This window comes from Buteo buteo, chromosome 21 (genome assembly GCF_964188355.1).
Source record: "Buteo buteo chromosome 21, bButBut1.hap1.1, whole genome shotgun sequence".
Lineage (NCBI taxonomy): Eukaryota > Metazoa > Chordata > Aves > Accipitriformes > Accipitridae > Buteo > Buteo buteo.
Genome location: NC_134191.1, coordinates 18,001,488 through 18,121,226, shown reverse-complemented (window position 1 = coordinate 18,121,226; position 119,739 = coordinate 18,001,488). Strand labels below are relative to the sequence as shown.

At 49.7% G+C, this 119,739-nt stretch overlaps 5 protein-coding genes and 1 long non-coding RNA gene across 12 annotated transcripts; 3 read left to right on the top strand and 3 right to left on the bottom strand.

Moving 5' to 3' along the window:
* Window positions 1-24,313: 24,313 nt before the first annotated feature.
* Window positions 24,314-30,703, bottom strand: LOC142042529 (uncharacterized). The gene is made up of 3 exons (XR_012653797.1): window positions 29,587-30,703; window positions 27,699-27,880; window positions 24,314-26,442 (listed from the first exon to the last, which is right to left on the bottom strand). It is a non-coding gene; the product is annotated as an uncharacterized LOC142042529 (long non-coding RNA).
* Window positions 30,704-31,117: 414 nt separating this feature from the next.
* ALAS1 (5'-aminolevulinate synthase 1) lies at window positions 31,118-38,504 on the top strand. Its single transcript, XM_075052934.1, has 10 exons — window positions 31,118-31,453; window positions 32,172-32,378; window positions 33,346-33,501; window positions 33,583-33,805; window positions 34,294-34,478; window positions 35,088-35,267; window positions 35,472-35,636; window positions 36,701-36,969; window positions 37,457-37,619; window positions 38,216-38,504. The coding sequence occupies exons 1-10, from the start codon at window positions 31,249-31,251 to the stop codon at window positions 38,374-38,376; spliced, it is 1,914 nt and encodes a 637-aa protein (XP_074909035.1). The 5' UTR covers window positions 31,118-31,248; the 3' UTR covers window positions 38,377-38,504.
* Window positions 38,505-45,789: 7,285 nt separating this feature from the next.
* On the bottom strand, window positions 45,790-72,520 carry TWF2 (twinfilin actin binding protein 2). 3 transcript variants are annotated; one of them, XM_075052813.1, is made up of 13 exons: window positions 72,306-72,404; window positions 65,723-65,888; window positions 61,641-61,718; window positions 56,076-56,254; window positions 54,472-54,567; window positions 53,554-53,658; window positions 52,385-52,399; window positions 49,717-49,776; window positions 49,586-49,684; window positions 48,170-48,295; window positions 47,923-48,073; window positions 47,398-47,519; window positions 45,790-47,216 (listed from the first exon to the last, which is right to left on the bottom strand). In XM_075052813.1, the coding sequence occupies exons 2-13, from the start codon at window positions 65,799-65,801 to the stop codon at window positions 47,049-47,051; spliced, it is 1,278 nt and encodes a 425-aa protein (XP_074908914.1). In that variant the 5' UTR covers window positions 65,802-65,888; window positions 72,306-72,404; the 3' UTR covers window positions 45,790-47,048. The 3 variants fall into 3 exon arrangements, with proteins under 3 accessions (XP_074908914.1, XP_074908912.1, XP_074908913.1); XM_075052811.1 differs by lacking the exons at window positions 49,586-49,684; window positions 49,717-49,776; window positions 52,385-52,399; XM_075052812.1 differs by lacking the exons at window positions 49,586-49,684; window positions 49,717-49,776; window positions 52,385-52,399; window positions 65,723-65,888 and having other exon boundaries at window positions 72,306-72,520.
* On the top strand, window positions 72,500-81,445 carry PPM1M (protein phosphatase, Mg2+/Mn2+ dependent 1M). Its single transcript, XM_075052810.1, has 10 exons — window positions 72,500-72,758; window positions 74,156-74,279; window positions 74,944-75,198; window positions 75,717-75,829; window positions 76,402-76,486; window positions 76,815-76,933; window positions 77,374-77,437; window positions 78,387-78,494; window positions 78,792-78,940; window positions 80,388-81,445. Exons 1-10 carry the CDS (start codon window positions 72,544-72,546, stop codon window positions 80,530-80,532), a joined length of 1,377 nt encoding a protein of 458 aa, XP_074908911.1. The 5' UTR covers window positions 72,500-72,543; the 3' UTR covers window positions 80,533-81,445.
* Window positions 81,446-82,480: 1,035 nt separating this feature from the next.
* WDR82 (WD repeat domain 82) lies at window positions 82,481-102,493 on the bottom strand. The gene is made up of 9 exons (XM_075052814.1): window positions 102,110-102,493; window positions 96,404-96,501; window positions 92,964-93,030; window positions 92,659-92,758; window positions 90,881-90,997; window positions 89,945-90,100; window positions 89,752-89,821; window positions 87,768-87,910; window positions 82,481-86,123 (listed from the first exon to the last, which is right to left on the bottom strand). The coding sequence occupies exons 1-9, from the start codon at window positions 102,268-102,270 to the stop codon at window positions 86,094-86,096; spliced, it is 942 nt and encodes a 313-aa protein (XP_074908915.1). The 5' UTR covers window positions 102,271-102,493; the 3' UTR covers window positions 82,481-86,093.
* A 139-nt stretch (window positions 102,494-102,632) lies between these two features.
* Window positions 102,633-118,174, top strand: GLYCTK (glycerate kinase). Of its 5 annotated transcripts, XM_075052921.1 has the most exons (9): window positions 102,633-102,737; window positions 103,973-104,149; window positions 104,618-104,714; window positions 106,249-106,295; window positions 109,262-109,373; window positions 111,341-111,736; window positions 112,097-112,248; window positions 113,995-114,170; window positions 114,817-118,174. In XM_075052921.1, exons 6-9 carry the CDS (start codon window positions 111,450-111,452, stop codon window positions 115,720-115,722), a joined length of 1,521 nt encoding a protein of 506 aa, XP_074909022.1. In that variant the 5' UTR covers window positions 102,633-102,737; window positions 103,973-104,149; window positions 104,618-104,714; window positions 106,249-106,295; window positions 109,262-109,373; window positions 111,341-111,449; the 3' UTR covers window positions 115,723-118,174. The 5 variants fall into 5 exon arrangements, with proteins under 5 accessions (XP_074909022.1, XP_074909020.1, XP_074909023.1 ...); XM_075052919.1 differs by lacking the exon at window positions 106,249-106,295; XM_075052920.1 differs by lacking the exons at window positions 102,633-102,737; window positions 106,249-106,295 and adding an exon at window positions 102,949-103,398.
* The last annotated feature ends 1,565 nt before the right edge of the window (window positions 118,175-119,739 follow it).

The window sequence follows — 119,739 nt, the reverse complement described above, 5'->3', positions numbered from 1 at the left end:
ACTTAAGTAAATGGACTAAAGGATGGCCTGGCCTTGGGCATAAGGCTTATGCTCTGTGGAAGCTTAGAGCTGTCTGTGAGGGATAAAGGGTACCCCTGGACAACTGAGGTAACACCAGCGTCCAAGCCCCTCTGACATGGCTTTGAAACCTTCCCAGCTTCATACACAAGGAACTCCAGTAAGACCCAACTCGGGGACATCTGGATCAATAGACAAGCAGCAAGAATACTGCAGAAACAGAGTTGCTTTGCAAAGTTTTCCTATGATTAAGTGATGAGTCAAATTGTGTTATACCTGAACACTTGAAGGGTGTAAGATCCCAGTGTAAAACCACAGGGTGGCCCACTTTGGCTGGGACACCTCATGCACATGAGTAGCTATTTATCCTTGTAATTCTAGACCTTGTGTCCTGGCCTCTCTCCTTGGTCAGCACAGGCCAGTTGTGAATTTTCTCAACACAGCATGTTGCCACGCCGCTGCCAAGATGGCTTTTTTCATCCCATTATGCTTCTCCCCAGCACACTTCTTATCACATCAGCAGGGGATGTGCTTCCTAACTTTGTCCTAAGTCCAAGAAGAGCGGAACAGCACGTAATTCTCCTGCCTGTATTTTACGGTCTCCTTGTCAGACTGTCAAATGTTGCGTTCCTTCCTCTTCATCCTCTGGGCAGGAGATGTTCCAGTTCACTTTATCTGAATCACTTGTGCTTTGTTCATAAATGCAGAGCATTTACTTGTTTGGAGGCCTTCTGACCTAAAAGCTGAGGCTTTTTGGAGGAAGCTTGTTCTACTACATGAAATTGAGTTAAAAAATGAAATGGATTGTTCTCCAGTTATTAAGGAACTGATGGTTTTATTCAACACACAGGGAATCCTCCAGCTTTTGTTCCAGCATTAACAAACCACTTCCAAATTACACAGGTCTGTCATTGCTGTTGAAAACTATCTGCTACAGCATAGGGCAGTGGATGGGCTCTAACACGGCGCTTCCCAGAGCACAACCAAGCAATAAGGACCTTTACGAGACACATTTCAAGCTGTGCTGGAGTTGGACCAGAAATTATTTTATTCCCACTCCTAATCAACAGCAAAAAAGGAAAAGAAGTTTTTCTTAATGTGAATCAGCCCAAGCAATCAAGCTCTCCAATTCTTGGAAAGTAATCGGTCATGTATTTTGTCTAAATACATATTTGTGCCTTTTCTAGCTTTTTCCTTTTTATTTTTAAAGATTAGTGTCTCTAACTGAATAGTTGGTTCATGCAGGTTTAAAAAACATTTGCTTTCTTAAGGAAAAGCACAGTCAAGTGGAACACCTGACAATTTCAAACCTTTTCCTTATCTGCCAGGATGTTTTGCTTTGGGCTGTGTCTGAACACACCTCTCCCACCGCCAGCTGCAGCTTTTTCCCTGCTAAATCAGCCAAAAGCATCAAGACAGTCTCAGTGTGCACTGGCTACATCCACAGCAGTTGTGGTCGGTCCCTGGGGACAGCACTCATTCCTCCCAGCACCTCCATGCCATATTCCAGCGAGTGGGAGAAGGACACAAATCCCCACTGAGGTCGTCATTGGCACAAGGCTATGTACACCACTGCCAGTGCACAGTCACTGCCCACATGTTGCCTCTGGAGCCTACTGACATCCCTTGTGGCCACAGCAGACCAATACTGGTGTGATCCAGGCTGCCATGGAGCCATAACCACAATCCCATGAATTGTTCTTCTCAAGCCATCCATCCTTCTCCCTCCTGCACTGCCATCCCATGGTCAACAGTCTGCTGGTTCAAGGGTGTTTGTGTGTCTGAAAAGCTCTCCATTTCCCCCCGCCATTTGAGTAACTGGGTCTGAAGAGATACATTCCTCCCTCAGATATGGCCTTTCTGCCCACATAGCTATGGATCTTGGATCTATAAACCTGATGCAGTTTCCAGCATCGCCTAATCTGTTCCTCACAAAATTCTTTAGCATTTGACTATTGGCTTTTCTTTTTCTGCACAGAAATAAACCAGAACACAGAAAAGATGCTAAATATGCCCAAGGCACTAAAGAAGCCTGTACAACCCATTTTGGAGAAATATGAAGTCAGAAATATATTGTGGTTGCACTCCCCCTTATAAAGGCAGAAAATGGGAACATTTGCTTTTATTGAAGGATTCCACCACCCAAAAAAAACCCCACCCAAAACCCAACACACCTTCTAAATCATACACTAGCAGCATCTATGGTGGCCATGGCTGGCTACTTCACTTACTAAGTCCTCAGCCCTGGGGTACCACTGCCATAACACCAACAGCCAGAGGAAACAGCAGCCCAGTGGCGAGACATTCACACCTGCAGCAGTCCAGAACAAATGTCAAAAGAAAAAAAATTAAAGAATATTCATGCCAAGGTCTTTGGGGAAAAAAGGGCCCTCAGGAGGAACGGGCATACATCAGGTCCTGTGGTGGAGAGGACAGAGTCTTGAGATAGCCCAGTTCAGCCAGGGCAGCGCTGGTCAGGCTCTGTCCCAGCATCTGAACGTCTTTGTGGCATTATCTGCCCTGGGTTTGGGCAGGATGGGATTTTCCCATCCCTCAGAAACCGTTGCCCTGGGAGCCAGCCCCCTCCCAACGCCCCAGCCAGGGAGAAGGACCTCAGCCCATGTGCTGTTACCCCACCACAGGCAGCACCCCGGTGTCACCACCGGCTGAAGAGACACGGCCAGGAGTGTGACTCCTACTTTTCTTCAGATGGCCACCTGAGGGCAGGCTAAGGCCTCTTCCAGCCTTCAGTTTTCTACAGCTGGAGAAATAAGCAGGAAAATTGGATAACATGCAGCATGATTAATCATGCCAAACCAGCCAGCTTCTTTGTTAAGACTACCACAACTCTGGGCGAAAAAAGCGTTGAGCTAGCTTCTTAAATACCACTTCCCAGCTTGCAAAACCTAGACATACAGTAACTCTCAGCAAGTACTTCCCTGGGGCTATTTGTATGGCTGTGAATCAGGAAGAGATCAGAAGCCCCAGGATCTGCCACCTTCTATCATAACAACAGAGCCTTGCATTGTGAGCCCTGCCAGGGCTGTGGTCCCTGCACGCTGCAAGGCAGCACGCAGCCACATGGACAGCAAAGCTATTGAACAGCATCAGACCCACCCAGAATTCAGGTGGGTCATTCTTGCATGAAATTACAGTTAACCTTTGACTTCAAGCCCAATTCAGAAAGCCCTGAACTTCTCGCTAGAGTGAGTGCATCTAAGTTTAGCAACTAAACTGAATGTTTACTACTTCTGTGTTGCAAACCCCACTTCTCACGTGTCCTGTTAATATTTAAACTGCTGAGCACACCAGTCTCTATGCATACTTTTGCAGTTTTAAGAATATGCCAACTGGTGGACAGTGTGCTAGGCTTCAGAAAGCCACAACGTGACTTTTCCTGGGAAAGCTGAGGTTCTCAGCAAGACCATTGGTGGGAAGAAGTATTTGCTGTCTACAGAGAAAGCACCAAGAGATATGGAGTTGGTCAAGGCAATGTGCACAAGCTAAGATGGAACCAGCAACCGCACCCAGGTCTCCCAGTCATTAGCAGCACTCTCAGAACAAGGTCATCCTGTCTCCATGACCATTATGATCCCAGCATGGGTCTCCTGCAGCTGTTCTGTGTCTCATCCCAATATGCCCTAGAGATGGAGGTAGGGGCCTTGAGCAACCAACCTTGCAATGCTTTGGCATATGTCAACCCCACCAGCTGGGATGGGACAGCCACCCTGTTATTGCCGCTTTGCATCCAGAGAGCACAGCAGGGATTTAGGCAGCCTAAGCAGACAGCTACAAGGAGCCAAAAATTGCAGGTGAAGATCAATGTAGTCCAGAGACTTGCTGTCCATACTTACCTCGTTGCTGCTGTGGAAGGAGGCACCTGCAGACAGTTTAGGAAATACAGAAGGGTCTATGTCCACCAAGGAGCTCAGCTGATGCCAATGACATGGTACCATTTCTTCCATGGTGAGATCCTGCTTTGCATCAGCTGAAGATGTAGCTTGCTGCCACATCAGAGATTTTCTCTTACTAATGACTTCGTCCTCCCACGTGTGCCAAACCCATTTATTTATAGCCCACAATTTTTTTTCTCCCACCTGCATTTGTGCTTTTTTTCCTTTCTTACAGAGTTAAGAAAAAGATGGGAGAAAAAAATCTTTTCCTCAAGTAAATTTGTCACTGACCTAAATGCAAATTTGTTCAAGGAAATTCAGAAAGCTCTGATCCTGTGTGAGTAAGAAGGGAAAGGGGAGGGCAGCAGACTCTGCTGCTATCAGAATGGATCTTTACTGCTGCGTAACAACTAGGCAATGAAGCAAAAGCCACGGGAGTTTAAAGAGGAAGCTCAGCCAAAGGTCAGCTGGCTGTCCTAGGTGCTTGTTATCAGAGCCTTGAAAAGAGGGAGGAAGGTGACATGAGCTGATTATAGCAACAACTGGAAAAGGCTGACAGGGCTGAGGGAGCCTGTCACCCCTACTCAGCACTCAGCATGCAGGGCTGCTTTGCCGTTGTAAAGCAAAGGGTCGTCAGAGCCCAGGCTCTGGAGCTGCTCGGGCCACTAAGAAAAAATTTGTCTTGTCTCAGATCTGAAGCATCTGCTAGGTGGAGAGCCAGAAAGCACCCTGTTAATTTCAATACCATATTTTATTTGCTGCCTTATCTTTGCAGATGATTTGTACTACTTTCACTGCTCATCCATATAGGTGAAGTGGTGAGGGGAAGGGTGACAAGGGGACAGAGACATACTGACACCAGGGCATATCCTGGAGCACCAGAGGAATACACTGCTACTCCCTGCGTGAAGCTATACAGTTCTTCAGCCATCCAAGAGAGGTGGAGGGAAGGGAGCTCGCACAAGCCTACAGTTTCCAGAACTGGCCTAAAGGAGGAGAAAGATTCAGGAGTGAGAAATCCTGGCAAACTGGATCCAGCCAGAATCCCATCAGCAGCGTTCCGGGCATCTACAAAGTTGTCTCTGACCACTTACATTGGTTCTAGTGTCTTAAGCCACTGTAAGATCTTCAAGTCTTTTACATGAACGTAGATCAAACCCACCTTTAAAGTATGTCCCAGTACAGGTGGCCCCAGCTCTGCTAATCTTGCTGACGAAGGGCAGGTGGCTGCTTTCAGTCCGTGAACTTTCTCTGCTGTTGCCTGCAGGGGTGAGCGGAGTTCAGTCTTTGCTGAACTCATGATTGCATCAACACAGAACCCAAAGTGCACCGAGACTGGTACTAGGAAAATGCTAGCTGAGTTCACAGGAGTGAAGCAGAGACTTTTGGGACATGGAGTTCCCCACTCATGGGGCATGCACCCAGCATCCACACCCGGCAGGGGCATTGCCACACAGACCCTGGCACTGGGGCAGGCCTGGCCAGAGTGGGTAATGCTGGACAGTCCAGCACCAGAAATAATAAACCAGAATAAACCAGAAAGGTATTATCAGCCTGAACAGTGCTAGAGGAGCTGTCTGAACACCCTGTAGAGTTACTAAAGCCAGACCCTTCTGCAATGAATTTAACTGTGTTGAGGGGACAGCAGTCCTTTTGTATTTCCAAGCCAGTTTGAGGCAGACAGAACCAGAGAGGCGGTATGTCCCACTGCTCACCGCCCAAACCAGCTGCTTCCTTGCACGGATCATTTCCCCTTCCAACTCTCATCCTCAGAGAAAGAGGTGCTTGGCTGCTCTTCTGTGCAGTGCCAACAGGAGCTCAGCCTTTGCTGGACCTCTTGGCGCTACCGTGACATTGGCACATGCTTGTGCTGGGATGTCTGTCTTGCTAAGACAGACTAAAGGACAAGTGGGAACATTAAAGCCACAGAACTATATAAGAACAGTGTTTTCCACTGTCCAAACAGGACAACTACAAAAGGCTTATTGTTCAAACAGTTTATTGCCAATTCTGGCTCCATTTATTACTAACTATTAGACTCTATTTCTTACCAACTCTATTAAGACTATTTATTATGAATCTATTAGACCCTATTTACTTCCACTTCTTAGGCTCTATTCACTCTGTAGTGACTATCTATACTGTCTCTACCATGTGCCACGCTGGGTCCAGCCCCATCACCTGCAGCCGCAGCGTTGGTGGCGCAGGTGCAGGTGGGACAACGTGGGGCTGTTGGGCTTTGGCCGTGGGGTGACGTTGGCACAGCCACGGCAAGGGCCGCTGCCGGCGCGGGCATTGCCAGCCTGGGGTTGCAGGAGGGAGCGAGGCCGGCCCAGGGGACCAGCCCAGCCGCTGGGCCGGGCTGCACGGGGGGGAAGGTGGGAAAGCCCAGCCCTGGTGCCAAAGCTGGCAGCTGCGGTGCGGGAGGTGCAGCCTGGTGCTGGAGGCCAGCCGGGGCCTGGCTGCTGGGTGGTGGTGCCAGGGATGGGGCAGCCCAGAAGCTCTCCCTGCCTGCGGCTCCAGCAGGGTCGGGAAGTAGGGGGGGCAGCTGCCTGGGAAGGGGTTTAGGCGCTGCCAAGGCTGGGAGGTACTTCAACCTGGAGGTTTGTTTTTGGGAACCTCCGAGGGGGAGACGCCGGCATGTCCTGTGTGGAGCTGGTGCAAACACCTCCTTCTCCACGCCAGCAGCGGCTCCCCACACAGGCTGAAGAGCTTGGTGGCTTCCTGAGGGGTGGCTTTCCTCCAGCTCCTCATCCAGGCCCAATGCAGCCAGGACTCTCCTTTTGCATCCCACTCTTGGCTTGCACCTTGCCAGCAGCTGGGGATGATCCCTCTGAAAGTTGGGGTTGTGGCAGAAGTGCAGAAGCAAAACAATGCAAAGGAGAAGAGTGAGTTGCCACCAGTTCCCACATGGGAAAAAACCAAGGATATGAGAACTAAGGCTTTTGACAGCAGAAGACAAAGGTGGGTGTTGAAAAACACTCTCAGGGGCACTGGAAACCTCAAGCTTGGGCTGTCTCAAATGTTACAATATGGTTCTGTTAAGTCATAACAAGCCCTGGGTTTTCACCTGAGAAATGCCCTGAGAAAGAAATGAAGGTGAGGACATTTATGGCCATCCCCATCTCCTCTGTTGCCAAGGCTTATTTGATTTGAACATCAGCCTCTCCCACCAGTTCCTGTGCAGAGGAACTGATGTACCTTCCTAGGAGCAGGAGTAGCTGCGTCTTCTGCTGGAAATTCTTCCCCAGAGTTAGACAAATCAGACACCTCTGGCAGTTCGCGCAGCCTATGGAGGTTGAGCTGATGATGGAAACTTTCCATGCTCTCCAGTTCAAAAACTCTCCCAAGTCCTCTTCGTGCCAGCACTTCCTTCTTGAACATTTCTTCAGTGAGGGCAACAAAGACTCCTTCATCAACCTACCAAATGGACTGAAACTCATCGCTGTGGGCAATTTTCCAGAGCTGCTTGAGAAAGCAGAGGTCCTCGGTTTTGCCAGTGCTCTCCTTGGAAGAAGCAGGAGTGTCTCTTTCAGTCATCACTGCAAGCTTGGAAAGACTCTTCTGTCATTGCCCCTACAACAGCATCCCCAGCTGCTTGATCATCCTACTCAGGAGAGGCAGGAGAAGCTGAACCTCACAACTCCCGCAGGTAATCTGACGAAGAGGAGGAGGAGATTTCAGCTGTTGATGACTCCCTTTGAAACCATCCGGTCTCATTTGGGCTTGAGCTTTCTTCTGCAAACATTGCTCTGGCCAGCCAGGTTTGGTCCTGCCAGACACCAACCAAAGGCCAACTGGCACCAACTGGCTGACTGCGCGTTCCTCTGGGACATTCTCAAACGTCACTGTGGCACCCGTGCTGCCTGGCAGTGACATCGCAGGATGGCACCCATGACCTGGCACAAGGGAGCAGCCAGAGGAGAAATTGCTGAAGAGCACTTGTTGCTTTTCACTCCCAGAGCCACCGGTGATAGGACTCCAGAGCGCAGAAGTCAATAAAACCGTGTTGAAGGGCTGTAGGCAGTGAGAGGACTGTGCTGTGTATGGTTGCATCCAGGAGCGGATCCACAGGGAGGAGCAGGGATGGCTGCAGCCTTGGGCATCCCAGTGCCCTCATTTCTGAAGTTTTTGTGATTCACTGGAGAAACATCTTACAAGCCTTGGCTGCACATTCTTTAAAAGCCAAGCAAAATACTCCCATCTTTAAACACTGCACGACTGCACAGCAGTAATTTCTATTCTCCCCAGGCACTGATAGTGTTTTTGCTCCAAGAGAAGCCTAGTGGGCTGGTGGAAGATCAGCATCTTTCCCTCTGAGCTGCACAGCCACTTTCAGAGGAGCCCAGCATTCAGCTCAGCCCAGCCCAGCACACCAGGATGGTCAAGCTGTGCCTGATATGGGTTGTCATAACCTTTGTCACAGCTACCAGGCACCCTCATGCTCTAGGCATGTGGTGCCATGATGTGCTCTGACCTTTCAGTGCGCTCCCTCCCCAGCACTGGCAGCATTGTGCGTTTCATCCTTTAGCTTCTCTAGCCCTGGAGGAGTTTAACTGGGAGGAAGATGTTTTGCCTTTTGTTTCTTATATTTGATGAGAAAGGGAAGGGTGTTCATGAAGAAATTTGCCCTGAAATACTCTCTCTGGATTGGAAGAGCTGGCAACTGTTTTTCGTGAGCCAGCTTTACATGTTCAACATAAGCTATACTGTCTCCTTATGCTCCAGGCACTACCACAATACTGATAAAGCTTCTTCAGGCCAGCATTTAAAGATCTGTGAACAAGGACTCCTCATATGCCCCAAGATCTGTCCTGCAGCTGGAAAAGCTCCCTGGTAGCAAGCTAACCTTTCAATGGGGCTCTGAATACTTCTGCCAAGCAAGGGGAAAGGGTTTCCCTTGTTAAAACACATAGCAGCAAGCCTTTGTGTGGCGCAAACCCTCTTGATACCAGGAGGATCAATGCAAAGGACCTGTCTGTGGTACCTGGTATCTCAGCTCCTGCTTCTCTCTCTCTCCCTCGCAGCCCACTGTGAGGCAGGTTGGCTGCAGCATTTTGTGAGCTCTGTAACAGGGGAGGCTATTTCTAAGTTGACAGACACCCAGCAGACAGCTGAGAGCCCAGAACAACCTGAGCTCACTTTGTTGGCAGTCCCAGGTTACTGTTCTCTAGCAATCTGTTCTAAGCATTGGCTAAGTTTGGAAACAGTGCTAAAAGCAGGCTTGCTGCTATCATGCCAATGAATGAAGAGCTTGTCAACAGAGGGAGATTCACCAGCAGCAGGACAAGGGAGCAGCACAAACATTACTGTACAGTATTTCCTCTATAGAATGGTATATATCTAAATGTGAGTCCTTCAAAATGCTATAGAAAGAGTTTTAATACTGCATTAAGTGCTGGGAAATGGGAGGAGCAGAGGGTATTTCACCGTCTAGCTTCAGACTTTTGCAGATGGATGTGAATCTGCCACCCAAAACACAGATTCAACTAACAAGCCAGTTCCTAACACATTCTGACCCTTGAAAAGTGTCCATATTCAGCTTTTGGCTTTCACTTTATCACTGGAAAATCCTCAGGAATTTAGGCTTGCTCTGAGGGTGAAGCTCACCAAATGTTCACATAAGCCAAGAAGCAGCACGCAATGTGCCGTTGCTGGCCGCAGGGCAAATCCTTTGGGGTGGAGAGCCAGGACCCAGTGACCACAGCCACCTCTTCAATCTCTACCTTCAGGAAGCAACTTGTTCTGTTTTCTCCTGTGAAAGCAGAAAGGGGAAGAAAGGAGCTGGCTGTCACAGGAAGATGGACAAGTCAAAAAAAGAGAGGCACTACAGCTGCAGTGAGTTTGAGATGTGCAGCTTTGAGTGATCCTGAGGTATAGGAGAAGCCACTGTACTGTGCAGCACTTCAGGCCTTCTCAGAATTTACCTCCCACCACGAATCACCCAGCCCTGCGTGTCTTGGTCAGGGTCAGGTTTACTCCCTCTTGGACAGCAGACACATTCCTCTGCCTCTGCCTTTCAGTTCAATGCCAGGTCCACAATGCGCCTGATAGATAATCCAAGCCCTATCAAGACCAAGAGCATTCTTGTCTATCACTGTACCTTGACCCACTGTATGAGATCTTTTTTATCAACTCTTGGAGATTTGGGAAGCAGCTGGACCTGGGATCTGTGAGAAGAAGCAGCAGCACATCAGGCATCTCAAAAATAGAAAGATCAGAAAGGTTAGGCTCGAATCAAGTGAGGCAGACAAAGCCCATAACCCCTGCCAGGAAGATGAGCAATGCAAACAGTGGATGGCTGTATCTGAAGTAGAGATTTTTTCCCAGTCACAGCAGAGGAATGTGTTTTAAGTAGCTGGCTTTTGGCCTTCTGTTTTGTTTACTCATCTAAAGACAAAACCAAAAGTGACGCCATATTCCACTTTATTGAAGCACAGAAGGAAGCATCTGGGAAGTGGAGGCAGAACATGACAAAGTCCAGGCCAGCCTAAAGGGAGACACGCACAAACCCTCCTGCTCAGCCTGCTGAATATGTAGATATTTATCTACACAGCCTGCTACCACAGCCAAATGGAAAATGCCTGCTGGGCTTTGGGATGCTGCAAGCAGCCAGGAGGAGAACAGGGGGGAATATCACACTCAACTGCTCCTCAGGGGTTGCTTGGTTTCTTGAATAACCACAATGGCATAGAAGGACCAGACCCTCAGCTGATGTGAGCAGGCTCCACAGCCTCCATCACAGCTGCATTCGTACTTACACCAGTCCCAGAGCCACATGGCTACTGCCCAATTCTCAAGCTTGTGGTAACTTTTAACCTGTGCAAATAGAAGCAGAAGAGCAGTATGAGGAAGCGATCCGCTGAAACTTGTCCTGTGTGAGGGACTTCCCTGGAGAACCAGCACGAGAAATGTGCTGCCTGCCCAGAGAAGTGCTGCACTCAACCAGGCACTGGAAAATGGCCAAGCACTGGTTCAAGCTGGGTGCTTCGTTCACAGAAGACAGTACCTCTGCCAAGTGCAGGTAGTGACTGAACACTCTTATAATTAGAGCTGAGGTGCGAGGCCAGTTGTTTCCAACTCCTGTTATTTTTATTACATGTCTTCCAGTATATTGTATTCACCTGAAGAGATCTGGTGTCCCATTTCAGGGAGTAGGAGAACTTCATGCTAAGAGCATCCAGTGTTTTGTTTTCCTAGTTACGCAGAATGGTCCTCATCGCAAACCTAGGTGCACCACAAAGGCTCAAAACTAGAAGGCAAAGAAGGATCCCACTTGCTATGTCAACTTCTTGAACAATTAGGGTTGGCAGCATTTAGTTCTGTCAAGTTACTCCAAGGGTAGTTTTTCGAATCAGCAAACATTCATTAGAAATTGCAGAGGTACAGTAAGGGACTGGCACAAGGAGGGATAGGGTATTTCATCTGCAACTGTCCTGACCTTCAGGGAAGAAACCCTCCAGCATAACATAGTTGCCATAAATACTTACACCATGACAAAAGATGTCAGAAATGCAAGCTGTTGACACTACAGAATACTTAGCCAAAATGAAACCTTATGCCTTTCAAACTGTGAGCTGTAAAGACCAGCAAGTTTTATGACAGTGTGATATGCTATTCTAGAGTTTAGAGGGCAGGAAAGCACAGCTGACATTGAACACAATACTTACTTCTTTGAAGGAAGTTCATTTCCAAATGATACAGAACTGTCTCACTCATTGCCAAGTTCTGGATTTAAAGCAAGCAAGTTGATAAAAGGGTTAGACAGATCAATGCAGAACGGGTTCACCAGCACTTTTGTGTCCTGGCCTATATCCTCTGGCTCAGGGGATTGCCAGGAGCGTAGTGCACACCAGCATCTTCCCTTAGTGTCTGCTGCTAGCTGGATGGACATTTGGTCTGACTTGCTTGTCACATACAGTCAGCCAAGACTCAAGTATTCAAGGCTCATTTTTGTTTGCACGAAACAAAGCCTCCTTGCCTGGTGGTGTGGGATTTTACAGGCTTGTTTCTCAAAGTGTCTCTTGCGTTTAGTTATTCCTTCTGTCTCTTGTGAGCCTGAGCAGAAGACAGGCCACCATCTCCAAAGAGGGCAGACACCTCTGCACAGGGCTGCTCTGCTTCTTTTTTGTAAAGTATTACAACACACTCTGCAAACAAACAGTCTAACCTCGGATGAAACAGACGTCAGATAAATCCGATGCATAGGATTAGTCATGCTGATGTTGCAATCATTGGTGTCATGGATAAAAATGACCCAAAGAGGAGGAGTATGAGAATCTTCCATCACAGCTTATTTACGTTAATTATAACAAAGACCCCAAACTCTCTTGTGCTAGTCCAAAAACTACTTGCACCCACCTGTTGTCTATTATCTTAGCTCAGAACTATGCCAGAGCAGATTTTCTGCCACAACTCTGGAGTGGGCTGCCTTGGTTCTTACAAATTCAACCAAACAGCAAAAGCATGATTTTACTGCAACTACTTTATACATGTTTCTTGCACAGTTACAGGAACAATTCCTTGCTGCTACAAAGATGTACCCTCATCTCACCTCCAGAGGACATAATTATAAGGTAAAGCTTCCTGGTGCCAACCATACCATAGGGTCTTACATAGGGAAACATCCTTGTTCAGGGTGGTACAGCACCAAACACTGCCCCTGAGCTGAGCCGTGGCTGCTGCTCTGCTGGTGATATTAGCACTCATGATGCTTGCTCTGGGCTTAGACTGTGGAGAGGACTCTTTAGAATTAAAAAAATTCACTAGTAAACTCATTAAATTGTTTTAAGTTAAACATATCTTTTATACACCCCTCCCCTTCCCAAGTGAAATACAGCTGTGCTGTACTTCAAAAGCTCTTATAGCTTTTGCCCTAATACTTTGATGCAGTAGAGGAGGTGGAAAGATGATACAAAGCCCACACATGCTAAACCACCTTTGCAGCAGGAAAATCAAACCCCTTACATAGTAAAAACAACCACAGAGTCTGGTCATTGGGCTAAAGCAATAGGTCAGGTGGACAAACTGAGATATCTGACTGGTTTTCTTAGGAGTGGGTGACTACTTACACAGATGGTGCAACTACTCGTCTCTGCTCTGCAAACAAAGCCTGATATCCAAACACCACTGTCTGTAATAGCATTACTCTGTATTGGTATCATTTCTGTGCATTTTGTAAATAAACAAACAGTTACTCATAACCGACAGGCTTGGAGAAACCCAGGGCAGGGGTTATAACACAGGCTAAGTCATCGCCTTCTCATTTGACCAAAGATACCATCATACATAATGGGACTGACTGCAGCAGGGTAATTTCAGAGAGGAAGCAACCCTGGATGCCGAGGCCAAATCCTCCTGCCCGTGCTTGCCACAAGTAGCACCTTGCCTGAGGCAGAGTCCCGCAGCAGCCGACATTCGCTCCAGCAGCTCAGTGGCATTCAGCCTTACTGGCAACAGTGGCCCTGGCCTGGCAGGATATCCCACAAAGTGGACGTTCATGCTATATCCTCACCCAAAACTACCTCTTCCCCCCAGCACTGTGTGTGCCATCCCACCCTCCAGATAGCAACACTGAATTAGCACTGGGCAAGTGAAAAAAAGTACAGAAGATACTCGATTGAAATTAATGTTTAACCTTTGCTTGCCTTACACTAATAGCAAATAGTTGCAGGCAATCCAGAAATTTTTTCTACTCACTTGGTTTCTCATTTGTGAGCAACTTTGTTTCCTCTGCCATGCAAGGAGCTCCATCAACAGCAGAACTAAGGAAACCTGGTCCCTCATGGATTTAGTAATTGCATAATTAGTTTCTGCATGTTTGGGGTTTTTTTTCCTCATGGCTACTATGGTTCAATTCTGCTAGAGCCTCTTTCTTTGTCAGTGTATTGTAAGATCTCTATCCACTGGCTATATGGTTTCAGAGATCCTTTAGAGACCTTTAAAAGTTTTACTGTTCTTTGAGCTTTTCATTAAACCAAAGCATGGCCACCACATTCAAAGCCGCTGGCAGGCAGGCAGCACAACCACAGCACAACCGTGTGCCATCATGAAGTTCAGCTTAAAACAGATGGAAAAGGAAGTCAATAGTGAATCATATAATAGCCCAGCAAAAATCCTTTAAATGCAAGGGAATTGCAATACCAAATTGAAAAGGCATCAAATCAAAAAACTCTCATTTGTAGCCTCATCTCCTCAATTCCCAAAGATATAGCCTGAACCTCCAAACCAAACAGCTTGAACACTCGTTATCTAGCCACCAGATCTTCAGCCCTGAACTCCCAGACAGTAGGGAAGCTCTTCAGTCCAAACCTGGAATCTTGTTCTTCTCTCACAAACAGTAGGCAGCCACAACTGCCTAGCATAAACCCTCCTGTCACAAGAGGAGAGTCAGTTCTTTATCCTTGTAGCTCATCACCCTGCAGAACTGCCTGGTACCACTGGAGAAGCAGTAGCTGTATACAAATGGATCGCTGATTCATGCTGGGACACTGGTCTATTTTCTTGTCCCCCCAACACAATCTCACCCAGCACAAGACAGCTGTAAAGCCAGTTCCCTGCGTGGTCCCACTCCAAGCTGCAGTGGGCACAGTGGGCTGAGCAACCAGAGATGTCAGTGGCTTACTGTAGGCTGTGATCCTTAAGGTTTTGTCTGGTTGTAATTAAGCCATCTCATTCTTCTTGATCAAGGCTTGGTGGGGAGGGTATCCTGCCCAATTTACTCAGCAGTGTCTGAAAATACCATGTAAGCAAGGGGGCAGTGCAGGGACAGAGGCTACTAGGAAGAGCAGGCTGCAGAAGGAAGAGCAGAGCCACACTAAGAGCATCAGTCTGAGCTTCCAGTGACCTTACCCCACCTCCTCACCTCCCTCAACATGCATCCAGAGGCGCACAGTCCTCTCCCCGTCCTTCCTCTCTTGCCCAGCAGGGCCCAGCTGTGCTCCTCAGTCCCACCCTGGGCAGCCCAGGTCTGGGCTGGGGCCACTGCACCACCCCAGGGGTGGAAGCCAGGAGCTGAGCACTGGCAGGGTGGGGGGCATGCAGGAAGGAGCAACCCCAGGTTGCAGCAAGCTCACTGCAGCATGAACAGCCAAGGTGTTTTGCTCCTTCAGGCACCCTCTACTTTGAGATTAATTCAAATAAAAGTTGTTTCATTCATAGGACAATTGAAGCTTGCAAGACAAGTAACCAGTGGGACAGCTACTTGCTAGGAGCCCTAATTATTATTCAAGACCCAGGCTGGTGTTTATTTTAAAGACCCTCCATGTTCCAGTACAGTTCTTCCACTACCCACAATAGTTCGGCAACATCTGAGGCTACAGTAACCGTTAAACAGTTGTCCCGTGGTTTGGGTGAAAACCTGTGTTAAACAATATCAAGATTTATCTTGAGATGAGCTAAGCAAAGTTGAGCAAATGAGAGGTGTGCTCTCGCAACAGAAAGCTGCACAGAGCCCCAGGCTCAGCAGAGTGTTGCCAACGCCTCCCTCTCAAGAAGTCAAGTCCAAGGGACACCTAACCTCATCTCCTATCCAGAGCAACACCAGACACTTCCCAAACAGGTGCAAGAACTCCAGCCTGCCTACAAAGGTTCAACCTGCCCTCCAACACGTCTGGACTATAACACTCATTACTCCCTCAGGAAAGTATCACCATTCATTACACCACCAGGTTGCCTTGCTTCCCATTTAAGAACTTGAGTTAGATGCTCCAGCTTGCTCAATTTATGGCCTCACCAACTTCTGAAGACAATGAGACACACATAAGTAAACTCAGCTAATCAGTGGTTAAAATTATTTTTTCACAGCCTAATCATCCTTTAGTTAAGTTCCACAATTTCATGGCAACAAGCTCCAGACAGGCTGGAGATGTTGGGAACAGGAGGTTCTCCCCAGCTACCACACAATAGATACCATTCCTGGGTAGCTATTTGTTGCCACCAATCGTGCTGGGAACAGCACTGTGCCCTGTGACACAGTGCATTCAATTTATAATAAAACCAAAAAGAGGAAAAAATAGGGCAGCCTTGACAAGATCTGCTTGACTCACCCCTGCTGCTGTGTTTAATAATGTTGGAGAATTGCTCCATACAGGGGGCAATTTAGAAAAAGCTTGATGAGGAAAAGCTTGTAATGAGGAAAGCTCATCTGCTTTCCTTTAGACCAGCTGCATGCCTGCCCAGGACAGATGCACTTGGCACGTATATGGAGATGGCTCATACATACTGAAGGAGCAACTCATTCAATAACCACACATTTATAAGACAGTTTCTAATCAAACCCTTCCTCCAAGCAAAGATAACAGGCTATCCTTGACATTCTCACCACAAGTACATGACAGCTCCAGCACCTTCTGCCTACAGCACACAGCAGCCTCATTGTGCAAGGACCCACCAAGCCAACGTGACAATCCCAGCCTCAGGGCAACTGTCCCCTGTCTAAGTCAGAAAATCTTGTGCTAGGAACTTACCTAATCCTACATCTTGAGTAAGACTTCCAAGCTGTCTGCAGTACACTGGCAGATCGCATGGCAGTGCCTCCAGCTAAGATACATGCTTGCTTGCCTGCTTTCTTAATGCTCTGTTCCGTGTGGGTGCACAAAGCATGGGAGATGTCTTTTTACTGTAGGTGAAAAAATGTCATCCTGTTCAAAATTTCATTGCTGTATTGCTTCCTGCATTGACTTCTCTCTAGACTACTGTGCTGTGCTGAGAGGAGGAGGACTGCCTACCCTTGGGTTAGACAGCAGAACTGCAATCTGCAGAGATATCTTTGTATATTAAACAGAAACCACCAACATCAAGATGTTGAAGAGGGAGGACAGTCCAGTCACAGACATATGTATGTGCTTTATCTAGACAGCACAGCAGATGTTGGTATAAAGCAAAGAGCAAAGGCTCCAGGAAGCGAGCACATCTAAAACAAAGCAAGAAGATCTGCAAGAACCTGTATTCTGGGAAAAGATCAGTCACACCTTCAAGCACAAGAGTCTGTGCTAGGCGCCTCCTGCAACTGGAGAGGCTTCACTCAGGCTTAGCATGGGTGAATGCAGCAACAGCACAAGTGCCAGCAAGGGGTTGCTCAGCCAGCCCTGCTACAGTGAGCAGCAACACAGCTGTGATGCGGTCCCGGGGAGGGGACCCAGCAAACAGCAAGGCAAAGGGTGGCAGAGCCACTGGACAACCTACCTCCCCATACAGGTTTTCATTGCCAAGAACGTGGCATTTGAAATCTCATTTCCTAAGGTAACAGCTTACAAGATCTTGTCTCACCTTGATTACTAGTGAAGCCTGTGAGTGATTTCAGCTTCTTCTGTCAAGCCTGGTTGTCTCAAACACATCACATTTCTATGCATTCTGAAGGGAAACAGAAATCCTTCAGTGAGCAGTAGAGAGGGGAGCTACATTCATGCTCCTGCTAAGGCAACACACATGCACACTTCCCCAAGCCGGAAGTAGCCAGGGCACAGAGCGTCTCCAGCTCAGCTGATATTTAGGGGATTTGGGAAAGAAGTGAGGATAGTGTAGGGTATTAAGAGTTATTGCATCAGAGGCAAGTATGAGTGAAGTCAGACAGAACCTGTTGTTCACAGAGCAGTTTGTCCCTTGCTTAGGTCACAGTCAGGAGTTTATGCTAAGGGCTTTCTCTTTTCTCAGTTGGTATCACAAGGTGTCAGTTCTGCTACAAGCAAAGTGGAACAGCCCCAGGGTAATGGCACTGGCATGACACTGAGATGAATTTTGGTTCAGGTCCCAGTCTTACTTTTGGCATCCAGAGGCATTTGCTTGTTCTGTGTCCCCTTTTTACCCCTGGCAGGACAGTCTTGTATCCCAGCAGGGACTGCTCTTCCAGCACACATGGCACAGGTCTCCACTGTGCCATGACCAAGGTAAGACCAGCAGAAACAACCTCCTAATTACCAAAACCAAGCCCAAGAAAGTCATTAAAGGACAAACAACCCCTGACCACTCAAGTCAAGTCCCTGTTGTCTACCTTAATGCACTGTTCCCCCATCAAAGGGCACACTAGATCTGCTTGCTTTCAGGGTATCGCACACCCCTCCAGCTGCAGAGTTTCCCCTCTCCAACTACTGGAGAAGGAAGAGGAACAGGCTATGCTGCCTGCCACCTGCCCTGGGGCAACTTTCTCTGCTTTTCCAGAAAGAGCTGCTCAGTGGAGGAACCCTGCTAGATTTCTCCTAGTTTTTAAATTGTTTTTTCCTTCCAGCTAGTGATGACCTACATAATAAGCAGGTCACTGGAACATGAGAGATGTTTTCCAAGGCAAAGGAGAAAAGCTAAACAGTTCTCTCGCTGCGTGTGTTTCTGAGGACAAAGTGAAATGCTGTTTCCCAGGGGTCCCACTCAACAGCCTCCTTCATGCTCTTCCTGTCTGAAATCAGCAGGAGCTGCTGGGATCCCTGTGGGGACATGATCAAACCCTGAGGAGAACATCAGGCTAGTTAAGGACCAGCTCTGTGGGGGACCAAGGGGAGCTTTGGGGACATAAACCCTCTTCATGTAAACAGTAAACATGCCATGTGCAGCCCCTGTGCACAAGGCTGTGAGCCCATGCAAGGTCCCAGCTGCGTGAGATTCAATCCACCAGCCAAGGCAAGCTCTCATCAAACAAGCAGCAAAGGAAGGGAAGGAGAGAGCAGGAAGATGTGAAGGGGACAAATTCCTGCCATGACCCCTGTAGTGTGACCCCTCCCCAGCCGAAGGAAAGATCTGCTTGTAGCAGGTCTGCAGACCACAGGAATACGAGACTGAGTTGTTCCCAGCTAGAACAGTGCCCTACCTGAAAATCTGGCAGGCAAGAAGCAGGGTTAGAAGAGCTTGAACTCAATTTACTTCTCAAGCTCTCATCATTTCTGCTCCTTTATGGGGAGCATTCCTAAAGGCTTGCTACAATACAGTACAAACTGGAAATGACAAGGATTTGAGTAGCTGAGAGAAGAGAGATCCTGGGATATCCCTTCAGCATCAGTATGGTTTAAGGCATGGCAGCATGGAACTGGACTGTCTGAGGATGTTGTCTCCAGCACCATCCTCTCTAATCTTGCAGCTGATCTCTCCCTATCTTCAGATCCCCCTCTCAAATATGACACAACACTGCGAAAGATGTAGGCCAACATATCTAATCCCCACACAACTGGTGTACTGCAAGCAGGAAGCAGCTAACTACCTACCCAAGGGTAAGGCAAGAATCTATTAGAGAAATGAATGTAACGTGATCCTCCCTGGGGCTCAGAGTCAGTCCCAGGAGGATATATGGAGCGAGTAACCAGAGCAGACAAGGGTAAGAAGCTCTCTCAAACAGCCTGATGGCTCAGAGAGCTCCAGTAACAATAGTGCAAGTCTGGTAACTAGGTCACAGTTATGATCTTTAATTAATCCTGAAAAGACCCCATCTGCCATGAGGAACATGACAGATAAGGTAGCTCATTAAGCGCAGAAGGCAGCCAGGGGTAATGCCAGACCCCAGCCTAGCCCCCAGAGGTTTGGGGACAAAATCCCGTTTGGCAGCAGCAGCAGCTCCTTTGCCCAACCTGCTCACTGCCAAGCTTTTAGCCAGCAGACGCACCAGGCTCTCACCATCTCCTCTGAGGAAGAGAAAGCAGCCTGGAGCCTGTTCACTAGCCACTGCTCAAACCACACTGACATAAACCATGAAACAGGAGAAAGACAGGATCGAAAACAGCCCAGGGGCAGGCAGACATGAGGCTCCAGCAGAGGAGCTGTACCAAATCCTGCTGGACAGCTGAGCCCCGGCTCCCTGCACTGTGCTTCACTCCCACACTTCTGCTCTTGTCCCCCACACTCCTCTGTGCCAGGGTGTGCTGTCCCAAGTCACTTCTTCCCCTGACTCCTCTAAGCTCAGAGATACCAGCTTCTCTGCATGCGCTGCCTCAGCTTGCACAGAGGGTTAAATTAACATGCTGGGCTGGCAGTCACAGCCCTGAGACACGGATGCTGCAAAGGGGCATCAAGGTCAGTGGAGAAAAGGGCCTGATGCTTCAGCTGAAGTTAGGAGAGGTCATGTGCTGGCAGGGCCAGGTTGTTCACTTGGCAGAAAGACCTGTCCCTGACCATGACAGCGGAGAGCCCATCTGGCAGACACTGGCTGAGGGCAAGGGCATGGATGGCTGACACCTGGGAGAGCCATCTAGGTGCATGTGATCTGCCTCTACAGCTAGCTGTGTTTTGCATCTACACATGATCCCTATGAATGTCTTGATCTGCTTAAATCCACTGATGACAGGGAGATAAGCTGAGATAATGTTGATTGAGTTTTCAAGCCCTGCTTCTGCTACCTGAGCAATTAAAAAGCAGCCACCATCAGCAAAGAAGGCAAAACCTGACAGGGCTTTTGAGGGCTCAGCACAGAGCAGGAGCATTAAAAATAGTGGTTTCAAAGGAGGGATGTGTGACTAATAAGCCCTAAACTGACAATTGTTGGAAGGGGGGGGCAGCTTAGTACTAAAGCCATGTCTCCAGGGACCCTTATTAAGGTGTCACTTGTGCTCACTACCACCCCCAAAGGCATTGTATTCAGCAACATGTACAACTGACAGCACACTGGGGAACAGACACGACTCCACACAATTAAACCAGAACAAGTAGCAAGGAGAAAAGCTGCCACGTAAACATAAAACAGTATTTCTACCCAAGGAAGCTCTGAATAGCAGAGCAATCAAACCCCAGGCATACGCACCATCACCATACACATGCACTGTTTTCCCTCATTCAAGTGCATGCAGCTGAGTGAGGGACTGTACCGCCACAAGATAGCTCCATGAAAACTAGGTCACCGACTATCAAGCCCAAGAGACAGTGTGAGGACTTTGGGAAGGATGTACTGAAATCACTTCTTCCAATTAAAACACAAGCTTAGGAAGCAGCTCTAGTTTACTCGCTCTTGTAATTGGAGCTTTAAATCTCAATTACTTGCTCAAAATTTCATCATGCTTCATGGTAAATGTATCTTGACAGTGTTTTTGCTGTGGAGGAGACATGCAGTTTTGGGAACCAAGCTGAAGCAAACACAGGAAAGGTTACCACCTTTCTGAGATAGTAGTATAGAGCACAGGTAGCGTGGAACAATCCGTGGTCCCCAAGGCTTGCAAGGGAACCCAGAGCTTGACCCCTTCACTCACCCACAGAAGAGCAGCACATTTTTTTGCTGTGCCAAGCACCAGCCTCCTCTCTCCCTTCTCCAGCCAAAGTGCAAGACTAGACGCTACACAAGCCCCGAAGATTCTTCTGGATTTCAGAACTAGATAGCACAAGGATCCAGAGGGTTTGCACACCTTCGCATATTAGAGTTGTTGGCTCCTGTTTTGTGGCGGAAGTGGTGGCTGCCCCCCTCCCAGGCACCCCACCTTCCACTACAGGGTCTCATTCCTGCTGCAGGTTGGGCAGGATGAACGTCTGGTTCATATCTGAGAGTTTGGCCTAGTAAGTGTGTGTTGCCCAGCATGACTTCTCTCCCCAAAACTGCTTCTTCCAAGACATCGTTGCCTCACAAAAATGCAGCTTGGCAAAAAAGCCCTACCTCGCACCCACCCAGACACAGATATTGCTCAGCACACTCCATCAGAGGCAGAAGAATTAACCTTTAAGTAATGAATGGGCTGGGGAAAAACGTTGCAAGGCAACCCAGCCACGTCCCTACTTGTTAAACACTGAAATAATACATGCCAGACTTCAAAGTGCCAAACAACAGAAATACAAAACTGTCATCAGGGCATTTGGGGAAACTGTTCAGCCACTGCTTAAACCCGAGCCTCCCAGCAACAGCCTTGTGCAGTGGAGTTAATCTGAAAGTTTGCTGGTGCTACCAATGGCTGGAGAGAATCAGTTACCCTTCACACCAAATTATCTCTCCACATAGAGGCACCACCCCTCCACACCACATTCTCACATGGCTTGGTACTTTCTCCCTATGTGATCAATCATCCCTTACCAGTGCTAAGAGGGGAGTGTCTCAGGAGAGGTCTCCAGTCCTAACATTAATATTTTTTTTTAATTAACACATTATCAAATTTAACACTGGAAATGATGCAACTTTTTGAGAAGATGAAGTCTGAACTGCTTTTTCAAGTTAAACTTTGAAGCAGAGACTTGTCAAGACTAGAGGTCTTTAAAAACCAAAATTGGAAGTACTTAAAAAGAAATACAGACCATCACAACTACACTCTAGTTCTCCTAGGAGCTTGTGGGATGGCTGCCGGAATTTTTGGGCAAAGTGCTGCAACTTGCAAGTCTGAAGAGACTACATTTTCTAATGTATATAAAAGCTCTGTAAGATTAGCAGAGCTCTATATAAAAACACAGCACAGAGGTCAACCACATGATCCATCACTAATGCTAAGCCAGCAATAACCCTCTACTCTCCCTTGGTTTGCTCTTACAATCAATTCTACATGAGAAACTGGGCACAGAAGTAAAGAGAATGACTTAACCTCGGGTTTGGACTTTTGCCATTTCAGTCTTAATTTCTCAGCTGATCCCTTTCAACTCTGTTGTTATGCAACGTTTGCACTTCCATCTCTTTCTAGGACATTCCCTAGGATCAGCTTTTATCCTCTTCACCCAGGGCTGGGACAATGGGCATTTCCAAGAGAAAACATGTGCATCTTGCCTGATTAAGCAGAGGGATTCCTGAAAAGAACACATAAGAGACTCTAGCTTCTCTACCACATCTCCTGGAGGTACAAGAGCAACACATTTTCCAACCATTACCACCAGCCCAAGACAACACCTGACAAGACTAGGTTTGCTTAGCACACCAAGTCAGAGACAACTTGCTCCTTTGAGTCTTCTAGCCCTGTAGATCTCAGCTGGAATGGTGTTCAGTTCAAAGAGCTGCAGAACCATCAGGTCAAATAAACTACATGCAGAAAAGGCTGCTAGCAGGGTCACAGTACCCCAAGAAACCTCCCATCCCAGCTGTCCTGGCTGGTCCTCACTTGTACTCCCCCTGGTACCACCTGTGCTGCTTGGCAGGCAGAGCGGCCCAGAAGCCTTGAAAGTAGAGCCCAGAGCTTTGCGTGACTTAGGCTGTAAGACAGTGCAAACAGAGCACTTGCCAGCTTTTTGAAGAGTTCAGTACAAAGGCAAACAAGGAATGGAAGCCTCATATACTCCAATAACCTTAATACGTCACAGAGTTTCTCTGGTCTGCAGTTCCCAAGTTCAGATTTGGAGATATATGATGTGCTAATTTCCTCCCTTCAGCACTGGCCCCTTCTTCCCTATTGCTGACACTCTTCTCATTTTAATACCTTATCACCACCGTCTATCTATAATCTTTAGAGCACAAGGAGGAATAGTATGTCTTGCACCTCAAAGGTTAAGCAACAAAGCTATTGCAAAAGAGCACAGCAAACCCCATGGACAGAATGCACCAACACTTACACTGGGAGATGGAAACATTTGCAGAGGAAAGAGCTGGACACCAACAAGGCTGTAGCTCATCCTTCCAGCCTTCTGCTGTGGCACACAGGCTATGGTGTTACACAGACTCTCCTCCCACTCACAGGAGTGGGTTTGGCCCTGTGATGTTTCATACCCCCTGTTGCCACACATTTTCATGCTGCTTTCATGTCTGGAACATCTCCACTTAGATGAAAGGCATCCTTCTGCTCTACTGCTTGGCCACTTCCCTCTCAACCCTTTGGACTGTTTCTTTCAAGGAGCTAATTCTAATTGACTATACAACTATAACAACTAATTCTTTAACTATAAAGTTTCCCTGACCATTGATGGAAACAACAAAAGATCAAAACTGCTTTACACTTCCCTCTGTTTATTGCTTGCTTTCTCCAAGACAGTTCTTAAGACTGTCTCAGGACCAGCAATATCTAATGCTAAGGAACTGCTGGATAAGAAGACAAGCCACCCAGGTAACAGAAGAGTCCTCTTGCTTCACTGGGTACTTGTTCATGGGATAACACCCACACAGGAATTCCCAGCTTGAGTCTAGTCAAGAGGGGGATTTTCCCCCACCTTCTCATGTCATCAGCAGGTATTTCATTCTGAAATGCTTCTCCTTCTCCTTACTTCACTGAAATATCAATCCTTGCAGAATAAATTGAAATACCGGATGCATAAGAGAAGAATAAGCTTTTGCCAAAACAAACCACAACAACTAGCATTACTTGTAGGTGTACTGTACCTACAACAGACATTTTAAGGTGACAGTCTTTTGAAATCCCATGATTTTCACCCACCCAAAAGACATCAGACACTAAGAGGACTTCACAGGATGCCTTTATCCCTATTTCCAGGCTGAAAAGGCAATCTTATTCATATTACTACACCTGGGAAAAGAAAGGTAGCATGTACATCTGCAGGAAATAGTACTGATTAAAAACCTGTCTAGTCAGTGAGTCTCCATTTTGACAAACAAAACTACATCAGTTTACACAAGGGATTTAACTTACTGTGTCAAACTGAGTCTGGGGTCACTGGGGAGGAGTGAGGGCACTTGAATATGCTACTGCCTTGTAAGGTGTCCATGGCAGGCCCATGGGACAGGTATACACGTCAGAGAGATGATTTTTTTTGTCATGGTTTAGCCCCAGGAGGCAGCTAATCCCTACACAGCCACTTGTTCACCCTCCCCCCCCCAGTAAGATGGGGGACAGAATCAGAAGGGTAAAAGTGCAAAAACTTGTGGGTTGAGATAAAGACAGTTTAATAATTTAAAAAGAGGAAAAAAACAACAGAGAAAGAAAAAAACCCACACCAAAACCAAGGAAAACAAGTGATGCAAAAGAAAACAATTGCTCACCACCAACTGACAGATGCCCAGCCAGTCCCTGAGCAACGGCAGCCCCAGCCACCCTCCACCCCCCCAGTTTTATTGCTGAGCTTGATGTCATATGGTGTGGGATAACCCTTTGGTCAGTTGGGGTCATCACCTCCCAACTTCTCATGAACCCCCAGCCCGCTTGCTGGCAGGGCAGTGCGAGACTAAAAAGCCCTTGATGCTGTGCAAGCACTGTTCAGCAATGACTAAAACATCCCTGTGTTATCAATGCTATTTTCATCACAAATCCAAAACATACCCCCATACAAGCTGCTATGAAGAAAATTAACTCTATCCCAGCCAAAACCAGCACGTTTTTTACAGGGCGAGAGGGAAAGAACAAGGTATACCCTTGATTTCTAGCAATCTTCTGCTTGACAGGAAAGTCCTAACATTGACGTTGCTTTAAAAGAGACAGCCCATAGGCTCCAGCACAGCATTTTTCACTGCTGTGGCTCGATTTCTTGTTTTCAAGGACTTTTACATTCCTGTCTCTGCTCTGACTTCCACCTTCCTGCCAATGCCCACACTAACACAGATATGAGCAGGAGTAGGAGCTCACTAGAGCTACTTGGTGTAGCAAAGATGCTTTACTATATAAACACGAGTGTCTGTCTGGGCCTGGAGCATTTAAATTCAGACAAAGAAGAGACACCCACTTCTTTCCCTTCTCTGTCAGCTGTCCCTCCTATAGAGAGAGGAGCAGGCTATCTACTTAATTCCTTTCTGGAAACTCCAGTTACAGAGAGCTATAGACCGCTTTGACTTCAGAGCTAAGACCTTTCCCCACCCTCTCATACCTTCATACAAGAAGTGCTCAGATTCACTTTTTTGTAAGGTATTCCTGCTCTATGCTGACTATGTAGAGAGTTCAAGCTTCTAAACCGGACGTAGAAGGTGGTACCTCTGCCCAAGTAGCTAATGAGGAGAAATGAGGGCTGAGATATGTGCAAGAAAAAAGACAGGCTGAAGCCCAGCAATAATCCTAACTAAAAATATACTGGTTGGAGTCTACTGGTTCTTTCTAAGAGAAGGAGGAAAACTGTGTGAGAGAGGAGCAAACAAAGGTGTGAATGCAATTCATTGCAAGTGTGGCAAAGCTCACAGTAGCTGGAAAGACTTGTGTACCATTTCCTGCCGTGTGCTGCACAAAGAAAGACAAACTGGAGGATGCAAGATGAAAAAAAAAGACTATTGTGTGATTTTCTACATCTGAAGCAACTGGAGGGATGTCAGGGAGATATTCTGGAATTAAGATAAACCACGGCTGGATGTGTTAATCAGATGGGCTGTAGACCACAGCAGCCCTGGTGTGGGAGTGGTGCCCTTCAGCAGAAGGGCAGGGTACCTTGTATGAGGGTGGCAACAGCTTCTACTGTCCCAGCTGAGCGTGAGTCATCCCCCTGTAATGGGACTTTGCCAAGAGACCAAACTCCTCTGCATCAATGGGCAGCACCTGGGGCCTGGCAGACAGGCGAAAGTGTCCTGACACAACACCCTTGTGAGGACCCACCAGCAGGTCATGAATTTTAAGATATCCATTACATGGGGGAGAAAAACAGCTTGGCACTTGTTGGTATGAGATGGGGTAAGAAGCTTGCCTGGCCTGCATCTGTGAAACAGGGGTGCTGCTCAGTCACTCTGCAACAGGTCACACATGCCTCAGCATTCAGCAGGTCTTCCAGCTTGGCTGAATTCTCTATCGATTAGAGGGTCCTATAAAGAAATGAGATTTCCTGTTCTGTCATGTAAAGACACTGGATCCAAATGAGGAAAATCTGCTAAAGAAATTCAGCACGGGAAGAATTTTCTCTATGCAGCTACTATCCCAACCCTCGAATTTTGCCTTAAAAGGTAAACTAAGTTCTCTCTAAGAACTGCTGGTCTCAGGACCGGAGGTGGAAGTTCTCAGATCTAAGCCTGGAATTTGAGTCTGGATTAAATCCAGATGTCAGGATCACATCCACTCCCTTGGAAAATTCAGATCTCAATATAGACAGTGGCTTGTGCGTGGGGAAGGGGAATTGTTTTTCTGGCTTGCCCTCTTGTGACACTGACTGGGTGGGAAAAAATTAGGAATATGCACAGCTCTGACTTCAGAAGTGGGCAAAAGGGATTAAATGTTGCTAATGGTAGTTATATGCTCTCATTTAGACAGGCTGAACATAGAGGGGCTTTGCCTCTTGCTTTTCTGCTAAGTAGCTAAATGCTCTCTTAAAAGCATAAAATTCATTAAAATTCCATGAAAGGAGCTAACTGCTGACAGATGTGAGGCTGGATGAAGGCTACAAATGTGTGAATCAAGTTCTGTTTCCAGGAATATTGGGCAAATGTGCTTGAGAGAAGAGGGATGGGAGGGAAGTATTGAAGGTTAACTTAAGACCTGAGCCTATATGGTAAACTGGTAATGTGGAAAGAGACCATCTTCAGCAGCAGCTCTTCACAGACTTCTGCAGAATCAACTTGACCCTGTGGTAGGGGATTTTTTTTTCCCCCATTTCAATTTCTATATGGGAAGCACTTTCTATGGCTTCTCATCCACTTCCCGAACTGCTGGAATTTCACCTTTTTTTCCCCATCTTGCAACTTATTTAGCAAAGAAATGGACAAATCATCAGAATGGAATGGGCTTTAGAAAACTAAAATCAGCAGAGGCTCTCAGGGTAGCTGGGAGTCTTCCCTTCTCTTCCCCTGCCACTGCATCACAGGGGTCTTTCAGGCAGATCGAGCTTCCTCTGCTGAATCCATCTGGTACGCAGCATCTCAGGTACCAGCTCCAAAGACTGCTCCAAAACACAGTTACAGCTAGGAACTACTCACCTTCCAACCTAAACTTTGTCATGGCCAGCTGAATAAATTTGTTCTCACACCAATGCTATCCCCTCAGCTTAAACCATTTTCCTTCTTTATTACATGCTACTCTGCCCTTTATATATTCACAGGCAGTCATTGCTTCTCCCCGCCTACTGTACCTGCCGTCTCTCTCTCTCTCCAAACAGGCTCCGTAAGCCTGCTTTCTCTCTCTCCAGACAGGCTCCCTGTTCGCCCTTGGGCTGCTAAGGTACTGTCCCTTATTGCAGTCTGAAGTCCTCCTTCTGGAGCGTGGCAAACAGCATTTGCATGGCACTTCATGGTTTCTCCTGAGCCCTGTAGGCTGATGGTAATACATTGCCACAATTAACATCTTTAAATACCATTTAATTAATCCAATGAAGCCCTAAGAAATTTTAATTAATAGCAGCTTTATTAGTATTTACTTCACCTTCAATATGTAAGCTCTGGCAGTACTTCCAAAGGGAGGAAACTGGCAGAGCAGTTGACAAGACACCCTTTTCCCTGACTTTTCCCCCTCTGTTGGTCCCAGAGCTCACAGCCATCTCTGTGCACTGACAAGGACATGTTCCTTCGGCAGCTCTCCAAGATGAGGGTCAAGTTAATGTCATTCCGTTGCTATTTAGCTCTGCGCAACTCCTGTCATGTACAAGGTTAAATAAATTCACCAAAATCAAGCTCTAAAGAAGTTATTGCGGGGTCTGATTAATAGCACAGATTGTAGGGAAGCCTGACAGAAAAGCCAAGAGCTCTGCTCCACTTGGGAGACCTCCGTATCACAGCCAAGGTCACTGTGTCTCAGCTGCCAACCTTGGATGATGTTTGTGTAAAAAGCAGATGCTCTTCAGACTTCACATGCACTTTTGAATACAGAACCACGAGTTTCTGAATTCCAGCAACAGAGCAGACTAATGTACTTCATCCCTCAACCTTGCAACATGCTAAGATGCTGCTGTTAAGATTATCAGGATAAAGAAGGATTATCAGATTTTTGTGGGATTCAACCTGCTGTGGCAGGTGTCCATGCAGAAGAGCTCTGCAGCCTGTTGCAGTACTCTGCCAGCATCTTTGCACAACATCTTTCTCTGGTGCCTCTTACAAGAAAACATGTATTCCCTCTGTCCCTCTTGAGTTAAGTACCATGGTCAATTAATAAGGGAAGAATAGATGGAGAAGGAAAAATACTATCAACATACTATAAATCAAGCATATGGGACTAGATTTCTGTTGTTAAAACTGAAATTAATCTAAGGACCACTGGAGTGATCCCTTAGGTTCAGACACACTAAGTCTGTGCTCTGAGGACACTCGTCAGGTATCTACATGGTAGAATGTTGTGATGTTTCCTCATTTTTTAAACTGATGTGACACAAAACTTCAAGGTAGGAAGTCAAATGTTGATGGTCAGGGGAGCAGGGATAGCGGTAATCTGAAACACAGATCAGGTATTTTGCAAAATGTGAATATTTGAGGCATGTAACACTAACTGAAAGCCAGTTGTGAAAAAAGAGCACTTTTCAAGAGCAAACTGAAGTAATAAGTTGAAGCACTGTCCTGGTATTACCAAATGGTCAAGATTCTTGCTATCATAACTGCTATACAGGCTCAGGTCAAATACTATAGCCTTGGTTTAATAATTTATTTACAGAACAAATTAAAATGAGCATATATGTAGTTTAACAATACCCACTGATGAAAGGCTGTTTCTTAATGGTAACTTCTGCATTACATTGCTGGAATAATTAAGAGAATTAAGATCTAAGCATCAAGACTTATTAAACAATGTTGTCTTAAATTCCTAGTAAGCAAGAAGTGACTGTGTTTTAAAAACCACCTAGCCCTAATAAAACCCCCATCCCACACCCTGCCTTGTAAAGCCCTATCTGCTTTTTTCAGGGCCCCACAATGTGTACACGAGGGCAGAACTCTGTCCTGTTTCCTACCTCAGAGTTTAGTAACGCGCTGGAGTTGACAGCGAGTCTGCCGTTTGACTATGGTTTAAGGCTGCCTTCCTTTTCATCTACTTACTCAAAGTTTACATACAGCAGCCAGCGTCCTCAAAGTGAGACAGTGATGAAGAGAGGAGAGTCAGGCAAATATCCTCCTGGTCTTCCCCCCGCCCTGTGACAGAGGAGTTATCAAAAGATTAATCTGCAACACGTAAATACCAACCAATATTTTCTGAGTGCCTTTTGTATCCAAACTTGAGTTCAGCAGCCACAGTTCTACAAAGCTTTTGTACTTCCCTAATCACTCTTCTATGAGTGCCTTCTAGTAACTATACAACATGACTACATGCAAGACATAAGAAAGAGCGAGCTTTAAAAGAGCTCTCCTCAAAACTCTGTACCTGTTACAAAAACAACTCTTGCCTCAAAGTGCCCAAGCCAGCTCTCAGCTGGCTGAGGGATGTGAGGCCGGGAGGCAGTACTCAGCCCGAATCCTGTCTTCCGTGAAATCACTGTTTCGCAAGATGAAGAAAAAAAACGCATCGTCATCTTTCTTCTCCATTCTTTCCACACTTCAGCAGCCAGTATACGCTTACAGGAATTAGCACTGTTCCAGCTCAGATGGCCAGATACATAAGGAGAGCTCCTTTTGTCATTACCCACCTGTAAATATACTTTTAAACAAATAAACTTTAATGTCCATTGCAAACCAGAGGATGCAGGACTCGATTTCACTTGCTGCTGTCATTCTCACGAGTCTTATTTATCTTCAAAACCTGGGCAGTGGCACCACGCTTCAAAAACACAGTGGTGGAAGTCTGAGCATCGCTGATAGAGAACCTGTTAGATTCATACTGGCTGTAGGCAAAGCGAGAGGGCTTCAGGATCCCACCACCACCAGTGAGACTACCTGCTGCTTTCTGAGCCCCTGTGCGACGACTCTGCAGGGAGTCAGAAGTGCGTGTTTAGGAAGAAAATACATGAGGTTTGTCAGAGCAGTGCTGGGTTTCCCCACTCTGCTGACTCAGAGCTCGTATTTTCCAATGAACAGGCGCACCAGGGCCCCCCAGATCTTCTGTCCTGGGGGTAACGGACTCCAGTACTTCTGGGAAACAAGCCCTGCATAGCCTGGGGCTGAGGGGAAACCGAGAGCAGGACAACTACCCGCCCCTGCTTCCCGTGGGGCCGTCCCCTCATGGCTGCCCCCCATCCCCTCACACACCCCCCCGCCAGCTCTTCGGGCCCCCTCCGTGTCCTCACGACGCCCCGGGAGCCCCCCAGCCCCCTCCGTACCCTCCCAGCGCCTGCTATCCCCTCACGACAACCCCATGAGCCGCCCGGGACCCCTCCGGCCCCTCACGCTTCACCGCCCCCCCATCTCCTCAGGACGCCTCCAGCCCCTCACAGCGCCCCGGGAGCCGCCCGGGGACCCCTCCTTCCCCGCGGCAGCCGCCCGGGGACCCCTCTGTCCCCGCTGGAACCACCCCAGAGCCGCCCCCCGGCCCCTCGCCGCCTTCCCCCCGCCCCAGCAGCCGCCTCCGGCCCCTCACGGCCCGGCCCGCGCCTGCGCCCTGTGGCGGCGGGGCCGCCGCAGCGCGCCTGCGCCGTTGCCCGCCCGGGCTATATAGGCAGCGGCGGAGCGGGCCGGTGCAGGGTCCCGGAGCGCTGCCCGGGTCTCGCCTCCTGCCTTCACCGGTGGCGGCCGAAGTCGAGGTCCGGTCTCCCGTTCTCGGCGGCGAGGATGGAGGCGGTGGTGCGGCGCTGCCCGTTCCTGGCCCGCGTCTCGCAGGCCTTCCTGCAGAAGGCCGGGCCCTCCCTGCTCCTCTACGCCCAGCACTGCCCCCGGATGATGGAGGCGGCTCCCCCGGCCGCCGCCCGCGCCCTGGCCACGTCCGTCGCCCGCGGGCAGCAGGCGGAGGAGGAGAAGACCCCCGCGGCCCGCCGGGGTGAGTACGGCCGGAGGGGAGCAGCGGCCTGGGGCCGGGCCTCTCCTGCGGGTGGGCGGCGGGTCAGGGTAGCCGGAGCAGGGAGCCTTCCTAGGGACAGACCTAGTCACCCTTGAGGAGAAAAAAAACCACCCCAAACATCTGTGTCGTAGGAGGAAACTTCTGGAATGGGCAGCTTCGAGATAAGGGTTGCTTAATCCTTTAAATGTCTGTGGTAATTAAGCATGGGCACGGCATAAAGCGGAGACCGGACTGTTAGGGTGTCCTGCAGTGAGCTCTGGTGGGGGATCCGTGATCCTGGGTCACGGAGCTGGGACTTCTCACGCCTGAGCATCTCTTCACCCCACCTGGTAGCATCCCTTGGGGGATTCTTACCCTGGCACTCAGGGGAAGGAGTTGAGGCTTGTAGGAGGGGAAGGACTGGTGGCTGAAAATAGCTGAACTCCTCAAAAGAAAATCTTCCCCTTGGGAGTGAAAGAGAAAGAGAGATTATTTGTTTTCCCTCAAAGGGTACAGTGCTACATCTAGCATCTTAAATCAGATGCCGCTTGGGTGTTACTGGGATTTTATGCTTGTATAAATACAGCATGACTGCTCAGTTAAATAGTTCTGAATGGCTTGTGCTAAATTAATTGTGAAGGTAATGGATAGAAAAGCTTAAGTCAGTGTATTAAAATTATGAAGCTGAATTGCTTTCCCTTCTTCACCCCCACCTCAGAGGCCAAAAATGCCAAAGAGGTGGCCCAACAGAATACAGATGGAACCCAGCCACCTACTGGCCACCCACCTGCTGGTGTTAGCCAGAGCTCTGCTACCAAATGCCCGTTCCTGGCAGCTCAGATGAATCACAAGAACAGTAATGTTTTCTGCAAAGCCAGCCTAGAACTCCAAGAGGATGTGCAGGAGATGCAGGCGGAGAGGAAAGGTACGTATTCTGTGTGCTGAAGTGTTGGTTCCTTCTGAGAGCTTCTGGTGTCTGACTTTGCTCTAAGAGTGTGCCAAGTTGTAACAGTTACCACTTAAACTATGCAGGTAGGATTATGGGAGACTGCAATAAAAAGCTGTTGGGGAATGTAGGTGTTAATGGCATACCTGCAATATTGTGCAGTGTTTCCCCTGGGTGATTTTGGTGCAGGAATGGTGTATGCTGTATTTTGATACACTGGCTCTAACTGTGCGAATGGAGCTGTTACACACGCACCCAAAGCGGATGCTTAGAACTGAAGAGAGCTTTTCCAGGGTGCTGGTATAGACAAAGGTTGTATATCCAGAGATGGAAGAAACTGGATCGAGATGCTAGGCAAGTACCAGCACAAATCCAAGCCGGAAAGCAAGCAAAGGTGGTGGCTTTTGGTTTATGGAACTAAAGGGTGTTGGCTGGCTCTCAGTCCTGATGCGGAAGGGCTGTCCTTCAAAGGAAGGAACTTTTCACCAATATCAGAAAAGCCTTACTGTCTGTCTCGGGAAGCTTATTTTTACTTTTCTGTTTTTCTGTGGCATAGTTTTAAAAAAATCTGTGCTAACTGAACAAAATACTAGGAACAAAAAGGAAGCAGCTGACTAGAACTCCGCCTTTGGTTAGGTGTGTACCAGGTCTTTGAGATAAATGCTGTAGCTGTATAGAGTGGTTTTCTGAATCATGATGAACCAAATGTGTTGTAAGGAAATTACATGTTGTATTGTTATTAACTAGCGAGGCTTTCCTTTTGTTGTGTACAATACAAAATTGTAAGCAAGTAAAATAGTTGATCCTAACAGGCGCACGTAGATTCAGGCACATGCTTCCTAAAGAATGAAGAGTTAGAGTTACTTAAAGCGTTTGCTTTGCTGAAGTCAACTTTGTTTTGTTTCAAACTGATTAAGCTCACTGGAGTTTATTACAATGTCTGTAGGTACAGAATTTGCCAAAATACCAACTACTTCCACACTGAGGAACATTGAGACTGAGGGAGAAGAGCGGAGTGGCTTGCTCAAGAAGTTTAAGGATATTGTGTTGAAGCAAAGACCAGAAAGTGTGTCTCATCTGCTTCAGGATAACTTGCCAAAATGTAAGATTGTCTGGCAAAACCCCCATGGGCCTGGTCTCTTGTGATTATTCCCTGTGTGCTTAAGTCTCCGTCTCATTTCAGCTGTATCCACCTTCCAGTATGATCAGTTCTTTGAGAAAAAGATAGATGAAAAGAAGAAGGATCACACCTACCGAGTATTCAAAACAGTCAACCGAAAGGCACAAATCTTTCCCATGGCAGATGACTATACTGATTCTCTGATCACCAAGAAAGAGGTGTCTGTCTGGTGCAGCAATGATTACCTGGGGATGAGTCGTCACCCTCGTGTGTGTGGAGCAGTTATGTGAGTAGTGCCATATTCTTAAGAGGCAGCTGCAAGCTATAGTGCCCTGCAGAAGCTTTTGTGGGAAGGCTTCTGAAGAATTGATTTCTGTACTGTGCTACATATGCTGCTTCTGATATTATTCTTGGTCTATAATTAAGCTTATACTCTTCTCTTGAGCTCAAGTAGGTAACTTAGTATTTAGCTCCAGGGCTGCAGTATACCTGTCAGTCACTGACACTGCTCCTTGGATTTTCCTTAGAAGTCCCCAAATATTACCAGATAGACTGGATGGTATATTGCAGCTGTACTCGGTAACTGATTTCTTAGCTTATCAGATTCCCAAGTTGTGCAAGTTGCTCAAAAACCTTAAATCTAACAGCTGCTTTTTGCAGCCAGTTCCTTTTTAGAACAATACTGATTATGTACTAGAATGTTTTTGGCAATGATCCTTTATTCATTTGTGTGTCACTCCGTAATGCTAATGCCTCTCTTTGGGCCCTCTGTAGGGATACACTGAAACAACATGGTGCTGGAGCAGGAGGCACAAGAAATATTTCAGGAACAAGTAAATTTCATGTTGATTTGGAAAAAGAACTAGCTGATCTTCATGGAAAAGATGCAGCACTGTTGTTCTCATCTTGCTTTGTAGCCAATGACTCCACTCTCTTCACTCTAGCTAAAATGCTGCCAGGTGAGATCTCAAACTGCACCCTGTATTTACCACAAAAACACAACCTTGCCCTAAGCAGTTGGGAGTACATTTTACAAATGGCTACCCAAAGTGAGGATTCATCCTACTTGATCAGCAAAGTATGGTTGTTTTTGTTAATGCCATATTCAAATTATGTTCAACTCATTTAAATCATAGTAGCAACCTACTGAGATTGAGATCTAGGAGCTAGGAACTGCAGAAGGAATTAGACAAAAAGCAGAGTCTTCTGCTCTTACATTTAAATTCCACCTGAAAATGAGGCAGCAGGAATTTAGTATCCTCCCACCTGTGGGTGTGAACTTTTCTCTTGTATGCTGTCTGCCTTCAGAAGTTAGAAGAGTTAGATAAAATTATTAAGGACTTGGAAAAACCCTTCTGTATTTCCTTAAGCTCAAGTTTGTTTTAGTTTTAACACCTAAAATAAGCCTTAAATATTATTCTGCATGATCTGTAACTTGTTCTTTTGATCAAGAGCATTACTTTCTAGAACATGCTACCATTGCTGCCTGAACACTTTCCATACATAAAGCAATGCTGGGATCAGTTAATGCTTTCTGTACTTAAAGTGTAATGGGGCTGTTTCCTCAGGCTGTGAGATCTACTCTGATTCTGGAAACCATGCCTCCATGATCCAGGGGATCCGAAACAGCAGGGTGCCAAAACACATATTTCGCCATAATGATGTCAACCATCTTCGAGAACTATTGAAGAAGTCTGATCCTTCTACCCCTAAAATTGTTGCATTTGAAACTGTTCACTCAATGGATGGTAAGTTGACATCAAACCCTTCTCTCTCCTTTCAGTGCAGTTAGTGCTTAAATCATCTGTATTTTAGATCCAAAAGTGTACAGTGCTATAAGGGTTTACATGAAAATAGTCTTCTGAAATGCCTAGTGTATGGGGGTACTTCTAGTATTTATCCAAGCTGAGTACAGGGAATCCTAAACTTCCAGTCACTGCTTTGGTTCCTAGGTGCAGTCTGTCCTCTGGAAGAGCTGTGTGATGTGGCCCATGAGCACGGGGCAATCACTTTTGTGGATGAAGTGCATGCTGTGGGGCTATATGGAGCTCGAGGTGGTGGTATAGGAGACCGGGATGGAATCATGCACAAGATGGACATCATCTCTGGAACGCTTGGTATGTATGGCCTGGCATTTTCACAGAAGCTAAGGCAGCAAAGCTTCTGAGCAGCCAAATTAAGTAGGTTAACTCAGTCTATTCAAATGAACTTGCTAAGGGCTGTTGGGGGCTAGAATTTTCCAAAAAGCCCAAAGGATTTAAGTATGCCCCACAGTTTGAAAAGCTTGTGTTAAGCTACTTACACTGCCTTACAAATCAGTTAAGGTAGCATTGGGCTTTTTGTTTTAAACAAGCTACCAAAAAGTCCTCCAGTGGCATATTATACAACTCAAGAATAAATTCAGGTGAGAATGCTAGTAGGGTAGTACTCTATATTTAGTAGTACTTAATTCTTTTATGTGAAATGGAGTGCTTCTAATCTAGAAACCTGAGATGGGGAGTTATGTAAAGAGATTTGGCAAGAACTGAAGCAACTGCTATTATCTTAGTAGAATGCAGGCTTAGGAGTAAGTTTACTGCTGCAAATTGCAAAGTTGTTTAAACAGCTTCCAAAACATAAATAAAATTGACTAGGGAAGTTCATGGCTCTGAAATGTACAAACTTGGGTGACAGCCTAATAGAAACAGAAGCATTCACCAGACACCCTAGTTCTGTCTGTGGCTCTCTTCTGGTACCTGAACATTTGGAAAGGGAGGCTGGTATTGACCACACAATCACAGTAACAACCTTGTGTGCTCCTTAGGAGCATAGGCTATTTCTAGCATCTCTGGAACAGATTATTTTAAATCTGCTGAGAGACTTAGTGTTGATCACTTGGGGTCACTATTGAAGTCTATGCTCAATGATTTGGCTTATAAGGTCTTCCCAAAAATCAAAACTTGGGTATTTGAAAAAGTCTTGAACTGGCTTGCTGTGTAATAATTAGATCCATGTTATCAGGATTGGCTTAAAAACAAAGCTGTAACATGTGCTGAGTAAATGCAAGATTAGTGGTGGGGGCTAGCATTGTTGCGTTAAGTATGCAGTCAAAATAACTCATTCCTTCAAGTGAAAAGCTATAATACTTCAAGCCATTCTAATGGGTACAAGGAATAAGCTTGGCTGCCTTTTTTTTCCTCAGGCAAAGCGTTTGGTTGTGTAGGAGGCTACATCTCCAGTACAAGTTCTCTGATAGACACTGTTCGTTCATATGCTGCTGGCTTTATTTTCACAACGTCCCTGCCACCCATGCTCTTAGCTGGTGCTCTAGAATCCGTCCGAACTCTGAAGAGCGCAGAGGGGCAAGTTCTGAGGCGCCAGCATCAACGCAATGTGAAGCTTATGAGACAGATGCTGATGGATGCAGGCCTTCCTGTGGTGCACTGCCCCAGTCACATCATTCCAATAAGGGTGAGTACTTTGGGTACTGTTGATGCAGGACTGCAGTCCCTGTTTTCATGTCCATGATAACATTACACTTTCAGGTATTGGTTAACATTCACAAAGTTCAAGCCTGTTCAGTATTCAGCAGTGATGTGCTTGGAGTCTGGCTTAAGTTGACCTCAGCCTGCTATAAATGCTGTAAAGCAAAATGAAGTGTACAAAACCCACAATCTAATGGTATACAGAAAGCAAGGAGACTGGTAAGAAGCTAGTAAAAAGAAGAGTTCTGGTATAAAGAGCTACCTGGCTAGGCTGCAATGGTGTGCTTATGCCCAGAGGGCTCTACAGCACAAGCTTGTAGCTCTTCTTTCTGATGTATATGCTACTTATAGTGGCACAAGGAAGACTAAGTAGTCCTATTTGATTCTTGTGGCTAGCCAAGTTGGGCTGACAGTTCTGCCACCTTGCAGGTTTTGGTTGATCTTTGGTTGTAACTTAGAATTTTGAACTTTAGGTTGCAGATGCTGCTAAAAATACAGAGATCTGTGACAAGCTGATGAGCCAGCACAGCATCTATGTCCAAGCAATCAACTACCCCACAGTTCCCCGTGGAGAAGAGCTGCTACGTATTGCCCCTACGCCTCACCACACCCCTCAGATGATGAGTTATTTTCTTGGTGAGTGGATTCTTACATCAGTGCAATGAAAATATGGGGTTGTCTATACAGTCTTTATACTAAAGATGAGACTAGGAAATACTTAAGTCTTAGATGTCACAAGCTGGACAGTGTCTTTCCGCTTCAGCAGCACACATAGTGCATACTTCTGCACTTAACTTGCTTTAAGCATGGCATGTGAAGGCCAGTGCACTGCATCCTAGAACAGAGTGTGCAAGGCCAGTGCAGTCCTGTACCCAGCCAGTTCCATCCCAGCCACCTCTACTGGGGCTCTGCTCATGCATTGTCCTAAACAATGTTATGTGGGGTCCAAAGAAATCTGCTCTCCTTGGCTGAGCTGTTAACCTGTCTTAAACAGAGATCTTTCCAGGGAATGTAGCTTACCTGATCCTGTCAGAAGAGGTAGTATGAGGATAGCTGAGACTTAGTTGCAGCCCAGTCACCTTGCTCAAGTGGTTAATTATGTCATAGTGAATTCCTGTTATCCCTCTCATTTGCTAGGAGAATAGGTATGATGACACTTCTCTGCTGCTGCTTCTCTAAAGCCATCCACTGTCTTAAGCCTTGATCTTAATGAATTTTTCTGCTCATAACAGAAAAATTGCTAGCTACGTGGAAGGATGTTGGCCTGGAGCTGAAACCGCACTCATCAGCTGAATGCAACTTCTGTAGAAGACCCCTACATTTTGAACTGATGAGTGAACGGGAAAGATCCTACTTCAGTGGCATGAGCAAACTAGTATCTGTCAGTGCATGAAAGTAATGGTGTTAGTTGTATTCTTGTCTAGTTCTAGTACCCAGTCAGTAGCATTTTTAAATTGCTTAATAAGTATTTTAATCATAGTTGAAGCACTAAGCTCTGAAAATAAATTTCTAGAGCCATTATGCCCAGTTGTGTTTTTTGTTTGCTTCTCTACTTATCTTCCATAAGTGAAACTGAAGTGTCAGTGGTTGGAAGGGACAGTGGCCTACAGCTTAATGCCTTTCAGCTGAAGTACTGACTTTTCAGTAAGTGTATGCCAAAAGAACTTTAATAGTGTTTCCTGGAGTATTATAAGTGAGGGGTTTATTTCTTATGAAAAGAGAAAATTAGTATTTATAGCTTCTCATGAGCTTCTACCTGAAAGCTTTTGAAAACATGCAGGTAGAGTACTACATGCACACTAAAACTTAAGCAAGAGTATACTGCTTAAGAAATGCTGTATAATGAGCTTGCACTTTTTTTTTTCTGGAGGCAGGTATTTAGAATGGGTTCTGCTAGACACTGTCTCCCTCTACTGCCCTATTCTGCCTTTGGAGTTTTATGCACAAGCATTCCCCCTTTGGTGTTCAGCATGGTGCTCACTATTAAGAGGAAAAAAGTGCTGTTGAGATTTAATAAGTGGTGTTTTGTGACTGCTTTGACAGTTAGAAAACCAACGTGGCAGGGTGGTATAGCAGCTGGGAAAGGAAGGCACTTTTACCACTACAGGTGGTAGATGCAAGTTGCCTCTGGCTGCCTGTGTCTCTTCAAGTCTATACGGTCTGCTCTCCAGTGCACTCTGAGCTAGACTTTAGTGTAAAAACTAATTAAGCAATCTAATAATTCAGGTCTCTGACAGAAGTCATTGTAAGAGAATATCAGTGCTGCTTTTGCAACCCCTCTGAAAACTTGGGCTTGTTGCCTAATTGCCATTCTATTTAATGTTTTCATGAATAGCAAGGGCATGCTTTGAACACGGGGAAGTAATTCTGTGGGTGTATACATGTACTTGGAGGTCAATATTGGAATGAAGTCTAGAGCAAAGCACTAAACTGCTTCCTTCATGTACAGACATGTCCCATAACTGCTACAGTCTAGCTTTCACAAGTCACTGAACAGCTACTCTGTCCAGGTACTCTTGTTTTCTGGATATAACAAGCCAAGCTCCTGCCACTGCCTGTTGCGCTCACGGATGTGCTGTGAAACTCCCATTAGAGATCCATTATAATATCTTAAGTAACCATGTGCTGGGGAGATAGAAGCCCAAGTTAAAGCAAAACCACCAACTCCATCAACTGCAAGTCACCAGTCATTTAAGCATGTGCTGAAGCACACTGCTATTCTCAGAAAAATTCTTATAAAAATATTTGACTTCCCAAGCAGTCAAGCTACTTTTAAAAAGCCCTTTGCCAGCCAAGCAGTTAGTTACTGCATGTGCAGTGTTCTATAGGAGCCAGGAAACTACCCACCATCGGTCTGTAGGATTAACATGGTAATGTAGCTCTGTTGCTAAACAAGGCAGTTTATGAAGTGGCATGCTCAAACCCACCACCAGATTATCATATATCAGGTAGTTGCATTGCTGTTCAAGTGGATTAGCTTTCACGTGCTGTGACATTATCCTGATCTTACCAAGGCAAGTTCAATGCTACTCAAGGAAAAATACAATGCTGCACCCTGACTTCCTTGCCTTGCTGCAAGCAGTTTGTGGCCTAAGACTGAATGAATATGCACCTCCGTTACAGAGCTTTTCTCATTATATATTAGGTTATACTACTACATTAACTTGAGACATCAAGTAAAAGGCCACAGATCTTACATCAACCTCTCCTAGAACAGTGTCCCTAACACCATAACATGTTTTCAGTGCCACTCCAAACTGCTGGCATAAGCAATCTATATGCATGGGGGACAACAACACACAATGTGTTGACTAATACATAGCCATAATCTTGACAGTAGAAGGTTACTTGCATTTCTAGTTTCTTCACTGAAAGTATTCAGAATTGGCCCAGTGCATTTTACATACCAGTTAATAAGCCCAATTTTTCTTCTAGTTTTTATGGCAGCTACTCTACACTCCATACTGCAGAGGAACAGAAGTAAGACACAGAAAGGCTACCAACTCTAAGAAATCTCAAATGCTACTCCAAATTAGTTGCAGGAGAGAACCAAATCCCAAGATTCAAAGCTAGCAACCATTGAAATGACAGAGGCAGAACTGACCTTGGCACATGGCAATGGGTACCTCCATACCCATTAACATCAGATGTGACAAGTTACCTTAAGTTCTGGTGCTGGCAAGCAAGAGTGTGAAAGCAGAACCAGTGCACGGCAAGAGGCCGAAGTCCATCACTTAACTGCAAAAGACAGACAAATCCAATGACACAGAAAGGATAAATTTTCCCCAATGAAAAGGACAAAGAATGAACAAACACACACATATTGTTTCCCACCAAACAAAACTTGAATGGTGGGTTGCATAACTAGGGATGGTTATGTAAGCTTTAGTTTGGTTTCTGGAAAAATAAGAGGAAGTAATCGGTAAAAGATGTTTAAAGTCTGAGACAAATGATCCATGGCAGTAGCAGAGTAAGCAAGCAAGAACGAAGCTGTAAAGCCAGTGCTAACATTTCTCTGGGGCAAAATAATTCATCTAGTTGAATGTTGCAGAGCCCTAAACTCATACCCTCCTCCATTTCTCAACCTATTTACACAACAGAGAAACCCCGGGCGGTCCAGGGGCAGTAAAAACATGCAAACAGGAGCACGTGTTCCCCATCGCTGGGAGGAGGCATCAGGAAGGTCCTCTTCCCACCATGGCCAGGACCAGCTCTCAGGCTGGGCAGGCTGCGGTGTCTTCCACCCCCTCGCTCCCTCCTCCACCCCTGTCTGCAGCACAGCCCCACCAGGCAGAGACTGCTAATTAGCAGAGCTGCTAATGTTCGTGAAGATTTTGGAGACCTTGGTTTTCTGCCAAGCCCCTCACTGTGTGCTGTATGTGGTTGGATATAACCCGTGGGTTCAGCCTGGAAGGAGGAAACCAGCATCACGAGCTCCTGATCTTTGTTTCATTAGGGAACTGGACTAAAAATAGCCCTGGGGTTATTTTATAGGTTATTTTATTTAATAGGCTGGGGTCAGCTTCTCCCACCAGCAGGACTTTGCCACAGGAGAAGGAAGATGCTGTCACAGCCGCCGTGCAGCACGAGGTGTTCATTGGCCTTATCCAGCCCCAGCTGCCTCTTGCTAAAACACACTCCTGCGGGGAAATAAACGCCGTGAAAACCATTCCTAGCGCCTGCTCTCACTACTGCTGCTTTCAGCCATTAAGTCCATGGTGTTTCCTAGCCTGCAATAGTAGTAATAATTAATAATAATAATACTAGGAGCATTACTCACGCTGTACACCCATCAGCCCCTCCTCAGTCTCCCAGCACTCACGTTTATCAGGGTTTTTCTCCCAGCACGAGGAGGACCATGCAGCCCATGTCTGCCCCTACCCCAGGGCTTTAAAAGCCCCATGAGCTCCCTGATATCTGCACCTCGAGGAAGGTCTCCTGCTTGGTAATAGGTATTTTAGAGCCTGTGCTGGTGCCTCACCACACGCATTTCTCTCAGGGTGTGTTCAGCCCCCAAAAGACATTTCATCTGTTCCCAAAAAGCAAACCTATGCTTTACTCCTCTGAAAAATCCAGACTGAACTTCTGCTCCCTGTGGGACCCACCGCCTCTCCCAGGCTCCAGATGGATGTACACAGCAGGTCTCACTCTAAACACCAGCAGCATGACCAAATAACTGCATCACAGATCTGAATCTGCTGCTTTTCTTTTATTCAAATGGGCCACGTAGCTATGCATGTTTGGGATTACTCCTTGAACTGACACCTGCTTTGAGATAATATTTATAACATTAGCTAAGCCTTAAATCATTGGGAATTACTGCTCATACCCCCGCCTGGAGGGGCAGACAGCGTGTTTTAGGCAGAAGCAAGCTGTTAACGCAGGGAAACATCCATGGGGTCGGAGATCTTAAGTTCTGCCCTTCTCCCAGGGCCTTCACACGGAGCAGAAAGGGGCAACCAAGTCCCACTACTTGAGGTTTTCCCTGACCCCCAGCAGGGCCTGATCTGCTGCTGATGCTCCCCAGGGAGGTGCCGGGCTTTATGGGGTGCGGAGAAGCCACATTTACCAGCAGCACTCCCTCCTCCTCTTCCAGCAAGAGCCGTTGTCCTGGATCTCCATCCCAGCAAGCGGTTGCAAAGGGATGCTGCGGCCACAGACCTCCCACCCTCAGCATGGGGGTCCTGCCAGCCCCGGCACAGGAGCCCTCCCTTGGGCTGGTTTGGCCACCTCAGCGCACAGAAAAGCCCATTTCTTGGCAGCCATGGGGTGAGGCGTGCAGAGGGGGCAGAAGGGGAATACCCAAGCTTATTGCTCGCCAGGAAAGAGCAGCAGGGAGCTTTTTGCAAAAGGGATTGCAAACAGGTCCCCTGCCCTGCTGCCAGCAGCTGGGGTGGGGGATGCACGCAGGGACTCACTGCAAACTGCCGTAGTTTGGGCAGACACCGGCCAGGCTGCAGCCAGTGCTGGCAAAAGGCAACAAAGCCTAATGCAAGTGTAGCCCTGAGCTGCTAGCCCAGCACCAGCATGGCTGGGGTCCCGGTTATTTAGGGTGGTCTGTGCCCCAGCCACCCTCCAGCCTGATCCCAAACCCTTGTCATCCCCAGGCTAAGTCAGGCTCCCTCCTCTCCACCCGCACCCCCAGGCTCGTACAGTCCTGAGGGGCTGATCCTGGATATACTTACCCCTTGGGTAAAGAGCCTCTCACTCCTTACTGCTCCTGCACCCTCCTTCCTGCTGGCTGCTGACCCCCAAGCAGGACTTCAGGCAGGGCATGGAGCTCGAGAAGACAAGGGCTCCTCTCCCTTTCCCACAGGCATCTGTGGTTTCACAGCCCAGAGCTCTTTCAATTCACACATTCGGCTTACAACCAGGTGTAACTCCTTTGCAGTTCCTCCACTTCAGCTGTCAGGGGAGCAGAAGCCAAAGGAGTTATATCTCCTCTGAGATTTTGCACTTGGGAATCCCATAGAGACAAACATCCTGGTCCCGTCCTCTCCCCTGCAGCTCATCTGCTGTTGGAGCCCGTGAACTCTCATCTGCGAGTCCTAAACAACCTGAGCGCTTGGGCTGGCTGTGGGGATGCTCAGGCACATCGACCTGCAGCTGATTCCTCTTTCTGAAGCTGGCTGTGCCCTGCTGCTCCTTGCCTGGCTGGGAAAACCCCACGATGGGGTGGCCTTGTCCCCTGGCACATGTCCCGCGGTGGCACCAGCGGCTGCTGACCAAACGCAGGTTTCCCAAGCATCGCCTCAAACCCCAGCGCTTTTGGTACGCAGCAGGGTAGACTTTTTTTAGCTCAACCTTAAAAAGAGAGGGGCCAATGCTTGCATGAACCCTCACGTGTATGCTGGGTGTAGGGACGCGGGGTCAGGAGGCAGCAGCCAGGTTTGTGAATGCTTTAATTGCCCCCGGGAATTGCTTAGTGTTGAGCTGGCATTGGCTATGCAACCGGCTTTCCAAAGGAAACCCAGCACATATGATCACTGGTGCTCTGCCTGCAAGTTGTTCAGCTCCTCTCCTCCTCCTGCGCTTCTTCAGCACTCTCCCATCCCACTCTGTCTATTCTATACCACTAATTTTCAACCAAAATTAACAGAGGGTGAGCTGCAAATCTGTCTAAATCCTGACAAGCCTTGCAAAAGCAAACAGCTGGACGGTGCGTCCCTGCCAGGCTGTGCTGCAGGAGAGGCAGCAGCCTGCGCTCAACCCTTATATTAGACACCAGAGACTCCACTGCCCGGCTGCGCTCCCAGCTGCCTTCACCCCTAAGCCCAAGCAGCAGAGCTGATGGCCTCCCGCCACACCACGAGCTGCCACCCGCACTGAGCCACCAGGTCCGCAGCTGGGGCGAGGAAGGGATGGGATGGGCAAGCAGGACGGATGGGATGGGATGGGATGGGATGGGCGAGCAGGACGGATGGGATGGGATGGGATGGGATGGGATGGGAGCCCAGCTGGGGGTCTGCAGCCCTTGGGCTGCTCCTGGCTATCCCCCCCAGCCACACGCGGTCATCCTCTGGCACAGGGGGGCTTTCAGCAGGGGATGGCTGTGCTGGCAGGGGGATGGGGGAAGCGAGGGGGGGAGGTGGGAAACAGGACACTCCTCACTCCTCCTCATTATTTGGGAAAGTTTAAAAATTACCAAGCACAGAAGGGGAGCAGGATCTGAAGGAGAAGGGTGAACGAGCTTGTCAAGTGACTCTGGTGGTGTCAGCCCAGGATTATTAGCACTCATATGCAGAGGGAACTCTCCTGCACGGAGGCTGGTCCACGCATAGCAGCATCTTCCCTCCTCCTCCTCCGTGCCAAAGGGAAACTCATTTGGGGTTGGTTCTTTCTTTGCATTAAACCTTTTTCTTTCTTTTTTTATATTTTGCAGCCAGCTTCCCAAATCATCCATCTCATTCTGGGCACGGCAAGTAAAGCTCAGACACGGGCGCAGCCCTGACCTGGTGCAAACCCCACTGGGCTCATTGCAAGAGCTCGTCTGGGGCCCGGGCTGTGCTGGCGCAGCACGCAGGGAGCCTTTCTGCTGGGAAACCTGCTCAAGACACTGCAATAAATTAAAAAAAAAAAAAAAGTTATATCCAAATTGCAGCTGAGCTGCTCTGGGCAAGGAGGGGGGAGGTTTCAGTGGCTGGATCACAAGCTGGGACATGCTTCCCTGCCTCTCCATCAGGACCTGCTGTTGGGAAATTCAGACCCCACAGCCCAGCTGGAGTTAAGAGATTTTGGCTGTTGGTCTTTCTTTGGATGCTGAAGAGCTCTGGCAGGGCAGCTGCTCGCTGCTGAGGGAAACGTGGGGTGCGGCTCTCCTCCCAGGAGCCTGGGAATCTGCCTTGCCCTGGGCGAGGAGTGGGAGGGATGCGGGCAGACCCCATTGCCTTCCCAACTCTCCTCTTGGCTCAGCATCCTCCCCCGTTCCATCCCCACGCAGCAATTCACCCCAGCCAAGAGAACAACCCCCCCAGGCAGCAGCGGCATTGCAGCCTTGCAAAATCATCACCAGCCCTTAAAAAAAAACCAGAAAGCTGGGCTGAGCAGGGATTCCGCCTCCCGCAGCCAGCTCTAGCTCCGGGCATCGCTGGAGGGGTCCAGCGTTAAAACCTCTGCCAGGCATTAAAGGGTTGTCCCAGACCCTTGGATTAAAGCGGACATGTCCTTGAGGGTGGGGAGGGCAGGCTGTGATGGTTGCTGGCTCCCAGCTAGCGATGTCCGAGTAATTTGCTTTGCAACTCCGACGCCTGTGGCTAGTAAATGCCCAAACCTGGGGAACCCGGGGGACCTCCAAAGAGCATCAGACTGTTTTAAAAATACTTTATTCTTTAGAAAATACAGCGTTCAGTACAGTGTGCTCTGCTCCCCCCAGCTTCAACCCCCCCACCGCCTGCTCCGCCGAGGTCAAGGCAACGTCGGCACATTCCCCGCCGCAGCAGGAAAGCAGAGGGCAGGTTTCACCGACCCCCGTTTCCATCTTCCCAGGGAAGCGGGCAGCTCTCGAGCCCTCACTGGTACCCAGCAGCAAGGCACTCTCCCCCCAAAACCCCAGTGAAGCCTAACTCACAGCGCCAGGCTCGGTCCTTGGAGCCGATGATGGCCCTTGGTGGCTGGGGGCATCCTGGGGAGGGGGGGGGCACGCAGGGGCTGTCACGCTTCTCCGCACAAGGATTTGGGGTAGCCCGTGTGATTTTTAAGACATGGGCCTGCCCCAGACCAGAGAGCCAGCAGCAAACCCGGGGGGTGACGGTGAGGGCTGGGGTGTGTGGAGGGGGACACACCAGGGCTCAGCGTCCCCCCCGGCTCCCATCCTAAACAGGGATGGGGCTGAGTCAGGGCTGTAACAGCTCCCTCCGAGGGGAAAAGCTTTATTTGGGGGGGGGATTCAAAAAGGGGATGCAAACACCACCCAGGGCCAGGCTGAGCTCAGGACTCAGGGGGGACCTTCCACCTCCAGCTGGCTGGCTCCCCCCAGGGACAAACTCCTGCCAGCCAAGCCCACCCCACGGGGAGGGGTCCTGCCTGCACCTTGAGCGGGTGCAGGATCGCTCCAGGCCTGGGGCAGAGGGGCCGTGCACACCGAGAGCGGGACAGGGGAGCAAAATCTGGGGGCTGGGGGAGCAGGGAAAGAAGCATTTTCTCTTTTCAAACGGGAATCCCCAACGCCACCCCCTTCCCTTTGCATAGAGCAGCTTGCAGGCAAGCGTGTCCTTCAGTCACCCAGGGGACACGGAGAGCAGCGGCTGTGCCCCCGGAGGGGACAGGAGCGAACCTGGGGGACATGGCCCTGCTGCTCCCGTCCTCCGCTGGCAGCCCCGGGGCTTGCACAAGGACACGGGGAAAAGAAACACCGACACCCCTGAACCCTTCCCATTGCTCTGCCCCCAGGTGCAACAAGCCATCCTGACGTTTAAAAAAAGGAATGAAATAGGAAAAAAGGAGGAAAAAAAAAAAAAACCAAACCCAAAAAAGGCTGAGATGGAGGGAAAGATCCCCAGATCAGCAGAGAGGAAGCCGGGAAGCGCCGCGGGGATGCTGTCCGTTCACTGCCCGGTCCTGCGGGATCTAACTGTCCTCGCCGTTCTCGCCCGGCCCCTTGATCAGCCGCTTCTGTCCCCGTTTCCCCACAGGCCCCTTGGGCTTGGCAAAGGCCTGCTTGAAGGCATGCTGCTTGGGGTGCACCTCCTCGTAGAGGAACTCCGCCGTCAGCTCAGCTCCATCGTCGATCTCTATCTGCATCCGGGAGCAGCAAGCGGGGATTAGCAGCTCCCTGGGGTCTATGACACCCACCTTTGGGGCACCCAACTCCCCCCCTGAGCCCACCAGCGTGGCTGGACCAAGGCTGCGGCGCAGCCCCTTGCAGGCGCCCAGCATGGGTCTCTGCTCCATCACTTTCGGGTGGGTTCGCGCTTACCTTCTTGGCTATCTCCAGGCAAAACTCCTGCTCCACGGTGTCCAGCAACCGGCTCTTGCAGCTGGAGTAGAGCATGCGCTCCTTGATGCTGCATTTGTACCCGGGCATGGAGTAGATAAAGACTGCGAGAAGAGAGCAGGGCTTGTGGTGCTGCCCGGGCTCACGGCCGCCACATCCCACCCTGGTCACGGCTTTTCCAGCTCCAAGAGTCCCAGTGTACTCAGCACCAGGTGAGCCATCCCATCCCTCTCCCCTTCCCAAATCTCCCCTGGCTCTGCTACGCCTGCAACACAACGGCTGCACCAGCCCTCCAGGGCAGCGCCCGCCGAGCCCTGCACTGCGCGTGGCGGCTTCTTTCAGCACCAAAGGACTCGCCGGCACCCACCGTGGGAGGACGGCAAGCGGGAACTGACTCGGGGTCCCCCGCCACACCATCCCCATTTGCTCCCTGCGCGAGCAATGGTCCGGGGAGAGCGAGGGACGGCAGGGGCTCTAACCAGTGGCCCCCAGTGCCAGGGCACTCACCGACAGACTCCAGGTAGTCTCCCTCGTGCGAGTGCTTGTACAGGAAGAAATGGTAGCGAGCTGAGTCCTGGGGGATCCTCTTGGGCAGGTCGGCGATCTCTGTGGGGCTCGTGTGTACCAGGTCGATGGTCTCCCGCTCCAGATCCAGCTTCTGATGGACAGAGGGGATGGGGGAGCGGATGGGAGTGAGAGGCAGCAGCAAGAGGCAGGTGGAGCGGGGTGCAGGGGAGCCGTTCGAGGGACCTACCAGCTGGATGTAGTTGATTTTTTTCTGCTTGAGCGCCTGGATGGCTTGCTGAGCATCCGACTGCAGGGGGAAGGCCAGGCCCTGCAGGGTCTGGTGCTTGCTCTCCACGCTGATCTCCGTCTTCACCTGGGGATGGAGACCAACCGCCCCCAGCATCAGGGCAGAGACCAGCAAAGGGTGGGGAAGGAAAAGAAAGGAAAACCGGCCGGTGCCACCGCAAAAGGCTTCTCATCCAAGGAGCCGCCTGACACCCAGCTCACGGGGACCGTGGCATTAAACCACCAAAAGTCAGCCAGGCTCGGGGCGACGATGCTTGTCACCATACTGCCACACCGGGAGATCACCCGGCTCCAGCCATGCACCCCCACACCCCCCTGCTTCACTCCCAGCAAAGACGACCAGCTCAAAACTGATGTTTCCCAGCGAGTCCCTGGCAGGGATGCTGTGACCGACGCTGGCGCGTGTCCGTCTCCGATCATCTCCGAGTGCAACCTGCAGGTGATGGGGGGAGCCCTGAAATCACAGCGTTCAGCTGCACGGGTCCCCACTGGTGGAGAGGGCAAGCTGCTCCTCGGTGGATTTAACTACAGCAGACAGGCATTCCCTCCAGCGCTGGAGCTGGAGAATTGGAGATCCACAGCTCAGAAAGATCCTGGCTGCTGTTTTTCCCACAACCCCTGCGAGTCGGAGGCTGCCACCCGTACCCCAAGCAAACCCCCTACTCCAGGAGACCAAACCCCAGTTCAAAGAAGGAAGAGAAAGAGATTGCAAAGACATCACACGACCCTGAGTGCCTCCATCCAGCCACAACGGGGGGGTCCCTCACTGGGACCGGAGGGTGCCACCAGCCGGCAGCGGGGAAGGGGGGGCAGGACGCGGCAGGCACGGCATACCTCCTCGGGGCCGGGGTACTCTACCAGCGATGGGCAGCAGCAACAGCCCCCCACCATCTGCCACAGAATACAGGGAGACGGCGTCACCCCGACGGCGGAGGAGCCCATCCCACCTCAAGATCCCCCCCCCGGTAAACAGTCCAGCAACGCTAACCCAGGTGGTCTGCAGTGAGCGTGGGTCCCTTTCCTTTGGGATCGGTTTGGGGGATTTTGGATAAAGACAGTCCAGCTTTTTTTTTTCTTTTCTTTTTTTTTTTTTTTTCCTTCTTTTCCCTCCCCCGATAGAGAAAAGGAAGAAAAATCAAGGCATGCCAAGAGAAACGCAGAAGTTTTAGGTCACCTCTCAAAACCAGCTTGGCAGCGCCAAAGCGGATCTCGTTACAAGGCTGCCCTTCGTTACAGCAGCCCCGCGTGGTACCCACACCCCGGGGAGATGATGGATCTGGGTGCCTGGAGCAGAGCATGCAGAAAAACACCGCCAGAAGAACGAAAAACCAGGCATCAAGCGGGCAGAGCAGCCTACCATCTCGGTGCTCGAGTCCTGGGAACAGGAATCCTGCGAGCGTGGGGAGAGGAGACACACCGTCAATGGCACCCCGCACGGGGACGGAGGTGGGGGGGTCTCAGTGAAATGACAAGGGGTGGGGGACACACGGACACGCTGGGAGGATGGAGGCATACCATCTCTCTGCTGGAGGCCAGGGAAGGTACGTCCTGGTAGTGCGGGCAGGGAGAGCAGCAAAAAAATGACACGGGAGACATCAGCGCTGGGGAGGAGTGGGAGGGAGAGCCCCAGCCCCGAGCTCTGGCAGCCCCGCACGCAGCGTCTCTGCCAACATCCCCATGCAGAGCCTGTCCCTGCCCCATCTCCTGCCGGCTCCCCAGCCAGGGTGGCCCCAACCCAGGGTCTGGAGGAGTTCCAGCAATTGCAGCAATAGATTTTGGGCTATCTTCCGCCAAACAGCACATACTAAAGGTTTTGGGGGAAAAAAATGCCCAAGCCTCTATCCATGCCAAGCAGCCTGGAGGATGAACAGGGTGCGAATGTGCAGCTCTCAGGAAATAATTGCTCGAGGGTCATTCGGTGCTGGGTGGGCAAGAGATCCGGCTGACCTCCACGCTTTGCTGCCTTACCATCCCCCAGGGTGCCGTGGCACCAGCAAGGGCCCGAGGGCAAGCACACAGAATTCAGAGGACGCACATGAGTTCGCCCGGTCCTATCCTGTGGAGAGTTGCGGCACAAGGACATTACCACTGCCAACACCTCCAGATCCTCGTCTTTCTCCCCCGTGAACGCAAGGAGGCTGGGAGGCTTATAGCAGGAGCGGAGAGACCGCAAGCTGAGCCACAAAGCACGCTGAAGTCCAAAAATCCCAAGAGGTTGAATGTCGTCCTAGTAATGTCAAGTCCCCCATACACCTCTGTATTTTCTACTCCTTCCCTTTTCAAAAACATTAAAATCTGGCTCACTGAAGCACCCCCCAGGGCACAGCCCAGGAGCCGTGCATGGGACGGCCGAGCGTGTGCCACATCCCGTCCCCCCACCCCAGCCTTGCCAGCAGCACGTTTGGCTGGGGGGTTATTTTTACCTCCTTTTCTTTAGGTTAGTTTTCTCCCTCTGCTTCCTCATTGCTGGCACGGTGCTGACCTTGGCTAACGAGCATTTTTCTGTCTTACAACGAAATCTTCATGGCAGGGGTTCTGGCAAAGCCTCTGCTCTACCCACCCACCCACCAACACTGCGGTGCAGCTACGAATGACACCCCCTTACACGCCGTAACGGCACAGCCACCTTTAGTTCCTCTTAATTCTTCTGCCTCAGCCCCCAGCTCCAAAGCTGCCTTCCTCTCCCCCGCGGCCCCGTTGATGTGATACGCCTGGCTCCTCTCCATGTTTCAGAGCCTGTGATGCTTCTAGAAAGACTCACCACTCGTGGGTGTTAAGGTAGCTCAACGCCAAATTCAAAGCCATTTCTTAGCCCACGGTCTGCTGACAACTTCCAGCTCAGTAAAGCTGGCGACGCATTTTCCAGCTATTTAAAATATACTTTTTTTTTTTTTTAAAAGCAAATGGCAAATTTTTGTGAGCTCCCACCCAGCTGTCAAGAAGGAGGGTAGCTCACGACATTGCCTCTGTCCACGCAATCCTCAAACCACAGGGGAAGCTTGGTTCACGCAGCCTAAAGCCTGCTTTACCAAAGGCTGGGCACCCTGCCAGGGGATGTGCAAACCTGAGTCCTTCCTGTCTCGGTGTAAAAGGCTGCTGTGCCAGCCCTGGAGACACTGCCACGCAGCCATCGCCTCCTGCTTTGCTGCTGCCCTTCCCCTCCTACCCCTTCTCCGCACTCATCCGAGGGTCAAGGAGGATCCCAGGGAGCTTCTGCCAGCCCAGAATTGCAGCCATCGTCAAGGTGAAGACTGCAAACCTGGTTGGCATCTTGGAGGGTTGTGCAACAACAGGAGGAGAGAGGAGAGGACCACCAGCAGCAGCTCCAGGTGAGAGGCACAGCAAAGCACTTGCGTGCTGGTGGCTTTTAAAGAAACAATGTCCCTTATGTCACTTCCAAAATCCTAACGGATTGGTTGAATCCAGGGGGACACGCAGGGTCCTGAACCGCTAGCGGGGGCATGGGCAGATGTGCAGAAGCACTGAGGTCAGGGCTGGCCCAGGGGCTGCTTCCCAAGCTGCTGCCAGCCCCAACGGCTCGCTCCCATGGATCTGCTCCCCCAAATGAAACTGCAACGTGCACGCGCGTGCAAGGACCCCACAGCCTGTGCACACGTGTGCAAAGACCCTGTAGGCGACGTGCAAGGCTGGAGGCATCTCTGTACCGAGCAGGGTGCTACAGGTTGAGAGCTGCTCCCATATAGCCCCCTCTCGATCAAAGCCCTCTGCTTTGTGTGGCTCCAGAAACTTGCTGGAAGCTGCATTTACTGAGAGTTGTGAGTTTCCCTGCCCCGGGGAGCTGAGCGTGGCACCCAGCACCCAAGCCACAGCTCCCACCGCCTCCTGCTTCGTGCATGGGGCCAAGCGGGCGCAGCCCCCACACCAACACAGAGACTCTTCAGCACACCCAGCGCTCGGCCGCTTCCTATTTTAAAATCCACAGGCAAAAATACATCCATTTTCCTCTCTTTCTAAATGCCGCTGACTGCTCCCCGTGGCCCGCACTGACACAGGGGACAGCGTACCTTTAAAATAACCCCCAAGCAAACCAAATGGCAGCAGCACCTTCACCCAGGAGCTGTGTCTCGCAAAGGTGAGGGTGGGAAGCAGAGCACGGCAGATCAACTGGAAAACAAGCACCATGAGCACCACTTACCTCGGCCATGTGACCCTGCAAGACAGGGCCAAAAAAACCCCCCAAAACTACTTAATCCTGCAGCACTGGCCAGCCAAGGCAATGGCACAGATGCCCAAAGGTGCCAAACAAGCCGCAGAGCCACCGTCAGCATCTCTCTCTCTCCTCCAAGCGTGGGCATCACCTCGGATCCTCCAGCACAAATCCTGCCCCAGGCTGGGACCTGGGATAACTACGCCGAGACCTATACAGTGGAGACCACCCCTTGGTGGCATCTCCCAAATGCCCCTCAACTCCGCCACCCCCAGACCTGATTTGGCAGGTGGAAACCTCCTGCTTTGTCTTTGCCATTAATTAACGCCAGCAGGCTGATTGGCTTTGTGTCTCCCAGGCACCCGTGAGCCCCACAGCCCCAGCACAGGCGGAATAGAAAGGGATGCTCCCCTAGACATGAAGGTTTTCTACGGCATCCAAGTGGAATCCTCCCACTCCAACAAAATCCTGCTTCCAGGAGGTCTTCCCACCCAGTGAGCCGATCCCCTCCCCTGCCTCAGTGTTTCGCAGCGCCACAGAGGTTGGCATGAGTGCCACGAGATGCCAGCGGGGAGACGGTTACAGCCTTGTCTGCCCCCAACCCTACCCCATGCCACTTCCACATTGTTTTCCAACACATAAACCCCCAAATTTAGGCTAAGATCTGTATTTCTTGGGACAGCATCCCTCATATTTATAGCCACAGAGGAAGAGTATGGGAAAGGAGGCTGCTGCAGCCCAAAGATAAGCCTGAATTCTTCCTGCCTCCCCCAAGAATTCAGAGTCAGCTCTGGCTTTTGCCCCAACACGTAGAGATTAGAGACTGCTGTCTGCTTTCAGCCTCAAACTGCCTTCCGACTGCCAATTACAGCGAGCGAAACAGAGCCCTGAGCTCCTGTCCTAGGAAGGAAAAAAGAAAAACCCCAAACAAAACTGTAAATTCCTCTTTCCGCCACCAATTTGACCATGAGGATGCTCGGTCCACCTTGGCAAGGGCAGGAACGGGTTAAACTGCAGAGGTACAAGAGACCGCAGTAAAAGTGAGCCATCCCTTTTAGCTGGATGCTTGGATGCTCGCTCCGGCAGCAAACACATCCCGCATCCCTCTGTTCCCCGAGGGTCTCGGGCTCCTTCTCCCCGGGCCGGCGGACACCCACCTCGTTGATGCGGATCTGCTGGAGCTCCTGCTCGGCTGCGGTCAGCGGGGCCGGGGCGGAGCAGGAGGACACATGCTTTTGGTAACCGCTCAGGGACACGTCCTCCTGCAGACAGAGGGACAGGGACGGCGGGGGAAGCGTCAGGGGGTGGTTATGGCTCCAGGGCTGGATGCACCCCCAGACTCGAGGCTGCGTCTGAGCAACCCAGTGGTTCGCGGGCTCTCTCCTTACTAGGTAGGTCAACCCAAGCAGCGCTCTCAAATGCCTCCGTGCTCAATTTGAAATTCCACGCTCAATTTTAAACAGCGCCTGCAACCGCCTGTGCCCGTTCAGGCCACCCGGACACCCACGGCTGTGGCAGTGCGGCTCCTCCGCCTGATTAACAGAGTTCGTGAGCAGGAAAGCGAGAGGGAAAGGCAGAGACCACGGCCTGGGAGCAGCAGAGAGGGGCACAGGAGCAGGAGGGCGGCCGCTGGGGATGCTCCCTGGCTCCCATCGGCACCAGGAGCCCCAGAGGGGGGCTGATGCCCGGCAGGCCCTGGCTGTGCAGCTCCCTCTGCGAAACACCCATGGAAAAGGAGAAACCTCCGGCCAAGTGCTGCCGGATGACCCCGGCGGCAGCAGGTCTCGCTGCTGGGGTGACACTGCCACCGCCTGGTGCTTCTTTTCCCACTCAGAGTAAAGCTCTGGATGTCTTCTGAGCCTTCCTCCCACCTCTTCCACGGTCTCCATCACAGACCGACCACAGCTGTGCAGGCACGAGAAAGTGGCAGCGGAGACTAAAGCAGCGCAGGGGACAAACCTCCGCGCCGTCCCCCCGCATCCCACGTCCCACTCGGCTTTGGCGCTGAGCCCGGGGTAGGCTCCTGAAGCTCAGGGTTGAGAGCCCAAAAGGCTGCCCAGGAACCACCACCATACCTTCACCGTTCCAAACATCTCGTCCTTTATGTGTCCCCCGCCAAACTCCTTCTTCACCGTCGCTCTGGTGGCGGCGTACAGCATCTTCAGCCGGACCTGCACGAGGAGGGAGGCGGCAAGCACGGTCAGAGAGGAGCATCCTGTACGGCGGGACCAGAGAGCAGCACCTCTGCACAAGAGGTGCTCAGTCACCTTCCCACCACCAGCTCCACAAACCTCAGCCCTCCCTGGGAGCAACCACCTAGTTTCTAGCTCAGGCTGATTTCTAACCACAGCATCTCCAGGTAGGGAGCAGCCAGGAAAACCCATCGGCGTTATTTCCAGGACTGCCCGCGCACCACACCACCTCACTAAGCACTGCCCGAGATCTGCCAGCTTATTCCGTGCTTTGCTTTCCCATCCGTGAGCTCCAGTGTGTGCGTCATTTCTCACCCCCACCTGGGTAACAGGAGGCGCAAATACCACCTGAGTCACCTAAAAGGGACTTGTGCCTTTTGGCATCTCTTTTGCACCGTTCTTCTGCAAAACCCAGCCGAGAGCTTTTGCAAGCGCTCCTTGGTGCACCGCCCTTGCAATAAGACTCTCCACAGTTTTTTGAGAGAGAGAGAGAGATATAAAAGGTATCTTCTATTGTTATATATTATTATATATATACACATATATATACACACATACACATGTATGTGTATACACACGTATAAAATTATGTATTATTATAATTGTGTACATGCATGTATATATTCACGTGTACATGTACATATGTATGTATACACCTATAAAATTATATATATTATGTTAGTATAGGTGTATATGTATGCATGTGTGTATATGTCTGTATACATATGCGTGCACATATAATAATACATTATTTGTTAGATATATCTCAACAAACTGCAGAGGGTCTTTTTTATATGTGTGTTATAATATATATAACAACAACATATATTTGTTATATATATAAAAATATGTATTTCTTATATATGACAAAAGCATGTATTAACATGGCAGTAAATCCATATAGTGTATAGATTATATAACAAATATATGTGTGTGTGTATACACACACACACATATGACAAGCGCAGGTGTTAACACAGCAGTAAATCTCGGTCCCGCTGAAAGCCCGTTACAGAGACGTGCCCAGCAAGATGGCACTTTCCAAGCGGTACCACCGAAATCCTCCGAACCAGCCTCCCACCCAACGGGCCCTGCTGCGCCCACTTTCCGAGGCCGCCCCCCACCCAAGCCAGCCCATCTGGTGTCAATGCCGGCCCGGCCACGTGCAGCCCCGCAGGGACCAGCCTGCCCGGCCCTTTTTAAGGCTGATTTTGGAGCTGCTCTGCGTCAGCCTTCGAGGGCCAGGCGAGTCGGTGCCAGCACCGGTTCTTCCTAGAGATACTCTTGGCCAGCGCCGCGGTGGGACGTTTCCACCCCGGCCCCCGCGGTCCGTATCGCTCCCCTCCCTCCTCCTCCTCACGCAGCGCCGCGAAGGGGACAGAGATGCAGTCCCGGCGTATCCTACTGCCTCTTAAAAAACGCCCCCATCCCCAAAGCAGCCTCCGCTTCTTAACCCCGGCACAGCGACGGAGGGTGCGAACGCTCACCGGGGAGCTGTCGGGGGACCAGGAGATGAAGAGCCACTCGTAGCCCTGGGCGTTCTGGCTGTCCAGGCGGTACAGCACGTAGCACGGCTGCTGCTCGTCCAGCAAGGGCAGCACGAAGGCGTCGTAGTCGGCATCCCAGCGCCGGGACAGCTCTTTGTGGGCTCCCAGCACGAGCTGTTCTGGAAGGAGAAGACAGAAAAGGGGGCGTTAGCCGAAGGCAAGGCTCAGCACACCTTGCGGCACCACGAGGCGGCTCGTCTAAGGGCTTGCTGACAACGATGCCGTCCTGCAGAAAAACAAATTAAGGTCTTGAACCACACGCGGGAGCGTACCCCCCCACTGGTGACCCCACCGGGGGATGCCATCAGGGCTGCGGCCACCGTGGAGGGGCTGGTTTTCTGCCGGCATCCCACTGCCTCCTGTCCAACCATCCCCTCCCCTCCCGTGGTCTCCTCTCTGGTGACTACCCGTAGCCTTCTTCTGCTCTGCTCCCTCCAGCAGTGTAGTCCCCAACCATCCCTTCTTGCTCACAGGGGAACACGAGACCTCCTCCGTCCCACCTGGACAAGCTCTAGGGGCACTAGAAGACCTCACCAGAGTCAAAAGGAATCATCTATATTTGGGACACTGAGAAAAGTAAAGGTCCCATAACAAAAGCTGGGATGATGAACCCAAGCTGCTCTCATCAGATTCCCCATAACCTCAGAGGGGTCAAATTCAGAGCTGACACCCAAAGCCCATGTCCGCGGGGACCAGGGATGTCCCCGAGACCCCAGCATGGAGGGGGATCATGCTGCCAGGAGAGCCCCAGCCTCTCGAAGCCATCTACATATTTCATGCATGTGGTTGCATCTCAGGTGTCTGAGGGGGTCTTTTTTTCAGCTGCTACACAAGCGGCAGTGGGGCTGGGAGCCCTGTGAGCCAAGCAGCACTTAGCTGGGATTTAAACACTGGTGCAGGCATCATATGAACATAAAACCCCTCATGTGAGGGTCAAACCAAGCTTTGGGATGGCTGAATGGAAAAGCAATGGTGCTGGAGATGATCAGTATAGGTTGCTGGAAAATAACCTCGATTTTTATTCCATTTTAGATGCAGAAAGGTCTGTGGGAAGATGTCAGGAGTCAGAACAACATGTACGAAAATCCAGAGGTGCCAAAGCAAAATGAATTGGGGCCTTGGACAGTTGGCACTCGAGGGGATGCTCAGCCTGGCACGTGCCCTGCCTGGACCTCTGCCCACCGGGAGCCAGGAAGCCCCTTGGCTTTTCCAACCCTCTCCCTCTGATCCAGCTCAGCAGCTCCGAATCTCATGGCAGGTGTATTGGGTTTGTATGGCAAGGTTTTGGTAGCAGGGGGGGTTACAGGGGTGGCTTCTACGAGAAGCTGCTGGAAGCTTCCCCTGTGTCTGACAGAGCCAATACCAGCCAGCTTTAAGACGGACCTGCTACCAGCCAAGGCTGAGCCCATCAGCGACAGTGGCAGCGTCTCTGGGAGAACATTTTTAAGAAGGGAAAAAAAGTTGCAGGGGGCACAGAAATGGCAGCTGGAGAGAGGAGTGAGAACATGTGAGAGAAACAGCCCTGCAGACCCCCAGGTCAGTGCAGAAGGAGGGGGAGGAGATGCTCCAGGCACCGGAGCAGAGATTCCCCTGCAGCCCGTGGGGAAGACCACGGTGAGGCAGGCTGTCCCTCTGCAGCCCAGGGACGACCCCACGCCAGAGCAGGTGGGTGCCCAAAGGAGGCTGTGACCCCATGGGAAGCCAGTGCTGGAGCAGGCTCCTGGCAGGACCTGCGGATCTGTGGAGAGAGGAGCCCACGCTGGAGCAGGTTTTCTGGCAGGACTTGTGACCCCACAAGAGACCCACGCTGGAGCAGTGTGCTCCTGAAGGACTGCACCCCATGGATGGGACCCACGCTGGAGCAGTTCGTGAAGAACTGCAGCCCGTGGGAAGGACCCGCGTTGGAGAAGTTCATGGAGGAATGTCTCCTGTGGGAGGGATCCTATGCTGGAGCGGGGGAAGAGTGTGAGGAGTCCTCCCTCTGTGGAGGAAGGAGCGGCTGAGACAACGCATGATGAACTGACCATAAACCCCATTCCCCATGCCGCTGAGGGGAGGAGGTAGAGAAAAATCGGGAGTGAAGTTGTGACCGGGAAGAAGGGAGGGGTGGGGGAAGGTGTTTTAAGATTTGGTTTTATTTCTCATTACCCTACTCTGGTTGATTGGTAATAAATTGAGTTAATTTTTCCCAAGGTGAGTCTGTTTTGCCCGTGAGGGTAATTGGTGAGTCATCTCTCCTGTCCTTATCTTGACCCACAAGCCCTTTGTTATATTTTCTCTCCCTTGTCCAGCTGAGGAGGAGGGAGTGATAGAACGGCTTTGGTGGGCACCTGGCGTTCAGCCAGGGTCAACCTGCCACAGCAGGAAAGCTTTTAAGGAAAATAGTTAAGGAATAAAGGGTTTGGAATGAACTACTCTCAACCCCCCTTTCCATCCAAGCAGGGCATTCCCTCACCAACAACAGCGTAGCCCTTCCCTGCCCAGCGCTGCCCCACCACAGCATCTGCCATTGCACGCTGAACCCGTAATTATTTCCTCACAAGGGGCATGTGCTACCGGTAAAGTAACAAGCACAGCAGAAAAAAAGGTGCTGAAAATACTTTGCCTTCAGCAAAACCACCTGTTTTGAAAAAAAGAAGCAAAGAAACCCTTAGTGTACCCCTAAAATAAACATAAAGCCCTGCAAATGTATTTGTGCATTGCAAAGACCTGGGATCCCGAAGAGACTGCAAGGAATTTCGCCCGGCCAAACCCACTGGCAGCTCTCGGGTGTCTCCGTCTGCCAAACATCCTGACACCTCATGCATGAGGCAATCAGTGCCAACTCACTCCAGGCTATTCCCGGGCTGTGCCCAAGCTGGACCCTGGCCGTGCCTCCGCGAGCAGGCAGCCTTCAGCTTTCCCCTGGGCTGGAGGAGCCGCTTATTCCCCCACCTCCCATCAGGCTCTTCACAGTTCAGCTCAACCTGTTCAGGGCCAAATTTTCCTCCCTGGGGAAAGGGAAACCCGGAGCAGCCGCCCTTTGGCAAAACATCATCGTCAGCGCTAGCTATTTCAGTCTCCATTTCTGCAGGGCGCTGCTGCTGCAAAAAAAGGGTGGATAGGAGCGTTTCTGGCCCCTGAGGTGCCCCCAGCACTCAGCCGCATGCAGGCTGCTTTGCTCCGAAATGCCCGTACAAGGCAGCCCTGCCCGCAGCTCTGGCAGGCACCGTGGGGGCACAGCGCAGGAGCCAGCAGCTTGCAAAGCTCAGTGCACAACATCACCTACATGCAAAGAAATGCACCCAGTAGGGAAGACCACAAAGCCAATCTTGTCCAGAAACCTGCTGACAGCGAGGAGTAGAGCATCACCTGAAACCGCGTTGGACCACAAGTCGTTCTCGTGCCAGGAAAGCACTGCTGAGCCTCAGTGCGCAACCTGCTCCCCCCCGCCCCACCTTCTCCATCTGACCCTGGCTTCTCCTGGCCAGCCCCCAAAGGCAACATCAGCTCAAAGAGCTCCCAAAGGGTTGCTCAGCCATTGCTGCTGTCCTGGGGATGCCTGGACACAGAGCATCTGCCGTAAGGCTCCTTGCACCATCTTCCTCCTTGCACCGTCTTCCTCTCCTTCCACTTGCTGTTGCCTGCTCTGACATGCCCCAAGACTAATGCCCCGTAGGGCAGAAGGTCCTCTGCAAGCCATCGAGCAGGCCTGGAGGCTCTTCCACATCCCCTGTGCAGGCAGGGCAGCTGGCATGTCCTCTCCAGGCAGCTTGGGACACATCCCTTCCAGGGTCAGCGTGCTCAAGTCCATCTGTCCAGCTGTGACATCTGCCAGGCTGCTCATTACTGCCTGAGGGCCCTTCTCTGGTGGGTAGCAGAAGGCTGATGCCCCCTGTGTTACAGAAAAGAGTAGTGGCCCAGAAGGACCGAGCAACTTGTCCCCTCTCACGCGGGAGGGCAGACAGGAGGTCCCTGAGTCAGGCTGGTGGGACCACCACCACCTTGTCCCCAGCACACCAAGTCCTTTGGCACAGAGATGCTCCTGGCTCTCCTCCTTTCGCCTGCCTCCTCCCGGGAGTCTCAGGCTCTGCCACATCTCAGAGGCTTCTGCAGACACCCAAGCTCCTCCAGAGCTGCCCATGGCTGGTCCAGGCCAGGGGAAAGGAGCCGGCAGGGTGGGAGAGCCAGACGGGGAAGCACAAAACAGCGCTGAGCGAGCTTGGTCCATGAAACAGCTGCTGCCGCCAACACATCAGACAGATAAATACATCCCATTCAGCCCGAGTGGAGATGGTGGGATGTGGTTTCCACTGACGGTAAAAAGTCTCCCTTGCTGGAGTCACCACCCACAACCCAAAGCCAGCGGCACAAGTCCTAGCACCCTAAGTCCAGGCTTAGGGGCATCCATGACTTATCCTAACGCAAACCTGACTCCCACTTTTAAAAGAAAAAGGAGCCAAGAGGGCAACATTGGCATCAAAGATGCTCCGAAGAAGCAATGCAGATGTCACATCCCAACACACAGGGACCTTGCTAAGAACAAAGCCAACACCAAAGAACCTTGCAGTGGCCCTGCTGACGAGCCCCGCATGTTTCAAGTCACGCCGCTCTTCCAAATGGGACTTCACAGCCCCTCCGAAGGCCGGCACGGGCTCCTTACAACCATGGGCTCCTTACGACTACATCTACCTCAGCGTTTGCAGCGTGGTCCTGGTGGCCCACCTGAGAGAGGTGGTGACAGCAGCTTGGCAGGGCATCTAACGTCCCCGCTGCCATGAGAAACAAGTCATTCACATGCAATTGGATGAGGCTGAGGAGATGGAAAACCTACACCACAGAGGCTCCCCGCTGGGACATTCAATCAGTGCTTTGCTCCGCTCGCTTGTTTGATAAATGTAGAGGCCATCCAAAGGCACCTTTCCATGGGACAAATGTGGGCAGTTTGGTGCCAGCCTAAAAATTGGGCTAAGGCCAGGCCCGTGCACAGGAGCTGGGGCTGGGCTGGGCTGGGTTTCAGAGCGCAGCATCTCTCACAGGATGCAATCAGGGCCCCGTGCTGAGCCCCGTGCCAAGGATCACCCCCCTGCCCACCCCTGCCCTGAGCATCTCCTTGCCTGGCATGGGATGCCATGTCCAAGGAGGAAGATGCTGCGTGTCACCCCAATCAAGGTCCCACAGCACCTGCAGCAGCTTCTCGCAGGGCTCCCATAATATAATTTGACACGGCAGCCGCAAAAGCCTCCCAGAGCTCAGCACCGATCCTGAACACCAGTGTTGGCCCACTGGCAAAGTCGCTGCGCCCCTCCGGAGCTGCCATGGGGCTCCAATAGCTGCTCACCAGCACACCCAAATTTTGGGCTTGTATTTCAGGTCTGGGCTGCTGCGTGCCAGGGAGACACAGCAGCATTTTCCCTGGGGTTTCCAAAAACATAAGCTGGCACCGCAGTGGCAAAGAGGAAAGGAGGAGAGGCAAAACAGAGAACCGACGTGGTGTAAATCAAAGCACTTAAAAACAAGACTTACCGTCCTCAATGATGACCTTGATGAGCCGAACTGAACCATTTCGGGCTTTGGCAAAGAAGTCCCTTAATTCCGTGGTGGCTGAAAGAACCAGAAACATCGTGATCAGATTTAGCAGTCAAAGCAGGTGCTAGGCTGCTCGGTGACTGGCCAGGGAGGGGAGCAACTTGGCAGGATAGAAATTTAAAAATTGAAAAAAAAAAAAAAATCTGGTGCAAAAAAAAATGATAATAAAAATAATAATACAAAACCCAAACAGCTGGGAGCAAAGTGCTGCGTCTCCCTGAGGCGTCAGAGTTAAATAGCAGCTGGGAGCACATGTGATCCAGAGAACTTGATACTTGGCCTGAGTGAACATAATCACCCAAATTTAGACGATGGCTTGGCCAGTGCAGGCGGGGAGAGCTCAAGTGACAAGTTTATTCGCTTTACAGAGTGGCAGGGTTTGCATATGGGGGGCGGCTGGAAGATGTCCCAACAGGCTGTGACGTCCCAGGCTCATGACACGTGGTGGGGATGCTGCTCCTGAGGCAGCTGGGGACCAGTGCAACTCCAAACTGGAGGCACTGGTTTGAAGCTGAGCCCCTGGAGAAGGGAAAAGCAATGACCCCGGGGTTTTGCCCCACAGCCAGCAGGGCTTTGGTTGCAGAAGGCTTTTGGGAAGTGTTCTGGGCAGACACCTTCCTCCTCATCCCCCCTCTCCAAGGACCAGGCACCAGCAACTGGTCTTTGGCATCCTACCAGGAGGCAACAGCGGGCAGTGGATGTTGAAGGGGCAGCCCACAGCCAGCGCTGGAGGCTTGATCTACCCACCCCAAAAGCATCACTGGCGCAGAGCTCCCCATCCCACCCAGGACATACTACATGCGAAGGCAACGCCCAAAACATGCGGCTTGGAGGGGCTGAGCCCCCTGACGATGAGCATCTCCCAGCCCAGGGAGTGCCCAGCATCTCCCAGCCTGGCTCCCCTGAAAGTCCCTTCTATTACATGCCCGAGCACCTTCCTGGATGCAGCCGCACAGCCAAGGGCGTCCCGTGAGTTCAAAGCCACAGGCAGCTCTGCGCTTGGTAGAAATACTAAAGAAACGGGCATTGCAAAGATTGGAGACCCAAGCAGACAATCCTTAGTCCACACCATGATCCGTCCCTGGAGTCGCCGTCAGCAGCCCCCCGCTCCCGGCGCTTTGCCGCACTGCCTGCCCTACCGATCACCGTGCCGGAGCAGCGCACAGCAGGAAGGAGCCCTGCTTTGGTTCCCAGAGCCTGAGAGCATCCGCAGTCAAGTCACTTCGCAAAGAAAGCCATCCCTACCTCAGCCAGAGAGGTGCTGTGACTAGACAAGCCAACCCCTGGCAAGGGCCGTATCCATTCCACTTCAGTCCCACCAGCAGCGGGTACCACACTTTGACACAGCCCCCCAGCATCGCCACGGGAGGAGCCTTGACGTTACCCATCGCCCACTCAAGGGGCACGGGGGGACACTGACTGTGTCACACACCGGTGCCCTCTGTCCCCCGGAGGCAGACCCCGGGCTGGGGCACTGCCCACAGCTCCCCCAGCCCCACGGGAGAAGGGGCAGGCGTGGATTTGTCCCCACGCACAAACACCGATGATGATGCAGGCAGAGAGGCGGACAGGGATGTCCGGAGGAACCCCCCAGGGAACTCCTGCCTGTCCCCCTCAAGCGATACGTCCGAGATGCCTCTGCCCCATCAGCAAAAAGCCTGCCCTGATCAGAGGTCCGGCGGAGAGAAGAGGCACAAACGAGGAGGAGCTCCCAGGCTGGCACCCCGCAAACAGCGGTGCTCCCATACAAACCCAGAGCTGCCACCCCAGCAGGACCCCGCGGGAACAGGCACGCGGAGACCCCAGCAAAGGCACACCAGTCCTTCATAGTGTTTTGGGGGACACACAGGTTTGCTGGGGTAATCCCACCACGAGCAAACCATCCTTCTCCCTCCGTCAGCATTGAGGCACGTGGCTCTCCCAGTTCCCAGCGCAGACCTTCACCCTCTCCCAGTGCCGGCTGGGAGCTCAGCCTGCTCACACCATTCCCACCTAAAGATGCTCTGATATTTTTAGCCCCTTTCACTGCTGAGAGTGGCTGTTTCCTTCCGGCAGCATCTGTGGTTATTGCAAACACACGAGGCGGAAGAGGAGGAGAAAAAGAGACATTTATACAGCCAGGAAACCTCGTGGAGGAGACAAATGCTCCTAATTAAGCTTCACCGATTCCTATTACACTGCCAAAATAGGAAAGAATAACATCGGTCTTGGATGTTTCTATAGCATCAACTTTAGGGGAGAAAGAGGAAAGCTCTCCAGTGCTAACCAGCTTGCAAATCCCTCCGGCCTGCCCCATCCTTCCCAGAGCCCAAGGGCACACAGGGGTCTGGAAAAGTCAGGAGTCTGGGCAAATGCAACTCCCCAGCCCACCTGGAAATGCTAGGAGTGCCCAGAAGTATTGGATCGACAGCCGGGATGATTGACAGTTGAGTGACTGACAAGTGACGGCCAAGTGCTGGGACCTGTGTAGGTCCAGAGGGGTTTAAGGGGATGGTGAAAAGCACAGATGCTGCCGGAGAAGCCAAGCGCACAATGGGAAATACTGCAAGGTCTGCCAAGGAGAGAGATGCTTTCCAGAGGAGACGGCAGCAGGGATTTCAAAAAAACTCAGAGTAGGCTTCCAAGCTATAATTCTGCTGAAATTAAAAAAAAAAAAAAAAAAAAAAAAAAAAAGGCAATTTTCATTTAAATAAAAAAAATCACTGGGGTGCCTTTGACATCCCCTTCTATCTCTCGCAACACAGAGCCAAGAGCCAGCGAGAGGGAGAGGAATAAGCTAGCGAATAAGCTAGCGAAGGTTTTCAGCACAAGCTCAGCAACTGCTTCATTACAGTATGTTTATGACTTAATTGGCACAGCAGACTTGACGAGATGGCTTGCGTGCCTGAAATATTAATATAAAAGTCCACAGCTGGCTCTGGAAGAAAGGCAGGGAGGAGACCTTACCCTGGAGATGGAGGCGAGTGGTACCTCTGCCCCGAGGCATCTCCCTGCTGGGAAGTCTCCAGGACCCAACTCAAGGGCTGAAAAACCCACGTGTGGGGAAACCACAAAAATCAGAAAACGGGACAAGTGAGGGGGCAGAGGACAGGAGGGGGACCCGCACTTCCAACTCACCCTCTAGACATGGTGTCGTGGTTTAAGCCCAGCCAGCAACTAGGCACCACACAGTCGCTCGCTCACTGCCCCCTCTCCCAGTGGGATGGGAGGAGAATAGGAAAAAAAGTAAAACTCATGGGCTGAGATAAGAACAATTTAATAATTAAAGTAAAATAAAATTTAATACTAACAATATATAATAATAATAGTAATGAGAAGGAATATAATAATAATAATAATAATAATAAAAATAGAATAAAAAGAAAAACCAAACCAAACAAACAAACCACCCAAGAAAAAACAAGTGATGTACAATGCACTTGCTCACCACCCACTGATCAATGCTCGAGCAGCAATCTGCTCCTCCCAGCCAACTCCCCCCAGTTTATGTACTGAGCATGACATCCTATGGTATGGAATATCCCTTTGGCTAGTTCAGGTCAGCTGTCCTGGCTATGCTCCCTCCCAGCTCCTTGTACACCTGCTTGCTGGCAGAGCATGGGAAACTGAAAAACCCTTAACTTAGGATAAACACTACTTGGCAACAACTAAAACATCAGTGTGTTATCAACATTATTCTCACACTAAATCCAAAACACACTGTACCAACTACTAAGAAGAAAATTAACTCTATCCCAGCTGAAACCAGGACACATGGCTTCCTGGAAAATCCTGGAACAAATTTTTTGTTTGTTTGTTTCTGGATTCAGAAATAAACCCAAGCTGGGCTACAGCCAGCAGGGATCTACTGAGAACACATTGCGTAAGATCAGCCCAGCTTCCCCCAGCAGAGCCACAGACCTGTGGGCTTCAGGAGTCTCAGCTCAGCTTCCTAAGTGTCTCCAAACGTCAGAAGCCAGATTGGGAAACATGGTGGTGAACCTCTGTGGCATGGGCACAAAACAGCACGGGTAACTCACGCTGGGAGGTATCAGAGGTTGGATAGAGCAAGGTCTCCTGGGGACCTGTGGTGGGTCCAGGTTTAGTCCACATTTCCATGAACAGCTGTAAGGTGGGAAGCTAGAGGAGTTGCAAGCGCGCGCTGGAGAAGAATTCACCATTCTCTCAGGAGACTGGAGAAACAGGCTGGGAAAAAAAGAAATAGGATGAAACTCAATAGGAAGCAAAGTGCCATAACTAGGAGAAGGACCAGCCACACCAATGCAGGGCAGGGTCCAGCAGCTCCAGAGGTGGGTCGCAAGCCAAGTGCAGGTTAATCGTTTCATGTTGTTGTGGGCAAAGTCATTTGTGAAGGCACGAACAAGAGCATGACCATGTTATTTGGTGTTGACAAGGCTGCAGGCACAGCAAGAACAGCATGTCCAGGCTCAGCATCGTGCAAGGAGCAAGGCACAGGACGGACGGCACCTATGCCAGAAGGTGCAGCGTGCAGGAGCAACAGAAGGAACTGGGGCTGGTCAGCCCAGAGGAGAGAAGAAAAACGATGAACAACTTGTACTGGTTTTCCAGCTAGAAACATCAGGCCCACCTTGGCATTTGGGAAATCTCGCGATGAGGGTGACCAAACCCTGGGAAGGACACCATGCCTCCATCCCTGCCCCAAAAAACCTCCAGAAACCCTCCTGGGATGTTGCTGCTTTGAGGCAGGGTGAGCTCGGTGGCATCGTGAGGAACCTCCTGGCTTTTCTACGAGACATTCCTGCCATCGACCCTCCTGGCAGACATGGTGGGCACAAGCACCTGCGCCTCCTCAGCCACCCTCCCATGACAGCCCAAAAATCGCCTCCAGCCATCGAGTCGTGCAGCACCTCCCTATCCCATCTGTCTGTAGGCTGCAGATGAGTTGTCCCCTATTCATGAGCCACCTGCATTTAGCAGCCTGCTAACAGCAAGTCCCAGGTCCCCCTGCACCACAAAACCTCCCTGCCCAGCAGCACCTGCCTCCCATTTGGGATGGAGGGCTGAGCAGAGCCGGCCATCGGCACCGGGGCACCCACGCTGGGCAGCTCGTGGCATGGCAGGGAGGTGACGGTTTGGCCAGCGGTGGCCTTCAGGTGGCCCTGACCATCCAGGCAAGCTGCCAGAGGAGAAGAGGAGCTCGCGGTGGGAAGGCACAGCGGTGCCCCCGCTCTCGGCTGCACGGACCAAAGCCTGAAGACCCCAGGCTTCGGGGACCAGCGGGGCGGCCAGATCCTTGCACTGAACGTCCTACTGAACGGACGTGCTGTTTGCAGCCAGAGCAGGCAGCTGCCCTGGCTCGGGATGCGGCCATTTGGATCAGGAGATTTCGGTGCCAAGCTTGAGGCATCACACTTGCCTGAAAATGCTGTGAGACGGAGCAGAGAGACGGTGCTTGTGGGTACCACCCTGCCACAAAAGCTATTCCCAAAGCCCAGTCTTTTTTTGATGTTTACACTCCCAGTTAGCTCACCTGAGCTGAGCCAGGCTGTAACGAGGCCGGAGGGAGACGGAGGCACCACGCATTGATGACAGCCGTAGCCACAGCAACCGGCCAGTCTCTCCCTGGGGATGCCAGGGTGCCAGCGGAGCCGCCCGTGCAACCCCTGGGGAAGCACCGCAGGGATGGGGATGGAGGCGACAGCCACACCGCCTCCCCTGCACCCTTACCTCCTCCATCCTCTCCCTCACTTGTTGGGGGAGCAACAGGTTTTTGCTTATTCGACCCTTCCAAATCCCCCCCATCCTGGTGGCAGCACCCAGCTCCCAGATCAATAATACATGTTCCCTGAAACAGATGCCTCTCTCAATACTTCGAGTCACCTTGCCCTCCCGACGGGAAACCCGAGCCTCCAGCCATCAATCTTTCATTCTCTGGACATAATCTTCAAGTCGATGCGACTCCAAGTGACTGCTTCCCTTTCACCATTCAGGGCACAGCATGCCTGGGATGCCACAGGGAAACTTGACCAAAAATCCAGCCACAAACCTGGGCAAAACTTGTCCAAACTCCAGGGATGCTTGGCCAGACAGTGGTCGATATGCTGATGGATAAAGCATGGCTACACCTGCACCATCCACACTTTCCCTGCACAGGCAGCTCTGCCCAGCTCCTGCCAGGCATCCAGGAAAGGGCACAACTGCAACAGGCACAAAATAGCTGTTGCTGCAGCTAAAATTCCTCCTTTTCAGTCTACCCCAGTGTAACTCTGTCACGCAGAGCCTGCTCAACACGCTCACTGCAGAGAGCTTTTCTGCTGACAGACGTGGAGGGCCAGTTTAAGTGGTAAGAGGATTTTATTTCTCACCATGAAAAAAAAAAAAAATGTCCTTGCAGGGAATCTTTTCTCTGGGAAAAAGCTACAGCTGCCAGAAGAAAATAAAAAGAAGGCGGGGGTGAAGGGCAAGAAAGGATACAAGCAAAGCTTTTCTCCCAGTTTTCTGTGAGGTTGGGCCATATCCTGCAGGATTTCACAGGGACAACTCCTGGTCCGTATTGCAAATCCTGCCCAGAGAATTTCAGCCACCCGCCTGATGCCAGCCGTTGGCTTCTCAACACCCGATATTCCACGTGCGTGCCCGGGACCTGTCTTGTCTCCACTTTGCCACCTTGGATTGGAGTTATTCAGCCCTTCCCTCACTCCAGGTTAGGCAGCGCCCGCCCTGCGGGCAGCATCGGTCGGATCCAGCCGGCAACACAGCATCCTGGAGCAAAGCGGTGGTGCCAGCATGCATGGTCCTGCCTCACTTGCAGAAGTTGCCAGTTGCTGTTCCTTTTCTCTGCCCAGTAAAGCCACGACTGGGAGCACTGGTTTGGGCGTCAGGGGGGACGGGGACCCAGGGACAGACCCTGGCAGAGATCTCGTTGCATTGACAGCCTCTCGATGCATGCTTTCCGAGGGATTTCCTCCACCCTGCCACTCTAGGTGCTTAACTTCACGGGGTTTGACATCTCAGGGTGTTTCTCTGGTCTTCCACCCACGCTGCCGCTCTGGTCATCCTGATGTGCCACCCACTGGGGGCATTGCCCAAGTGGGTGTCAACCTCTGAGTCAGGTGCTGGCCCCAGAAAAGAGCTCACAAGCGCGGACCATCTCCTCAAAACCATCCTTGCAGCAGCCCGGTGCCCTCTGTCCTCCGTGGACACCAAGGGCCATGGAGCCGCCATCCCTTCTCCTCCTCCACTGAAGGCACGGTGGGACACGTCCCCGGTTAGGGGGTCACCCCCGGCATCCCAGCTGCGAAGCTGCCCCCGGATTCAGGTGTCCAGGCACCTCGGGACCAGCACTGCCTCCCGGCACAGCAGAAAGAAAGGGTTCAAGGAAGCGGTGGATGTGGAAAGAAGCTCCTTTCTTCTCCAGCTTTCTTCTCACTGAAGAGCCAGGAAGCCGGCTGCTTTTGAAGGAGACCTTTGCAGAGCCAGCAGCTCCCGCGTCCCCCCTTTCTGCTCCTTTTCCCATCTGACATCATTCCTGCCTGCACGCATCACGGTTATGCTTCTCCTGAAGAAAACGTCCATTCCTACCAAACGCTTTCCCAACGCAAGATCCAGAGCTGGGGCAAAGCGGAGGCTCAGCTGCAGACTGGAGTCCTTCCCCATCCCCACATCTTGCCACCTCCCCCAGAAAAAGCAGGCACCAAACTCTATTTTTTGGTTGAAGAAACAACATACATTTGATGTCTTTACTTTCTAGATGGAAAAAAAAAATCCCCTCTAAGAGACTTTTTCTCTCTACCCAGAGGTCATGAAAGAGATCCCAGAAGCAGCTGAAAGCAGATGACCTCCCACCAGCATCAAAGCCCTGGTTCAGCATTGCCTTCCTAAGGTTTTAAACTCAGTGAATGCTGTCCCCATCTAACGCTGCTCAGGGCAGAACAGGGACTGTAAAAATACTCATTGAATTCTCCCAGCTGTAATTAAAAAGCAGGTTTCCAGCCCCAAGAAGCCCACAGCAACCCTTGATAGCTTCCAATAGCCTCCCCAGCCTGGCAGTCTCCATGGCAGCCCAGTTTTCCACCAGCACCTTCGAGGGAGCTGCCACGGATACCTTAAAAAAATAATAATTAACCTCTTGCCTCTGCATGAAAGGCTCAACCCTGATTAAACACCCTGAACCTGCGGCTCTTCACTGCCATCGCTCCCCCTCCCCGGGGACCACCTGCTTCTCCCCAAAAGCCGGGATGATTCGGTAGCATCGCAGCGGGGGGCTGCTCCAGGGGCTCCCCCGTCACCATGTCAGCCTGCTCTCACACTGATCTAGCACAGCATCAACCAAAATCTCTTGCCAGTTTGGCTGCAACCTCCCCTAAGCCAGCCAGTGGGTCGGACTGTGATTCCCCCGGGAGCAGATGCCTTCCTGCAAACGGGAGAGAAATGGGAATAACAAAAACACAAAGCGATGTGCGCACACAAAAATAACAAGACCCCAGAAACCATGAAGACGTGGAAAATCCCTCCTCCTCCTTGGCAAACAACAGACCTCAGCGTCTCAGCAGAGGGGATGAAAGTAGCAGTGGGATTGCTGTTCCTCATCCAATATCAAATCTGCTCTCTGCGGAGCAAAGGAATTAATTTGATCACTGTGACAAGGTGAGGAGGACTGAAATACCCCAAAACCCCCCTGAGGCGGTTCCCTTAAAGCCCAGAGCGCCCCAGTTCAGCATCGCAGGTGTTAGAGGGGCAGATTTGCATTCAGAGAGGAAACAGCCGCTTCCTGGAAGAGGGACCACGCAGCAGGGGATGGAGGACACGACCCAGAGAGCTCAGCCACCCAGAGACGTCCAAGGTGCTGCAAGAGCGAGGCCGCACAATGCAAGTTATTTTTCGTCACCATGGGGAGGTTTTTATGCCACCCCCAGCTTGAGGATCTGCTGCCTGGGCCGAGCCGTTGGGTCTATATCCCCACCCCGCACCGGCTGCAGCTCCTGGGGGGAAGTCCGAGTCCCTTCCCCTTTCCAGCAGGGCGCTGCTGACGGGGCACGTTACGTCCGACGGGCAACGACAACTCACGGCGACTCTCGCCACTGGTCCCAGCAGCGTTTGCCAAGCGGTGGGCAGCCAAGGTCGGCGAAGGTCGGCGCTCTCAGAGAGCAGCTCATCGGCTTCGCCGAGCCAGCGCATCCCCCCCAGCAGCGGCAGGGGTGTCGGGGAGGACGGCATCAGGAGCGGAGGAGCGGACGGGGATGGCGGCGAGCAACAGGCAGCAGCCTCCTGGGGCACAGGCAGCGCAACAGGCCTTGTCTGCAGCAAACCCCACGGGAGAGCTCTGCAGAGTGGGGCCGGCACACCGAGAGTTCAGGTGGGCACTGAGGTCCACCCTGCTGATTTTTTTTTTTTATTTTTTTTTTTTTAATTTTTTTTTTACAGTAAAGGGAACATTCAACTAGAGCCTGAACCTCAGGGCCTCCGCTTAAACCAGAAGCAATGAATCTGAACCCAAACGTCATCAGCTACCAGCACTCCCAGGCAAAGCAGGAGAAACATCTAAGCACCATCGCTAACCGCTTCTCAACTACTGCTCCTCCAGGAGCATCTGAAGGGGAAGGAAGGATGCTCTTGACCATGCACTCAAGGAACAAGGATGCTCATGCCACGAAGGAACAGCAGCCACAAATTCAACACCCTCGCACAGCGGTGCTGGCCACGAGGAAGGGAGTCGCGAGGTCAGCGTCCCAGCTCCCCTCCCCGGCATGCAGCGGTGCTGGATTCGCACCCGGCCGGCGTGGAGCTGGGCTTCGGGGGCAGCTGCTCTCACATCCCTGCTCGCATATTGATTCGGTTACATCAATTATGCAGCACCTCTACTCCTGATTAATATTGTTAATTGAGTTGGCAGGTGGGAAATACCGTGAGGACATGCAGTCGCACACCAAACGCACCCATCAACGCAAAAGCCGTCGCCTCAGGGTGCTGCCTGGGTCCCGCAGGGAGCGAGTGGAGAAAGCGGGGAGCTCCCCCCCAAACCCAACGGCAAGGGTCAGGCAGGAATTTATTCGGGCTCCCTGCAGCCCCCCTGGGAGGAGGCGCAGCGCTGGGGGCCGAGCACCCCGGCGGGGAGGGGAGATGGGGCCGGGGCCGATGCGGGGCTGCGGCGAAGCGGGTCCGGGTGCTGCCGCAGCAGAAAGCGGCTTTTTACGAGCGGCGTCCCGGCGGTTTGGTGAGCATCAGCCCAGACAAAGGATGCAGGAGAACCCCCCACCGGCAGCATCCCCGGAGCCAGGCCCCCTCCTTTACCTCCTACGAGCACCCAAATGCTCTCAGCCTGACTCAGTGCTTCCCCCCCCCCCCCCACTACTTGCGGGAAAACCCGCCGGCTCCTTCGGGAAGCTTCATCTTATCGCCCCCATCATCGCTACCGCGACACGGCCCGGCAGCCTGCGGCGGCGGGGCCGGGGGGGGGGGGGGGGGGATGCTCAGGGCGCGTCCCCGCCGGGCGCCTCCCGAGGCCGGGAAGGGAAAGGAGCAACCCAGCCCGGGGGAACGGGGGTCCGACGCCTGCCGAGCCCAGCACACGGCAGCGAAAGCTGCGGGCACCCGGCGGGAAGGGACGGGAGGGGACCGGCGGCTCAAGCGGGCGCCGCTTACCGTGGATGCCGGTCTGGTGAGTCATGGCTCCGCTCGGCTCCGTTCCCCTCCGCTCCGGCTCCGCCGCGTCCCGGGCAGGAAACGGCTCGGCAGGCAGCACCGCCCGCTTCCGGAGTCGGGAGCCCGCCGCCCGCCCCGCCCCGGGGAGGAGCCGCCGCCGCCGCCGCCGCCGGGGCCGCACTGCGGCGCCACCTAGCGGAGCGCAGCGCCGCCGCCGCCGCCTGAGGAGGGCCCCGCCATGTCCGCCGACTGGCTGAGGCGATTGCGGCGGGGCGGCCCCGCGGAGCGGCCCGGCGGCGCGCAGGGGCCTGGGCCCGGCCCGCCGCCCACCCCCCTCCGCTACCGCCGGCCTAAGTTCCTGCGTGGCGGTGGAGAGGAGACCCCGCGGGGCGGGCGGGCCGTGCGGGGCACCGGGCCCGAGAGGCCCCTGCCCTGGGGCGCGGGCTACGCCGAGTGAGTGCGGGGCGGCAGCGGGGCCGCCCCGGGAAGGGGGAACGGGGGGGGGGGGCTCCGGGAGACCCCCGGGGCGTGGGAGGGGGGGGGGGGGTGTGCGGGGTTAGAGGGTCTGCCGGGGTCGTTATAGGGTTGTTGGCGGCGGGTAGCGCGGGTTTGGGGCTGGGGTCGGGGGGCTCTCGGGGGGGCGTGGGGGGTTTAGGGGACTCCTGGGGACCTGCCACGGAGGAGGGGGGGGGTGATCGCACCCCACTTCTTCTCCCCACTGCCCCACGCTGCTGCCCTCGCCTGCAGCCCCAAGCACGGAGCTTCAGCCTTCTCCCCTGGAGCAGGAGGGCTCACAGGCAGAAATCGCCCCCCCCCCGCCCGCCTCTGCCTGCGAGGAGGGGAGCAGCTTCCTCCTCCCGACGCGGCAGCAGCGTGAGGTTCGATGTGGCAGCATGTTTTCCGCGGCCCTTCTGCCTCCTCAGCGGTGGCTGGCAGCAGCGTGGGACACACCTGCCCCCCCTCCCTGCCTGCATTTAGCTGCCTGCACCCTGCCAGCTGCAGAGCGGGTCACCGTCGCTCGTGACAAGTGGCAGCCCCGAGAGCAGAATCAGGTCAGCTCAGGTATCTCGTCCCCTAATGCAATGGGGTTTACGCCGTAATTTTACCGCTGGAGTGTCACCCGTCCACTGCTCTGCACCCTGGTTGCAGGGAGCTGGTCAGGCAGGGCTCTTCCATGGGGCTGCTGTGCTGAGCAGCGGCAGGCAGAAAGACCTCCCTTGCAGGGAGGAGGTTTGGGGCAGGGGCTGGTTTCTGGGGGCGAGCAGCACCGGGCATCTATCCCCTTGCTCCTAGCAGAGCACCTTTAAAACAAAGGGAGGGGGAAGATCAATTTTTAGAAATCTCTGGGTTTGCCATTTTTAAGGGCAGAGGGGATGGATCAGGCAGAAGGACTCCAGCCAGGAGCTGTCCCCACGTCCTGGCCAGGCCACAGCATGACCCTGTGGTCATGGGATGGCGCAGTGTTAAGAGAGGAGCTGTGCAAGGAGAGCAAACTCCCATCAAGGGACAAACATTAGCACGGCTGGAAGGAAAAATGATGGTGGTTTTGCAATTCACTGTGTCACCAAGGAAACAGCACAGCATGGGCTGCTGACAAGGGTTTTCCTGAGGTCAGGGTGCTCCAAAACCACTCGCTTGTCCCTGACCAAGCTTTTCCTGCTGTGCATAAAGGACTTGTTATTTAGCTCCCCAGCAAAGAGATCCTCGAGTTTGAAAAGGGAGCGTGGGGCTGGAAGGAAGGGGCAAGGCGTACCCATTTGCCTTGGCTGCAGAGCACCCAGCACAGCTGGCTGGGAGCAGGCAAGGTGCAGTGCATCCACACATCTTACCTGGAGCGTTTGCACCCCCAGGGTTATCAATGCCGAGAAGTCGGAGTTCAACGAGGACCAGGCAGCCTGCTGTCAGATCTCCATCCGGAGGAGAGAGCCGGGCCTGGAGGAGGACGAGGAATGGCTGATCCTGTGCTCCACGCAGGTATAGCCCACGGGCAGGCTGTGCTCACCCTGCTGCCAGCCCTGGTCTGCACCCAAGGGCCCAGGTACAGGAAACACGGGGTTGCCCCATCAGTCCTACACAGCCATGTGCTGAAACCCCTCCTTGGATGCATTTAGGGGACCCATGTACCCTATGTCTGGCCAGCAAACACCCAGCTCTGCCTGTACGTGCCATTTCTACTTCCACGGCCCATGGCTTGCGGCATTTGAGGTCGTCCAAGCCCTTTACTTGGTTCCCACACCTTTCCTTTATTGTTCTCAAGGGCCAGTGTGTGTTGTCATTGCTCAGAGACAGCAGCGTGAACCAGGCACATGGGATGCTCTCACCTGGGAGCAGCTCTGCTTTGCCCCTTGTAAAATGGCCCCATCTCCCCTAAAACACAGAGGAATAGTGCGTGATGGTGGGTGGCTGCAAATCCAGCCGCTCAAAGCTCAGATGGCAGGTCTGGCAAAGCAGCACATGACCAGCACATGAGTGTGAGCTGCACAGGAGATTAACTGGTGGCAGGGAAGGTAGCTAGAGTGGAAAAGCCAGGCAAAACACGTACAGTGATGTCCTGGCTGCAAGCTTGCTATCTGTATGAACTCTCCAGCCCTTGTCTTCCCGCTCTTCTTTGCTGTCTTGTCCCTGTTCCTCACTGCAGTTTCTGACTGGTTACTACTGGGCACTGTTTGACGGCCATGGTGGCCCAGAAGCTGCCATCATCGCCTCCAACTATTTGCACTACTGCATCAAGCAGAAGCTGGAGGAGGTTGTGGGAGGCATCACAGAGGCCCATCCCCCTATGCATCTCAGTGGACGCTGCGTTTGTGACAGCGACCCCCAATTCGTGGAGGAGAAGCACATCCATGCAGAAGACCTGGTGGTGGGAGCACTGGAGAATGCCTTCCAGGAATGCGTGAGTACCTCGTGCAGGGCACCAGTCCTACTGCCCCAAGCAGTCAGTCTGTACCTCCCCACTGCCCAGGGTGGGCAAGGTCTGCAGTTCTGCAGCTCATCGAGCAGGCAGGAACATTCAGCCAAACCTTTAGGCATGCTGAGACCGCGCTGAGTCAGCTCCCCAAGATCTGCCTCAGATCTATTGCACATCGGCAGTGGTGACCCAGAGCAAAGCTACAGCATCTCTGCTAAACTGCACCCGGGGATACATTTCTTTAGGGCTAGACCATAGCTACTGTCACACTCGTACAGCATGTACAAATTTGAGATCCCCCAATCACAGTCCTAAAGCGGTCCCTAGTCCAGTAGCAACAGCTTTGTTGGCTGTACCGAAACAACGTTGTCTTGCGCCTTGCTGGTTTCCTGTGGCACATCTGCAATCAGCTGTGGTTCTGGATTTCTGCTGGGAGGCACAAGGCAGCTGCAGAAAGCAGCAGCCTGGCTCATGTCACTCTCCAAACTTGTTTAAACCAACAGGATGAAGTCATCGGCCAGGAGATGGAAGCTACGAACCAGATGGGAGGCTGCACTGCTCTGGCTGCCCTTTATTTCCAGGGAAAGCTGTATGTGGCTAATGCTGGGGACAGCAGGTGAGCCATAATAAAAGGAGGAAGTTGCTGGGGGATGAGACCTGGGAGATGAGCAAGGTTTCCAGCATCTTATTTAATCCTACAGAAGGTAAATGTGCAGCTCAGCCATTTCCCTCCTGCCTGCCACAGGACCTGTTGGAAGGATGGGTGCTTTCATGCCTCCTAGAAGGGTTTTGGGATTTCAAGGGACTGATGCTGCCCAGCCACAGGGCAGCATTGGAGTGGTAGTGCAGCAGTAAGCTCCACCTGGCAGGTGTTTAAAAGTGGAAGGTGATTTCAAGGTATCCTCAAGAGCTTCCTCATCTAGCCTTGGCCCACCGTGCCTCTAGCAGCGAGCTCTACCATTGTCAAACCAGGCAAGCTCAGTTCTCTGCTGCAACAGTGCAATTGCAATGGAGTTATTTAAAATACGCCTGCATTTTTAAATGTTTCTGAGTGCGGGGCTATTCTCTGGCATTGCTCTGCTGCTGGTTACCCCCAGTCCCACACCTGCTGACCCTGGGCCTAGCCTCAGTAAGAGTAGGACTGCAGAGACAGACACAGCTCAGCTCTTTGCCTCTTCTCCCTTGTAGGGCGATTCTTGTTCTGAAGGACAACGTTGTGCCCATGAGCTGCGAGTTCACACCTGAGACAGAGAGGCAGCGCATCCAGCACTTGGTGAGTGACTCCTTCGGTGCATCAGACAATCCAGCTGCAAGCATCCCACTGGGTCAGAGAGGGCTTCTGGCAAGAGGACCACCAGCTTTCCTCGAAGGCCACTGTGTGGCCAGAATGTCATCTGGCACTAGCCAAGGAGGGCTGGGGGCAAGATTCAACCAACAGCCTTTAGTATGGGAGATGCTCATGTCCTCCTTGGGATGTGCTTTCCCAATTCTGTTCTCCATTCTGCTGCTGGGAGTGCCAGTCCCAAGGCAGAAGCAGTTTTGGTGCCCTACTCCACTGAAGCAGAACCTGTCCATCCTCATGCCTTCGTTCCCTCCTCCAGGCTTTTCTTTTCCCCAAGCTCCTGGACGGTGAGTTCACACGCTTTGAGTTTCCACGGAGGTTGAAGGGAGATGATGTGGGCCAGAAAGTCCTGTACCGGGATTACTTCATGGAGGGCTGGTGAGTCCTTTCTGCCTGAGGATAAGGCTGCGGCACAGGGCATCTTTACCTGCTCGTAGTGATGGGGAGGTGAAGGGAGAAGGGGCAGGTGAAGGATGCTGTGAGCAGCCTCTCCCCGACTGAAGGACTGGGGCCCTGGCAGGGCAGTTAGGGAATAGTTGAGAAGGTCTTTCTGGGATCCTGCAAGGTGGGACTGGTGCAGGGAGTCCCAGCCTTGTGCAGGTACAAGCTGGGGACGAAGGGAAGAAGGAGAAACACCTGGGCATTCAGCGAGGGGTCATCTTCAGTGCATCTGCTTCAGCAAGTCACCTTGCCCCTTCCTCAGTCAGCTGCCTGTGCATGGGGGCACCACAAGGGTTGAATCACAGTCGTAACACTCTGGCTGGGTTGTACCGTCAAGTCAGACAAATCCCAAATTAATAGTGAATTCTCTGTTCTAGGGGATACAAGACAGTGGAGAAAGCCGACCTCAAGTATCCTCTTGTCCATGGTCACGGGAAGCAGGTAGCTTAATGCTTTACGGACTGGGAAGGCAGAGGCAAGTCTGCTGGGGGTCCTCTGTGTCCCTGTCACTCACGGTCATGCTTCGGGACACTACAGCAGACTGGGGCTGCAGAGCACCCAGTGCTCTGGGGCTCTCCAGCATGGTACAATCCCATAGCCCCAGTACAGCAGCTCCCTTCATTAATACCATGCTGCCTGGTTAGTGTAAACTAGAGCCCTCCGGAGCAGAAGATGCACCTTCCTCCAGAGTACCTGCTAGCAGAGCAGACAGCAGCCCTGAGCCAGCCTGCCCTTTCCTCATCTCCCCTTGCACACAAGAACTCATTTCAGATGAGAACTTATTTCATCAGGTCCTACTTTGGACTGTCTCCTTCAGCTCTAACTAGCGCCTTTCCCACAAAACCTCTTCCTCAAGGACAGGCTGAGAAAAGGAGTGGGGAGAGGGAAGGAGGAGGCAGGGAGAAGCAATGACTGCACACATCCAGCATCTGCCTGCTGGCATCAAGCAGAAAGCCGTCACCACCCCCAGCACTACAACCTGCATGCCACCCCCTTTGCAAGGAGTCGGTGCAGAAGCTCCTTTGCCAGGAGAAAGGACCCCTTTCCCCACCCCCAAACCAACCCAGTTTTCTTCTTCCCCACTCCAAATCAAGAGCAGATACCACCATGGGCATCCTGAGGTCTGTAGCATTACCCAAAGTACAGGTAGTAACTCCAGAGCACACCACGGGCCACCAGGAGACATCCACATGCAGGCTGTCTCCACGCTCACATCAGGCCATCACTTCTGATCACTCATCCATCTCTGAAGTCTCCAGGGGCTGTTGGGAGTGGTGCTTGGAGAAGGGTCCTAAAGGCAACATAGATCAGTCAGGACAAGCCACACGTTAGCCTTGAAAGGAGCCACGTTCTTATGTTTCAATACTGTTTTTGCTTTGTTTGGGGCCAGGCTCGCTTGCTGGGGACTCTGGCAGTCTCTCGAGGTCTGGGGGATCATCAACTCAAAGTCATTGACACCAACATTGAAGTCAAACCTTTCCTCTCCTGCATTCCCAAGGTCAGTCATGGCACGTGGGAATTGCAGGGTAGAATTAAACATGCTGCTCCTCCTCTGTAGCACCCACCTTTTACAGACCTGGCAGGTCTTAGCCATGTCCTTTTTCCATCCCCCATCTCTCTGCATGCTGCCCAGAGGATCCCCAAGACAGAAGAATCTAGAAGCATAGCAGCAAGGGGATGTAAAAGATTCAAAGCACCCTGGTCCCACTTTGTCATCTCTCAGGGGAAGAGTCATCTCCCTGACCCCTCCAGCACATTGCAGGAATTGTCACTGATTTACTTCTGTGCTTTCCAGGTGAATGTATTTGACTTTGCTCTGCATGACATTAAGGAAGATGATGTCCTCATCATGGCAACCGATGGCCTTTGGGATGTTCTGTGCAACAAAGAGGTGGCTCATATGGTCAGGAGCTTCCTTGCAGAAAACAGGACAGATCCTCACAGGTAATAACAGCTTAGCCGTCATTTTCCCTTCCAAAGAACCTGGTCAGACCAAAAGCAGGCTGAGATCACTCTGCTTCTAGGTCAGCTCCAGCATTACCAAGCACTCTTTTCTGTGACTCTGGAAACTGCCTCCTAATCTTTCCCCATCCTAAAGAAACAATGATAAAGCTGGTGGCTTAAAAAACTGTAATGGCTTTGTGTGGCAAGGCTTTTTTTTGGGGGGGGGGGGGGGGGAGGGGAGTTACAGGGGTGGCTTCTACGAGAAGCTGCTGGAAGCTTCCCCTGTGATTGACAGAGCCAATACCAGCCGGCTCTGAGACGGACCCACTGTCAGCCAAGGCTGAACCAATCAGCGACAGTGGTAGCACCTCTGGGATAACTTTTAAGAAGGGAAAAAAAGTTGCAGGGGGCACAGAAACTGCAGCCAGAGAGAGGAGTGAGAACATGTAAGAGAAACAACCCTGCAGACCCCCAGGTCAGTGCAGAAGGAGGGGGAGGAGATGCTCCAGGCGCCGGAGCAGAGATTCCCCTGCAGCCCGTGGGGAAGACCATGGTGAGGCAGGCTGTCCCCCTGCAGCCCAGGGAGGTCCATGGTGGAGCAGATCTCCGCCTGCAGCCCGTGGAGGACCCCATGCCGAAGCAGGTGGATGCCCGAAGGAGGCTGTGACCTCATGGGGAAGCCCACGCTGGAGCAGGTTCCTGGCAGGACCTGTGGATCTGTGGAGAGAGGAGCCCACATTGGAGCAGGTTTTCTGGCAGGACTTGTGACTCCACAAGAGACCCACGCTGGAGCAGTGTGCTTCTGAAGGACTGCACCCCATGGATGGGACCAACGCTGGAGCAGTTCGTGAAGAACTGTAGCCCGTGGGAAGGACCCGCGTTGGAGAAGTTTGTGGAGGACTGTCTCCCGTGGGAGGGATCCCAAGCTGGAGCAGGGGAAGAGTGTGAGGAGTCCTTCCTCTGAGGAGGATGAAGTGGCAGAAATAACGTGTGATGAACTGACTGTAAACCCCCATTCCCCATCCCTCTGTGCTGCTGGGTGGGGGTAGGTAGAGAATCCAGGAGTGAAGTTGTGCCCAGGAAGAAGGGAAGGGTGGATGGAAGGTGTTTTGAGATTTGGTTTTATTTCTCATTATCCTACTCTGGTTGATTGGCAATAAGTTGAGTTAATTTTCCCCAAGTTGGGTCTGTTTTGCCCATGATGGTAATTGGTGAGTGAGCTCTCCTGTCCTTATCTCGACCCACAAGCCCTTTGTTATATTTTCTCTCCCTTGTCCAGCTGAGGATGGGGAGAGTGATAGAATGGCTTTGGTGGGCACCTGGCATTCAGCCAGGGTCAATCCGCCACAAAAACCTACTATTTTGACAACATAAAGCCACATCTCAACGTTGTTCTTAAGGGAATAGTGCTACGTTAACCCAAACTTTGTATTTTTTCCACCCACAGATTTTCAGAACTGGCCAAGTGCTTGGTATGCAGAGCAAGGGGAAAGAAGAGAGCCCACCAGTGGATGCTGGATGACAGCCACGAGGCATCCTACGATGACATCTCTGTATTTGTCATCCCACTACACAACAGGGATGAGGACTGACTGTTGGCATGACACACAGGATCTCTGTGTCACCATACCATGGTGCTATTCAGCATCAACCTGAGACTGAGGGATTTCTGCTGTGCGTGTACACTCTATTCCAGCAAAACCATCTGCAGTGGAATCTGAAAACGCACAGCCAGCACTTATGCAGAAGATCAACAAGAACATTAGCTCCTTAAGAACATGCAAGAGAGGAACAATGGGCAACAAATCATTCCCCTTACTCGTTTCTCATTGTAGGGCTAAGGAGAAATTATAAAGGGGGCCACACAAGCTGAAGGGTACTATTTCTAAGATCTTTGCAGTACAGCGAGACTCAAATCCACATTTCTAGTGACCCCTCTCCCTTTTTAATATTGAAGAATGAGGATCAATTGAGATCCAACCAGCCTCAAGAGCTGGCTTTTAATCAGACTTGAACGTGTAAAACTGGATGCATAAGCTAAAGCGTCCCTCATATCCATTTGCTGTAACACGAGATGTACTGAAAAGCCGGGAGCTGCTGCTAAGACAGCATTAGGCATGGCCATGCCTGTGTAATGCAAACGCTGAAGCAGAAGCCCAGATCTCTTGAGAAAGTTGCCATTTGTAGGCAGCAGCACCTCAAAACAGACAATGTTAGCTGATGAAACTACACATTGGTGTACAGGAGCCTCCTCTGTAAAGATATACGCCTTACTGTTATTTAAGAGTATTTAAGTATATTGGTATGTAATGCAACATACAAATTTCTAACAAATCTTAGTCCACACCACTCGCTAACACTTTTTCTATTCATTCAGGTAATTTCTGACAGCAAAGCTGGTTTTGTAGCAGTAGCACTGATGAGAACCAAAGTGTTTAAGTACATCAGCTGATTTAGTAGAAGAGCTCCAAGTAAATAAAACCGGTTTGTTCAAATTTGTCTACAGTGCTGAGTCTCAAGCACTTATTACACTCATTATAACAGGAACAGCAGCACAGCAGACATGCCAAACAGCATTGTGCCTTAAACTCTGAGGATCTGCTTCTCAACCTGTTCATTAGCCAGGCAAATTCAGGTCTGGACAAGCTTCCCATCTCCCCGAGTCTCCACTTTGGTTTTCAATATTCATTACACAAAGTGCAAGATTCCCAAGTGAAGCAGACAAACCCTAGCATCTGTTTTAAGTTCTACAAGGATTAAAGTCCAAATAATTTTTTTTTTCATGCATCTTACTGCAGTTTTACTCCTATCAGAGGTTTTACACAGACCTGAGATGGAGAAAAACAGCCTTAGAAAACCACAGAAGCGTTTTTGCTTTGGATTTGTCTTTGCCAAAAACCAGTTTGTCACTAGAAGTATTCCCTTAGCAGTACTGCCCAGAGGGCTAAGTGTCAAAAGATGATACCGTGCAGTGGGAGGCCTGGACCCAGGAATGAGGCAGCCTTCTCAGCTATCTGCTCATGGTTTAAGCAAGGGATAGAGCACAAAAACATTTCTCTCCAGCTTTGCTTTTCCCCCATCTTGGTTTTGACCTGAAAACAATCCACATGTGGGTTTTACCCATGTTAACTTGATGCTGGCTACCATCCCCCCTACAGCAGCTGTAATGCTATATATACAGCGACTGTAATGATCAGTGTCCTGTTACTCCAAACCAACAAGCTACTTCCCCACCTTCCTGCTGAGAAGGGGCTTGGCTCTTCTATCCAGACCACAGGCTTCTGTGAACACCCCTCTACCTAGGGCACCATACCCTCAACAAGTAGCTGTCACAAGACTGCATCCCTATCCTGATACATTCCTAGGCAAGAAAAACTTCTTAAAATGAGCAATTTATGTAGGGATAGCTTCAGAGCATCACAACTTCCACTATAAAGCTTCTGACTTTCCAAAACAAAGGGGCTTTTAAAAAACATGGATGATTTTCCCATTCCCCCTCTAAGAAACCAGCAAGTTGTATCACACCAGACAAATGCAGAATTTACAGCACTCTGTGATCTCTCTACAAAATATTTATTAGTACAGGCACAACATTGAATTCTCCACATACGTAGTATTTTGTGACAAAGCATAATTTGACTTTATGTATTTACACTCATCTGGCAGATACCACCTAGGAGTCAAACTCCCCATACCAGCTCATGACCAAAGAGACCAGTTTCCAAAAGGCTCACCAGGATCCTAGCCCCTCGTGAAATCTCTTAAAGTGCAAATACAGTCAAGGCATTGGAAAAGATACAATGCTGCTTCCAGATTTGTTCACTCAATTGCTCCTGTGTCCCCCAGAGCAGGGGTTGGGACATTAACCAAGGACTTGGGAGCCTCAATTAAAAAAAAAAAAAAAAAAAAAAATCTCTCTCAAAGACTAACTTGGAGAAGGGAATTACACCCCAAATCTCCTACAGGCCAAGCAGATGTGCTCAGCCACCACCACTATTTAGAGGTGAGCTGCTGAGTCTCACTTCCCCCTTGTTTTGAAGAAGTCTTTACTTCATACCAAAGAACAAGGTGGGGAGGGACACTCATCTTTTAAATGTCAAATTTGGAGCAGGAATGCTGTTTCCTGCTTGGCTTTACATAAAGTTGGACACTCTTGTTAGACCTGGGAGTGCTGTTTTTAATGAGGTCCGTTTCTCATTAGCTGGCTGCCCTGAAGAGCACAGGAATTGCAGTCCTGAAACTTTTAGAGAAGCACATAGAAGCTGGAAGCTAAAAGCTTTATTCACCTTTCCTGTCTAACCTTCTAGAAACACGTGATACTCAAGTTCCTTGACAATACTTGGTACATTTCCCTCTTTTAAAAGCAGATGGAAAACACTCAGTGCTACATCAACCAAGAAAGACATATTTGCCTGTGTGGGTGGCAATCAGCCCTGGGAAGGCATTCAGCTTTAATTTTGAACTGAGCATTAGTGCTGTGCTGTGCACAAACCTGTAAATTTATCTTCACTCCAGAAAGCCACTGGTGTTCTTAGAGTATATGTCCTTCTAAATTGGTCCTTTGGTCCTCCTCCTCTTAAACATTTCATGCTGCAACGCACAATGTTTTACAACACTGCAAGCTGAACAAATCTTTAGACAAGTGCTCAAACCACATTAGCAAAGAGCATTTTTAGAATAAAAGACTCCAAAATGCTTCCCTGTGAGAAGTAGTAAGAAAAATGGCTGGAGGCTATCTGTTCACTTCCTCAGGCAACAGACTTGGTAAAACCCTGAAAGATGATTTGCTACTGAATGCTGAAGTTTAACTGTTAAAATGCACTACAAACCCCAAATACCTGTACATTACAAACCACTGCAAAATACAGCTGCTTATGGAAACACCAACGAAGGTAAAATAGCACCAAGCAGCCTGAAATGCAACAATACTGAGTTGAAGAGGTGGCTGTGGAAAGCTAGTCAACCGTGACGACTGAGATAACCATCTCCCTTCGTGCTGGGCATTTATAGATGATGGTGGGACAGTACAGGAAGAGGGATGCTGGTGTAATAGTACGAATCTCTCATCTGCATCTCCAACAGCGGGCCCGTTTGGCAAGACTGAAAGCATCAGTCCGCTGTTCCCTTCCCTCTTCCAGTCTGGAGGACGGCAAACTCACATCACTGCCCTGTGCCATTAGAAATGGCTCCTTGTGTGGTAGCATCAGCAAAGGCAAGCCAGAGAGCCTAAGGAGAAGCTTCAACCACAGCATCAATCCAGACTCAAAGTTTATCAGACTGCCTCATGCAGGCAGTCCTCCTGCCGACTGTCCAGGCATTCCCAGGCATTCGCTGCTACTTTAAAGGAGCCAGCAGCAGAGAAATGCTCATTTGCCATCCCCAGCTCTTGGCACAGCACATTTCACTGACAAGGGCTGTGGGGAAAGAAAAAAAAAAAAAAAGACAAGGAAAAGCAAAACAGAAGCAGCTGTTCTACAAGCCAATTTACTTTTCCAGGGAGACATGATGAGAATTACATACAGGGCTCCACACTTGAGACTAACTTTGCTGTAATAGGGGAATATCGAGACAACTGACCTAAGGTAAAATGCTTGAGCATGGTTCTCCTGTATGGACTGGCACTTGAGAGCAGAGAGAACATGCCCACTATGCCCACTACTGTGCTTGTCACCTTACCTTACCAGCACTTTACAGTTAGGAAAGGGGAAGCACACATGACGGGCGAGGGAAAGAATCAACTTTCCAAGCTGTGACCCAGCATATAAAACCAAGTATGTTTGGAAAGGCAATAATACAATGAACACCACGTTTATGCCAAGCCTGTCCCAGCCTGCTGGTGGATGCATTTGATCAATGCAGTGTTTCAGGAAAAAGAAACTGGAACCAGGCTTGAAGACCAGCTTGCCAGCCTTTCTGTACCCTTTGCCCACAAGGCCCTCTGGAGCAGGGAGGGCACATCCCTCCTGTCTCTTTGCAGGGGCATTCCTTGGAGCAGGGCCACAGCAAAGCAGAGTCAGCATGGTCACATGTAAGATTTTTAAAATTCAGTTCTGAAGACACCGTCTGACAAAGGAAGTGTCACTCTTTTGGGGCTATCACTGAAAACCTGCAGGACCTGTTACAAAATGCATGGTGAGCTAACTGCAGGTCTAAGCCTGGTGTGGGGAGAATTTAATGGAGCTTATTTACAAACGAGGAGAAAACTGCATTGGTGAAGGTAAACAGCCTAGACACCCCACAATACTGGCCCACATCATATTCTTTAATATCTAGAAGTAAAAAAATATGGCCCATTCCCACTGCCCTCCCCCCCCCATGATATTTACAATTGAGATCAGCCAAGATGATACATAAGATACACAGGCAGGCTGTGCTTTCAGTCTCAGTTTGGTTTCTCCATCTTCCTGCTGACAGACTCCTTTATTGCTTGGGACACTGACCGGACCTCATCAGTACCGTCTGCACCCTCTGGGATGCTGGCACAGCAAACAGTAGGGAGGCTTCGCCAAGCTCTGGCAGTGGGCAAAACCTGTATGGTTTGTTGCACACTACATCGCCAAAAAAAGGATGACAGGGTGTATCTTGTAGATTTAGTCACCCACTCTTTCGGTGCGTGTTCCACTGCAAGAGAACCCAGCATCTGCTGTTTAAGTTGAAAACTGTCAGTGTTCACATTTGGCACAGAAATAACTTTGCATCTGTGGACTGCAGCGAAACCAGAGAGATCCCAGATGTGAAAAACGTGCACTTAAGGGAAGGAACTGCACGTTCCACCTTGAAACATCAATAGCCTTGTGCACTTACAGAAGGAAAACACACAATTACAGCTTAAAAAAATGCCACAAACATTTTGTAAATAAAACAGGCTTCATTGCTCTTAGAAATAATACTGTCAGTTCCAACTTCAGCTGAAGCCTGCTGGGCACGGACTGGAAGATAAGAACGTGTAGCATGCCGCTTCTGAACATGCTAGGAGGCCAAGTGGAGGAGTCCTCGCGCAAAGGAATGCAGCAAATAAAGGTAAGACATATGGAAACATATGCAGGAACAGGAATGCAGTCTAGGAGACCTAGGCAATTCCAATACTATGCTTGCAATGATGTGCTGCTGTTAGCAGTATGGAAGTCACCTGACAGCAGCTGCAGCGTAGGAATTAGTCGTCAATAGTTGGCAACCAGAAGGCCTACAAAAGAGGAAAGAAAAAACATTTTTTACAGAGCAGAACACAAATCTCTCCTACAGCACACTGTAGGAGCTGATCACTGCTACCTTCTATAAGCACACAGGCAAAGACTACCAAAGAGGCAGCAACACCCTCCCAGCAGTTTAAGGTTACAATCCTTGCTTACACTGGTGTATTAGGTTTGCATGGCAAGGTTTTGGTAGTGGGGGGGCTACAGGGGTGGCTTCTGTGAGAAGCTGCTAGAAACTTCTCCCATGTCTGATACAGCCAATGCCAGCTGGCTCGAAGACGGACCCCGCCACTGGCCAAGGCCGAGCCCATCAGTGACAGTGGTAGTGCTTCTAGGATAACATATTTAAGAAGGGAAAAAAGCTGCTGCGCAACAGAAACTGTAGCCAGAGTGAGGAGTGACTATATGTGAGAGAAAAAAAATCCTGCAGACCCCCAGGTCAGTGAAGAAGGAGGGGGAGGAGATGCTCCAGGTGCTGGAGCAGAGATTCCCCTGCAGCCCATGGGGAAGACCATGGTGAGGCAGGCTGTCCCCCTGCAGCCTATGGGGGTCCACAGTGGAGCAGATATCCACCTGCAGCCTGTGGAGGACCGCACACCGGCGCAGGTGGATGCCCGAAGGAGGCTGTGACCTCATGGGGAAGCCCACGCTGGAGCAGGCTCCTGGCAGGACCTGTGTCCCCATGGAGAGAGAAGCCCATGTTGGAGCAGGTTTTTCTGGCTGGACTTGTGACCCCATGGGGGACCCAGGCTGGAGCAATGTGCTCCCGAAGGACTGCATGCCATGGAAGGGACTCAAACTGGAGCAGTTCATGAAGAACTGCTGCCCGTGGGAAGGACCCACATTGGAGAAATTCATGGAGGACTGTCCCTCATGAGAGGGACCCCAAGCTGGAGCAGGGGAAGAGTGTGAGGAGTCCTCCCCCTGCAAAGGAAGGAGCAGCTGAGACAACATGTGATGAACTGACCATAACCCCCACTCCCTGTGCCGCTGAGGGGAGGAGATAGAGAAAATCGGGAGTGAAGTTGCAACCGGGAAGAAGGGAGTGGTAGGGGGAAGGTGTTTTAAGATTTGGTTTTATTTCTTACTACCCTACTCTGATTTGACTGGTAATAAATTAAGTTCATTTTCCACAAGTTGAGTTTGTTTTGCCCATGACAGTAATTAGTAAGTGATCTCTCCCTGTCCTTATCTTGACCCACAAGCCTTTCATTGTATTTTCTCTCCCCTGTCCAGCTGATGGGGCTGATAGAGCAGCTTTGGTGGGCACCTGGCATCCAGCCAGGGTCAACCCAACACAGCTGGTTTGGTTTGCATTACACATTCTCCAGAGCAAGCCAGTCTTAACAAACTGAAAATACCGCCATGTACAGTGACCTAAAGAACTCATATTTCTGCACATGCATTCACTCACTGCTCTGCTTTCATGTGTGTGTTCAAACACTGGCTTGCCAGGTGTGCTGCCCCACATATCTACCTGCCAGGTAAGGCACAATTAAGGCATAATAGACAGGGGCCTGGCTCTCACCAAAGCCCAAGGAACTATCCACCAGTGGCACTGAGCCTTCTCAGATTCATTTCTAAAACAGTCAGCACCTCATTGAGCTAGGAGGAACTTAAAACACTTTCCTTACCATATTGGAACATGCACTAGCAAAAGTCATGAATTTTGGATTGAATTGCAGACAGGTTATAGGACCTGTGTGTTTCCCATCCAGCACAGCCACCTTCATCCCACTTTCCCCATTCCAAACATGAATCTTCCCATCCTCTGAACCTGCAGGCAGGAGCGGAAAAGATACACAAGATACATTGGAGAGGCCAGCAGAGAAAATGAAGAACCTAACCTTTTCTGTCAGAGAACTGTAGAACAAGCATGCCTTGTCTTCATAGCTTAACCTTTAAAATTCTCAAAGTATCTATCACTAGAGTATTTACAAAACATCACTAGAGTTTACACACCTGTACCCAAACAGCAGGTTTATATCTTTGCACTGCAGAGACTCAACTATGCAACACAGTGCAATATTATTCTGGCAAAGAGGTTAACAACTATGGTCACCCAGTAGAAAAGGAGAGCTGACACCATCCAACTAAGGAAGAAAGACCCTTGCCAACTTGCACCTATGTGCGAGAGGTCAAAAGCTGAGTGTAAGAGTCATTGTTCACACAAGTTCTCAGTTCAGGCACAGAAGGAGGTAAATATTTCACTTGGTAGGCACAGAATCAAATCAAAGCCTTTACCATTGAAGGTAACCAGATTTCAATGCACTATGCCAAATACCAGAGGCTTCACTGGAGATGTCGACTCTCCACATTGCTATAACAGGACAGGTTTTTCACTTCAAAATGGCAATTTGCAAAGTCTAAGGCTGGGCACTGAACATTTTTGTAATTCAATTCTGCTTTAGTCTCATTTTAAATAGGATTCCTAATAAAAATGCAAGGAAGTTTCTTCTGCTTGTGTATCTGTATATATAGCCTTTCAGAGAAGAAAAATTAAGAAGCCCAAGTTACAACTTAACCATATGTAAAAACTGAACAGAAATAAGTGTTTTGGAACTTCTTCCAGTATAGTTTTCAATTAGAAGGGCACAACAAGAAGGTAAATACGTGCAATAACATGCTCTCCAGAGACAGACTAAACAAAGAACCCCACCTCCCTTCTCTGAAATCAGGAAGTTCTCAGCCAGAACAAAAAAGAAAGTTTTGCCAAGACCATCACTCATCCAGGAAAAATGAGGATCCGGATACCAGTTACCACAAAGTTAAACATATTTGATGTACCAGCCATATAAATAAGAACAAAAAACCCCAAAGTGCTAGGAGAGGGCAGCACCACACAGATGCATCTGACTTGTGTTCACGGGTCCTGCTGGGCAGCAGAGCGTAGCAGAGTGACTGAAGTGCTTACCTTAGGGTCCCCAACCTGCAGCACCAGGCTCTACAGCAGTTGCAACTGCTTTTTGCAACCCACTTCACTCAAGAGTCCCTCCGGCAGGGGGTGAGGAAGGGGGCCTGGGCCAGAGGAATCATATGCTGGGAGCCATCAGGCTGATGCCTGCTGCTTCTATCAAGGCTTAAGCAGAGCTTGTTCCACAGACATGGGGGTTTACAAGAGCCACACGAAGAAAATGCAGCTGCTCCAGCACATCACCAGTGCAGGAATGTCCCTGAGAGCTGTACAAACACACCAGGCTACAAGACCAATCACCCAAGCACAGACAGGTGCCTTGCTCATCAGGCAATGGAGGGCAGGTCACAACATACAGCCCCAAAACACTCTGAGGCAGCACATGAGCACATCCAGCCACAGGGTGAGGATCACTGACATAAATTATATGACAGGTCTCCACACATTACAACAGTTTGCTGGTTTCTTTTCTGGACTAGCATTCATATATAAAGGAAAAAATAAAAGTCTTGCAGGCTCATTTATATTTCGGTCTAGAAAATGCTGAGTAAACTAACAAAACAGAAAACTGTCAATGCAAAGAAAGCTTACAGCTGCGTTGTGTTATCTAAATACATTTTGCTTCCCAACAGACACAACTTTAGTCCTACATAATACACCTAATTTCAGAGCACTGAAATTCTTTCCAAGAATAATTATCTTACCTATCATGATGAACTGAGAGTCTGGTGTGAATGATGCCTCCAGTGTGACAGCCTTACTATTGTTATAACCCTATGGCACAAAACAGGAGAGTATGTAGTAGAGAGTGTGTCCACAGTAATCTCACAACCAAAGGGTACGTGCTCTCAAAACTAACACCAACTTTCAAGTAGGTAACACAGGCAACACGCTCACCCCAAACGTATGCAGGATAGCTCCTTTAAAGGCATCAATTAGTCGAATGAACCCTCCATTAGTTGATATGAGGATGAGTTTGCCATCATTACTGAACTTCAGGCCTGTCCACTCACATGTTCTATCATACTGCATCTTAAAGGTAGCAAATGGGCCCTTGAAAGAAAAAAACAAAAAGGGAAATAAGATGTAGACTCTATGCATTCCTGCTAATAAGAGTCTGCTTTTAACCTTAGCTCAGGAAGAAGTTTAAGGTTTTTCAAAAGAAAATCTTTAGTCCTAAGATACCAAAGGAAAGCATCATGGCAAAAACATGTCACTGCATGTGTAAGTTTCAAAGAAGTATGAATCCACAGTTTCCATAGCAAAAAAGAGCCACAGTAGGGCATTTCAATAACAAACAGTCCCATATTCTACCACATTCAACAGCAGAAATGAATTTAAGGTACAATGAAGTTTTCAAACAGGGCTGCTAACTGAATTTAGAGAAAGAGCTTGAGACAGTATTATTGTCATCTGACTTTTGAAAACCATGGAACTAACTATGCTCAGTGCTTAGCCAGTTCAGCTGGCCACCCAATTACCTTCTGACAATCCTGGCTCCACCTTTGCCAGTGTTCTTCCAGAATAAGCAGCAAGAAAAAAAACCCGCAAAACACCAAAACCCAACAACAACAAAAAGCCTAAACGGGAGTTTGGAACAGGTTAGAGTTAGCAGAAGTAAACTTTAACACTGGTTCAAGAGTGGATTTCGGGATTTGGTGACAGCACGTATCCCTTTCTGTCTGTGAGATGTGTACTTACTGAAAACTGTTTAGGTGCCAAGTAGGCACCCCAGATAGTAAGCTGGAGTAAAGAAATCCAGCCTCTGAGCACTGAGTTTAGACTACTTCTTGCAAGCTAAAAAGTGTAAGAAGTGAAGTTAGGGTAGCTCACCTTGTCAAAAGAACGGAGATCATAAAGCTTCACCATTTCAGAATTTACTCCAGCAGCAAAAATCAACCCTTCTGGGTCAAAAGAACACACGGGCTTCCCCTGGAGATGCATTAAACCCTAGAAAACGAAGAAGTCCAAATTATTTTGCGAAACCGATGCTCACATTTCTACCACCACCCTTTGAGCCTGCTATGAGCAGGACAGCAGCCTACGGGCAGAAAAACTGAATTTCAATTGTAAATATTGAGGTTTTACAAAGGTTCAGAACTCAGCTTCTCAAAAGCAACTCTGACTACTTCAGGTCATCATATGGAGCTTCCAGTTTGCTGCAATGACAAAGTTTACAACAAATCAAGACCTCATTTGAGCTGTCATCCACTGTATCCTGACTGGCAGGTCTGTGCGTGTTAGCCAGATGTCTTTATGTAACTGTATGCACATAAATAAGAACCCATCTTTGATTAAATCAACAATGCATTTAAGAAGTTTCTGCATTTCTGAAATACTATTCTTCTCTAGAGCAGTCTAGAGATTTTACTACTTCTCTTTTCCTTCCAATTTATGTCAGTTTTCCATGTGCTCTCTGAAGGCTAGCTCTCTCAGTAAGCTAGCCAATATTCAGGGTTTCCCAGTAATATTTCTAGGCACTACGGCTGCCATCTCATGGACAAATAGAAAATTACAAGTAGCACTTTCTCAACCTGTTTCCCAACCTTTGCTGGATGCAGCTTCCAGTTACAAGTCCTAGTTTTACCATTCTTACAACTTCAGGCACTAGCATAAATCTCAGAATTACTACTGAATTTACAACCCTATGTCATCTGTAGCGACTCTGAGATTGAGATTCATCCCAAGGGAAACTTACACATTGGCATTAAAGGCATGTTCCTGGAGAAAGGCAAAATTAACATTTCTTGTCAGAAAAAGCTTGGTTTTAAGACAGATAAAACCATTTTGTAAGAAATGTAACCTTTTCTTCCTTTTGCATTTACAGTTACACCATCTGGACTAAGTAAATAGCCCTCTCATAAGCAAAAGGGTCCCAATGAGATGGGAAAATATGAGAGAACACTACGTGTCCAGATATAGGGACAAAACAGCTCATCACAAATAAAAGGTGGAGATACTACTCTTAGTCTTTCATTCCTGCCCCTGCTGCCAGCTCTGGTACTTTTCTCAGCCTACACAAAGCCTGCTTCCACTAAAAAAGTAAAGTATTCCAGCAAAATAAATAAAGGCAAATAGGGTTTTGCCTTGCTAGAAAGTTAAATTTGCTCACAAACAGGTCTGATGAACAACAAAGGTGATGCAAGGAGGGGGTAGACCATGTAGCTGCTGTGTTACTTTAGATCATCAGCTTCTTCACCAAATTAAATTGCATCAAGGCATCAATTTTAAACACACACCATAAACACTCAGATAAGATGCATTCCCCACCCAAGAGAGATGCAAGCTAAGAGAACACTCTCTGCATGGGGTAGCAACCTGAACAAGGTGATGACACCACTCTTGTTTCACCAGCTCTGGGTGTTACTTCTTGCTCTTCCCAGCACCACTCCAGCAGAGACATAGGTGAAAGCGAGTGGTGTTACACAATGCGACATACATTTTCACAGAGATTTGCGATCAAGGCTCCTTCAGCATTCCAGGAAGGTGTCAACACTAAATCAGCAGCATACATTTCTGGCAGTGTTTTTGTTTTATAACAAGCACACATCCATTTTTCATCCTTCTAACTGAAAATGCAACACACTGTGCACATGAATTTGATAACCTACCTGACAATTTGGAGAACGGAGATCCCAAAGTCGAATAGTTTTATCAAGGGATCCAGAAATAAATGTATCATCCACTGGAGACATTGAAAGAGCAACCACTCTGCAACACAGAAGACCACATGCATCAGAGACACACAGAAGAAGTGAATGGAGCAACGCCTACTCCAACAGTTGTGTACAAGCTCGTAATTGCCATTAACAGTTCTACAAAGCGAAAACCAGAGTGAATCGAGTGTAACATAACTCAAGCTCATTTACAATCATTACTTCAATTTCTCCTGTACTGTGTCCAAGCCGCATCTTACCTTTTTGTATGCCCCGGAAAATACCGAATGTATTTGTTGTCATGCAGGGAGAGGTATCGGATTGTATCTGAAAACATAAACAAATCATAAGCTTTATTATACCATGAACCCAATGTTATCTAAAAGTGGTCACGCAGTAAACTTGCTCCCCACAGCAACAGCAATCTTGCCGCAGTGAGTCAGTCTGGTAATTTGATTTCAAGTCAGACTTTGAAACAAAATCAAGTTAGAAACCGACATAAAATAACTTGGTTTCCAAGGCAGAACTGGAAATCACACACCAGGAAAAGATACTTCCCACAGTATGAAGTCATATTACAACTTGAAGGCAAACTGTCATGTGATTTATGCAAGTTAATTTCAAAGTTGCTAAAATTTAAGTACCAGTACGTTTTATTCCATCATTGTCACAAAATTGAGAGTATCAAATTTATGAAGTTGATACTACCACTTTTTTTTTGCTATACAGCATGAATCTTGCTGTCTTACCTACATACATGTCAGCAAATAAGTCTCCAACTGAACAATAAGTATAGTAAATGTGCAAATTCTAGCATTTAGCCAAAGAGAAGATAAAAACATGAACTTCAAAGCCAGGACAAGACCATTAAAAAGTAGCAAATCTCTCTTCTTCTTTTTTTAATCTGACAATCATCAGCTTCACACATTCTCTGCACTTAGAGCAGCTAAGCTTTAAGAGGAGGACAGAGGAGTAATCTAAAGCTTAGCCCACTTAAAGCAATCTTAAAAATATATTGAATAAATCACTGCAGCACCACAACATTTCTCAAGTGCTAATTTTATTGTGAGTATAGATGAACATACCAAGAGTAGCCCAGAATTTTGGAAGATGCTGTTGAGACTTCCTCCCAAGATTAAAAGAAATCCTTTTAAGAGGAAGCAATTATTAAGGCACAGAAGCCACTTTTTAATCTTTAAGTGTAGATCCATCTGAGCGATGAAACGTGAAGAACACAAGTTAAACCTCTGGTATCTGAAAGCAGCATCAGCAAAATCCCTTCTCACACTAGTTAGAGGACACTAGTTTAAGCTATTGCTGGATGGAAGAGATTGGCATTATGCACCTGCACCATACAGTGCCAAAAGATTCCATACTGCTGTAACATGACCTTCTGGCTGAGGCTCTAAAGATAAACTGAGGGAAAAGGACATTTTTACTTTTGACTCAGAAGAACAAGAGCCAACAGGATGCAATATGCATAGAGCATTTTAACACTCATAGGGCTACTGTGTTCACAGCTTTTTGAAAGGCTCATTCAGCAAAATTTAGTTTCTGGGAAAAAATGGTCAAGTTACCATTTTTCCCTGAGGTTTCACATCAGGCTGAGATGAGATTTCTAGACCTCCCTCCGGTATTTGACAAGAAAACTAAAGCTGACTGATCAAGCTGGAAACATGATGCTGGTGACACACCATTCTGAAAGGCTCTAAGTGACCTGGGCTGACTATCCAAAACAGAAATCCCCACCACCAGTGTCACATCCCATCACAGCTGGAAGCAATATGCTTCAAGCATGCTGTTACAACGCACCTCTAGTTTTTCCTGCAAGAGCTGTCATTACCTGATTTCCAAAGTATCCATGCAGAATTTCATCTTCCTTTGCTAAAGAGAAAGCACTGGGGAACTGTGATCCTTTGCGATCCTTTTTGTTGGCAGTGCTCTGTCCCAGGCAAGGCAGTGGCCTGTACAGTTATCTCCTGTACCGGGTGGTATCATAGACCCTCAAACTGTACAAACTACTACCTCAGCCTGGAATCAGGCAAGAGGAACTAGGTTCAAAGGTCTTGAAGAAATCTTCAGAAGTGGATTGGTAGCAATTCCAACATATAAAATGCTTGGGAGCAAGCATCAGCACTCCTATAACATGTTCCTGGGTTAATTTTCCCTCCTGGTAACTGCATAACAGGTTAAATACAATGCACCTTGCCCAAGACTGCATGTATTAGGGACTAGAGTATCTGGACCCCTACGGACAACACAATGCTGGTTTTATTAGGCTTACGGTTAAGAACAGCAACACATACTTTCACATTCTATCTTTTTCTTTTTTCTAATCAAGTATTTATCATAACACTACCCTGCAGGATGAAGGCTCTTAAGTTTTGGTTCCTCAAAGGCTTACCAGTGCTTATAAACAAAAACTCACAACTCAAAATGGCATTAAAAATGCTTCATTAAATTGTTAATTGTTAATTAACCGTAAATTAAATAACAGCCAAGTCAGAAACATTACATAAGTAATAATAATAAAAAAATAAGTAGGCTGTGAAACAGACTAAAAAGAAAAGTGCTTTCCGTCACACTTTTAATCCTTTTATACCATTAAATCCAATTCTGTTGGAAACTTCCTTGCTCCTCTAGTTTCAGGCCCAGCTTGTTCTAGTTTAACCCAACTTCCTAACTCTTAACTTCCATCTGCTCCAAATTCATACTCTTTTAAATTCCTTAAGTAACCTAGCACACACACAAGGCACCAGTATCTCTACTGTCAAGCTCCATCTCTGCAAAGGAAAAACCAAACCAAAACCACTATTCCAGAAATTATTATGAGTTTACAAATACAATGTTAAAACCCATTTATAAAGTGCTGTGCTAAGAGACTTGTTCACTGAAAAACTCTCAGACACTGACTACAACAAACAAAACTGAGACAAAATTTGAAATGAACTCTAATTCTTCCTAAGGTTGGAAACAGCTAATGTACCTATCTGTGCCAGTTCTTATATTTGAATTTTAAATTAAACTCAAATACATTAATAGAGAGCCTGCCATGAAGCTCTAGAAGCTCTTCAATGTCACTGATTTACAGAGTGCGGCTATCACAGACACTGGCTGTGGAGAAATGGCATGAAAATGGGTGCTCTGTCCATTACATGGGATTAACAAGAAGCAAAGCTAATCTCAGAAGAGTTCTGTGACCTCCTCCAGGCTTGGCTGGTTATCTGCTGAGTTACCTGAACTTCCTGCACTCCTTGCTGCATATAGAGAATGGAAAAACATTCCCTTCCTTTGCAGTTGACTTGTGTGTGTACGAGAGCGAGCTATGGCATTTAGCCCACCTTCTGGCCACATGCTCCTTCTACCTCATTTCATGTGTAAGAAATAAAGGCCCAGACGCTGACTGACAGCATTGGTATCAAACAGCAAAGTGAAGAGCAGAATCAAGAACCCAGCTTTTATCACACTAACGTTATTGTTGTATTAGTTGTTGCAGCAGTGAACAAAACTCACATCAGCATACTTGAGGGAATATCACCAAGTTGTGCATTAGAGCTGAACACTCATTCCCCTATCTGACAGCACGTTTATCACTAAAAAGTTGCTATAATTTTTTCCCAGCTCTTTAGAGCTATTTATCCAGACATGTAGTTTTAAGTGTAAGGAGATTAAATATGCTCAACTCCAGTGGATCACTTACCATCTATTTTATTGGAGCTGTACACAACAGTGTTGGCAGCATGTGTGTACCTGATGAGGTCCACTCCATACTTCTTACTGTACAGCGTTCTCTTTGGTCTGTCAGAAGGAAGCAGAAATAATTGCACTCACTGCAACAAAAAGCTCAAACTGAAACTCACCACATTAACAAGGCCTGTTTTCATTGAGATATTACAAGATTGTTTCAAGTAGTCAGATATTTTTATACAAAGAAAGAAAAGCTTTTGTATTTGATTTTCAAACAAGCACCTTGGTGCTTTCTCCAAGACCACCCCTAGGCTTGAGGAGTTCCCTGTAACAGCTGCAAAATGCACTTAATTGTCTCCTCGAAAAATTCTTTTTCCCATGACATCTACTGTAAAAAGAATACGAGGAGCTAGCATAACAAGCCTTTAATGTCAAGCAGCACTGCCTCCTCATTCCCTTGCCCATCCAAATCTCTAATTAATCTGCTGCTTATTTTAGATTGAGAATAATGTGCCTTTTTGTTCTGTTACTTCAAAACCCAGAACAGGGTGTCTCATTCAGACTAGGGCTTCTCGGTATTAACACAAACACATATATATAACAGTTGTCTATAAAAGCAATGGTATCACAGGGACTCTCAAACTACTGGAGGATTATACTCATATCCAATCTTAATTAAAGCATGAAACTCAAATATAACATTTGCAGAATTAAAGACATTCTAGTGAGAGTGAAGACAACATACAGAACTGGATTTTTAGGGGTCTGGTAAGCAAGTGATGTACTGCAGTACTAGAAATTTAAAGTGCAAAGTAAACTTAGAAGTAGCTGGTTAATAGGCATATCTTGCAGCAGCAATGCCTGTTTAAGCAGTGCAAGGTCTTCACCACCCTCCTTCCCCTTTCTTCCTCAGCTGAGGTAGCACAGAGGTTTCAAAGCTGGGCAGTCAACCAGCAGGGGCACCAATTAACACCAGAAATAATACAGTCTCTTCCAGGAGTTATTTTTAATCCAGAAATTCATAACTCTGGTTATTACACAGGCCCACAAAATATTTTACCAACACAAACCAAAGACAACAGCATGGGAATGGAAACAAACAGCAGGAGCGGTTTAAACCAATACTGCTGCCAAAGAAGTTTATCAGACTACACCCACAGACAAGGTATTTCTAAAATGCTCAACTTTTTCCTTGTTTTCATTAGCCTCAAATTGACACACCCAAACAAGGGCACAAGTTCAAGGCTTTTCATACCAGAACAAATAGACATTCATTCTTAAAGATTAATTCTCAAACAGCAGAAGCCATAGGGCTTTGACTTGAAATGAACTCGCTGGGGACAAGCTTCCACTAACTGAAAGGCAATACAGCAAGTGTAATTAAAACTCATACACCATCCGTACCACTTAGACCAAATCTCAACAGATTCTTCCTCAATTCCTCCAGTAGATTTTTAAATCAATTTTCAGGTGCAAACATGCTACAAACTGAAAACAACACATCAAATGTAACTTTAGACACCAAAATTCTGTAAGATTATGCCTGATATACTTCCCCATACTGCTCTCTGTAGTTACCTCAGCTATGCTATTGACCAAATTGGGGAAAAAAAAACCCACAACAAAAATATCCCACCAACTTCAAAGCATACTAAGAGCCTAGACTGGCTCTTCCTTATCTATGACCAGTTTAAAGCTTACAAGCTCTATTCAGAATAAATGAATACAGACCAAATAATATACACAGAGACAATCCAGATTGACAGATGGACAAAAGCACATTTACCACAAAGAAGGAAAGAAATTAATTCTGCATTTTAAGAAAGGTGAAGTTTTCATGTAAGCTGATACAAGCAGAAGCATCTCACTTCACACAAGACAGAGCACCTGTTCCCAATCAACTATTTAAAAACACAAACAAGAGAACTAAGTTTCACATATTTTTTAAACAAATCACAATCACTAAACATAATTCCAAGTTTAAAGTTAATTCATCCAGCCCACTTGCAAATCAAGCAATATCAAAGAAAAATGCTTTATGAGATCACAGTCAAATCTGCTATAGAATCACAGAACCATAGAATCATTTAGGTTGGAAAAAACCTTTAAGATTGAGTCCAACCATCAACCCAACACCACCACGGCCACTAAACCATGTCCTGAAGTGCCACCTCTACACATTTTTTGAACACCTCCAGGGATGGCGACTCCACCACCTCCCTGGGCAGCCTGTTCCAATGCCTGACAACCCTTTCAGTAAAGACATTTTTTCTAATATCCAATCTAAACCTCCCCTGGCGCAACTTGAGGCCATTTTCTCTCGTCCTATCACAAGTTACATGACAGAAGAGACCAGCACCCACCTCACTACAACCTCCTTTCAGGTAGTTGTAGAGAGCGATAAGGTCTCCCCTCAGCCTCCTTTTCTCCAGACTAAACAACCCCAGTTCCCTCAGCCACTCCTCACAAGACTTGTGCTCCATGAAAAGATAAAACAAAACACAGGTGAAGTTTGTAATAGCATCTGTGCCTTCATTTAAATCACTACCACTGCAGGTAAAACCATCATCCAAAACCAGGGTCACTGATATGTCTAGTAAACACCATGGCTAAGCAGGAGTCCAGATCCATCACCTCTTTATTTGTATAAATAATACACAATTGATATATACTGAAATACAAGATAAACCTTTGCTAGACCACCATTATATCCCACCATGGTTACAAATTTGCAGCCACAAGCCTCCTGTTCCCAGCCTCAAGGACTGCTGTACCTCCCAACACACAGCTCCATTCTAGAAGTTTTCAGACTTCATTCTTAAGCCCCAGACAGACACAGGTAAGCCTCTTGGTTATGCTTTTGAGCCAGCCTATTGTGGAAGTATTTGATGATGCAGAATGGATTAAAAAAATAATAGTAACAATTTAGTTGTATACACATTTTGAAACAGAAGTGGAATGTCAGGTCCAAAATTACTGGATGCTCATGAAGAAGCAGGACAAATTTTTCAAGCTTGTTACCTAAGCTCAGAATATACGTAAGGGAATTTGTGTTTCAGGAGGCAATCTTGTCCTGTCAGCCCCTGGCTGCACATCACTGTTTAAACTGTCCTGACACATTTAGAAACTGAAGTTCACTGACATGGGGCTTGGTCATACTGGTAACAGCTCTTGTAGCTGTATGGCTCATTTTGGTATGGCAAAACAAAGCAAGCTAGGTGAGGGTGTACCTGAAGTATAACCAAACAGGTGCATTTTAATTCTACCAGCAGAACTGCTCATTAACGGGGGGGGGGGGGGGGGGGGCGGGGACACAGCAACAAATTTTGCCACTTCTACATGGGGAAAAGTTTTAACATTCAGGCCATTTGATGAAGTAGGGTTTCTTATACTGAAACCCATCAAGCAGGACATTTCCCCCTGGCCATTATATTCATTACCAATGACATATACAAGTAGGTGAGTTCTGGGCCCTTGAAAAAACCAACACACCACTATAGGCCTGAAACTGCCAAATTCCACCATGTCACAACAACGATCATTCACAGATTTGATTTTTCATCTCCACATGAATCTCTAGTGACAAAGTAATTCACAGCTAAAACTTTCCAGGTGAAAGAAAAAGTGTGTCTTGCCTCCCTAGGTACCTCTAAAAATCACAGTTACACTTTTAAGTCAATTGGTAGCACATGAGACACTTTCAAATTAATTTTATAACCACTAGAGAAATGCATCCTGAAACAGGGGTTACCTTGATGAAACTACTCTCATTGCCCTGTAGCACTGCAGTAGACAACCATCGATCTTCTACATTTAACTTAATTAAAGCAAACCCTCTGACTGTAAAGCATACATCAGGACTAGATGGAGATCGGGATGAAAGGATCAGATGCCTCCCAACCCATCAAACTATTCTTTACAAGTTTGAAAGGGGAAGAGCAATCAATACCATCTGCATTAACATCACTCAGCCCTTCTACTATTGTATATAATTAGGATCTAGAATACAATCCATGGCAGACACCATACATATAAAGCTACCTGTTCTTATATAAATAAAAATTAAATAACTTCAAATAAGAGTTCACTCTGTCAGATAGGGAACACCAACAACTTTAACATGCAAAGCAAGCAAACTAAATGTAAGTGTAAAGCAACACATAATAAGTGGTCTACAAAATTAAGAGAATATGCAGGATGCAATCTTTCAAACACAGCAAGTATGATGCCTTGGGTCTGCTTGAAAAAGCCGAAGGATTAGGAGTACCTGGTTTACTAGAAAATATACACAACACTGACACATCTACCTCCTGGTACTCCCAAGCCATTTCTTTTTCATTCCTGTGTTACCCTGTCCTTTTTATTTTCTCTCCTACAATACACATGCTCGTTTTTCTTTCACTTTCTGTATGTATGTGATGCTCTCTAGTCTTGACTTCACAAAAAAAAAATCACCTCAGAATTACATCTCTACACCAAGAAGCACATGAGAATTAAAACTTAAAATCTAAAAGAATTTAAAGCAGCCAAGTGCATACTTGTACCAACTGAGAAAGATTTTAATGGAATAATGACATCATTTGCCTCAATTCGTTCCAACTCTCAGAGGATACAAGTGCCTTTTGCGTACATTCCAAGACATCAACTGCAAGTGTTATGGTGGTCTTATTTGCACACTTTTATCTCTGAACAAGAGCACCATATCTCAAGTGCTGTGCAGATTTCTGGGGTTTTATCAGTAAAACAGGACAAGCTTTGTGTGATCAATGAAAAAAGAAAGATAAACTGGGCAACTGTTCAGTGAGAAACACACACATTAATTCATTAAGTAACATAAATCAATAAACACCTTGACTGATTAAATATAAATTAAGACAACATCTGAAGACATATAAATCACACGTGTATTTTAACTGTGCTTTACAGTTAAAAACACAACTAGAGAGAAGGCTTTAAAGCACAGAGGACCACCTTTATCTGCAACGTTCCCAGACGCCACTTAGGAACTAGGTTTTAAGGAAAACACCATCAAGTTTTAAAAGTTATAGTAAACACACACCACACCATGTTCACCTTCTGGCTTAAAACATTTACCCAAGACGTTACACTCAAATTAGGTTATTTAAAAAAGCACATCTGTACATTGCTCACAGCAATTTCTTCTATTTTAATTAGCGATACCTAAGCCCAGAGAAGCTGGAGAAGTCCGTTTGCATATCTGTAACAATCCTGAGGCCTGGAAACCCCTTAAGCCTAACAACTACTTAGTTCTCACAGCAGTGAACTCCCTCACACTTGGGAAATTACCATCGCTGGCTGCAGCCTCATCGCTGGCTCCAACCTACCAGAGATAACAAGCAGAGACACCAGTAGTGCTGACAAAACCATGCTGCTCCCACCTCTGCGCCCCACTTTAACCGTTTATAATTCCCCCCACCCCCGCGTCAGACGTCACTGCAGTTCCATTTACGAACCTACACTAAAAAATAACAAAAGAAAAGCTAAAGCTTACCAGCCAGACCTGCCACCTCCTCAGCGCAGTCGCACCGGTGCGGAGCCGGGCACAGCTTCTCCCCCAACGCCGCAACGGGCAGCAGCCAAACCGGCGGCCCTCACGGCGCCACTCTGCCCCAGAAACTCCCCCAGCCCCCCCGAAGGCAGGCACCCCCCTGTCCCGGCGTGGCGGAGGAGCGGGCCTGGCCGGGTCCCCGCCACTCACTTGCCCTCCTGGCAGTCGTAGAGAACGATGGAGTCGTCGTCGCTGCTGGAGATGACGGTCTCGCCGTTGGGGCTGAAGTCGAAGCAGTTGATCTTGTCCGAGTTCTCGCGGAAGACCTTGGCCACGCGGAAGCTCCGCAGCACGTTGTCCGTCAGCTTCATCCCGCCGCCGGGCCGGGCCGCGCCGAGGGCGGCGGCGGCGGCGCTGAGGGGAGCCGGGCGGGGCTCCGGGCGGCGGCGGGAACAGTCGGGCAGGGCCTCGCGGGGCGGCGGGGATCGGCAGCGGGCGGGGAGGGGCGGCGGGCCGGGGCGGGCGGCGCCCTCCGGCTCGGCTCGGCCCGCTCAGGCCGCGGAGAGGCGGCTCCTCCTCATTGTGTCCGCCATCTTGCTGCTCCGGGAACAGCAGGGGGCGGCGCGCGGGGCACCCTGGGAAGGTGGGGGGGGCGCCCCGCGCGCTCGGCCGCTGCAGGGCGTTGGGGGAGCTCGGCGGGGGGGCGGGGCGTGCGCGCGGCCTGCTGGGATGGGGGAGGGCGGCCCGTGCCTGGCGGCCATGTTGAGTGTGGCGGGAAGGCCTGCCCTCCCCCGGCCCGCGCTGGCTGCCGGCGTCCCCGCCCCTCGCGGGGCCCGAGGTGGGAAGGGGCGACCGCAGGGCCGGGCGGCTGCGGCGGGGCCGTCATTACCCACCCGGCCCTGCCCCCGCGGGGTGGGGGGGAGGCGGGTTGAGGGCGTGACGTCATCCCGTAGAGCGGGCAACGGCTTCGCGCCGCTGGGGGGGGGCGTCACTTCCGGTACCGGGCAGGGCCGGGGCCGCCCCGCGTCGCTCGAGGGACGTGAGGTGAAGCCGCGCTCCCGCCGCCGGGCCTGCGCGCTCCCGCGGCCTTCAGGGACCCCCGGGCGAGCTTTACGCTGCGCGTACTATGCCCGATACGGAATTTAACGTATTTTTCCGCGTTTCCCGTGGCAACTAGCGAGAAAGCGGCATTTAGGGGGCGAGCGGCCTCCCGGCGGGTCCCGTACGGTACCCGCAGTGACAAGGCGGGGGGGTCCCTCCCCGGGGGCTGCTCCGTAACGGCTGGGTTCGTTCCTGCCTGTATCTATACCCGCTACGAGGCCAGGGCCAGGCCCCGCTCCTTTGAAATACACAATGATCGCTTTCTCATTCTTTTTTCCCCTGCTTTCAGTTCAGTTATTACACATTTTTATTTCCCGGTATTTTTTATTTTTCTAAAAACTGGCCTCCGAGCAGTACTAGAGGAACACCACAGCCACAGCACTACAGTCTTAAACCATGTAAGGCGTCGGATAAAGATGAGCAGCACACCCTTTGGTAACCTTTGAGAAAAAGATGCCTTGGCTTTTGAGGCTGGTGCTCCAATACAGACACCTTGGAGCTGTTAATTTCTTCTATCGTGATGTCAGGCTCTGTGTTCATGTTTCTGTATATCTCTTTACTTAAAAAGTTACTGCTGGAGTGTAACAGTAACTGTGAGAATCTCTACCCCCCCACCCCGAAGATTTCCAGCACCCCACTATTTTAACTTTAGAAGAACACCAGATCTTTCGTCATTTCAGTCCCCCAGAAACTCAGAATCAAAAGAAAAAAACATAAACTGTAGGTGCCTTCATAAATGTTAATTGCATTTTCCTTTCATAGTCTCCAGTACAGAGTTTGATTTTGCTTTTAGAATAATATTGCCCTCCTGTGGTCAAACAACAGTAAGTCCGGGAACTATTGTCAAAGATCTGCTTGCACGTCATTCCAACGTGCTTAATTATTTTATGTGCATATACGATTTGGTGAAACAAGTGTCTTTTCTCAGATTACTTGCTCTTACTGTTTGCTTACTAGAGTTCACCGTTACAGGTTTAGACGTCTAACACATTTCACCGTTCCATGCTGTGATGGGATTGGCTCATCAGAATGATTCACTGATTTTTACTTTGAAACGGAGACAAGATTTTCACACTGGAGTCTAGGGAGACTTGACAAAAGACACCTTCATTACTTCCGAGGGTCTCAGGGTCAGCTACCCCACTGCAGGTCAGTTCAAAACCTACAATTGATTTTCATGTGATGAGACATTTTAGAGAAGTGCAGAATGGCAGGCCTCTTGCACACTGTAAATTGCATGATCAAAGCCTGGCTTATCTCATGTGGGCCCTGAAGGTGACTCACCAATGCCATCATAAGACAATTTACTTCAAAACACCTACAATACTTAGCTAAGTTTTAGAGTTGTATAACACCGTGGGTTGTTGATTTGATATTTTGTCACTCCCTTTTTATTCTTTCTTCTGCTTTTCTTCCTAATCATTGGAACTTAGTTTGTCAGTTTATACCAAGCTGGAATTTATCTGGCAGGATAATTGGATCTCCTAGCAAGATGTCATATTAAGTAGGAATTATGGATAATGCCCCTGCAAAACTAATTAATGGAAAAAATGTTTAATTGCTGGTTGAGTAATATTGATCCAATGTAGTCATTCTACCTATGCATTTCTGTATTAGATACCACCGTAACCTGCACAATACAGACAGACCTGTGCTTGCTCAGATGGGTGGATGTGAGTTTCAGAGAGATGCTTCTGGAAACAGCACTGCTCAGGTGAATATATTTCTGTTGGACTCTGCTGGCAGTGATGATTCTCTGTGGGTAACGGTTATGACCAAAGGCTTGTGGAGGTGTGGAGGACTTGCATCCTACAACTTGGCATCTCTTTATGGGCTCTTGAAACTAAGCATGATGCTCTGGAGCATTGAACCCTGTCCCTGCTGTTACAACATGGAATCACAGAAGCGTGGGGAGAGGGGACCTCTGGAGCTGCCTGCTCTGTGCTCCTGCTCAGTTCAGGACCATCACCAGCACAAGATCTGCTTGGCCACGGCTTTGTCTAGCCAAATCCTGAAAACCACTTAGTGTGGAGACCACGGCTTCTCTGAGTGGCCTGATACTGTGCTGTGCGACCCTCTCTATAAAGAACTTTTGCTAATGTCCAACGCAAACGTCCTGATTTGCAAATTGTGGCAATTGCTCCTTATACTTTCTGCCACTACCAAGAAGGTTTCATCTCTGCTGTCTTTATAACCACCCTTCAAGTAGTGGTAGCTGCTATTAGATTGCTCCTTAGTTGGTTGCACCACTTGGTTCCCAGCTCACCCTGATGCACGGGCATCCTGCCCCAGCAGCACAGCTTCACACGTCTCCTTGGTGAGTGTCATGAGGCTTTTGTTGGCCCTGACATTGAGTTTATCACAGTTCCTCTGGAAGGTGGCTCCACCATTTGGTGTGTCAGCACTTCCCCCAAGTTAGGCACTCTGTGCTACTCTCCAGGTCACTGAATGAAGCCATGCGGCAACATGAACCCCAACAGAGTCCCTGTTCACTGCCAGCTGTCAACTACACCCTGAGCCACTGATACCTAGTCTCTGAGCCCAGTGGTCAAGCTGTTTTTTAGCAGTGTGTTTGCCCAGCCCACACTTCTTCAGCATGCTCATAAGAATGGTGTCAAAAACCTCACTAAAGTCAAGGTAGATTACATCTGCCACTTTCCGCTTTCCCTGTAGCCTCTTGTCTCAGCCTAGAGGGCAGCTGTAATTGTCATCCCGTGACTGATTAATATTCCTGGCTCTTTCTCCTCTTATGTTATTTCCAACTGAGGAGCTCATAATTTTTTGCTATTAATCCCAAAGAGCATGACCTTGTATTTTGCAATACTGAATTTCGACCCCTTTCTATTATTTCAGTCCTCAAGGCTGGCAACTTTTCATCTTCTCTAGAATACTATGACCCTTCTCTGTATTTTAAATGACTCTCAACTTTGATTGCAAGTTGACTCAGAATAGGGAGTTTGAGAAATTACAGCATGAAAGGAAGTAGACTTGGCATGGACTTGGCTTCAGGGTAGTACTGTTCTGCGTTGAGCTACAGAAGGATTTTTTAGTGAAAAATTTTTCTTCCCTGCAATCCCCAGTGCATGGGAAAATCATTTCCAAAAGGTATATAGAGAGTGAAGGGAGTGTGACCTAGAAAAACTAGTAAGATGCATATGTCAAATCCAGTTAATTTTTTTACTAATGATACTGATCTATATATATAAAATGCTGAACAGAACACTTATCTTCCCTGTGTTTGGCCTTAGGCTACATTCCCCATCAAAGGCAAAGAGACCCTGTTGACACTTTCCTGGTGAGTAAATCAGTCATGAGAGCAACATATTTCTTTTCCAAGGAACATACAGAAAGCTGTGTATTGGAAATTAGGACTCCTGGGTTTCCCAGAGCTCAGCATATTCTTGAAACAAAGGCATTCAGACTCCATCCTACTTTCTCTCTTGCCTGCCTGGCAAACCCTCTGTGCATCTCTGGTCTCATCTTACTGCTTCTGTCCACCATCACCCTCTTTCCCAGTTATGGATGCAGGAGCACCACATTGACTGAGGGCAAAATGACCTTTCACCCTGTCCCTGCACACCCACTTGTGTACTGGACCCTTCACAGCTGACCAGTGATGAGTTGGTCCATCCTGGCTGCAGACATTTTCTCTTTTACAAAATGTGAATGAGGCAGTGCAGTAATTTTATGCAAATCCATGTGCAGATTAGAAAATTAATCAAATTCTGAAATTTTCATTTAAAGAGATTAGTCTTGAAAAATCCCCCATCTAATCCTCCCAGAATAGTCACTTGGAACAAACCTTTACTGCTTTGTTTTCCTCCTGGGTTCAGTGCATCTCCTGGAAAATTTTCTTGTAATGCTTTTGGGACCATCTGGAGCAGCAAGTTTGAGTTTGAGCAGGGCTCACCAGGCAAATTAAAGTTGATATATCAAATGATAGAAAAGATGTGTCAGTAAGTGGGAACATGGGAGTTTAAGGCAGTAAAATCTCCACTCTGTTGTACTTCATAGGTAGACTCCCATGGTAATGCATGAAAAATGGAAGCGGTAAGCCTCGGTGAGTCTAACGGTAATTTACGTACCAAGAGGCCAGAAGAAAGTCATGTAGCAAGAAAAACGAGTAGCAAGAGACACTGCTGAAACTTGCTGTGTCTGGTAGTTTACTGCTGTAACAAAGATGTAATCTGTCTTTTAGAGCTTGAGCTCAAAATTATCCTCGAACAATTGGGGTTTGATCCAGTGCCATCTCAAATTTTTTCCAAGCCCCTCAGGGATTTTGGAGTTGACCCTGTACACCGTGGGCCAGCCACCAATCACTGCCACACTGGGAGAAATCCAGAGAAGTCCCGATGACATTAAAAATACACTAATTTAGGCCCCTGAAGATCTCAGTTAAATTAGCCATCCCAGAACATTAATATACAGTATCCTCCAATCTTGCAGCACCTGAAACGCTCAGGATGTGTGATTGGGTTGCCCTGCAACAAGCCCAATTGCCCCAACTTCAAAAAAACCACAAACCTATGAGGCAAACCCTTGAACAAACCTCCAACCATAGCACCTGGAATAGCTCAGCTCTGCCCAGCAATGGCAGACTGGCCCCTAGAAGGCAATATTTTTCTGGCTTTCAAGTACCTGCCATGGAGCAAGGTGCTGGCTCATTTTTCTCACTGCACGGGCATGGCCGGCTCATTTGTTCACTGTTTTCCTCCCCAGTGTGACTCCTAGTTTATGGCTCAGACTATGCCCCTCAATGTCCATGCTTTTGGTCTCATGCCACCATCCAATTTACCTGGCAGCTTACCACATTTCTGCCCCTAGTGCTGGATTGTTTCTGTCTCCCTCTGACTTTGGCTCCTTGCCTGCAGAATTGCTTTAATTAAAAAGTTAATGAAAGGTAATGCAAACGAGTGCTTTGCCTGTATTTTATCACAGTCCAGCTCCTCTCCCTCCCTCTTTCCCAGAGAAGGGGAAAATGAGGAGCTGGGGTTCTGCTGCTTTTTGTTGTGAGAGTTAACAGTGGAAATTTCTGCAGACTTAGGAGGAGCCCTATGAAGAAAGAGCTTATAGTGGTAATGCACGCAAGCAAGTATGTAGAGGGTGAACATTATTCATCAATGAAAGCTGAGGAAGCTTTCATTTAAAGGGGATTAATCTAAACCCCTTACAGTCCTCCTGCTCTCTTTAGAACAGGCAATTCTTAGCATCATTTTCCTCCTAAGCTTAGTGCGAACTTCTAGAAAACTTTTCAAAAAACTATCTATACCCCAACTCCAAATCATCCCGAGCAGGGACAAAGGGAAGGTGTAAAACCTGAGACCCACTAGTGCCTATAGCATGTTGCCTTACATCCATGTAGAAGAGGGCTCGTTCATCCCTATGTGATTTCCCTGAGAATCTGGGGAACAAAGATTAGTGCGTGAAGCAGTATGAGTCACATCATCAGCCCCTTCTCCCAGCCCAGATTCCTCCCAGCCAGCAGTGGGAAAATGCAGGGATGTGAGGATGTAATTTCCCCACATGCAATACACAGCAGCTAACTGGCAATTACATCATTTCTAGACCCACCATTCATGGAGGTAGTCTGAGAGCTGCCATTTGGATTATTTTTCTTTCCAAGGCTGCCTATGCCTTGGTGTGGGGTGATGTTCAGTTCTCTTGATCTTGTTTTTAAAGCCCTAGTAAAATAAGTAGGAGTTTTATTTTTTGTTAATATCTACAGTGTATTTCATAGCACTGATTTATAGCTGTTCCCTGATGATATTTAGTACCCAGTGCCTGAGACTGTATAAATAAATTACATAAAAATGGATTTGTGGCATCATTAGCAGCACCCCCATTCCAAGGGGAGCCTCCAGTGAGCCTGCATGTCTAATCAGAGCTGACAAGGAGTAGAGTTACACACCAAGACCTCCAAAGCTAATGGGTCTGTGCCAAATTCAGCTCTCTGTTGCGTTGGTGTAAAGTTGGATAACCTCTGAGTGCAAGGGGGTTTTACACTGGATTTACTCTGCGTTTACACCCGTGCACTGTGATCAGTGTCAGGCAGCGTGCCCTAAAATCCTCAGAAGCAATGGAAAGACGTGTGCTGACTTCAACAGACTCTGGATCAGGCCTCAATGGTTAAAATATAATCTGAGTTCAGAGTGCAGAAAACAGATTACATGCCTGCTATTGTAGCGAAATGCTTTCCAGAGCAAGCATTAGCAGTATGTACACAAGTGCCAGATGATTTAAGCTGGCATTTATTTTTTTCAGCTCCAGTAGGAGAGGATTGCTTTTAAACAACTCGCGCCTGCTGTGTCGTGTCTGGAGTTGGAGCTGAATGGAGCCGCTGGGAGGGCACGTGTGACAGAAGCCACAGTTGCAGGTCTGGTTGTGCTCAATTCCCCTAGTTCTTTAGGGTCAGCCATGCACAGAAACATCACAGCAGAGACAGAGCCTGTTAAAAGCTTTGGGGCTTTATTTTCTTAAACTCCCCTGGCTCCATTTAAGCCTTTTTCTTCAACCACTTCTGCAAACCCTGTATTGCAGCTCAGACGAGGCGACCTGGGGCATGATGCACCTCTGTTTTGTAACACCTTCCTCTGATTGCGCCATGCTGCCAGGTGAATCAGAGACCTGCTGGGAACGGAGATGCTAATCTCAGTTCCTGAGAGGTGTACAGCTGACTTCACTGGTGTTAGCACAGTTACTCTGGCCCTCATTGTAAGAGGGCTGAGGCTCAGTGGTTTAAACTGCTGGCAGCATGAGATGCCATGAAGGTTAAGAGTCTAGTAACAAAGTGGTCAGGACACGCTGTCTTTTGTTCTTCTCTCTCCCCCTGATTGAAAAGGCAGTCCTTCTGACCAGGATCTAAAGGGAGTGTAGACAGGTAGTTTATCTGCCTTTGGTTTTGCCTTTAAAATCTGTTTCTCCTAAGCATTGAATCATTTACGGTTAGACTCAATGATCTTAAGGCTATTTCCCAACTTAAATGATTCTTGGATTTTTTTCTCTGGCAAACCTATGATTCTCTGTATAGTTTTACCTGCAAATCCCTTGTCCGATAGATTTCGGAGTGTGTCCAAGTTTCATTGCCTAAGAAGGTGGTTGTGTAGAGGTTTTCACAGAGCCTTTGGGTCCTTGCAGCAAAATAAGGCAGATTTAGACCCAGAGGAGCTGTTGGAAAGCTTGTCTGGCTTAATGATTAACACCTTGCAATGCTATGGGAGTGTTAGGACAAAGAGACCTCTGGACTCGTGAACTCTCCCAGAAGAAGCCAGCCGCTGGCCTTGCACTGAAACACATCCATTTACTAGAGAGAGGATTAACTCCCTCAGGTAATTTGAATGGGTCTGTGATCGAGCGTGTTGCCCAGGCTGCTTCCGCCTCCTGGCACCCTGTCTGAATTGCCTGCACCGTAATTGCCATGAGCAGGAGAGACGCAGATCACAAGGATCTTTGATCCTGAGAAACCAGCAGTGAACTTGCTGCCAGTTAACAGAAGGAAGGAGAAATGCTAGGAGGGAATAGATGCATGTGTGCTGGCAGGGGCTGCCTTTCCTCTGTCAAGACAAGTGTCTGCCCTTGAGCAGTTGAGATCTTGCAGTCCACACGCAGAACTGTTGCATATAATGCTAATACTCAGTAGAGACTACCTCAGTTGGGCTTTCACAGACATGGCTGGCAACTTTGCCCAGATCTGAAGTCTTATTTGGGCTCTAAATGTGATTTTAATGGATAATGAGAGGACTAAAAAAACAAAGGCGAATGAAGCCTTGTGTTAATTTGCTGTTTGGTGGAGAAACCTCATTACTGGTCTCTCTGTGGCCACCAGCAGCAAGGGATCAGGCAACCAGCAAGCCTGTTGTTTCTCCCAAGTCTGTGCCTGATGCTGCAGGGACACATGGGGCAATGCGCAGCCAGAGAATGAGATCAGCATTTGGCTAGCACAAGGAAGGGAGTTAATGTAGTGAAAAGCTGTTCCACCCAGACACCCTGCTCTCTCCAGGACAGGGAGCAGCTTCCACAATTTGGAAAGGCATCAAATGCTGAGCAAATAGAAATGATGGCTTGCCAGTGGCAAATCTACAGTGATAGCAAAGCTGGGTGGCAGGGCTCACCTTCCCTACGGGAGGTGACGGGATTGCAGAGGAACCACAAGCTGACAGGTAGTTTGAATGTGACACTGTCCTTCCCTCCCTCCTGCCTGGGCAGAGGTTTGAAAATGCTGCTGATATGGTACCTTCGTCTAGAGGAAACAGGAACTAGAGCTCTCCATGGTTCATGTTTTGGCCTCCATGCTCTCCCTATGACAGCCCTGTCTCTTCTGCTAGTGTTCACTTTCCCTTGCAGGTTGGAGGGTGCCAGCTGCGCCAGCTCTCAAGGACTTGCCAGTGTCAGCAGAGTGTGTACAAGCCCACCCCACCAAGTAGATTGAGTCAGCCCGGCCACCCTGTGCAGCATGTCCCTCCGTGAGCATGCACTGTCCCTATTCCGCAGCGCGGTGGGCACCGTCCAGCCGGCACCAATGCTGAAGAGGGCTGTGAAGCTCCAGGGAGACAGGTGCCCTCAGCTGGTGGTGAAGGGCCAGGCCTTTCCAGTGAAGAGGGACCTGTACCTGGTGGGTTTTGGCAAAGCTGTGTTGGGGATGGCTGCGGCAGCAGAAGAGGTCCTGGGAGACCACCTCATTCGGGGGATCATCAGTGTGCCACTAGGCATTCAGGAGAGCCTGCAGCGAGCAGGAATGCAGTAAGGGGGACTGTGTGTGGACAGCTTGGGGGGGTAGGCTGCCAGATTTGTCCTCTGTGGAATGTTGCTGTGAACCCCTTCAGTCCTTTCCAGCTGCCCTCACTCTGGTGCCCACCCCATCCACCACACCACCCTGGTCTTCAGCCACCATCATGTCCCGGTGGCACCAGTGACACAGCCCGTCTCTTGCACTGGATGCGCTCCCTCCCCAGCCCTGGGGAAGAGGCACTCAGCCACTTCCCTGTCCTGGTCACTCACCGTGCACCTCTGGTGCACCAGGCCCATTTCCCTACTGAGTGGCAGCCTGACTTCCTGTGTAGGTACACGTCAGTGGTGTGATGGCCTTTCTTACCTCGCCAGGGAGATGCTCCTGAAGCCACACAGCAAAATCCAGGTCATCGAAGGTGCCAAGAACAACCTCCCAGACTCAGAGGCTCTGAAGGGAGCAGTTGCCATACAGGAGCTGACTGAGGGCCTGACCGCAGATGACCTGCTCCTTGTGCTCATCTCAGGTAGTGTGGGGATCCCAGGGAATGGGCTCTGCTGGTGGCCCTCTAGATGCCTGCCCACACATGGCCATGCTGCAGGGGAGACACTGTGCCGTGCCAGCCCTTTCAGCACTGACGCTTGCACCTCTGTGATTTTTCCTCTCCCTTCTCGTGCCAGCCTTTCTCCAGGGATGCAACAGGGGAGGGCACAGTGGACACGCTGCCTCCCAGCACTGGGGAGAGGCTGAGCTGCACAGGCTGGGTGCTGCGGTTGTGCCACCACTGAGATGGCACTTCTGGGCACAGCCTGTAGCTACTCTCACCCCTTGGCAAGGAGTCACTTTCTTCCTGCTCCTCCATACATTTCAGGATGCAGACTTGGAGAAGCAATCTGTTGGTGGACTTGCATACTCCAAATTTGTGCAGCGGCATGAGTCTGTAAACTGAGATTTGGGACTGACTGGTCCCAGGGCTTTGCTGCTTCCTGACCAGTGGAAATGAGGCCCCCAGGTTCCAACAGTGAGCTGCATGCCTTGCAGGGTCAGCCCTGAACACCCCTAGGTGCTGGCTGCTGGGCCCCCGGACTGTCCCCAGAACCAGGGTTGTGTAAGGAAGGAGGATATTGTGCATCAGAGGGATGCAGTGATGTCACCCCAGCCTGAGCTCAGCTGGGTGAGTGGGTGTCACAGGGCAGAAGCATGCAGGGGTTTGGAGCGGCTCTGTAGAAACCCCTTGGTCTCCTCTGCTCAGTGATTTTTCCTCTGTGGGTGCTGGAGCCTGATCTGGTGCAGAGAGAGTAGTGCTGTTAGGTAAACACTCAAGCAACTGGAATCTAGCTGCTTGCTAGGGATTCCCTTGGGCTTCCTCCTGTCCTTTGGCTACGGGGATCTCCAAGAGACTCCTCAGCCCTTCAGGGAGCCTGTACAGGATCTCCCCGTGGCTGTGACTCCCTATGCATGTGCACTCCCACATAGCAGCCGGTCCCCAACTGCTCCTGCCTCTCAGCTAGATCCCTGGCTATTGACTGAAACACAGGCATTTGCATTTGTTTTTCTTGCTCATCATGTTTTATTGATGCTGATTTGTCTCAAACCTCTGAGCAGGCTTTGCCTTTTGACAGTAGCTTTCAGCTGTACTTCTGTGCACATTCACTCTCTGCTCAGATCATGCTCCTTTCTACTCTGTATTTTCCATCTATTCCACTTTTCCATTAGAACCTTTTTTCTTTGCCTTCTTTTCCACATTTCCAATGCCCACTTGTATCAGACAGGATTCCCATTGATGAGGCTAACACCCTGGACTCTGGGCATGCTTTGTCCTTTGCATTACTCTCTCCTTTCCTTTCCTCCCAGGCCTAGATGAGTGCAGTTCAGCAGTTTCCAATCTTGCTGCAGCCATAGCTGGTGTTTTTACACTATCCTGAATAAATGGAGGCAGCAAAGCAGGCAGTGTCTCCATCTGCTTAGCGCTGACTGCTATGCGAGTCATGGAGGCCATGCTCCCTCCTCACCCATCCAGGTAGCCCTTGAAAATCAGTGTTGGTGACACACTAGTAGCCTCAGGTAGTGGGGATAATAATTGCTGGCCCTTCTTTGTCATCCCCACAACCCTGCAGGCACGTTGTACCCTGGTCCCGTGAGGTTTACGCTGCCCAGGTGAAGTGTAGCTGACTGCAGACAGTGCAGGTCAGCAGTGATTAAAACCCATTGGTGAAGACTGTCCTCCTCTTCCTGCTGTCCTGATGTCCTTGCCATCTCTTCTGCATCCTAGGGGGTGGATCAGCCCTACTGCCTGCTCCCATCCCTCCCATCCTCCTTGAAGAGAAGGAGAAACTCACAAAGATGCTGGCTTCCAGAGGAGCTGCCATACAGGAGCTGAATATTGTCCGGAAGACTCTGTCCTTGCTGAAGGGTGGAGGGCTAGCCCGGCTCGCATACCCTGCACAGGTAACCAAGGGGAAGCCCCTGCTTGCCCAGAGATCACCCATCTGCCCTCAAAATAGGGGTTTAATTAACTGACCTGAGTGTGCTTGCAGGGATTTTTCATCGCTGAACGAACAACCTTTGCAACACTGTTTTGGGACTCTGTGGCTTAGATTTCACTGAGGACCCAAACTCTCAGGGAGACAGATGGAAGAGAGGGAATTCAGACTTGGCAAACATCAGCCATCCCATCACACCACTCTCACCAGACCTCAGCCCTCACCCAGCAGGCACTTCCAACGTGCTGGTGCTCCATCACAGTGCTTTCAAGGCTGGGTCTGACCCTTGGCTCCCCTGGGGACTGTTCTCAGCATGTGCCATCGCTGAACCCACACTAGGTTATCAGCCTCGTGACAAGTGCAGTGTCACGGGTTACATCTTCCAATGTGATGGTCCAGCATCAAAGGACGTTGTAGATCTGTAGGTTCAAGAAGGACAAGGTGACACTCACGGGACTGTAAAACAAAAATGGGCCAAGATCTGCCCCGTTTCCATCTGCTTTGACATGAGGGTGGCACAAGCATAACTCAGAGCAGCACTTATGCCGGGGCTCTTGTGCGGTCACCTGTCTCTGCCTCCCACGATAATCCATGGGCGTTTCTTTTTGTAGGTGGTGAGCCTCATCCTTTCTGATGTTATTGGTGACCCCCTGGACATCATAGCAAGTGGGCCCACTGCTGCCAGCTCCCACAGTGTCCAAGACTGCCTTCAGATACTCACCAAATACAACCTGCTGCTCAACCTGCCCAAGTCAGTGGAAACGGTCCTGTCCAGCTCTCCCTCCAAGCCCACTGCTCCAGAAGACTACTCCCACGTTTGCAACATCATCATCGGATCAAACACGCTGGCTTTAGACGAGGCCAAACGCCAAGCTGAGGGCCTGGGCTATGCCACTCTGATTCTGAGCACAGCAATCTGTGGTGAAGTCAGCCGCATCGCCACGCTGTACTGCCAGCTGATCCGGCTGGTCTGCCTGGGCTTCGCCGGCCTTGGAGAAGGACCCCTGAGTGACAAGGTGAGGCGGAATCTCCTGCAGCTGGCCGCAGAGCTAGAGATCCCAGGTTTGAACCTTGCTGAATTTCTACATGCCCTGCGAGGATTAGGGCCTGAAAGACCAGTCTGCATCCTGGCTGGTGGAGAAACCACAGTTCAGCTCCAAGGTACTGGCAAGGGAGGGAGGAACCAGGAGCTGGCCCTTCGTGTGGGGCTGGGGCTGCACAGGGCACAGGCCATGGAGACCAGCAGCACCTCAGGCAGGTGTGAGATTGTCTTCCTCAGTGGGGGAACGGACGGGCAGGATGGGCCGACAGAGGCAGCAGGGGCCTTCTGCAGCCCGGAGCTGGTGGATGAGGCGCTGCAGGAGGGCCTTGACGTGGAGGCCTTTCTCAGCAACAATGACTCCTATACATTCTTCAGCCAGTTCCAAGGTGGGCATCACCTCCTGGTGACAGGTTTAACAGGCACCAATGTCATGGACATCCAGACCATTTTAATTAGAGCCACAGAGAGATCATGAGAGCTCCCTCTGCAGATATCCAGATGCATTTAATTAGGAGCAGGGGTAAATGAAGTCATCAACACTGCAGTCAAATACAAACTACTTAAATTAGGGCTCGCTGTCAAGGGTGCTAATACCTTTGACAGAAAGAATCCACTAATTAGACACGAGTGGATGTCCACAGCAAAAGCAAGCACTTGTAATTGGGATCAGAGGAAGGTAAGAAAGAGGTCACATTACAGACATGAAGGACATATTTAACACTTCTTCTGAGAGCCACCACACTTGTGACTGCTTCAACTATAGTTAAAAGATGTGGGGAAATAGAGGCCATGGTAGGGCTGCCAGGGAGAGCCCTCACTGCGGCTGTTGCACCCCCAGTGACCCCAGCACAAGAGCAGCTCAGCAGCGGGCTTTTGCAGGTTCACAGGAGTGCATTACAATGACTGAAGGATGTAAAACCAATAGCAAGGCCTGCCCAGCTGGAGGCATAGAGGTGCTGGGGGGACGCGGTGGGAAGGGGACACCCAGCACCTGCTCCACACACCAGTGCAGTGCCCTGCAGCTCCTACCACACCAGGGTACCCGAGGCGACATAGGGACCCCAAGACCAGCATGATACACACCCAGCAGCGTGGCTAAAGAGCACGTTGGCTGAGACGCACTTGATACTGGATGCGTGACACAAAAGCAGTGCATAGTGACAGTGACACAGAGGGTGGTAAACATCCACTGTGCAGCATAAGAAGGGGGATGATTGAGGTGCAGTGGCAAGCTAGCTGAGTGGAGCCCTTCTCCTCCAGCCTCCTTCCCTCCACAGGGACATCTTCCCTGCTGATTCCTGTCAGGAGACCTTCCATGCCAGCAGTGTGTATGCTATGAGCTTTCAGGGTGTTGTTTTCCAACTGCCCAGAAAACAGTCGTGCATCCAGCCTGAGCCACTGACCTTTCTTCTACGCTGAGGCAGAAGTCGCTGTCACTCTGATTAACTCTGCTAATTCCACAGAACAAAAGGCAAGGAAACCTTCACGCTCAGCTCTCCTGACCCATGCTGCTGAGCTGATCAAAGGGCAAAGCTGCCAGAGCTGTGCTTTGACAGGGAGCTGCTCCTCAGCATGTATAAGGATGCAGTGGTTATTGCAGTTTCGTCACCTACTGCAGCGCAATATGTGGGAGAGCAGAGATGAGCCGAGTTTCCCAGGATGTGGAGCCCACAGTGGAGCTGGTTTTCAGAAGGGCTCTGCCTGTAGCAACAGGCACAGTGACGGTTTTGGCTAGATATTAAAGGACTTCAGCTCAGCAGCCAGTATGACCCAACACGTCCAACTCCTTTTGAATATCTGCCTGTTTGTTACAGAACCTAAATGGGAGCTGAGCTACTTTGAAAATCCAGCCCTAATTTAATAGGACACGCTTGACTCAGACTCTTTCCAGACAGACCGACCTACTCCGTGTGGCTGATCTCATCTCGTGACATAAATACACCGTCCTGCCAACACCATGAGTCGTGGTGTCTCACTGAACAGCTGTTCTGCGCCCAGCTCCAAGATGGATCGGAGGGTGGATTTTTGAGGAGGATGCGACACCTCCTGCTTTGGTTTTGAAGCCAATATCTAACAAGAAGTGATATCAGCAGGACCGTCACGGGGCCCGGTATCGATGCCAGGCTGGCAGCTGGACTGTCTGGGCCACAGCCCAGGCGTAGTGTCAAGGCACAAGCCTGGGGATTTCAAAACCCTGGTCTTACCCCAGTGGTTTAAACTCATCCACGCATCTCATTTGTCCTCTGAGTCTGAAGGTCTTCTGTAACATGCCTGAACTTGCTCATGCTGGCAAACAGCTTTGAGATCTGCTTGGGAAAACCTGCCAAGCGTTACAAAGCTCGCTGTGCCCCCATAATGTCAGGTGGCAGTTGCGCAGGAGAAGCTGCTTTGTGCCGTGCATTTTTCTCGGGAGGTCACTAGCAGGTCACTGGCAGGTCGCCTCCTCCACGCCCGGCATGCCAGCACTGCAGGGGCACTAACACGCGCAGTGATACAGCCAAAAAGTATGGGCTGCGGCCAGGATAATTGGCTAAAGCTGGCTCCAAAACGTTGTTAATGCTTCCTGTCCGATTCCGCTCCAGTGAAATCCAGAGTGACTCCAGTTTTGGGCTGGGGTGCCTGGCAGAAGGGTCGCTGGCATCTTCAGCAGCAGGTCTGGCGTGGCAGCCTGGGCATGCTGTCACAGGCCCACCATACCCCTGGGCTCTGCCACACTGCTGAGCGCCGTGCTAGTCCCTGGAGCTGCTGCTCATGCTGCGTTGCAGTCAAGTTCGGAAGACCTTGGGCTAGCGTTCACTGGCTTCTCCTGGGAAATGCCTACCACGCGTACCCTGAGCAGTGTCCTTGCTTTCTAAAGAGTGGCTTTTCACTAATGATTTAAAAGAGTTTGTGCTGGGGAGGAGAGAATGCTAATAAAAAGTTTGTTGAAAGGATGGAGCTGTTTGAAGTGCACTTCACATCTATATTTGCTTGGCCTCCATATACGGTTTTTGTTCTTGTCCCTTCTTTTCTAATGAGGAGATAACAGGACAGGGGGAGGTTGACCAAGGACACCCAGGTTACAGAAACACTTTTCCTCTTCTGATGCTTCTGCCTGGATAGATCAAAGCTCCATTTCCGAGGGATTGCTTGGGTGGACCTTGCGCATCTTCTACCTAGGGAGGAAAGGAGCTCTGGAGTGTGTGCACCCCTTACAAACAAGGCATTGTTTTATTCCTCTGGGCAATGCTCAGCACAGAATTGCCTGTTACTGCTCCAGCCCAAAGCCAGCTCCCTCTGACCTGCAGTGCCTTCACTGACAGCAAAAGACCCCACACATGAGCCAGCATACATTTGGGCTGCACTGGTCGGGTTTTGCAAGGATTTGTGAGATAACAGTTGCATCTAAAGATGCAACAGCATTGCTTACCTGCCAAGTAACGATTTGCCTCTGGGCTGTTGGAGCCTGCCAGGAGCGATGACTTTCCCATGGGGAACTTGAGTGAGTCACCACAGCTGAGCAGGGCTTTGCAGCTTGCCCGCACTGTCCTGGATGGCATATTAGCATCCTGTGAGCTTACCCAGGCAAATGAAGAAACCCAGAGTGTGACTGTGGTCACGCCAAGTTATCCCAGTGTGTGGGCCATGCTGGGACCAGCTCCGCGCCATGCTGGCTCTAGGGTGCTTGCACCTAACAAGACAAGTCATAGAAATAGTGAGGACAATAAGAGCTGCTTGGTTTTGACGCTCCCAGTCCATTCCCTTTTTATTGGAAAAGCAAAACAGCCAGCCTCCAGGAAGGAGGGAAATGGGTGGAGATGGCCAACAGCTCCCTGGCCACATCCCTGTACGTGGGCAGGGGACACAGGGACAGATGTTGGGAAAAACACACCCAGCCACTGGGCAGGGAGCAGGCAAGCAAAGCCCGGGTGCATTTGGGGTCGATTTGCTCTCCTAAGCGGGCTGCTTGTAGCCAAACAGTGCTAATGGCCGGGAGAAGTAACTGCGTTATTAACAGCGCAAGGTTTTGGCAGTAAATTAAAAATCTTGGCTGCCGCCCTTGGCTCTACTCTTGCCTCTTAGGAGACATTAATATCACAGCTCCCCAGCATTCCCATTATCACTTCATTAAGGATCCAATAATGATAAATGTGGATGGTTTTATTTTGCACGGAGCCTGATTAATGGCTAATATTTCACTAGGTGTTAATGGGGCCCTTCCTTTATGGAGGGATCAGAAGGGGGCTGCCTTTCATCTCCTCCACAAGCTGGGTAATTTTCAGTATTTTCGCTAATGTGACAGATTTAACGCAAACCTTGAAAGAGTGGCTGAGGCCTCTTGAGAAACTTTGAAGAGCGTCATGCTTGGGCAGCCCTTGCTGCTGTGGCTGTTCCCCAGCTCCTTTCTCCTCCTCTTCTTCTTCCTCCTCCTTCCCTGTCCTGCCGGTAGTGCCTCCTTCCAGTGCCTGCACCCAGATGCTGCCAGAGGCTGTCGCCCATCTCCCAGGATAGT

Bases quoted from the DNA above. Each gene is read 5' to 3' on its own strand.
- GLYCTK (XM_075052919.1), top strand. From the start codon at position 111,450: ATGTCCCTCCGTGAGCATGCACTGTCCCTATTCCGCAGCGCGGTGGGC. The intron at 111,737-112,096 runs GTAAGGGGGACT...TTACCTCGCCAG, and splicing joins CTGCAGCGAGCAGGAATGCA to GGAGATGCTCCTGAAGCCAC. The intron at 114,171-114,816 runs GTAACCAAGGGG...TTCTTTTTGTAG, and splicing joins GGCTCGCATACCCTGCACAG to GTGGTGAGCCTCATCCTTTC.
- ALAS1 (XM_075052934.1), top strand. From the start codon at position 31,249: ATGGAGGCGGTGGTGCGGCGCTGCCCGTTCCTGGCCCGCGTCTCGCAG. The intron at 34,479-35,087 runs GTGAGATCTCAA...CTGTTTCCTCAG, and splicing joins TCTAGCTAAAATGCTGCCAG to GCTGTGAGATCTACTCTGAT. The intron at 35,268-35,471 runs GTAAGTTGACAT...TTTGGTTCCTAG, and splicing joins AACTGTTCACTCAATGGATG to GTGCAGTCTGTCCTCTGGAA.
- WDR82 (XM_075052814.1), bottom strand. From the start codon at position 102,270: ATGAAGCTGACGGACAACGTGCTGCGGAGCTTCCGCGTGGCCAAGGTC. The intron at 90,998-92,658 runs GTAGGTTATCAA...TTCGTTTTCTAG, and splicing joins TCCGTTCTCCAAATTGTCAG to GGTTTAATGCATCTCCAGGG. The intron at 89,822-89,944 runs GTGAGCGTGTTG...TTTGTGCCATAG, and splicing joins CTATCCTGCATACGTTTGGG to GGTTATAACAATAGTAAGGC.
- TWF2 (XM_075052813.1), bottom strand. From the start codon at position 65,801: ATGGAAATGTGGACTAAACCTGGACCCACCACAGGTCCCCAGGAGACC. The intron at 61,719-65,722 runs GTGAGTTACCCG...TGGTTCTTTCAG, and splicing joins AACCTCTGATACCTCCCAGC to CCACCACGGAATTAAGGGAC. The intron at 48,296-49,585 runs GTAGGCTGCTCT...CTCCATCCCCAG, and splicing joins AGGACTCGAGCACCGAGATG to GTGAAGACGGAGATCAGCGT.
- PPM1M (XM_075052810.1), top strand. From the start codon at position 72,544: ATGTCCGCCGACTGGCTGAGGCGATTGCGGCGGGGCGGCCCCGCGGAG. The intron at 76,934-77,373 runs GTGAGTCCTTTC...TCTCTGTTCTAG, and splicing joins GATTACTTCATGGAGGGCTG to GGGATACAAGACAGTGGAGA. The intron at 78,495-78,791 runs GTCAGTCATGGC...TGTGCTTTCCAG, and splicing joins TCCTCTCCTGCATTCCCAAG to GTGAATGTATTTGACTTTGC.